General features: G+C 35.7%; 1 protein-coding gene, 1 long non-coding RNA gene and 1 other non-coding gene across 3 annotated transcripts; 1 reads left to right on the top strand and 2 right to left on the bottom strand.

The window, feature by feature from the left end:
* Positions 1-50,685: 50,685 nt before the first annotated feature.
* Positions 50,686-104,110, bottom strand: LOC140829613 (uncharacterized). Its single transcript, XR_012117489.1, has 2 exons — positions 103,976-104,110; positions 50,686-51,532 (listed from the first exon to the last, which is right to left on the bottom strand). It is a non-coding gene; the product is annotated as an uncharacterized lncRNA (long non-coding RNA).
* Positions 83,582-83,692, bottom strand: LOC140815178 (small nucleolar RNA R71). Its single transcript, XR_012114285.1, has one exon. It is a non-coding gene; the product is annotated as a small nucleolar RNA R71 (small nucleolar RNA).
* On the top strand, positions 88,871-90,004 carry LOC140811918 (cytokinin riboside 5'-monophosphate phosphoribohydrolase LOG3-like). Its single transcript, XM_073170046.1, has one exon. The coding sequence runs from the start codon at positions 89,359-89,361 to the stop codon at positions 89,986-89,988; it is 630 nt and encodes a 209-aa protein (XP_073026147.1). The 5' UTR covers positions 88,871-89,358; the 3' UTR covers positions 89,989-90,004.
* Positions 104,111-144,179: the final 40,069 nt, after the last annotated feature.

The raw sequence follows: 144,179 nt of genomic DNA, 5'->3' as shown, positions 1-144,179 counted from the left end.
CCTTGATTGGTCCGACTTTCGAAGCACCCAGGTCGCGCTCGTATGCTTGCACACAAGTCAAGCCTTTTTCCACTGCAAATCGGGCCCATGATTTGCACCCCCCTGCGCCTGTGTGCACGAGAGAGAGCCTCTTGACCAATTATTGTTACACCTCCATAAAGTATAACACAATATAAACTCACCAATGCTATGTTCATTTTCCAATGTGGGACATTTCTCACTTGCCATCTACTAGGCCTTGTCCAATTTCTCATTCAAAGGACAAGCCCAATAAACCTATATAAGTCCAACACTCGTCATATTAACACTAGTGCACACACACATATGCACTAAGATTATAGCCTAGCCCCTATACCAGATCCACCGCTGCTATCCCTAAAAATGGAATTGACTAGGAGATAACATGTATGTCTAGAGCTGGCCACGGGCAAGTCCGAGTTCGAGTCGGATTCACAGGGTTAGGGTCTGGAAAATCTCAACCGTTAACAGTAACCGTCCTAGATGGTTTCGGTCTGGGTCTGAGTCCGGGTTCGGTTTAAGGTATGGTTCAACCCTTTTGTTTTTTCTTTAAAAAAATTATTGTTTGTTAATAACATTTAAAGACTAAAATGTATAAATTTTAAAAAAGGCTTGCACAATTTCACTTATAAAATCTCCTTCAAATATTTCTTTCTCTCAATGAAAATCTATCTCGAGATTTATTATGATAAGTTATTGGTAATACCATATCTATCTCGAGATTTATTATGATAAATTATTGGTAATACCATATTTTAGGAGTTCTATTTGTGGAATTTGATTCAAAACTTAATTCATATTTCAAAATCTCCTAACCAAACCCTGTATGACTCAATTAACTCGTCAAAACACAATGCCACATCAACACCAAAAACGAATCATGCTTATCAAAATGAAATACTCCCAAGTGCAGGACTAGCGCCTAGGCGCTGACTGAGTAGCACTGCGGAGCTAGTAAGCGCCTAGGCGCCATGCATCAGCGTTGCGGCACTACAAGAGCCGAAGCTCGATCGCTGCAGCGCTGAAAGGGCAGGGTTGCGGCGCTAATCCCGCGGGCAAAAATTCCAATTTTTCCACTTCTAAGCCAAGCCATCCTACGCTCACCTGCCCCGGACTAGGCTCGAACCAACCATTTCTAGACCACAACCAAACCTTCCTGCCATGCCCTAGTCACGACCTTCAACCCCATGCCCTTGAATACACATGAACTACCCAAACTCTCCAAAACCAAGCCACAACCACGTGAATCGATTGGTTCTTCCTCAAACTTGCATCAACCTCAAGAGCAGGACATATGGTCCTACATATCTACTAACAGATCACTCCTAAACCTCGAGTCATGGCAGCACCTTCAACATAAGTCAATAAACGTGAGAAGCATGACAATAAAAATGATTATTTTCGTGTAGAAATCAAATAAAAAATCAATGCGTAACACTATAACCACAATATATCATTCAAATACATTTCAAAACACATGTTATGATGTGATCAATGTGAAAAGAAGGGAATCGGGCATGCCTTAATGAAGAAATATATGCAAAATGATGACCAACGGAGAGAGGGACGAACACCGGAGGACGGGGCAATGTTTCTACCTAATTTTTCTTGTAAAGATGCACAAGTTTGCTGCTGAGAAATGGGGAGGGTGGCTGCCGAGAGAGAAAGTGAGGGGGTAGGGTTTGAGGGGGCGGCTACATGGAAAGATAATAATAGGGTTTTTGAGCTTTAGATTTAAAAATGAAAATGTGAAGGAGTCTAGGTCCAAAATATAATAAAATAGGCCCGCCAACCCAATAACACCTTCGTAAAATATTTCGGTTAAATTTGTTTTCAGAAATACTAACAAAACCCTCAAAAGTCCTCTGTTTTGCTAAAAATCGTCTATCAGTTAAAAATAGGTTCAACATGTCTAAATACTTCAAAAGGCCCATTTTCGAAATTTTCAAATCAATTACATCATATATTATGTAATAAAATAATTATTTTAAAAAATATTTTTCCTTAACTGTCACTACTCTCCGTTCCTCGTTCTAGCGTGAAATATTACCAAAAGCCTAATTAAATGCAATCTAGAAAATCAAGAAATAAAGCACATATTCATGTCATAAACATGGATTAAATAAGCATTTAAATAAAACCCTAGATTCGCATGCAGTCAGGTTATGTCATTTGAATTTCTAGACCTTACAATTCCTCCCCCTTATAATTAATTTCGTCCTCGAAATTTAGAACATAACAAAAAGTTCCGGGTAGCGTCTCCTCATATCGGTCTTGGTTTCCCAAGTTATAACCTCTTCCTCGAAATGATTCAGCCACTTAACTTTGACCATTTGGATCACCTTGTCCAGGAGTCTCCTCTCTGGTCTGTCCAAAATTTGGGTAGGTCTTTCCTCGAAATATAGCTTTGGCTTTAGCTGCAGAGGCTCATAGTTCAGCAAATGCAAAGGATTCGACATATACTTTTGCAGCATTGAGACGTGGAACACGTTATGAACTTCCGTCAGATTCGGCGGCAACTCAACTTTGTATGCTAGTGTCCCAACTCTCTCGATGATCTCGAATGGTCCTATGAATCTATGATTGAGTTTGCTTTGTTTGCCGAATCTCATTACACCCTTCATAGGTGAAACTATTACAAAGACGTGGTCACCCACTGCAAACTCTAGATCTTTGTGCCTATTATCTGTATAACTCTTCTGTCGGCTCTGAGCAGTCTTCATCATATCCCAGATCTTGACTAATAACTCTGCAGTCCGTCTGATGATATATAGACCCAACTCTGCTCTTTCACCTACTTCATCCCAATAGACAGGTGATCTACACTTTCTCCCATAAAGTATTTCATAAGGAGCCAAAACATTAGATGTTTGATAATTTTTGGTGTATGTGAACTCCATGAGAGGTAGTTTCGGCTCCCAGCTGCCCTAGAAGTCGATCATGCAAGCCCTGAGTAGATCCTCTAAGATCCCAATCACTCTCTCAGATTGACCGACGGTTTGAGGATAGAAGGTTGTACTGAATAGCAATTTGTACCTAGAGCCTAATATAGACTCTTCTACAATGTAGATGTGAACCTCGGGTCCCTGTCTGACATATTGGACATGGAATCCCATGCAATCTGACTATCTCTCTGATGTATAGCTCTGTATTCTGAGTCATGGTGAAATTTTTCCTGATCAGTAGAAAATGTGCTGATTTGGTAAGCCGATCAACTATCACCCAAATGATGTTATACCCTCCAACGGTCCTCGTAGCCCTGTCATGAAATCCATAGTTATGTTCTCCAATTGCATATCCTTGTACATCTTTGTACTCCCTTGGTGAATAGAGTACGGAGTGTTGTGGGCTTCCTTCATAATGTCTTCTTTCAGCAAATCACTACTAGGAACCCACAGTCGGTCACGATATTGGACAATGTCATCCTCAACAGTGTACAACCTCGGACCCTTGGACTCATCCCTCTGTCTCCACTTATGTAACTGCTCATCAGATGACTGCCCTCTCGAAACCGGTCTCTCGACATCGACTGCATTGTCATGGGGGAAAGATTAGGAGCATCTCCCTTAGCATAAACTGCAAGCTCAATTCGTTGAATCTCTGCCTGCAATGGTCTCTGTGCAGACAACCGTGCAACATTTCAGTTTTCATAATCAATGTGTCATCTACCACATTAACCTTACGCGGATGGTAGCTAATGTCGCAGTCATAGTCCTTCACCAACTCTAGCCACCACCTCTGTCTCATATTCAGCTCTTTTTGTGTAAAGAAGTATTTCAAACTCTTGTGATTTGTGAAAATATTGCACTTTTTCCCAATACAGATAGTGTCTCCAAATCTTCAGGGAGAATACTACTGCTGCTAGCTAGAGGTCATGAGCCGGATAATTCTTCTCATGAACCTCCAGCTGTCTGGATGCATAGGTTATCACCCTGTCATGCTGCATCAGAACTGCGCCAAACCTAGCTTCAAATCATCTGTATATAACACATACTCGCCTTGCCCTGATGGTATAGATATAACTAGTACTGAAGTCAATGATTGCTTCAACTTTTCAAAATTTTATTGGCACTTTGATCCCTAGATGACTTTAGCATTCTTCTTTGTCAAGGCAGTCATGGGTACCTCAATAGAAAAAAAGCCCTGAATAAATTTCCTGTAGTACCCAGCTAATCCCAAGAAACTGTGGATCTCGGTCACAATCTTAGGCACTGGCCAATCTATGACTGCCTCAACATTGCTGGGATCAACCTCGACTCCATCTCGAGAAATGATGTGGTCCAAGAATGCCACTCTGTCTAGCCAGAACTCACACTTGCTGAACTTGGCATACAGCTGTCTTTCCTTCAAAGTCTGTAGTGTGGTCCTCAAATGCAGACTTTGCTCCTCTCTACTCTTCGAATAAATCAGAATGTCATCCATGAAGACTATGATGAATTGATCCAAATACGGTTGGAATACGTGATTCATGAGATTCATGAAGATCGCTGGCGCGTTAGTCAATCCGAAGGACATCATCATAAACTCATAGTACTCATAACGCGTCCTGAAATCCGTCATGTGCACATCAGACTCTCTCATCTTCAGCTGGTGATATCCTGGTCGAAGATCTATCTTTGAAAACACTGATGCTCCCTGAAGCTGATCAAATAGGTCTTCGATCCTGGGCATAGGATACTTGTTCTTGACTGTGACCCTATTCAGTTCTCTGTAATTGTGGGGACCCGGGCTCTAACTCAAATCTCTTTGGGATTAATTGGATCTTTGTTCGAAAATGTGGGTCATAAAAAAATTTCTTTTAACAATATTATAAACAAATGTATATAAACATGCATAAGATCTTTATCCATTTTATTTCAACAACATAAATTCATGTCTTGTTACATTTCATATATACAAACTAGTGTTCAATACCAACTACAAACCACATGTAGTACATGTCTAGCAATAAACCACTAGTAATCTTCTTCTATGCCCGTAATCTCCACGCTATCTCGATCTTTCATCTCTGTCGCGACCCAGATCCTGTCTCACCTGTCGTTATGCACACATACAGACACAACAACAGCCGGAAACTCCGGTGAGAACAAATCCCAGTATAAAACATGCATACATGCATGTCATGCAATTTCATAATAAATCATAACACATGTTTCAGTAATTATGACACATTAGTAAATACATATAAAACAATTAGACTCTTACTCTTTAATTCGACTCGTATCTAAATCTAGGGATCTCGGTGTGAATAAGACGTAACAAGTCTCCCACCTACCCTCCCAATCATGGTGGCGGTACGTCTTATTCCTAGACTTCGACCTTGTCTGTATCGAATATCTACAATCGGAGTCGATCTTCTCCTATGCCTCGATACCACCGAACGTCTAGAACTTGGCAAATCTGCCAATGACTCTCCTATCTCAACGCTTGAATATAAATCTATAAACAAAGCATAAGCATAACAAGATATAAACAACAATCTAGTATGTGATTTTGGGAAACTCAAATCAAATCTAATTCGAGTTGTATCTTCCCGAATTCACATGAATTATACATTTCTTGTCGTGAAATCTTTATCGATGTCGAGGTCTCAATGTCGAAGCGTGTCAAGATAAATCTGAAATGGCAATGTTCAATAGATACAAAATCAACATTCAACTCAACCAATACATGTACGTAGCAATATTCATTCTCGGTACATTTTGCCGGCATAACGACATAATCTTTCGATACCGATCAACTCAAATAACACATATATGATATCAACAATTCCCAATTCTCAATAACCATCAACCACACTTCAAAATCTGCATAATCTCATATACATATATTCTGAAAACACAACACAATCACATACGATAATATTTCTTCAATCCGTTTTCAAATATACGTTCAAACTCATCATAAGAACACATAATAACAACCAATATTTGATTTCCCCAACATCTCAACTTCAAAACATGTTGAAAGTTAACAATACTTACTTCCTTTGGTAGCTAATAGCAAGAGGAGTACGAATATCACCCCGGATCGAAAATCGGATGGCTAAATCTTAGACAATCACAATTCTAAGCTATGGGGAAAACTTGAAACTTTTCTGGACTTCTCCTCTATCGGTTGTTGCTGATGGAAATGAAGAATTTACATATTATATAGCATCCAAGACATGTGTCAACTTAGTGTGCATGCTGGACTTCTCGCGCATATGCGCGTCCTCAGCTCGCGCATGTGCGCGAGAAGTTCTGTCTCGGCACTTAGTCATACAGTCCCTCGCGCATATGCGCGTATCTACTCGGCGCATGTGCGCCAAACGTTCTGGACATTTCGCGCATATGCGTCGGGCTGGGTGGCGCATATGCGCGAGAGCTCATCTCGCACATACTTCGCATCTATTTTCTCGCCTCTTCCGGTCCGATCCAATGCGTCAATAATCACCTTCATTATCAACAAATCATTTCTGATTATAATAACCAAATTCTTCGGGCCTTACAGTAATCGATTCAGAGTCACATGCTATCGTATTTCTTCTTCACAAACTGCGACGTCCTCTACTTTTTAACTTTAAAATTCTGCTAATTTTTTTTATAAACATTATTTTGAAAATTAATAATTCAAATCACTTAACATTTTCATAAATCAAAATAGGTTAAAATTTAAAATCTCAAGTGCATAAAAATCCCAAATCGTTAATTACTAAAATTCAACTCTAACATTTAACATGATCATCCTACTTCAAAATAAAGCATAAAAATCTATAATAAATCAGTCACCTAAAATCTAATTTAAATCTTTTAACTATTAAACTTATGAAGCAAATTTAAGGCCCTCGGTAGTGTACTGCCGGACTCGATCCACTCAAGTATCAGCGCCTACCTCAATAACATCATCACCTGTAGCATTCAAACCTAGTGAATCTAATGACTCGGTACGTTCTAAACATGAGTAGCAAATAATACATATACAAACACATGCATTGAAATCATACTTTTATTCAAAATAAATTTGTAAGCATATATAAAGCGTAAATCGTCAAATCGTAAAATTATATAGCTTTCAATCATTTATCATTTTGGGTGTAGTTTGATACTTGAAAGTGACTGACCTTTTGTAGAACCTGTAAATTGGACTGCGTATAAGCCATGCATAATTCTAGTATTTAAAATTAAAATAATTTTTATCGTATGAGTATTTAAATTCTTTTCTTTAAATTTATTTATTTTACGCAGTAGTTTAATTGTTATCTTTTCAGTTAAATAAGTGAGGCCGGACTGGAGATAGAGTATTAAGATAAGTTAATAAAGACTCATTTAAGAAGTGATAATTTAGCATGTTCATTTCATTTATTTATGTTTAATTATTTTTATGCATTTTAGGCATAATTCATGCATGATAGGATTTGTTTCATGAAATTTTAAAAGTTCGTGCATTAAGATTTTTAAGTTGCATTTCACGATCGAGCGAGGATCAAAGACCATGGAATTTTCAGAAAATTATTTTAATTACACGATTAATTTTTATAAATTAATTTTGAGCATTTTAAGTGTATTTTTTTCAAAAATGGGAATTTTTGGGTATTTTTACCCGCATGATTTTTATTTTTATCGGTACACTAATTTTATTGAATCGGGGGACTTTTTAAGGGTTCGGCTAATATTTTAAAAATCTTTTCAACTCGATATATTTTCCGGGAGTGGGCTTGGATTTAATGGGCCCACTTTTGGGCTTATTGGGCTTAAATCTTTTTTTTAAAACCTTTAATTATTAATTTAAGGCCCATTACCTATTATTTAATTATATAATATATAACCTAAACTACAATTAACCTAAACCTAATAATTTTCTTAGCCGACACCACCTCCCCTCTCCCTCCCCTCTCGGTTTCAGAGCCTCCATCACAGCAAGCCTTCGGTTAAGCATTTTCTTGCAACAAAATTCTCCGGCGCTTCCCTGTTGCCCATCTCTTCGCCGTTCTTGCGTGGAATTTATCTAAGGCACGCTATGTAACATCTTTTCTGCATCATTTACGTAATATATGTCTGATGTGTATGTATATTGCATGAAATATTTCGATCCAGTTCATGGCATGAAAGCTTTTCGGTTTTTGTTCATGTGATGTATTTCTTTGATTGTCACTCACGCTTTTCTTGAGGTTGTTCAAGGGGATGTATGCTGCTGTTATTAAGGAGCTGAGAGCACCATTCTTCTTGGCGTTGGGTGCAAATAAAATCTCAAGAACTATCCTATGGACATGCAGAGGCCAAATTTCTTCTAACTTAAATTCCCAAAATAATACTGAGTAGGGCATGCAATCCTATAACAGTTTCTAAGTTCAAAATATAAATTCCGGTTCCCAAAACGGTGAAATTAAAATAATAACTCAAAACTTAAAGGTATCTCTCATCAGCATAGTATCGGGGTTCGTCTCCGTCGCATGGAGAGCAAACACTCGACCCTGGGTAGGCAGGTTCTTCTGAGGGCAATACGGCAGCGTGTGGTCTGGGCTACCACACTTGTAACACTTCCCTGAGCCGAACATACATGCTCCAGGATGGCGACGTGAGCACTTGGGACAGGCTGGGTGCTCAAATGGTCTCGGGACTGCACGTCCCTGCTGCTGCTGCTGAGGTCCTCCTCTGACCCTGGGCGGGCCGTGATGCGGCCTCTTGTTCTGGTGTTGCTGCTGTTGAGGAGGAGGAGGGCGGTGTGGTACCTGAACTGGTCGCTTCCCCAAGCGATCCCTCTCAATGTCGATCAGATCCTGCTCTGCATCCAGAGCTCTAGAAACAGCAACTTCATAGGTAGTAGGGCCAGCCACCCTAACATCACGGCGCAAGATCGGCCGTAGTCCATCAAGAAAGTGCCTCAGCTTGGCACCCGCATCATTCGAAATCAGGGGCACGAAATGGCAGCCTCTCTCAAACTTACGGACAAACTCCGTAACAGTCAGCTCTCCCTATCTCAGGGTGAACTCCCTGGTCAATCGAGAACGCACCTCATCAGTAAAATATTTGGAGTAAAATACCTCCGTGAAGCGCGCCCAAGTCAGTGTAGCCAAGTTCAGGGCTACTGATGCTCCTTCCCACCATAAGCGGGCATCTCCTCCTAATAAGTATGTAGCACAGCGTACTCTGTATGCATCTCCCAGCTCCATGAACTCGAAGATAACCTCAAGGGACTTGATCCAGCCCTCGGCAAGCATGGGGTCCGTCGTCCCTGAAAAGTCCTTAGGACGCATCTTCATAAATCTCTCATAGACAGCCTCGGGCCCTGTCGGCCTAGCTGCTCCAGTGGCATTGTTCCCCGCAAACTGTGCGAAGAACCGATTCATCCCAGCTAACATATGGGCATTCATATCAGGAAGAGGGGGTGGAGGGGGTGGAGGTCCCTGCCTCTCTTGTCTCTGATCATTCTCGTCCTCATGACGGTGCTCACCACCACCTCTCGGGCGTCCAACCTGGCTCTGATACCAGCTATAACGGCCCGAAAATTCGTGTTTGAAAATTTGCGGAAAATTTAAAATTTTCTTTTTAAATAATTAAAATGTCTCAATCATAAGTGAAACTGATAAAAATGTTTGATATTCAAAATAGCAGCGGAAAAAATCTAATGTTTGCAAAATAATGACTTAAAAATAATTCAGCAACATAAAAATTTGGTGTGAATGAAAAATAATAAATGCTGAACTGAGGTCCTCGGGTCCTACTACTGCCGACTCGAGCCTGCTCACTGGTCCCCGCCCTCGGTCCCGACATCATCAGCACCTACAACAATCAAGTCTAGTGAGTCTAAAGACTCAACATGCATATATCGTAAATAGCAAGTAAATAAATAAATAATAAGCTTGCATGCAAGTGAAAATATCATGTCATGAGGCATATCGTAAAAATTTCGTGTCATGATTAATTATAATATGTTCATAACTGAACTGAAAATCATAGTGAAAATGTTTGCTCCTTGGAGCCCTGTACTGAAATAGCCTGTAATAATTTTCTGATGAGATTATGGTCTACGCATGTGGTCCCTGAACTGAACTGACCGGTAACTGGCGACCGGGCCTGTAACTGGCGACATGACTTAGTAATGTACGTCCGATCAGACCACTGCCACAGTACTGGGTGAAACAACTGAACTGACCGGTAACTGGCGACAAGACTTAGTATTGCTCTCATAACCGGTAACTGACGATCGGACCGGTAATTGGCGACCGGATTTAATCATGATAGTAAAGTGACCACAAGCAATATCGCATAAATCTCAAAATGAATATTTTATATTTTTATGCACGTAATATAATTAACCAACATAATTAAATATAAACAATTTCGATCTTCTTGCATTAAAATCATGTACTTGCGATATTTAAAAATATCTATATGGCTTGATTGAAGAGTGAAAGAAGATATAAACATGCCTTGGTTTGTTTTGACAGAAAAAAAACGAAATAACGACGTGGTGCGGCGGAGACGGAGTGCTCTTCACTTTCTCACTTTTTCTCAATTCCTTTAAATCAAGCATGCACCATAATTATTATAATAGCGTAAAAATCATAAACGTGATGCATGAACATTTAAAAATATCATGATTTGTGCTCAGGGCGCTGCCAGGACCAAAATATCACCCCTGGTGCAAAATGACCATTTTGCCCCTGAAAACCCAAAAATTATCGTTTCAACCCTGGACCTTTAAAATTGACCCGAAGCTTATCAAACTTCTTAAAATGTCCCAAAACATTTTTTAAAAATATTCCTAGACTTAAACTCGAACCAAAATCAGAACTTAAACGATTCATTTTAAAAACTTGGACTGGGGTCCCGGTTTTAATTCGAATCGACTCGAAACACACCCAAATTATTCCCAACATTTAACCATATCCTAAAAATACTAAAAGGTCCCTAATTATTTAATACCGTCCCAAATAAAGTTTTAGGCTGCACATCCAAATGGGACAAAACTCACGGCCACCTATTCTATATTCAACTTACTACACATGGCCCCCAATTCTCCTACACCTTTCGGTCCCCTCTAGTGCTACCATCTGTCCAACATTTAATCTCCTCCTCAAGCCCTTAAAGTACCTCCTAACTATGCCAAACCAAGAAGGAAATGCTGCTGTACGAAAGTCGAACGAAGAGAGAATAAAAAAACAGCTTTCGCCCTTCTCCCTATCAAGCTACATCTCCAAGATTCGAACTTCTCCCTCGACCCGGTGCCTATGGTCCACTCCTAACAACATACCAGACATAGCAAAGGCTGATACACGGCTGGGATCGAGCCCATGCACAGCCGCAGCCCTTGCCATTTCACCTTCGAACCACCCGAGATCCTAGCACCACCCATGAACTCTTCGGCTCTCACCTACAGCCGGTTATTCTCTGCTCCCCTTTCATACTATCGAGACATTTACGTAATTTAAAAAACAAAACACACATATTATCAGCATATCAGATGCATAAAAAAAAAAAGAACAAGCGTGCCTTGGTGAGGGAATGACGAGCACAATGCAAGGGGAACCCGAGAGATTTTATTTGCACCCAACGCAAAGAAGAATGGTGCTCTCAGCCCCTTAATAACAGCAACATACAGCCCCTTGAACAACCTCAAGAAAAACGTGAGTGACAATCAAAGAAATACATCACATGAACAAAAACCGAAAAGCTTTCATGCGATGAACTGGATCGAAATATTTCATGCAATATACATACACATCAGACATATATTACGTAAATGATGCAGAAAAGATGTTACATAGCGTGCCTTGGATGAATTCCACGCAAGAACGGCGAAGAGATGGGCAACGGGGAAGCGCCAGAGAATTTTGTTGCAAGAAAATGCTTAACCGAAGGCTTGCTGCGATGGAGGCTCTGAAACCGAGAGGGGAGGGAGAGGGGAGGTGGTGTCGGCTAAGAAAATTATGAGGTTTAGGTTAATTGTAGTTTATGTGATATATTATATAATTAAATAATAGGTAATGGGCCTTAAATTAATAATTAAAAGTTTTAAAAAAAAAGATTTAAGCCCAATAAGTCCAAAAGTGGGCCCATTAAATCCAAGCCCACTCTCGAAAAATATATCGAGTTGAAATTTTTTTAAAATATTAGCCGAACCCTTAAAAAGTCCCCTGATTCGATAAAATTAGCGTACCGATAAAAATAAAAATCATGCGGGTAAAAATACCCAAAAATTCCCATTTTTGAAAAAAATACAATTAAAATGCTCTAAATTAATTTATAAAAATTAATCGTGTAATTAAAATAATTTTCTGAAAATTCCCCGGTCTCCGATCTTCGCTCGATCATGAAATGCAACTTAAAAATCTTAATGCACGAACTTTTAAAATTTCATGAAACAAATCCTATTATGCATGAATTATGCCTAAAATGCATAAAAATAATTAAAAATAAATAAATGAAATGAACATGCTAAATTACCACTTCTTAAATGAGTCTTTATTAACTTATCTTAATACTACATCTCCAGTCCGGCCTCACTTATTTAACTGAAAAGATAACAATTAAACTACTGCGTAAAATAAATAAGTTTAAAGAAAAGAATTTAAATACTCATACGATAAAAATCATTTTAATTTTAAACACTAGAATTATTCATGGCTTATACGCAGTCCAATTTACTGGTTCTACAATCCTTCCCCCCCTTAAAAGAAATTTCGTCCTCGAAATTCGCTTATCCTTGATAAACAAAAAGTTTAGACTCTTAATTATAGAATCCTAATAATCCACGCTTCCGATCCGCTACTCTGATAAGATAAATATTAAGCTGTCCTTACGTCTCATCGATTCTAAATAAATTTGTCTACCAAAGTCCTCGTTTGTGAATTGCAACTTAAAACAACTTATGGTGACTTAGTTCTATTCAACTATAGCCCTGATTTTTGACTTATCCCGCAGTTTCTCATACTAGAGATGGATGTCTAAACTTATCGCACCTTACTTTTCTTATACTATACTCGTAATATTCATCGACTTATTATATTAGCATTTATGCAGTTCGACTTGAGAAACCTTTGTACCAAAATTTACTGATCGACTACTATTCTCAGTAGAACGCTTAAAGGCTACACCTTATTTCAACCTCATAGTAGTATTACCCTAAAATCCTTGAATCGAATCTTTATCTTACGGCACTAAACTTACGTAACTTATTATTTACAAGTGCATCCCGGGTATGAAATCTTTGTAAATCTTAAACCTCGAGTAACGTTAATCCATAAAACCCAATTACACAATATCGATCTTCTACCTTAATAATAAAACCCTTCTAGCATCAATTACCTGCTCAAAGTAGACAGAAAAGTTATGCAGATCAGAGGAGGAGAGATCTAGAGTTCGCAGTGGGCGACCATGTTTTTGTGAAGGTGGCACCTTTGAAAGGTGTCATGCGATTTGGAAAGAAAGGGAAGCTCAGTCCAAGATTCATTGGACCGTTTGAGATCCTCGACAGAATCAGGACGCTAGCTTATCGTGTTGCTCTTCCGCCGAATCTGGCCGGAGTACACGATGTGTTCCACGTCTCTATGCTGAGAAAGTATATGGCAAATCCTTCGCATGTTCTGAACTTCGGGCCGTTATAGTTGGTATCAGAGCAATGATTCTGTAAAGGGTTGTACTACTACTGACCACGAGAAGCTCACGAAGCCACGTCTTCGGTCTGTAAGTTTTACACTACGTATAAACCATGCATAATTCTAGTATTTAAATTAAATTGATTTTATTGCATGAGTATTTAAAGTGCCTTTCTTTAAAGTTAATTATTTTATTCAGTAGTTTAAATTTTATTCTTTCAGTTATTTCAGTGAGGCCGGACTGGAGTTGGAGCTTTGAGATAGAATTTAAGATTCGAGAAACATTTCCAGGATTTATTTTAGCTAGCAAGTAAGTTCATTTAAGTTAATAAGGAGGTTTAAGGATTTAATTTAAGTACTTGAGGCGAATAGGAAATAAGTTCACTTAAGTTCCAATAATTAGGGGTTTAATTCACTAAATTAATTAAAAGATTAGTGAGGCTTTTAAGGGTTATTAATTTAGTAAATAATCAACATTTTCTCCCTTATTTTTTTTATTAAAAATTTCGGCCACCCCTTGTGGTATCTAGACTTTTCCTTGCCAACTCACTTTTGACCCATTCTTGGTTGAGTTAGCATAATAACCTTTTTTAATTCTTGATCCACCTTAATTAATTAATTAATGAGCTTATATTAGCCTAGATTAGCAAGGATTTTCGGCCATCACCTTTCTAGATCCATCCAAGAAGACTTGATATCAAACAACAATTCAAAATTCAAATTGAGGGAGACTTGGTCTTGATTTGGCCCTTATATTTTGCACCATTCTCCTCCACTCTTTTAACCACTATTATTTCCCCCTCCACCACCGAAATTCAGAGTGTTTTGAGAAGGAAAAATCGTGGCTAGCACTAGAGAAAAGAAGAGAGAAAATCGAGCAAGCTAGGTAGAATAGAAAGCGCTCCACCTTCTCCGTGCCGGATCGTCTTGTTCTTTTCGTTTTTCTTTCAAACGAAACCAGGCATGCATATATTCTTCCTGGACTCTTCAATCAAGTCCTAATATCAATTATTTTCATTACATGATCATGTTTTAATGAGCAAGAACCGAAATACATCAGAATTTTTAGAAAACATCACATGCAGAACTTTTGAATTCTTGATGCTCTTCACGGTTTTCGCTTGTTGTGATGTTTCAGGTGGATGGCTCGACCCCAGGCTCCCAAGGCAACATCTAGACATGTTCTAGGATGGATTAGGATCACTTTAGTCCATTAATTCAGTCCCCATGCTTGCTGGAATTCGAAAATGACAGCAGCTTTCCATCGGTGCCATTTTTGTGTTTCAAAATTTCGGTTTTGCTGTCATGAGGGAATAGATCGGATCTTGGCTGTCCCAAGGGCCTATAGCCATGGTTAGATCACTCCCCTAGCATGTCTAAGACGTGACTAAGTCACCTTTTTGGTGGCTTGGTCCATGGTTAATCTGTTTTTAAATCAAACGCAAGAACAGCCCCTTCCCCCATTTCGGCTCTTCTTTGGTACAGCATATGAGTTTCGGTTTTGGTGGTTTGGTGTGGATCTTGTTCGGCCTATGGACCTTAGCCACGGTTCATACCATACCCCAAGATGTCTAGATCGTGCCATGGTCAACCAAATGGCCACTGGAACGAGTCGAGACAGCAAGCAAAGCAAAATACCACACGCGCATGCAAAGGTGCTCTCGGGTGAATCTTCTCGGTTGTGGTTGGAATATTTCGAATTGTGTCTGGTCTAAAGCCTTTAGCCATGGTTCGAATCATTCCTTGGGATGTTTGTAAGAGGTTTTGGTCGGTGGTTCAAGCCCCAATGGCCATTAGCCTCGCAAACGACGCAAGCAAACCAAGCACGGTTGCTGTATTTTTGGGACAGCAACTTGCTGTGTCGGTTCGGTGGCTCGTTCGAGTTCTCGGTTGGCTTTTAGCCTATGACCTTGGACTGGACAGTGCCCCATTGAGTTGGGAAGGTCATGTTTTTGACCGTTCGTCATTCAGATCATTTTTGAGGTCGTACGAAAATTTACGGTGCGATGTGCCAAATTGACTCTCGAAAGAGCGTTTCTTGTTTTGGCCTCCATTCACCTAGATTTCGACTTGCATCATTTTAGGAGCATTAATTTATCATTTTAAACGTATTTTAATCATGACTATATGATGTTTCAGTGTTGGCTCGGGTTGGTTCGGAGTCATGATTAAAAACGAAGTCGTTCGGTGTAATTGTCACATTTTCGAGTGTTATTGCATAGTTTGGTCCCATAAATCTATTACATATTTTTCATGACATATTTACGTTGCAGCGAGCCTGGGAGCGATCCAATCCAAGCAGTAAATTATTACAGGATATTTAATTGTGCCATTTAATTATATTACGTGCAAAAAATATAATGTTCATTTTTGAGATTATGCGATATTGCTTGTGGCCATTACACTATCATGGGATTATTGCTAAATCCGATCGCCAGTTACCGGTCCGGTCGCCAGTTACCGGTCAGTTGAGTTTGTTTCACCCAGTATACTGTGGCTACAGTCTGATCAGACGTTTACTATTTTACCCGGTCGCCAGTTACCGGTCATGGGAGCATTTTTTATTATCCGGTCGCCAGTTACCGGTCAGTTTCAGTGTAGGGGCCACTTGCGTATACCATAATCTCACCAGGAAAATTATTACAGGCTATTTCAGTACAGGGCTCCAAGGAGCAAACATTTTTTCCATGATATTTTCAGTTCAGTTATGCACGTATTATAATTAATCATGACACGACACTTTTACGATATGCCTCATGACATGACATTTTTATTCCATGAAATTTTACTATGGTATTTACTCGTTATATACGATATATGCATGTTGAGTCTTTAGACTCACTAGACTTGATTGTTGTAGGTTCTGATGATGCCGGGGCCGAGGGCGGGGACTAGTGAGCTAGCTCGAGTCGGCAGTAGTGGAACCCGAGGACCTCAGTTCATCATTTATTTTTAATTAATGGCTCAAACATTTTAATTATTATTGGAAAAACTTTTTACTGTTATTTCAAAAATGTTAATTCTTCGGCTGCCACATTGAACATCAAACTTTATTTATAAGTTCATTTATGAAGGAGGCAATTTTAATTATTTAAAAAGAAAAATTTTAATTTTTTCGCAAATTTTCCAAGTACGGATTTTTAGGTCTTTATATTTTTACCCGCATAATTTTTATTTTTATCGGTACGCTAATTTTATCGAATCGGGGGACTTTTTAAGGGTTCGGCTAATATTTTAAAAATCTTTTCAACTCGATATTTTTTTCGGGAGTGGGCTTGGATTTAATGGGCCCACTTTTGGGCTTATTGGGCTTAAATCTTTTTTTTTTAAAACTTTTAATTATTAATTTAAGGCCCATTACCTATTATTTAATTATATAATATATCACCTAAACTACAATTAACCTAAACCTAATAATTTTCTTAGCCGACACCACCTCCCCTCTTCCTCCCCTCTCGGTTTCAGAGCCTCCATCGCAGCAAGCCTTCGGTTAAGCATTTTCTTGCAACAAAATTCTCCGGCGCTTCCCCGTTGCCCATCTCTTCGTCGTTCTTGCGTGGAATTTATCTAAGGCACGCTATGTAACATCTTTTCTGCATCATTTACGTAATATATGTCTGATGTGTATGTATATTGCATGAAATATTTCGATCCAGTTCATGGCATGAAAGCTTTTCGGTTTTTGTTCATGTGATGTATTTCTTTGATTGTCACTCACGTTTTTCTTGAGGTTGTTCAAGGGGCTGTATGCTGCTGTTATTAAGGGGCTGAGAGCACCATCCTTCTTGGCGTTGGGTGCAAATAAAATCTCTCGGGTTCCCCTTGCATTGTGCTCGTCATTCCCTCACCAAGGCACGCTTGTTCTTTTTTTTATGCATCTCATTTGCTGATAATATGTGTGTTTTGTTTGTAAAATTACGTAAATGTCTCGATCTCATGCATACTTGTTCTTTTAATGAAAAGCATTGCAAAGTTGCTTCCATCTCACGAGTTTTCTTGTCTGTGTGCAAAGGGGCTGCCGATTGGTGGTTGTCTAAGGGTGATCTTGCTGTGTTAAGACGATAGTATGAAAGTGGACCAGAGAATAACCGGCTGTAGGTGAGAGCCGAAGAGTTCACGGGTGGTGCTAGGATCTCGGGTGGTTCGAAGGTGAAATGGCAAGGGCTACGGCTGTGCATGGGCTCGATCCAGCCGTGTATCAGCCTTTGTTATGTCTGGTATTTTGTTAGGAGTGGACCATAGGCACCGGGTCGAGGGAGAAGTTCGAATCTTGGAGATGTAGCTTGATAGGGAGAAGGGCGAAAGCTGTTTTTTTATTCTCTCTTCGTTCGACTTTCGTACAGCAGCATTTCCTTCTTGGTTTGGCATAGTTAGGAGGTCCTTTACGGGCTTGAGGAGGAGATTAAAAGTTGGACAGATGGTAGCACTAGAGGGGACCGAAAGGTGTAGGAGAATTGGGGGCCATGTGTAGTAAGTTGAATATAGAATAGGTGGCCGTGAGTTTTGTCCCATTTGGATGTGCAGCCGAAAACTTTATTTGGGACGGTATTAAAGAATTAGGGACCTTTTAGTATTTTTAGGATATGGTTAAAAGTTGGGAATAATTTGGGTGTGTTTCGAGTCAATTCGAATTAAAACCGGGACCCCAGTCCAAGTTTTTAAAACGAATCGTTTAAGTTCTGATTTTGGCTCGAGTTTACGTCTAGGAATATTTTTAAAAATGTTTTGGGACATTTTAAGATGTTTGATAAGCTTCGGGTCAATTTTAAAGGTCCAGGGTTGAAACGATAATTTTTGGGTTTCCAGGGGCAAAATGGTCATTTTGCACCCGGGGTGATATTTTGGTCCTGGCAGCGCCCTGAGCACAAATCATGATATTTTTAAATGTTCATGCATCACGTTTATGATTTTTACGCTATTATAATAATTATGGTGCATGCTTGGTTTAAAGGAATTAAGAGAAAAAAAGTGAGAAAGTGAAGAGCACTCCGTCTCCGCCGCGCCGCGTCGTTATTTCGTTTGTTTTCTGTCAAAACAAACCAAGGCATGTTTATATCTTCTTTCACTCTTCAATCAAGTCATATCGATATTTTTAAATATCGCAAGTACATGATTTTAATGCAAGAAGATCGAAATTGTTTATATTTAATTATGTTGGTTAATTATATTATGTGCATAAAAATATAAAATATTCATTTTGAGATTTATGCGATATTGCTTGTGGTCACTTTACTATCATGATTAAATCCGGTCGCTAGTTACCGGTCCGGTCGTCAGTTACCGGTTATGAGAGCAATACTAAGTCTTGTCGCCAGTTACCGGTCAGTTCAGTTGTTTCACCCAGTACTGTGGCAGTGGTCTGATCAGACGTACATTACTAAGTCTTGTCGCCAGTTACAGGCCCGGTCGCCAGTTACCGATCAGTTCAGTTCAGGGACCACATGCGTAGACCATAATCTCACCAGAAAATTATTACAGGCTATTTCAGTACAGGGCTCCAAGGAGCAAACATTTTCACTATGATTTTCAGTTCAGTTATGCACGTATTATATTTAATCATGACACGACATTTTTACGATATGCCTCATGACATGATATTTTCACTTGCATGCAAGCTTATTTATTTATTTATTTACTTGCTATTTACGATATATGCATGTTGAGTCTTTAGACTCACTAAACTTGATTGTTGTAGGTGCTGATGATGTCGGGACCGAGGGCGGGGACCAGTGAGCAGGCTCGAGTCGGCAGTAGTAGGACCTGAGGACCTCAGTTCAGCATTTATTATTTTTCATTCACACCAAGTTTTTATGTTGCTGAATTATTTTTAAGTCATTATTTTACAAACATTAGATTTTTTCCGTTGCTATTTTGAATATCAAACATTTTTATCAGTTTAACTTATGATTGAGACATTTTAATTATTTAAAAAGAAAATTTTAAATTTTCCGCAAATTTTCAAACACGAATTTTCGGGCCGTTATACCTTTTATCCTCTGGTCAACTGATCAGTCTTAGCTCACCATTGCGCATGAGGACGGCAAATAGGAACCGACGTAAAATGGAAATACGATCATTGGGTTCTCTCTGGGGCCTTGTCCCATAAACGGGCTTCCTCCGGGGCTTCTCCCTCACGATATTTCCAAAAAATCATATATCATATATTCTTTGTCACGGTCAATTCACATCCTTCAAAATATTTTTCATTTTCCTTTTTGAATATCAAGACATTCCAAAAAAAGCATTTTTACAGTAAAATTGCCCAGCTTTACCATAAATCATAAAATATCATATTTTCTTCAAAATCATAATAATATATTGTTTAACATGCATTATGACCCTTCGGGATGGTGCCAACCCTTTTCGTACTACCCGGTGTAAAATAATCGTTTTGCCCATGGACGTAAAATTTATTGATTTTGACTTTTTCTTACTTTTGACTCTAGATCATCCCAAATAATTATTTAAGCTTAAATTAAATTTTTAATATTTTTATTTAACTTAAATTCGAGGATTTCAATTTAATTCTTTAATTACTAATTCGTGAAGCCTTTAAAAATCGAATTAATTCAGGCTTATGTATTTTCTTCCCAAAATTTAAACATAGACTTTTTATACCTAAATAACCCTTGTGAACCATGAACCGACCCCATGGATCATGGTTCGACCCTTTTCTTTTTCGAACCCTAGCTAGTTCCTTCGAGCCAACCCACGTTTTCCTTGAACCATGGCCGAGCCAACTCGAGCTATCCCTTGACCAGACATCCTAGGGACTCTACTGACCATGCCTAACCCATCTAACTAGCCCCTAGCCCACGCCACAGCCTCCTGCACAAGACAAGATCCGTGGCTGATCCTTATGCACATAGGACTCCTGTGGGGACACGGAAGCTAATCCAGTTCTTAATCGTCATTGGGACTAATTAATCAAGTATAATGAACAGGGTCTAAATTTTTTTTTTTTTAAAATTACACAGCGGAAACATAATGTAATTAAATTCAAATTACATATTAGACATAAACATACAAATCTGATGTTATCTACAATAATTCAACTAGGTTCAAATACATATCAACACTGAATCCTAGGTTGCTTCTGAAGCCCGGATCTCCACGCTATCTAGTCCAGCCTCGTTCTCTTCATGACCCTTATCCTGTCCCACCTGTTGTCATGCACACATACAAACAAGACAACAGCCGGATAACTCCGGTGAGATATAAATATCCCAGTATAAATCATGTATACATGCAATCATATAAACAATATAAAAGCATATAACAGAAAATCATATCCCATATCAAAATCATGACATGAAATAATAACAAGAATAAATCATATTCTAAACATGTACCCTAATCAGGAACATAATCAATATCAAGAATAACTCCTGTTCTAAACCTGTACCAATATCAGGATCAGCAAGGAACATGAACCATATTCAGGAACATAATCAACATCAATAAATATAAATCAATATAATTGTCACTCAGACTCGTGACTCCACGTTTTAGACTAGACTCAATCCTAGCCTAGGGATCCCGGTGTCCAGATGTGGCATTCCTATATCGACAAACAGTAATAGAAAAGACTCCAGTTCTATCCAAGTCGATATAACCAAATATCCAGTGTCCAGACGCATCCGTCATAGACTATGGTCTATCACCATATCTTGTGACATCGTGCAATGTACCCGTGGTTACCTGCCACTATCAGGTACTTCTGTCACAAGATTACTCGTCTAATGCACGCTCCTATAACTCCATAGAACAAGCATTTAAATCCAATCATTAAACACAATGATAAACAAATAATAAGTATGTGATTTAGGGAAACTCGAGTCAAACCTCACTCGAGTTGTGCAATCCCAACTCAACATTAATTTATACCTTTATCTTCTCGATCAGAGGAAGAAGAAGTCCGGACTCTATCTCGGTCCATTCTCAATCTGGTAACAACAATATCGAACAGATATAATATCAATATACCACTCAATTCAATACATGTTCTGATCAATATTCAAATCGAAATATACGCTGATCGATATCAAAACAAGATACCATCTAATCCATATCGACAATATCACGATATAATCGAAATCACTACTGAATCTGATCAATATCAATTAACTGATGTTTCGACGGTATAACACTGCTGTCTTGATAACCCCCCTCAATCAAAACATCACGGATATAATACCAGAATTCCTAATAAGTATCGATACCATTCATAATTTCAATAACAACAAATATCTGATATGAATTCTCAGACAAATCGATTCCAAAAATCATAACAATTACATAATCATTCCGTTTCTCAATCTGACTTCGATTCTATGATGTCTAACATGACAAGAACATCATATATGAATCCTATTCAATTCTGGCAATAGTCTAATTCCAAAACATGTCAAAACGTAGCAAAACTTACGTCAAGTTGTAGCTTACGTCGATAGGAACACAGTACTGAAGTCGGATTCAAAATCTACCGATTGGATTTCGCGAAATCGTGATTTGAATCACCACGAAGAATTTCTTCAAAAATTCCTTCGTTTCCTTTCTTCTTTTTTTTACAGTATAAACGTTTGTATGTATATATATATATATACACGTCGCCCCATACAACAAATGGCGAGTTTTCGTGCTGCATGACTGACGCATATGCGCGCCAAGCACCGCGCATATGCGCCGGAGGTTCAGCTCGGCATTTTATCTCTTCGCGCATATGCGCCATCACTCCCGCGCATATGCGCCGAACCTTCTGTCCCTCACGCGCATATGCGCCATTTCCGTCGCGCATATGTGCCGAGCTCTCTGGAGTTTCTCCTCGGCCTTTCACCAACCTCGCGCATATATTTTGCGTCTTTTCTCGTCTTTCCCGGTCTGCTCCGATCCGTCTATATTTACCTCAATTACTGAATAAATCAGTCCAGATCAATCTCAAATTACGATAAATATACTCAAATCATTTCCGATTACGGTAATCACTTTCTCGGGCCTTACATTTCTCCCCCTCTAAGATACGATTTCGTCCTCGAAATCACAAGCAATTCACTCGTGAAATACGGATAATTATATCATATCTCAAATCAGATATAAGAAGGAGACATATCGAAACAACAATAATCTCCTATCCCCGAAATCACTCGTGATAAAATTAATTTCAGAATAATGGCTATACCACATCCGTATATACCAATCAACAATTCATAGCAATCAATATCCCGGTCAGAGATATACTCAATTTTCGATTTCAAATACCAACAGTCATCGTCCGACATTGGCTTAATAGTCTATGTATTTTGAGCTATCCTCATTTCTTCTGAATCAGTTTCATTTTTCTTATCAAATTCTTGTTCCCATTAATTCTAATCTTAGGCATCACTGCAATATCACTCCTGTAAGAAGGAAAATAGCATTTTTCACTGTACAATACTTCAACTCAAGCTATTCCGATACTCGTTTAGTAGCTATTATCGTACAATAATTCAGAAGTGACAATGAATCATGTCAACTAGTGCTATAATCCAGCACTACATTTCCTGGATATCCTCCAGTATCAGGATAGTTCATTCCGACTATCCGTCAATCTATAAATCATAGATGAAAAAAAATCATGTCATACACTCAGCCAAAAGTATAAAATCAAACGAAAATCACAGTCTGATAAAATTAACTTTGGCATTCAATATAATCTAACCTCCGTTTCTGACATAAATCCCCATCATCTGGTCATGTCCGTACCTCTTCCTGTATAATATAACATGTACAGATTTGAACAATCGTTCAATCACAATCACTATCTTGGCAAGATTGCAGTAGTGTCATCACACAATCCATAGAAATGTACTCCCATTTCTATTTAGAATCAATACTCAAGATCAGTAATCTACAATTTCTATCTTTCTGTCTTCATCTGTTAGCGATTTAGACATTTCAATACAAATTCTGACATAACTGATTTCATCTGTTTATATCAAAACTGTCTATTCGAATTATCACACATTTCCTGTTACGAGAATAATACTGAATCTACTACTGTGTGCATCTGACAATACCTGTCATTGCAAATTCGAATATCTGACACAAACAAATCAGCTAATAATATAAATTAAAGAAAAATACCTACCTGGTATTCGGTTCTGACTATCAAAATCAAGTTCTGAACAGTCTGATCAAACTTCTGAACTGCTTTAATCTTCAAAATCAGTTCTGACTCGACTAAACTGTATATATAAGCTCAACGGTTCATAACAATTTGTATCAAACACGGATTCAGAATGATAACAATATCAGATCAGATTCAGAATATCAATACGCCATACTGATTTAATAACTGCATAGAATGCAATTTCTGACATTTCAAAAAATTCTGCCTTATTCAATGTCGTTCTCAGCCACTGATCACGGTCTTACTGGCTATACTCAATCCGTATACTGTCTTCAGATATCACAGACTCTGAATACAATCTGTTACAATCGAGATTCATATCCGAACAATTCTGTATGCAACACTCTCAGTTCCCAGAATATTCAATACAAATTTCCACTATTCGCTTCAATCAATCATATGCTGCGTATATATCAAAATTTCATAGATAAACCGAGCATAAAATCATCAGAACACTTCCAAGCAAAGGATTCATTAATCCATAAACGGAACTGAAGTACTTTACAGAGAAACATATAATCAGATGTAACTCTAACTCTTCAGGCAATAAATCTTTCAACTGATATCTCAATTTTCTCAATTCAATCAGTATCAGTCTATAAGAAATTCTAAAATGAAACCAATACCTAGAATCAAATCAAGGCTGAAATCACTCTCCCAGATACAGGACAACCCTGAAATCTCATCTGAAAGACTATAGCAAACTTCCTGCTACTAGTGAATCTATTCATGATAGGCTCATCTTCAGTAATCAACGTATATACGAGGAATTACTCCATTTCATTCGATAATCATCGAATCATATATAATACGGATATCAAGGAATTCAAAATCAAGAATCCTTACCGTATATCATTCATTCTTTGGCCATTTCAGGTCCAAATCTTACCATTTCCTGGCAAGACTCTATAATAGCTCTGTACTTGTTCGATATATCAATATCAATCACGCAGTCATCATCAGACAATACAAGTACAAGCTAGTCTAATTCAATCTTATTCTCAACTTACTGCAGTATATAATATATCACAGAATATCACTGATATCAAATTCTTTCCCCAAAAGGTAAAGAATCAATACTACAGTAAATACAGACCCAACAGGTAAAACATTTATCAGTGCCACTCAATCAAAGATAACATCAAGAATGCATTCGTATATATCAATACATATGCATCATAATCATGAAAGATCAGTACCTATCACGGTATCATCAAGTGTGTCCTGGTCTGTTTCTCGATCCCTCCCACCAGAGGATTCTGTTCCCTGAAATCTTCGGGGACCCCTCTGTGGACAAGCTTTAGCGAAATGTCCTTGCTGTTTACAGATATTGCACCTACCAGTTACTCCCCGACATTGCTCCGTGGAATGTCTTCCATTGCAATTCCTGCAATAAACTCCAGTATAACTCGGGCTAGAACCACTGGAGCTAGATGAACCACTCAGTCCACTTCCTACTTTCTTGAATGGCTTCTTTCGAGCTTTCAGCAAATCCTGCTTTCCACTCGTACTACCACGATCAACCCGGAGAGAAGGTTGCTGTGTCTGGGGTTGCACCGCACACAACCTTTTTAGTTGTCTAATTAGACTCGTCTCCGCTCTCTTCGCTCTACTCAGGACATCAGCAAAATGATACGGCCGCTGCATATTCATCAATGCAACAATCTCCGAGTTCAATCCTCTGACGAACTGAGCCGTTACACCTTCATCATTCCCCGCTACATGAGGAGCAAAACGCAGCAGAGTAGAGAATTTATCAACATACCCTTCAATATTCAGTTGACCTTGGCTTAAATTCTCAAATTCTACTTTCTTGTCCTCTTGGTACGATCCGGAGAAGAATCTTCAATAAAATTCAACTTTAAAGACTTCCCATGTGATCACAGTACCACGCAGTTCTAGTATTCCTTTGGTTGTAATCCACCAACTCCTGGCGGCCTCTTGTAACTGATGGAATACCAGTTTAACTCTCTGTTCATCTGTACAATCAACTAAATCAAACAGGATTTCTATGTCATCAAACCAGTTTTCACAATCTTCAAATGTCTCGATACCACTCAGAACCGGCGGTTGCAGTAACTGAAACTCTCTCAGCTTTACTTCCATCTGAGTTTCTGATCATCTATCTGATCAGACGAAGTACTACCCCTTTCTGGAATCCTTCTAGGAGGTATATCTGATAATCACAGATGTTAGTAGTAACAGGAGACAAATCCGTCTCAATCCCAATCCTGATCAGCTTACCTCTGATCAAGAATTGGTTCTGATCCAGTTTCAAATAATACATATTACCAAATCAACTCAGATATTCAGGTAACATATAGCTTGATATACAGTAAAAACATACTGAAATCTTAGCATATACAATGTATCATGCTAACATACACAATGTAATTCCACATTGTAATCAATCACATGCTAGCAATCACATACAAGGAAAGAAAACTCATTCTACCCCGCTCACTCTTCTCTATCTCAGCGCTAAGGAACCTATAGTTCAAGGACCTACAGCTCCGAAACCTAATGCTCTGATACCACCTGTTGTGGGGACCCGGAAGCTAATCCAGTTCTTAATCGTCATTGGGACTAATTAATCAAGTATAATGAACATGGTCTAAATTTTTTTTTTTTAAATTACACAGAGGAAACATAATGTAATGAAATTCAAATTACATATTAGACATAAACATACAAATCTGATGTTATCTACAATAATTCAACTAGGTTCAAATACATATCAACACTGAATCCTAGGTTGCTTCTGAAGCCCGGATCTCCACGCTATCTAGTCCAGCCTCGTTCTCTTCCTGACCCTTATCCTGTCCCACCTGTTGTCATGCACACATACAAACAAGACAACAGCCGGATAACTCCGGTGAGATATAAATATCCCAGTATAAATCATGTATACATGCAATCATATAAATAATATAAAAGCATATAACAGAAAATCATATCCCATATCAAAATCATTACATGAAATAATAACAAGAATAAATAATATTCTAAACATGTACCCTAATCACGAACATAATCAATATCAAGAATAACTCATGTTCTAAACCTGTACCAATATCAGGAACAGCAAGGAACATGAACCATATTCAGGAACATAATCAACATCAATAAATATAAATCAATATAATTGTCACTCAGACTCGTGACTCCACGTTTTAGACTAGACTCAATCCTAGCCTAGGGATCCCGGTGTCCAGATGTGGCATTCCTATATCGACAAACAGTAATAGAAAAGACTCCAGTTCTATCCAAGTCGATATAACCAAACATCCAGTGTCCAGACGCATCCGTCATAGACTATGGTCTATCACCATATCTTGTGACATCGTGCAATGTACCCGTGGTTACCTGCCACTATCAGGTACTTCTGTCACAAGATTACTCGTCTAATGCATGCTCCTATAACTCCATAGAACAAGCATTTAAATCCAATCATTAAACACAATGATAAACAAATAATAAGTATGTGATTTAGGGAAACTCGAGTCAAACCTCACTCGAGTTGTGCAATCCCAACTCAACATTAATTTATACCTTTATCTTCTCGATCAGAGGAAGAAGAAGTCCCGACTCTATCTCGGTCCATTCTCAATCTGGTAACAACAATATCGAACAGATATAATATCAATATACCACTCAATTCAATACCTGTTCTGATCAATATTCAAATCGAAATATACGCTGATCGATATCAAAACAAGATACCATCTAATCCATATCGACAATATCACGATATAATCGAAATCACTACTGAATCTGATCAATATCAATTAACTGATGTTTCGACGGTATAACACTGCTGTCTTGATAACCCCCCTCAATCAAAACATCACGGATATAATACCAGAATTCCTAATAAGTATCGATACCATTCATAATTTCAATAACAACACATATCTGATATGAATTCTCAGACAAATCGATTCCAAAAATCATAACAATTACATAATCATTCCGTTTCTCAATCTGACTTCGATTCTATGATGTATAACATGACAAGAACATCATATATGAATCCTATTCAATTCTGGCAATAGTCTAATTCCAAAACATGTCAAAACGTAGCAAAACTTACGTCAAGTTGTAGCTTACGTCGATAGAAACACAGTACTGAAGTCGGATTCAAAATCTACCGGTTGGATTTCCCGAAATCGTGATTTGAATCACCACGAAGAATTTCTTCAAAAATTCCTTCGTTTCCTTTCTTTTTTTTTTTACAGTATAAACGTTTGTATGTATATATATATATATATACACGTCGCCCCATACAACAAATGGCGAGTTTTCGTGCTGCATGACTGGCGCATATGCGCGCCAAGCACCGCGCATATGCGCCGGAGGTTCGGCTCGGCATTTTATCTCTTCACGCATATGCGCCATCACTCCCGCGCATATGCGCCGAACCTTCTGCCCCTCACGCGCATATGCGCCATTTCCGTCGCGCATATGCGCCGAGCTCTCTGGAGTTTCTCCTCAGCCTTTCACCTACCTCGCGCATATATTTTGCGTCTTTTCTCGTCTTTCCCGGTCTGCTCCGATCCATCTATATTTACCTCAATTACTGAATAAATCAGTCCAGATCAATCTCAAATTACGGTAAATATACTCAAATCATTTCCGATTACGGTAATCACTTTCTCGGGCCTTACAACTCCTACTCGACTAGTACTGTTTACTCGAGCCACCATCGAGCCCAAGCCATCCTGACCCACACTAGAACACCCTCCGACCTAGCCTGGATCAGCCTAAACTAGTCCAGGCCCCTGTCAAGCCGGCTGCAGCCATCCTCTTATTCCCAAAGTCACGGACTTAATTCTATTCGAGCCACCATGGACCATGGCTGCACCAGGCCCTGACCCGACCTCTAGCCATCCTCCCTAGACCCTACTGTACTAACCCTGGGTCGCCCTGACTGAGCCGCGAGCCACCCTAGTCGTAGCCTCCCTTGAGCGTGCATATGGAGGGGGGTCCTACCTCATGAGGACTCTTCCCCAGCCGCTATACTCGAGCACTAGCAACACTAAGACTCTTCCCAGCCTTTGAGCATGACTAGCATGACCCTTACCCGAGCCCTAGCTGAGCTGCATGGTGTCAAGCTACCTAGCCGAAGCCCTTGCCCATCGAGTAGCCTAGGAAATCCCTAAGACTCTCCTCCTTGGCCAAGCTCGATTTCCAGCCTTTGCTTCAACCCTTAACAAATCTTTTTCCGTCCCTTAAAAACTTCTATTGGCAGCGTGTCCTTAGGAATCATAGCATTAAAGAAACAAGCATAAAAACATCAAAACTTTGAAAATAATCGTTATATCGTTAAACCCATCGAACGTAAATATTTTTCATGCAAAATTAATCAAAACATGCATAATATTTTTTTTTAATGATGCGTCAAAAGATTTAGAAACGTGCCTGTGCATTTTAGAATGCTCGAAAATACGATCGTCGACGTGGGGTGCAAAGAAGGACGAACGGGCGACGAAGACTCCTAGTTTTCTTCCCTTGGAATTTTCGAATTTGAGTGTGTTGTGTTCGGCTGATAGGGTGCAAAAAGACCTAGGTTTACAATTTCATAGATTTTAATTTGCATGATAATGGGCTTGGGTTTTAGGCTTTCAAGTTTAGGAGCAATTGGACCTACTCATCCTAGGTAAATTAGGCCCAATAACACTTTTTTAATTGAAAAATAAAAGTTTATAAAATATAGTTTTAAAAAATAATGCATTTTATATTTTAAAAGTCCTTCGTTTGTCCAAAACCAGCTTCTCAGATAAAATCGTGCTCGTCTCGTAAAAAAAATTCAATAATTTTTAATCATGTTAAGAACCCTTGAAATTATTTATTAAAAAATATTTATTTTTTCTTGGTCGTCTCCGGTCTCCTTTCCCAACCTATTATCGAATATTCAGACAAAATCTTCAATTATCATGATCTCATGCAATTTAACCATGTAATCATACCTTTAATCATATAATATGCATCATACAAGCATTTAAAATCAATTAAATAAAATAATCAAGCAATTTAGTTCATTTTCATGAATGTGGTTTACGTAGCTTGGCTTTTTGGACGTTACAAATCTCATCCCCCTTAAATAAAATTTCGTCCACAAAACTAAGACGTACCGAATAATTTGGCATAGCGACTCCTCATCTCTTCATCGGTCTCCCAAATGGCTTCTTCCTCCGAGTGATTCAGCCACTTGACTTTGACCATCTTTATGACCTTGTTTCGCAACTTTCTCTCTTGTCTACCCAAGATTTGAGTACACATCTCCTCATATGACAAGTTTGGTGTAAGTTGGAGTGGCTCAAAGTGCAGTACATGTGAAGGGTTTGACATGTACTTGCGGAGCATTGATATGTGGAAGTGTAAAGGCCCGTATTTCGTATTCATAATTTTGCGGAATTATTAAAAATTTTCTAAATAAATAATTATCTTATCTCATTTAATTAAAATAAACATGTAAATAATTTTTAAATTTAAAATAACAACGGAAGCGAATAATGTTTTCAACCAACACTTTAAAAATAATCCAAGGTAAACATCAATTTAAAATAATCCAACGTATTAAAACTGAGTTTGAATATTGAAAAGTGCATAAACTAAATCATGAGGTCCTCGGGTTTACTACTACTATCCCAAGATCGCTCACTGGTCTCCGCCCGCGGTCTCGACCTCATCAACACCTACAACAATCAAGTCTAGTGAGTCTAAAGACTCAACATGTATATATCGTGAATAACAAGTAAATATATCATAAAATCGCATGTAACGTAAAAATAACGTATCGTAAAGTGCATGGTGAAAATCGTAACGTGAATAATTATAACTACGTGCAAATCTAAAAATTATACATAAAAGCTTTGCTCAATAGAGCTCTGTCATAACATATCTTAATTTTCAGGTAGAGATAATGTTTCTAAGCAAGTGGCCCATAACATAACGTAAGCGCCTGATCAGACTAAACCACAGTATACTGGGCGGTAGAGATCAATCACAGCCCTTGGACTGGATGTCCGTACCCATACATAATCATAAACCGGTCGTAAGTCACCGGGCGGAGAGGTCCTCGGTTGTTCCTACCGACTTCCAAACCATAAGCATAAGGTGGCCACAAGAAATATAGCATATATCTCAAAAATAAACATTTTATATTTTTATGCACGTAATATAATTATAACATTATTTTTACCAGATGAGTTGTATCGTTCCCAGGCTTGCTGCGACTTACTTCTAGTATGCGACACATGCAATAAATCTTAACTTGACAAAATTTTAATCATAGAACCAAAAACGAGACGATTCGAACCAACAACTTGATTTTTAACCATGGCTTCGTACCCACCCGAACTAACATTAAACCGACGTTTAATCATGATTAAAAATACCCAAACATACTGAAAAATATGCACAATAACTGTAAAACACGAAAATGGGTGAAAGGAATCCAAAAACATAAAACAGTCTTTCGAGAGTCATTTTGGCACCTTTCACCGTAAATTCTCGTACGACCTCTAAGTTTATGTGGAAATTTTAAATATCCGTGAACCAAGCTTAGAAAGGACACCTTGGTCACGTCCTAGACATGTTAAGGGAGTGTTCTAACCATGGCTACAGTCCCTAGGACAGCCAAGATTCGAATACACACCTTAACCATTCAAAGAACCAAAACCGAAACTCACTTCTGCACTTAAGAAAGATTTTGCTGTCATTTCTGTATTTGTGAGGTTATGGATGTAAACCAATGGACCAATAACACCCTTACACACTCTAAATTATGCCTAGAAGCAGCCTTGAGTGCCTGGAATCGAGCAACACCCTGTAATCAACAAGAACACACCAAACCGTGAAGTTGCAAACAAAGGGGCCGAACAATTCTGTACAGATTTTTGTCTTGTGAAGTTGCTGTCCATTTCGTGATTTTGCTTGAATCATGGTTATATAATGGTTTAAAAATATCTATAGGACTTGATTGAAGAGAAAAGAAACAATATATACATGCCTGGAATTTGTTTTGAAGAAAACAAACTAATACGACGAATACGGCGCGGCGGAGCGGAGTTGGATTCTTTCTTGCTTCAGCTGTTGCTGTCACGATTTCAGCTGCTGTGTTTCTGATTGTTTTCGAAGGTGAGAGTGTAGGTTTCTTAGGCAATGAAGAAGAGTGTTATAGGAGGTGTTAAAGGTGTATTATTATACATTAAGGTGGGAGGTTACAAGTGAGAATTTGAATGGTTTTAAATGATTTTCCCTTCCTTGCTGCCGTGAGTTTTTCCTCATTTTCTTGCTGCATTTACACGATTTTATTAGCTGCTTCCTTCTGATATTATTGAGCATATGGGTGTAGGATATGTAAGTAATGAAGATGAATGTTATAAGTGGGGTTAATGGGTCTTGAAGTGCATTTATTCGAAGGTTACAAGTGAATGGAAATTTTTAATGGCATTTGAATGCTTCCTCTCCTAGCTGCCGTTGCATGCCATTTGAATTCTTGAAATACATACAAGCTCATTTCATAGTCTAATAGGTTGGGAGAAATTGTATGAAGTATATTATTTTAATCTATTACCAATTAGTGAATTAAAATAGGAGAATGAATTCAACTTAATGAGCATTGAGGGTGACTTGGATGGATTTACTACACTTTCAAAATGTCTTGACCAAATTCATAAAATTCTTGCATGGTATGTTATGGTTTAAATCTTGCATTTTAATTTTTTAAGTGTTTAAATACCCATTATACATTTTAGTGAATTTACACCTTAATTTAAAATGAAATCTTGCATGGCATTGCATGGTTTACAATTTAAGTATTTAAATGCTATATTTAATTTCATGAATATATTATACTTAGATTAATTCATCCCCCATTTGTTTACATATTTTAATTTAAGCTTTAATTAAATATTGAACCTAATAGAATTTATTTACTAACTTGACTCCAATTAATTTAATAAATCCTAAAACATTCTTTTTCTATAAATTAAATTATTCCTTGACTTAATTTAAATTTAGGAATATTTTTCTTATTATTAATCTTATTTCTAATCTCCAAACTCCGGTCCGGCCTCGCGTATTTATCCTCAAAAGATAAAACTAAACATCTACTTTTTTTAAAAATAAATAATCATGACTTAATAAATTTAATAGAATGAATTTAAACTCTCATGCATAAAAATCATTTTAATTTAAATAACAGTAATTATGCATGGCTTATACGTAGTCTGATTTTCGGGACGTTACAATCTACCCGCCTTAAATTGAATTTCGTCCTCGAAATTCGCTTATCCTTGATAATCAAAAAGTTTATATTCTTAATTCTATTATCCCAGCAATCCACGCTACCGTTGCGTTACTCTGATAAAAATTAAGTCCTAGGCTGTCTTTACGTTTCTTCGATCCTAATTAGATTGCCTACCAAAAATCTCGTTTGCGAATCGCAACTTAAAACGACTTATAGTAACTTTGCTTTACTTTACTATGACCTCGAATTCTGACTTTTCTCATCGTTCCCAATATTAGAATTGGTGGTTCAAACTTATCATGTCTTACCTTCCTTATACTATACCCGTAATGTTCAACGACCTATTACATTAGCATTTACGCAGTTCAACTTAAAGGCTCTTAGCACCAAAGGTTACTGATCAACTTCTATCCTCGGTGATACACTTAAAAGTTAAATCTTATCTCAGCTCCATTACAAAATTAGTCTAAGATCCTTGAATCGAATCTTTATCTTAAAGCCCAAACTTATATAACTTAACTATTTACGAGTATACCCCACATATATAATTGTTGCAACTCTTAAACCTCAAATAACGTTAATCCATAAAACCCAATTATACAACATCGACCTTCTACCAATATTTTAAAGCCCTTCAAGTCTCAATTATATGTTTAAACCATTAACTTTCCAATTACAATATAGTTGAGGCCTAAGACTCTGAACTTCCCTCATTGAAACAAATGTCGCATTCTTAAGTATCATCAATACTTAATTAAGTCTAGTGTATAAAACTTAATAAGTTATCTCATGGTAGCGATAAACTTACTCTAATAATTCAACTTCGCTCATATCACCCATAGAGTTCTAAAATTCCCATATCAAGATTTCGGATTTCTTACTCAATTAAAATCTTAATGTTAGTTCATTGGTACTCTATGTTGAACGCCTTTAATTCTCTTTTTGTTTTTATTTCACCCAAAACTTATGTATGAACACCTATCTTAATAATCTTGAAATTCAAGCTTATGCAACCCAAATAATAGGAGATAGTATAACTCCAGCCCACATATCCGCTTAGTCCCAAATTTCTTAATGACTTTAGAATTCCTCAAGACAAGGTGTCTAATTCAATTCTTACATGCGTCTATCGAGTCACCTAACCATCCATCATACTCAACTTTCTAGAAAAATCAAATTCTCCCAAAGGTATAATTCTAACTGTTAAGATCCTGGTTAAAACTTTTGACAAATCAAACTTAAATTCCCAAAATTTCGCTAACTCAATGTTTACTCTTATAACTTAGCTAACCGATAAATTTTTACTTTAACTTGTCGTCACTTTAAATTTTTAATTTGCCCCGACGTTATATCACCAACGCTTAAATTTTCAAGCCCAAGATTTATTCATCCTACAGTGTCCTTGATTGTCATTCTTTATAACATTATAATCCAGCTATTTCGAGGTTCTAATCATCTTTCCAAGCTTAAATTACCGAAAATTCTTATCATTTAAACCTTTCAATTCTCATCTCAAGAATTTTTTTTTTAAATCCCGAAAATTCCACAATTACCCATGAGTTCTCAGTATTCTCAATTTCATTTTATAGATTTCTCGTATCATAAGGTTCAATAGCCTTAAGTTTATTAAACCCAAAATTAATTCCCATAACTCGTCTTACATTTCTATAAATACTCAAAATCCCAAGTGTTCCTCAAAAGTTCGCATTTAATCCTTAAAAATTTTGAAAATTGCAATCTGGCCCTTACAGTTCTCAAAATTTACATTTGGCCCCACAACTCTTTGAAATTCACATTATTGTCCCCATAAAATTTTCCATCTTTACCTCATTAAACTTTTAGATTCTTGAACTCGAAATTTAATCCCCAAAATTTGGTAAATTCGAAAATAGTCCCTTAGAATTTTTTTTTATTTTTTTTGCACTTAGGTCCTCAAATTATTAGTTATTATAATTAGGTCCCTAAAATTCTCAATTCACGCAATTCCATCCTTAAATCTAACTAGGTAGAGCATGTATCCTAAATAAATTCTCATAATTAATCATACATTTCCATAGATACTTAAAATCCTGAAATTGTACATTTATAATCCTAAAGATTGTCGTAGTCTTCGAATCGCTATTGCTTATATGAAATCCTCAAAAATTTAATCGACTATCAACCAAGAACCATCAATAATTTCTTAGAAATTATACAAGTCCCAAAAGCATTCATAATTTTAAAGATTAATTTATGACCCATAAGGAGGACATCAACACTACTGACCTAAAAATTAATATAGTCAAATCATTTTCAACCTCTCCTAAAGCCCAATATTCGAATTCTTTGACATGTCCAATTCCAAACGTACCCAACATGCATAATTCCATAATTTATTATTTTTTTTGTATTTAAATAAACACTGAACAATTAAAATCTGAACGTAAAAACATTTCATGAAAACATGCTGTTAAAATAATTCATGATTTAAATAAAATGTGTAAATGTAAAACTTACAGACCGAAGACGTGACTTCATGAGCTTCTCGAGACCAGTAGTAGTACAACCCTTTACAAGATCATAAGCTCTGATACCAACTGTAAAGGCCCGTATTTCGTATTCATAATTTTGCGGAATTATTAAAAATTTTCTAAATAAATAATTATCTTATCTCATTTAATTAAAATAAACATGTAAATAATTTTTAACTTTAAAATAACAACGAAAGCGAATAATGTTTTCAACCAACACTTTAAAAATAATCCAACGTAAACATCGATTTAAAATAATCCAACGTATTAAAACTGAGTTTGAATAATGAAAAGTGCATAAACTAAATCATGAGGTCCTCGGGTTTACTACTGATGTCCCAAGATCGCTCACTGGTCTCCGCCCGCGGTCTCGACCTCATCAACACCTACAACAATCAAGTCTAGTGAGTCTAAAGACTCAACATGTATATATCGTGAATAACAAGTAAATATATCATAAAATCGCATGTAACGTAAAAATAATGTATCGTAAAGTGCATGGTGAAAATCGTAACGTGAATAATTATAACTACGTGCATATTTAAAAATTATACATAAAAGCTTTGCTTAATAGAGCTCTGTCATAACATATCATAATTTTCTGGTAGAGATAATGTTTCTAAGTAAGTGGCCCATAACATAACGTAAGCGCCTGATCAGACTAAACCACAGTATACTGGGTGGTAGAGATCAATCACAGCCCTTGGACTGGATGTCTGTACCCATACATAATCATAAACCGGTCGTAAGTCACCAGGCGGAGAGGTCCTCGGTTGTTCCTACCGACTTCCAAACCCATAAGCATAAGGTAGCCACAAGACATATATCATATATCTCAAAAATAAACATTTTATATTTTTATGCACGTAATATAATTATAACCTTATTTTTACCAGATGAGTTGGATCGTTCCCAGGCTTGCTGCGACTTACTTCTAGTATGCGACATATGCAATAAATCTTAACTTGACAAAATTATAATCATAGAACCAAAAACGAGACGATTCGGACCAACAACTTGATTTTTAACCATGGCTTCGTACCCACCCGAACCAACATTAAACCGACGTTTAACCATGATTAAAAATACCCCAAAAATACTGAAAAATATGCATAATAACTGTAAAACACGAAAATGGGTGAAAGGATTCCAAAATCATAAAACACTCTTTCGAGAGTCATTTTGACACCTTTCACCGTAAATTCTCGTACGACCTCTAAACTCGACCAAATCACGAACGGCCAAAAACATGACTTTCTAACTAATTAAGGTAATGTCCAGTCCAAGGACATGGGATAAAAGCCAACCAAGAACTCAAACCAACCTCAAAACCAAAGATGAAAGTTGCTGTCAAAAAAACCAGCAGTGGCAACTTGGGTGTTTGTGATGTAAACTCTAAAATTTATTGACCAATGGCTTGAACCACCTCCCAAGGACTCTTACCAACATCCTAAGGCATAGCTTGGACCATGGTTAAGGGCTTAAAGCCAATCACCAACCGAGCCATTACCTGTGACACGCACAGCTCCCACCCGAGAGCACCCTTTGGGGTGTAGTGTGATGTAATGAAATATTTGGTTGTCTTGTGTCATTACAGTGGCCATTTAATTGACCGTGGCTCGATCTAAACATGATGGAGTGTTGTATGAACCATGGCTATGGGCTAGGTGCCAACCATAATCTACACAACATCCAAAAACCGAAAGCATACTCCTACAGAATTTCAAAATTTAAATCGAAGGACTCATGTCTTGTTTATGTGGAAATTTTAAATATCCGTGAACCAAGCTTAGAAAGGACACCTTGGTCACGTCCTAGACATGTTAAGGGAGTGTTCTAACCGTGGCTACAGTCCCTAGGACAGCCAAGATTCGAATACACACCTTAACCATTCAAAGAACCAAAACCGAAACTCACTTCTGCACTTAAGAAAGATTTTGCTGTCATTTCTGTATTTGTGAGGTTATGGATGTAAACAAATGGACCAATATCACCCTAACACACTCTAAATTATTCCTAGAAGCAACCTTGAGTGCCTGGAATCGAGCAACATCCTGTAATCAACAAGAACACACCAAACCGTGAAGTTGCAAACAAAGGGGCCGAACAATTCTGTACAGATTTTTGTCTTGTGAAGTTGCTGTCCATTTCGTGATTTTGCTTGAATCATGGTTATATAATGGTTTAAAAATATCTATAGGACTTGATTGAAGAGAAAAGAAACAATATATACATGCCTGGAATTTGTTTTGAAGAAAACAAACCAATACGACGAATACGGCGCGGCGGAGCAGAGTTGGATTCTTTCTTGCTTCAGCTGTTGCTGTCACGATTTCAGCTGCTGTGTTTCTGATTGTTTTCGAAGGTGAGAGTGTAGGTTTCTTAGGCAATGAAGAAGAGTGTTATAGGAGGTGTTAAAGGTGTATTATTATGCATTAAGGTGGGAGGTTACAAGTGAGAATTTGAATGGGTTTGAAATGATTTTCCCTTCCTTGCTGCCGTGAGTTTTTCCTCATTTTCTTGCTGCATTTACACGGTTTTATTAGCTGCTTCCTTCTGATATTTTTGACCATATGGGTGTAGGATATGTAAGTAATGAAGATGAATGTTATAAGTGGGGTTAATGGGTCTTGAAGTGCATTTATTCGAAGGTTACAAGTGAATGGAAATTTTTAATGGCATTTGAATGCTTCCTCTCCTAGCTACCGTTGCATGCCATTTGAATTCTTGAAATACATACAAGCTCATTTCATAGTCTAATAGGTTGGGGGAAATTGTATGAAGTATATTATTTTAATCTATTACCAATTAGTGAATTAAATGGGAGAATGAATTCAACTTAATGAGCATTGAGGGTGACTTGGATGGATTTACTACACTTTTAAAATGTCTTGACCAAATTCATAAAATTCTTGCATGGTATGTTATGGTTTAAATCTTGCATTTTAATTGTTTAAGGTTTAAATACCCATTATACATTTTAGTTATTCGGAGGATTTTTTTGAGGGTTCGGGCAATATTTTCAAAAACGTACCAAAATGAAATATTTTTCGGGAGTATTATTGGGCTTGATGGGTTTGTTTTAATGCTTAATGAGCTCAAAACCTTTTAAAACTTTAATTAGGGCCAATTAGTGCATGTTTTATTAACTTAAACCTAACCTAATCAAACCCTAAACCTAACTACACCCTTGGCCGCCCCATCCCCTCATTCAGCAGCCTCCATACCCTCGATTTTCAGAAGAAACCTGCAGCCACCTCGTTTTCCTCCATAATTTTCAAAGAAAGCTTCTTCCCCACTCCTCCAGTGCTAGTCTCGCGCATAGTTCTTCGAGTTTTGAAGAATTTAATCATCAAGGCAAGCCATGTATCTTCTTTCTCGCATCATTCACATCATATATATTTTGTGGTGTGTGTTATGTATATAGAATGCTCGCTCCTTGCATGATATAATGTTATTTCATTTGGTTTTGACATGAACCCGCATGTTTATGATTACGTCTCACGTTTTTCTTGATTTTATTGTAAGGGGATGACATGTATTGATCCTAGGGGCTGCGTAAGTCGAAGAACAAGGCGTCAAGGGGCTGGAGTTGAGTGAGGGTTCAGAATTTGTTGAGGGCTGAACGTTTGTCTTTTGGTTGGGCTCGGCTGGGGCTAGGTTGGAGGAATTAAGGGCGTCGGCCGGGCAAGGGTCGTTCCTAGCCATGGAAAAAACCATGGTGGGACTGAGTAATGGTCTAGGGGTGGCTCGAATGCTGCTGGTTTTGTGTTTGGGCTGGTCGATTGAGTTTTGTGCGAGTTGGTCTCGGGTGGAGTTCCTTTGGCGGCTGGCAAGTGTTTGAGTCATGCAGCTGAGTCATGCAGCTTGCATGGGGCTGTGAGCTCAGGTCACGAATGTCCAGGAGGGTCTAGGTTGGTCTAGGGGAGGTTGGCTTGGGTCTGGTCTACGGCGGTTAGGTCTACATTGTTGAATTGTGAGTTTGGGTGGCTGTGGTTCGGCTTGTGTGCGCTGTAAAGTTCCACCGACTTGAAAGCTTTGTTCATAAATCCTAAGGGATCTGGAAAATATGGTTTAGGGTCTGGATGTGTAAGTTCGAGTCACGGTTTAAGTTGAGAAAAATTTGGTTAAGTTTCGGGTTGAAACCAGGACCCTGTCCAAGTTTTAAAACGAATTGTTTAAGTTTTGGAAAGAGCTTGAGTTTACGTCTAATAAATGCTTAAAAATATGTTTTGGGGTATTTTAAGGATTTTGATAAGCTCCGGGTCGGAATTTTGAGGTCTAGGGATAAAATGGTCATTTAGAGTTTCTAGAGGCAAAATGATCATTTTACACCTGGGTCGAGTTTTTTAATCCTGGAAGCGCCCTAAGCATGATTTTACATGTTTTTAAACATTTATGTTATCATGGACATGATTTTTATGTAAATACGATAAATACGTTTCATGCTTAGTTTTAAGAAAAATTTATGTATATGCATGGTTTTATTAAGTGATGAATATGATGACATGTTTTGAAAAATGAGAGTTGGTTGTGACTAATACGATGACACGATGACATGTAAGGCCAGTGCTCAGTGGACGGGTAATGCTGTCGCTAATGTCCCTGCCGTCGGGTACCACAGTTATATGTAAATAGATCCATCGACTGATATGATAATACGAAAGTCACAACTAATGAACGAAATTCAATTATGAGTATATGATGATATGTTGAGATATGTTTTGACTCGTATGCTTTATTATGTTTAAGTTTACGCTTTTACGATCATGAAATGTATTTTTATTGCAGCAATTTTCGCTGTTGCATATTATGTATATGTACTCGTTATAACGTTACAGGTGTGTTGAGTCTTTAGACTCACTAGGTGTGAATGATGCAGGTGAGCATATCGATGAGGAGACTGGAGGCACCGAAGATTGAGTAGGCAAAGATGGATGTGAGCATGCTAACCCAAGGACCTCATTTCTTCTGCACATCATGTTATGAGATAGGAGTATTTTGGATAATTTCATACTTTGTCTTTTTATATGTTGATGATCCGACAGGAGTTTTGGAAATATTTTTAAATGCAATAATATTTCAGTATGGAATTACTCTTATTTTAAAATGTGAATTTTCAGCAGTATTTCATGCATGCATGCATTTAAATATAAATTCTGAGTAGTAGCTTCAAAAAAAAAATTTCTAGCACAATTTTGTATTTTAGTAGTAGTCATTTCAGTTGGCATCAGAGCAAGGGTTCTGTATAGGGTCGTGCCACTGCTAGCTTCTGTAACGTAGTTTTGAAGGCTCAAGTTTGTAAGTTTAAATGTTGTTGGAATCAGAGTTTCGGAAGTTTGACAAATTGAGCGATAAAAGACTATCGAACTGATAAACTCAACTGAATATATATCGTAACTGAAATTACGTAACGGAAGTTGCCCGACCTGATTATTAATGTGCTAAAATCGAAGGCAACTGAACTGATAAAAACTATCTGAAACTGTGTATTAACTAGACGATCAGTTAAGACTGATCAGTTATAGAGTTAGTTCATCAATCGGCTATGAAAGTCAGATGATAAATCAACTTGACACGTCATCAGTTAAGGAGCATATATATCAAGTGACAATTTGTACAAAAGCAGACTACAACTCGTAGTGGGAACGCCACAGTGTACAATTGTCAGAAAAATTATGATGTGTCTACTAAGGACATATCAACGGATATAATTATTTGAATGCATTCAATGTTACCGTTGGGAAGCAAAGCCTATAAATAGCCGAGAAGATCGGCTGAGAAAAAGACTTTTAGCGCGTATATTCATTCTTGAGTCAAATAGTTTATAAAGATCAGTTACAAGAAACTCACATTTATCAGATTTTTTCATAGCGTAAGACTATATTTTGAGCACCAACATAAGCATTCATTGTTATCTTATTCGATTTTTTTAGATCAGTTTTTCTTAGTATACATCTCAGTTGCATACTGATAAAAGTTGTAAAGATACTAAGAGTTACAGTTTGACAGTGTTAAGTCCAAACAGAATTGGGTTATTACAGTTGATGTAATTAATCAAAGTCTTTTAGTAAATATATTATCCTTGAGATAGAAGGGGTAACGTAGGAGCATTTGAAGTTTTCAAACATCCACAAATTTTTGTGTTCTTTATTTTCAAGTATTCAATATGTTTTTTTTTTTTTCAGTTTTTTCCTGAATTTTAAAGTTAACTGATCAACATTGACAACAAGATTATCGAATTCAGTTTTCACCATACTGGTTTACTCTTACGAAAAGATTGGAAAATAGTCAAGTGTTTATTCAACCCCATCCCCTCCCCTGAAAACACTTTCACTCACACAACCGATCCTAACAAGTGGTATCGGAGCTTGAATCAATTTTGTTTTTGAATATTTTCTATCTATAAAATCTGACTACCATGTCATCCTTCTACAAAATTCCATTGTTTTCCAGAAAAGAATTTGATGATTGGAAGATAAGAATGAAGGCTCATTTAAATACACATGATGATGATATGTGGTACGTCATAACTGAGGGATCAATAAAGATATTAGAGGCAAACACAGCAGTTGCCGTAACTGAAGGAGCTCCCCATCACATAGAGAAACCACGTGAAGAGTGGACAGCAGAAGATAAAATAAAATTCAATCTGGACACTGTGGCTAAAGACATTTCTGTACAAGACTCTGGATAAGATTACTTTCAGCAAGATAAAGATGTGCAGAACAACATAAGAGATATGGGAGAAGTTGATTCAGCCATGCGAGGGCAATGAGCAGACAAAAGAAAATAAACTCTCAGTTGTTGTTCAGAACTTTGACAACATTAAAATGAAGACTGAAGAGTCCATGAATGAGTACGATGAAAGAGCCAGCGGCATTATAAATGAACTGAATGCACTTGAAAAAGTGTATTCAAACAAAGAAGTTGTGCTGAAGGTGGTTAGAGGTCTCCCCAAAGAATGGGATGTCAATACCATGGCTATGAGAGAGTCAAAGGACCTGAATAAGGTTGAATTACATGATTTTTTTGCTGATATCAAATCCTATGAGTTTGAACAACAAACAAGAGAAGGAGAGCCTTCTACTCAACAAATCACAACTGCCCTTAGTTCTATCAAATTGGAACCAACTGGTTCAGTTGAGAAAACAACAGATCAGCTGAGTAATGACGTCATGTCATTATTTGTGAAGAAATTGGTAAATTCATGAGAAGAAACCAAGGTTCATTCCAAAGGAAATATCAGAAAAACAACTCTAAGGAAAAACCAAATTCTCGCTATAATTGTGGCAAGCCAGGACACTTTATTGCTGATTGTCCTAAATTGAAGAAGACAATAGACATTCAACTGAAAAAGGGCAGAAATTAGTTGAATACAAAAGAAGATATAGGAATTATAAGAGATCATTCAACTAGAAACATGAAGTCCTGCTAGCTGAAGAAAGCAAATCAAAATGGGCAGAGACTGATAATGAAGAGTCAGAGGCTTAGAGCTCGAGCAGTTTAGCAATGATGAAGAAGAAGTTAAATGCTTAATGGCAAATTACGCAGAACTAGAGTCAACAAGTGAACATGTATTTGACTCTAGCTATACTTGAATTTACACGTGAAGAACTTGTTTCCACACTACATGACATGGTAAATGAGTAACACAACCTCGATAGCTCTTTTGAAAAAACCAAAGCTGAGAAAACTAATCCCAAAGACAACAAAACTAAAACTGATAAATCAGTTGAATTGTGAGTCTGAGAAGGGAGATTGCAAAGTAAAAAGATGAAATGACCAAGAACCAATCCTTGATTCAGCAGTTAAAAATAGAAATTTCAAAACAAACTGATCTGACTCAAGCATTGAACCAGTCATCAGTCACTCTTACTGAAATGCAGAGTTTACAAAAATTAGTTGCTGATAAAACTGGTTTGAGCTTTAATAGCATTGATGAAACCTCTGCACATGATACAATGCCAAAGTTGAAATAACACAAAGGGAAATACATTAACTTTGTGTAATCAACTGTGGTACAAGAAATCTTTGAACCAAGTAAACCTATTGTCCAACCGATTGAACATAAGAACAAAGCTAAGTGGTTTGGAATAGGATATATCACTGAGAGTCCAACTGATTCACAAAGCTGGTTACATAAGCGGTTAAGCTACAAAAGTCAGCACTATAAGAATGGCTATTACAATTATTAAAACTGTAAGCCGTTTCAGAAGAGATATCGGTCGAACAATCAGTTGAAAAAGGATAAAAATCATACTGCTTCATCCACACACCACACACACCACACACACACAAGTCAAGAAAAACCATTTGGAACACAGAAACTGGAAATTCAGTTAGACAGATCCAAGTCTGGGATCCTAAAGAACTATTTAGTTTAGGACCCAAATAGATGTGGGTACCAAAATCATTTATTTTGTGTGATTGAAAGTAAAAGGTACAAAAAAAGAATCAACTTGGTACTTGGACAGTGGATGCTCGCGACACATGACAGGGGATGCTGATTTTCTATCCCAACTGATCAAATATTCTGGTCCAAACATCAGTTTTGGAGACAACTCTAAAGGTATAACCATGGGTAATGGTAAGCTTATCTATGGTAAGATTATTATTAATGATTTCATACTGGTTGATAATTTGATGTAAAACTTGATTAGCATCAGTCAGTTATGCGACAATAATTTTTCAGTTCAGTTCAACAAACACACATGCAAATTTTAGATTTCAACTGATGAGATCATTATAACTAGCAATCGTTGTGGTAGCACCTACAAGGTGATTTGGACTAATCAACCTAATGCTCCAGTATGTTTTATAGCTTCAAAATATTCTAAAAACTGATTGTGGCATAAAAAGTTGAACCACTTGAATTTCAAGTCCAATGAGTAACCATGATCTTGTAACTGGTCTGCCTAAAATAGATTTTTCAAAAGATAAAATTTGCTCGGCATGTCAGTTTAGTAAACAAGTAAGATCATCTTTCAAAACAAGGGTAGTAAATCTTCCACCAGATGCTTAAAACTGTTGCATATCGATATTTTTGAACCCTATACCAGTCATGAGTTTATGGGGAATGAAATACAACTTGGTAATTGTTGATAATTTTTCAAGATTTACTTGGGATATAATTCTTAAATCAAAAGACCAAACTGTTGCATAACTGATTAAGCTTTTCAAAATATTATTAAAATAAAAATCAATTGGAATTGACAGAATAAGGTCTGACCGAGTGACTTAATTTGTCAATCAAAATATTTCTCAATTTTTAGAAATTACTGGAATTAAGCATGAGTTCTCAACAGTTAGAACATCTCAGCAAAATGGTGTAGCTAAAAGAAGAAATCATACGCTTAACGAAGCAGCTAGAACGATGCTTGCTGATTCCGATATATCTCAAAGATTTTGGGCAGAAGCAGTAAACACTGCGTGTTATACTAAAACAGATCATTTATTAATAAAAATCATTTGAAGACACCGTATGAGATCTTTCATGGAAAGAAAAGTGTGGTTTCCTACATCCTACAATGCCCTTGATTGTCATTCCTTATTATATTATAGCCCAGATATAACAAGGTTCTAATTATCTTTTCATGCCTAAATCACCGAAATTTCTTATCATCTAAAACATCCAATTCTCACTTATTGCTAAACTAGTCCCCAAATTTCTTAACAATTGCAACCTTACTTGCTAATTTCCTTGAAAATTATCCAGTTAGTCCTTAATTACAAAAATTCCACAATTATCAATAAGTTCTTGGGGTTCTTAATTCCATTTTATAGTTTTCTCGTAACCTGAAGTTCAATCATATTAAGCTTATTAAACCCAAACTCAATTCTCCTAACCAATCTTACATTTCCATCAATACCTAAAATCCCAAATTATATGTTTTTATACTTCTAAAGATTGTTATAGTCTTTGAATCATTGTTCCTTATATGAAATCCTCAAAATTTATTCAACTAGTAACCACGACCTATCAGTATTTTCTTAGGAAATCTACATGTCCCAAGAGTATTCATAATCTTCATGACAAACTTATGACCCAAAAAGTAGAACATCAATACTAACACCCAAAAATCAATATAGTCAAATCATTCCAACCTTTCCTAACGCCCATTAACCAAATTCTTAATCATGTCCAATTCCACCACAAAGCCAGCATGCATGAAAATCATAAAATCTCTTATTACATGTCGCAACATGCAAATAGACAGCTAAACATGTACTGTAAAACGTATATCATGTAAACATGCAGGTGATAGCATTAAAAACATTTAAAACATGCACACTTACAGACTTGAGGCTTGAGACTGAGCTGCTGACGTTGGCGGTGGCACAACCCTATACAAGAACCTTGCTCTGATACCAACTGAAACGTCCACTCATTTTAAAATTCTACTGGAACATTTTTTTTTAAAAGCTAAGGCAGAAAATACACACGGTCAAAAACATTTAAATAAGTTAAACATACTTTTAAAAGGTCATCCAACCTCTGAATAAAAATAATTGCAATTAGTAAAATCTGTAAAAATAAATCAATCTCCTAGTCTATTGATTTAAAAGAGAAACTCAAACATGTAACAACAGTCTGATGAATCGACAACGTAAACCAAGACTCAAAACATTTAACCATTTTGCTTAAACTCATGTCTCATAAACATATTATGCGGAAAAACGCAAGGTCCTCAGGTTATCCAGTGCACCACCCAGCTCCACCTACTCAGTCTTCAGCCCCTCCAGTCTCCACATCCACATGCTCATCTGCATCGTTCACACCTAGTGAGTCTAAAGACTCAACACACATGAAACATTATAGCATATACATGTACATAGCAGGCAACAGTGAAAAGTACTGTAAGAAAAATATATTTCACAATCTTTAAGGCGTAAACGTAAACATAATAAAGCATACGTGTCAATGCATGTCTCAACATATCATCATATACATGTTCATCTCTTTTAATTGATTTATGTTCATTAGTTGTGACTTCGTATATCGTATCAGTTGATGGATCCATCTACGTGTAATCGTGATACCCGGCGGCGGAGACATCAGCGATAGCATTATCCGTCCACTGAGCCTTCGCCTTACATGTCATCGTGTCATCGTATTAGTCACAACCAACTCCTATCCTTTAAAACATGTCTTCATATTCATCACTTAATAAAATCATGCATATACATACATTTTCTTAAAATCAAGCATGCAAATTATTTTTTCATAATTACATAAAAAGTCAATACGTGATAAAATAAACATTTAAAACATGAAAAATCATATTTAGGGCGCTGTCAGAACTGCTAACTCGACGCGTATGCAAAATGACTATTTTACCCCTTGAAACCCTATTGACCATTTTACCCCTGGACCTCAAAATTCAACCCGAAGGCAACTAAACTCCTTAAAACACCTAAAAACATAAATATAAACATTTCCTAGAGGTTACCTCAAGCTTGTTCCGTAACTTATACGATTCGTTTTAAAACATGGACCTAGGTCCCAGTTTTAACCGAATCAACCCGAAACTAAACCAAACTTTTCCAAACTTACACCATTCCTTAACCGTACCATACCAGCCGTTAAACCACCTATATCATACCACTTATGACCCTTTAACAGCAGCTGAAAGTTGCTTGAATTTCCTGCATGCATACACCGAAGCCCTAGTTGCACCCATGACCCCATATTCGATCCTAGACCAAAAACCAGTGTGTCCAGCCCTTAACCAACTATCATAAGACCATGATCAAGCCGAGGAGTCACTCTTGGACCAACCAAACCCATGCCTACTGCCCATGCAATCAGCCACATGTGAGTTACCCGAAAATGAGCAACACCCGATCCTACACGACCCTTGCACCTAGACCGACTCCTAGACCATGACCAGTCGTGGATGTGCCCTCCTAGACCACGTCTCAACCCCCTTAGGGATTGCACCGTGGCTCGGTTAGACTCCACAACATCTGGTCCCATTCCCAACGCCCGATCTAGCCACAACCATCGCATAAACACCATAGGATCGATCGGCCCTCACCAAGACTCGACTAAACCTCACCTCCAGCACCTTGACGCCACATATCTCAGCTTCTACAGCCCTTAAACTCGAATACCTAGAATCCCCTTGCATGAAAGGCGTGGAAAAACGTGAGTATGAGTCAAGCGTATGCATATTCCATGATAAAACGATGCAAAAACGATACAAAATAATAGATCAAAGAATTTCTCATGCATTTATAAACAGTTGTTTGAATTGTGGTATTTTTTTTTACCATTTGACCAAGTAATTTGAGAGATATGGTCAAAATTCTAGATCATGGTAAAACTGCCACTCTTTTGGTAACTTTATTTGTTGCTTAATTTGATCTCAATTGTGAGAAGATTTTTTATCTCATGCTTGCCACCAATATTATAGATATTAAAACCAACTTTCTACAGGTCAACGAATCATATTAATCTCATTTGCAAAGCCAATGTTATTCTTGTTTTATCGAACTTGTAAAAATAGTAAAAATTTATAATTACACGACTTATATTTTATACAATTTATTATAAAACATATAATATTTAAACATTTAATAAAACAAAAACTATAAATTTATATTATAAAATATTTAATTAATGTAAAATTTTTTATGTTTATAATTGTGGTATTTTTTATAAACACCATTCCCAACGCCCGATCTAGCCACAACCATCGCATAAACACCATAGGATCGATCGGCCCTCACCAAGACTCGACTAAACCTCACCTCCAGCACCTTGACGCCACATATCTCAGCTTTTACAGCCCTTAAACTCGAATACCTAGAATCCCCTTGCATGAAAGGCGTGGAAAAACGTGAGTATGAGTCAAGCGTATGCATATTCCATGATAAAACGATGCAAAAACGATACAAAATAATAGATCAAAGAATTTCTCATGCATTTATAAACATAAAAAATTTTACATTAATTAAATGTTTTATAATATAAATTTATAGTTTTTGTTTTATTAAATGTTTAAATATTATATGTTTTATAATAAATTGTATAAAATATAAGTCGTGTAATTATAAATTTTTACTATTTTTACAAGTTCGATAAAACAAGAATAACATTGGCTTTGCAAATGAGATTAATATGATTCGTTGACCTGTAGAAAGTTGGTTTTAATATCTATAATATTGGTGGCAAGCATGAGATAAAAAATCTTCTCACAATTGAGATCAAATTAAGCAACAAATAAAGTTACCAAAGGAGTGGCAGTTTTACCATGATCTAGAATTTTGACCATATCTCTCAAATTACTTGGTCAAATGGTAAAAAAAAATACCACAATTCAAACAACTCAATTATCTACATATTTTGTTTTATGTGGAAAAGAAACTCGGATGGGAAGATTTTAAAAAAATAATGTGTATGATGACATAATTTCTTGGAACACCAATGAAAACTTATGTGTACAAAATAATATTTTATTTGTAGTTGTCTCCCCAAATTTGGCTATAAATAGGGTGCATTATCATGTTTTGAGATATCTCTCATTTTAAAAACAAACCCTTGAGTTCATAATATTTCTCTCTTTTTTTTTTTTTTTTATTTCTTCATTTAAATATATTTAGCATGTTAATTTCATATTCAAAGTTTTACACTTTGAATAATGAGTACCTAACTTCCCAAATTTGAGATAAAAAGGAAAAACTCTTGGTATGATAATAAGGTTATTAAAAGATAATAATCTATGTTTTATTGTAGAACCCGTAACTTAATCTACGTAGAAGCCATGCATAATTCTAGTATTTAAATTAAAATGATTTTTATTGAATGAGTATTTAAATTCTTTTCTTTAAATTTATTTTTTTTACGCAGTAGTTTAATTGTTATCTTGTCAGTTAAATAAGTGAGGCCGGACTGGAGATGGAGTATTGAGATAAGTTAATAAAGACTTATTTAAGAAGAGGTAATTTAGCATGTTAGTAAATATATTTTAAAAAGTTGACATGCATGCAAGTTATTAAACTTCTTTGGTATTTTATTTAAATGTTTTAAAGCATTAAATGCATATTTATTTCATTAATTTGTGTTTAATTATTTTTATGCATTTCATGCATAATTCATGCATGATAGGATTTAATTCATGAAATTTTAAAATTTCACGCATTATGGTTTCTAGGTGCATTTCACGTTCGATCGAGGAACGGAGACCGGAGAATTTTCAGGAAAAATATTTTATTACATGATTTATTTTTATTAATTAATATAAGGTGTTTTAAAAGTATTTTTCAAAAATAAGATTTTATTGAGTATTTTTACCCGCATGATTTTATTTTTAAAGGTACGTAAATTTTATCGAATCGGGAGACTTTTTGAGGGTTCGGCTAATATTTTCAAAATCTTTCCAACACGAAATATTTTTCGAGAATACGTTTGGATTTAATGGGCCCACTTTAGACTTATTGGGATTAAAACCCTTTTGAGAACTTTTAAAATACAATCTTGGCCCATTAAATAATATTTTATATATATAATTAACCACCTAAACTTAATTTAACCTAAACCTAAACTCTCAACAGCCGACACTCCCTATCCCAGCTGCTCTCTCTCTCGGATTCAGCGCTACTCTTCTAGGAAAAACCTTCGGTGGTCATTTGTCCTTGCTAGGGAAGCTCTCCTCTTCTCGTTTTCTTTATCATCAACACCACAAGGCACGCTTCCAACCTCCTTTCTGCATCACACATGTTTTATTACTATTATGTTTGTGTTTTGCATGCTTTACTCTCGATCCAACCGAGTGTGTTTGAGATTTTTGGGTTTCACGAGCATATCGCATATTTATGCCTCAACTCTCACGTTTCTGGTTTTGTGCAAGGGACCGCTGTGTGGGTAATGACAAGGGAGCTTACAGGAGGTTAGTGCGAGGTTGTGGTGATGGCGTAAGATTTTGGACAGATTGGGAGAGGGCCGAGAGGTATAGGAGGGTAGAGCTTTCGCGTTGGGTGTTTTCACGGTTCTTCGCAACTGGCACTGCATGGGGCCGATCGTGTGATTAAGGTAGGTCTTTTAAGGTCTAAGCTAGGTCCATGTGGTGGGTTTAGAGAGGACCGAAGGGTGATGAAATGGGGGGACATGTGGTGTAATGAGATGATGACATGGGGGGCCGAGAGTTATTTCTTGTTGGATCTTCCAGCCGTAAGTTTTGAATATGTTTTTAGAGTTTTTAGTGTCTTTTAGGTGTTTTTAAAATATGATAAAAAGTTGGGAAGATTTCGGTTTAGTTTCGGGATGATTCGGGTTAAAACAGGGATCCCAGTCTAAGTTTTAAAACGAATTAGACAAGCTGCGATTTTGGCTCGAGTTTACGTCTAAGAAAGCTTTTAAAAATGTTTTGGGACATTTTAAGGAGTTTGGTAAGCTTCGAGTCGATTTTAGAGGTCCAGGGTTAAAACGATAATTTTTGGGTTTCCATGGGCAAAATGGTCATTTTGCACCCGGGGTGAGATTTTGGTCCTGGAAGCGCCCTGAGCACAAATCATGATATTTTTAAATGTTCATGCATCACGTTTACGATTTTTACGCTATTATAATAATTATGGTGCATGCTTGGTTTAAAGGAATTAAGAGAGATAAGTGAGAAAGTGAAGAGCACTCCGTCTCCGCCGCGCCGCGTCGTTATTTCGTTTGTTTTCTGTCAAAACAAACCAAGGCATGTTTATATCTTCTTTCACTCTTCAATCAAGCCATATAGGTATTTTTAAATATCGCAAGTTCATGAATTTAATGGAAGAAGATCGAAATTGTTCATATTTAATTATGTTGGTTAATTATATTATGTGCAAAATATTCATTTTGAGATTTATGCGATATTGCTTGTGGTCACTTTACTATCATGATTAAATCCGGTCGCCAGTTACCGGTCCGGTCGCCAATTACCGGTCAGTTCAGTTGTTTCACCCAGTATACTGTGGCAGTATTCTGATCAGACGTACATTATTAAATCCGGTCGCCAGTTACCGGTCTGGTCGCCAGTTACCGGTCAGTTCAGTTCAGTTCAGGGGCCACTTGCGTAGACCATAATCTCAACAGAAAATTTATGACATGCTATTTTATTACAGGGCTCCAAGGAGCAAACATTTTCACTACGATTTTCAGTTCAGTTATGCACGTATTATAATTGCTCATGATAAGTTATTTTCCTATTATGCCTCATGACATGATATTTTTACTCCCATGAAATTTTTACTATATTTACTCGTTATTTACGATATATGCATGCTGAGTCTTTAGACTCACTAGACTTGATGGTTGTAGGTACTGATGATGTCGGGACCGAGGGCGGGGACCAGTGAGTTAGCTTGGCTCGGCAGTAGTGGAACCCGAGGACCTCATTTTTTTCAGCATTTATTATTTTATGATCAAATATTGTTATCTGTCGTTGGATTATTTTTTTTACGGTTATTTTGCAAACATTAAATACTTCCGCTGCCATTTTGAACATTTATCTTTATTTATCAATTTAATTATGAATGAGGCCTTTTATTTATTTAAAGAGAAAATTTTCAAATTTTTCAAACACGAATTTTCGAGCCGTTTCAGCTGGTATCAGAGCAATGATTCTGTATAGGGTTGTACTACTACTGACCACGAGAAGCTCATGAAGTCACGTCTTCGGTCTGTAAGTTTTACATTTATGCATTTTATTTAAAGCATGAATTATTTTATCAGCATGTTTTCATGAAATGTTTTTTTCCGTTCAGATTTTAATTTTTCAGTGTTTATAATAATAAAAAAAATTATGGAATTATGCATGTTGGGTACGTTTGGAATTGGACATGTCTAAGAATTCGAATATTGGGGTTTATGAGAGGTTGAAAATGATTTGACTATATTAAGTTTTAGGTCAGTAGTGTTGATGTCCTCCTTATGGGTTATAAGTTAATCTTGAAAATTATGAATGCTTTTGAGACTTGAAGAATTTCTAATAAATCATTGATGGTTCTTGGTTGCTAGTCGAGTAAATTTTTGAGGATTTCATATAAGCAATAACGATTCGAAGACTACGACAATCTTTAGGATTATAAATGTACAATTTCAGATTTTAAGTATCTATGGAAATGTAAGATTAATTATGAGAATTTATTTAGGATGCATGCTCTACATAGTTAGATTTAATGATTGAATTGTAGAAATTGAGAATTTTAAGGCCCTAATTGTAATAACCAATGATTTGAGGACTTAAATTCAAAAATAAAATTCTAAGGGACTATTTTCGAATTTACCAAATTTTGGGATTAAATTTCGTGTTTGAGAATCTAAAAGTTTAATATGCCAAAAATCACTTTTTACTTCAGATAATATCTGAAGTAATAGGGTACTTAAGTGCCGAAGTATATGGACGTGAAGTAATAGATGTACCTTTTACTTCGCATAATACCCGAAGTTGTAGTATTGAAAATACCGAAGTCTTTTGGCCGGTTTTGGGAGGAAAACCGGTCCAGAATTGGACCGGTGTCGAAGTAATAAATGTGTTTTACTTCATCGATTATAGTGAATAATGAAGTAGTATATTATATAACTTCCTCTTAATTATTATTTAGCGACGGAATTCATGTTAAACACCGTCGCTATTTTGCGACGGAAGTCATGTTAAAACCCGTCGCCAGTGTGCGACGGAATTTATATCAAAAACCGTCGCTACTTAGCGACAGGGTTCATATGAGTTCCGTCGCTAATCTGTGTTATGAATTGGTGCGGTAAAATATAAATGTTATGAATTGCTACAATCGTGTAAGAGATAAAAATTTTAAGTATTGTAAAGTGGTAAAATCGTGTAAGAAATAAAAATTTTAAGTGTTGTGAAATTGTAAAATCGTGTAAGTGATAAAAATTTTAAGTGTTGTGAAGTTGTAAAATTGTGTAAGTGAGAAAAAATTTTAATTGTTGTGAAGTGAAGTGGAAGAAATTGGAGAGAATTTGTATGTATTTATAGAGAGTGGTGGAAGAAAATAGAGGGAAAAATAAGCGGGATTGAATTTTTTTGAAAATGGCGACAGTTTTAGTAAAAACCGTCGCAACGTTTTAAATCGGCGACGGTTAAAATGGAGGGAAATATATGCGGGGTGGAATTTTTTTGAAAATGGCGACGGTGTTCTTTTAACCGTCGCCAAATTTTAAATCGGCGACGGTTGACTTTAACCTGTCGCTACTTTTAGCGACGGTCAAATAACAACCGTCGCTAAATATAGCGACAGTTTCTAAAAAACAGTCGCTAGTTTTAAATATGCGACGGTTTTTATTGGACTGTCGCTAAAATTAGCGACGGGTTAAATTAAACCGTCGTCGATTTAAAATTTGGCGACGGTTTAAAAAACCCGTCGCATGTTTTAATCTTTGTATTTCATTAAGACGTATTTTCATTATTTTTTACTTCATGAAAATTGATATGCCGAAGTAAAATATATAAAAAAAATACAGTGAAGCCCGTGTTTTTAAACATCCGAAGTAAAATATATTATTTTACTTCGCTTGTGTTATTAATGAAGTTATTGGTAATATATTACTTCGTAATTTATTTTTGCCGAAGTAACGCCTAGCGAAGTAAAATGTCATTTTTCACATAGTGAATGAGGTAAAGATTGTAAATTTTATGGGGACAATGATGCAAATTTCGAAGAGTTGTAGGGCCAAAATGTAAATTTGGAGAACTGTAATGGTCAGATTGCAATTTTCAAAATTTTAAGGATTAAATGCGAACTTTTGAGGAATTGGAATTTTAAGTATTTATAGAAATGTAGGACGTGTTATGGGAATTAATTTTGGGTTTAATAAACTTAAGGCTATTGAACCTTATGATGCAGGAAATCTATAAAATGAAATAGGAATACTAAGGACTAATGGGTAATTGTGGAATTTCGAGATTTTGGAAAAAATTGGATGATATTCGAGGAAAGTAAGAATTAATTTTACAATTTTAAGAAATTTTTGAGAACTTATTTAGTAGTATGTGAGAATTGAACGGTTTAAATGATAGGAATTTTTGGTTATTTAGGCTCGAAGGAAATATAGAATATTTAGATATTTGGGTTATAATGTTATAATGAATGGTAATCAAGGACATTGTAGGATGAATCAATCTTTGGCGTGAAAATTTAAGCGTTAGTGAAATAATGTTGTGGCAAATTAAGAATTTAAAGTGATGACGATTTAAGGTAAATTTGATCGGTTAGTTAAGTTAAAAGGATAAACATTGAGTTAGTAAATTTTTGGGAACATAAGTTTGATGTGTCACAAGTTTTAGTCATAATCTTAACAGTTAAGATTATACCTTGTGAGAATTTAAATTTTTTAGGAAAGTTGGGTATGATGATGGTTAATAGACGCACGTAAGAGGTGAGGTAGACACCTTGTCTTGAGAAATTTTGGAAGTCATTAACAAATTTGAGACTAAACGGATATGTGTATTGGAATTATTTTATTCAAAGCTATTTGGATTAGGTAAGTTTGAATTTCAAATTTATGGGGTATTTGTTCATACGGAAATTTTGGGTGAAATAAAAACAAAAAGAGAATTAGTTGTGTTCAATATAAGTTATCAATTGATGAATATTAATATTTTTACCAAGTAAGAAATCTAAAAGCTTGATCTGGGGATTCTAGAATTCTTTGGGTTATAAGTGAAATTGATTTATTAAAGTTAGTCTAATGCTACAATGGGCTAACTTATTAAGTTTATACGCTAGAATTAAGTAAGCATTAAGAATGCGACACTTGTTCCAATGAGGAAGTTCAGAGTCCTAGGCCTCAACTAGATTGTAATTGGGAAGAGGATAGTTTGAGCAGGTAATTGATGCTTGAAGTGTTATTATTAAGGTAGAAGGTCGAAGTTGTATAATTGAGTGTTATGGATTAACTTTATTCGAGGTTTAAGATTTTCAACGATTTCACACCCGGGATGCACTTGTAAATAATAAGTTACGTAAGTTTAGGGCCGTAAGATAAAGATTCGATTCAAGGAATTTAGGCTAATACTACTATGAGGTTGAAGTAAGATGTAACCTTTAAGCGTTCAACTGAGAATAGTAGTCGATCGGTAAATTTTGGTACAAAAGGTTTTGTGAGACCCCGAGACTAAAATAGCTTTGATGATATTTTGGTAAATAAGTTGAAAAATATTCAATTTATTTTGATGGTATTTTCGTAGATAAGTTGAAAAATAATGAATTAATTTTAAGGGCAAAATGGTAAATAGTGACAAACCTTTTTCATATGAAGCCCAAATGATTTGAGATTTGAATATGACGTAGAAAACTCAAAGATAGAGAAGTTTCATGTTTTGAGTTTTGGAAAATTTGACCGTTTGACTTGTCCAAAGAGATATATCGAAGTTAAATGTTAAATAGTATATATTATATTATATTATATTATTATTATATTATATAATAATATAATATAATATATTATTAAAAAAAATAAAAAATAAATATAAAAGATAAGTTTGAAACTTACGTGAATGACATTTCATTCACAGTAAGCTTCAACGTAAATGTGAGAAAAGAGAAAGAAGATTTTCAATTTTCTTTTCGATCGTGCGACTTATCGGTTTATCCAATCGACGAACCGACTTCAGATCTAGAATCGTTGACACGAGGACTTCGATTTGAGGTATAAATTTCATAGTTTTGGTGATGTTTGAAATTCGTCGATTTTTGGAATAAATCCGATAAATTGTTAAATCATACATGAATTGAAGATTGTTGAATAGTGTATGATTTTAACGAAAAATAGATGATTATAGTGATGTTATTTTGAATTATTCTCAATTTATTATAATTAGAGAATTTTAATCATTTGATTGAGATTTAAGAATTATTTGTCGGTTATATATGCGGTAGAATAACTGACAAGAAACTAAGTTTTGAAGTCGGAATTGAATTATGATATGATTTTGATTTGATATGAATTTTTGAAGTTTCAAATGATATTTGAAACTCATATTAATGATTTTGGAGTATGTTATTGATTGGATTGAGTATGTTATTGATGTAGATAAAGTATTATATCGATATCTTCAGGCTACATCAACTGGAACGAAGAATTGAGGTATGTTGCGACCGGGTAACATACGACAGGTATCTGTATTATATGATATATGTCGGTTTGATTGGATTGATTGGATTGGAATACGTGTCTATGTGCCTATTTGATGATGTGATGTGGCATACATGACATTGAGATTTGAGTATCGATGTACAAAATAAATGTTTTGTTAACACACATCATTTTATGCATACATCGATACATGACATGCACGTTGAGCTATGATCCTTGGATACCCTGATATGATTTGATTGGATTCCGGGGTTTGTGAACACAATCACTATGCCGGTATTATATGACCCGTAAAGCATAGACAATTGTGGCCCCATATGATTGGATATGAGATGTGGGATTGACGTCGCTTCGTCGACGTTGTCATATGTGTATTCCCATATCGGCCGGTGTGCCAGCTCGAGCATTGATTTGATTTGATAGTGATTCGATTGATTCTGACATGTGCTCAGTGGATGGGCATTTGACCTGATACCTCCACGACATACATGCATTGCATACCATATATCATTGTTTAGATATCTGTGGTATATATGATTGGTTGTTCCATACGGAGCTTTGCTCACCCCCAAGGGGGGCTGTTGTTGTCTTTGTGTGTGGACAATGGCAGGTACTCCAGGATTTCAGGAGGCCAGAGAGGGTACTTCTGGAGGGAGCCAAAGCTTGGGCTGAGGTTTTGTTTATGTCTTGTTCCCAGTATATATGTATATGTATCTATATACCGGGGCATGTCCCGAGGATATGAATTGTTTGTATATGATTGGTTTTGATTTCGTGTGGGCATGTTTTATGATTTGAGATTAAATACTATTTTTAGTATTATAAATCTAGAAGAGATGTTTTGGGCTCGTCGTAAAAGATATTTTAAACCCGTTTTCCGCTGTGATTACTTAACCCTAATCAAATTGTGTTATAATAACGATTAGGAGCTAAGGGCCCCACACAGAGTGGTATCAGAGCATAGCTGGGAATGCTCTATTGAGTCTTGTGTACACTTGAATAGACAGAAATGAATTGTGCGTATGTGTTTGACTTATTTGTATTACTTGCTCTTATGTGATTTGATTTGAGTAAGTATCTGATGAGATTAATGACATGAGATGATGATATTAAGAATGGATATGAAATTGTGATATTCATCTTTTGATTTGTAGATGGATCACACAAATGAAACTGCGAGTAGCAGTACTGAGAGGATTGTTGGGCAATTTGAAGGATTGTCCATGGATGTTGTGATGGCTCGATTCCAGGATCTGAAACCACCGAAGTTCTTTGGTACTGAGAGTGCTGAAAGAGCTGAGGCTTGGTTAAAGGATATCGAGCACTTGTTTAATATTGTTGAGTATTCCAAGGCTCGGAGACTGAAACTTGCTTTGTATCAGCTGAAGGACCGAGCTAAATCTTGGTGGGAAGCCGCTGAGATTGGACTGAAAGAGGCCGGGACTGAAGTCACCTGGGATGTCTTCAAGGCCCAGTTTTTGGAGCAGTATTCTCCTCCTTCGTATTATACTGCTCAGGAGAATGAATTCAATAACCTGCAGCAGGGAACGATGTCTGTTGCAGAGTATGCTTCTAAATTTTCTACTTTACTGAAGTATGCACCTCACGTAGCTGGAAATGCGAGGGCAAAATATAACAGGTTTGTAAATGGTTTACATCCTGTTTTATATACATATGTTGTTTCTGGATTGCCTACCAGCTACGCAGAGGCAGTTGAACGAGCTAAGGCAGCCGAGGCTGGACTTAGGCGGGGAGGTCCACAGTATACTCCTCCACCACCGGTGTCAGCTCAGCAGCTTACTTTGAGGCCGAGAGGTAAGAAGTTTAAGAAGACTGGTTCTGATTCTTCGTCTTCTTCGAGTTCTAGTGGATCACAGAGAGAGAGTCCTGTGATTGCTCCCTATTGTAGCCATTGTGGGGGTAAACATACTATCGAGCAGTGTCGAGGTATGTTTGGTACTTGTTATCAGTGTGGGCAGGAAGGCCATTTCTTTCGAGTATGTCCGAACAGGGGTACGACTTCTGCTCAACCCCAGCCAGGATTTAGAGGTGGCCCTGATACGATGAGACCGGCTGTTCCTGTTCCATCTTTTCAGCAGTCGAATGTCCCACGATATCGAGGACCGGGTGGTCAGAGTGCCCAAGTTCCTCCTCAAGTGAGAGTGTATGCCATGACTGAGGATCAGGCGAGAGAAGCTCCTGGTGGTGTGATTGCAGGTATTTGCACGCTTTGCGATTATCCTGCACGTGTTTTATTTGATACAGGAGCATCTCATTCATTCATATCTCATGCATTTGTTGCATCTCACGATATTGAGTGTACCCCGTTGTATGATATTTTGTCGATAGCCACGCCAGCAGGGAAGATTATTTTGTCTGAGAAAGTTGTGCATAATTGTGTATTGATATATGAGGATAATGTGATATTTCTGAATTTGATTGTCCTCCCTATGCACGACTTTGATTGTATTGTTGGCATGGATATCTTGATGACGAATCGAGCTACTGTTGATTGTTGTCATGGAGTGGTTCGATTTAGACCGATTGATGGACCCAAGTGGAATTTTTATGGCAAGGGTTCCCAAGCCAAAATTTCATTGGTATCTTCCTTGGAAATGTCTCGATTGTTGACTAGCGAAGATGAGGGTTATCTTATCTACGCTATTGATATTTCGAAGAAGGAGTCTTCCTTATCTGAGATTCCTGTTGCGAAAGAGTTTCCAGATGTATTTCCCGATGAGATTCCTGATTTTCCTCCTCATCGAGAAGTTGAGTTTGGTATTGATCTTGTGTCGGAGACTGCGCCTATTTCTAAAGCTCCCTATCGCATGGCACCATTGGAATTGAAAGAATTGAAAGAACAATTACAGGATCTTCTCGATAAGGTATATATTCGACCGAGTGTATCGCCTTGGGGAGCTCCAGTTTTATTTGTTCAGAAGAAAGATGGTACGATGCGAATGTGTATCGACTATAGGCAGCTGAATCGGGCTACTGTGAAAAACAAGTACCCACTTCCGCGTATTGATGATTTGTTTGATCAGCTTCAAGGTACTTCTGTATACTCGAAGATTGATCTTCGTTCTGGGTATCATCAAGTACGAGTTCGAGACGAAGATGTGCCCAAAACTGCTTTTCGTACGAGGTATGGCCACTATGAATTCTTGGTTATGCCTTTTGGTCTTACGAATGCTCCTGCTATTTTTATGGATTTAATGAATCGGGTCTTTCGAGATTATCTAGACCGATTCGTTATTGTGTTTATTGATGATATTCTTGTGTATTCGAAATCGAAAAAGGAGCATGCTGAACATCTGAGACTGGTACTTCAAACTCTTCGTACTAGTCATTTATATGCCAAATTGTCCAAATGCGAATTCTGGATGGACAAAGTGGTATTTTTGGGCCACGTCATTTCGAGACATGGAATATCTGTTGATCCTACGAAGGTCGAAGCTGTATTGAATTGGCCGAGACCTACGAATGTTCCTGAGATCCGTAGCTTCATGGGTTTAGCTGGATATTATCGTCGTTTTATTGAAGGATTTTCGAAAATAGCTAAACCGATTACTCAACTGACACAGAAGAATCAGCGATTCATTTGGTCAGATGAATGTGAAGCTAGTTTTCTTGAATTGAAGACGAGATTGACCACAGCACCTGTGCTTACTATTCCCTCAGGTACCGGAGGATTTGTGGTTTGTACAGATGCGTCTGGTAAAGGGTTGGGCTGTGTTCTGATGCAACATGGCAAAGTGGTTGCTTATGCGTCTCGTCAATTGAAATCTCATGAAACTCGTTATCCTGTTCATGATCTCGAATTGGCCGCCATTGTGTTCGCTTTGAAGATTTGGCGCCATTACTTGTACGGAGAAAAGTTTGTTATCTATTCGGACCATAAGAGTCTGAAATATCTCTTTTCTCAATCTGATTTGAATATGAGGCAACGCAGGTGGATGGATCTCCTGAAGGATTTTGATTGTGAGATTCAATATCACCCTGGATCGGTGAATGTTACTGCGGATGCCCTGAGCCGTAAAGTTCATGATTCTGTTCTAGCTTCTGTTTGTGTCGCCAAGGTACATGAGGATATATGTACTTCTGGCTGGACTTTTCACTCGAATTGGAATTCTGTCACTGTCTCAGCATTGCAAATTGAGCCGAATTTGATATCGAAGATTCGAAAGGCCCAACGAAGCGATGCTCAGATTCAAAAGTCGAAAGAACTGGTATCTACTGGACATCAGTCTGGATTTCAGATTTCTTCTGATTGTTCTTTACGACTTAATGGTCGGTTGGTAGTTCCTGACGACTCTGATTTGAGATCTACCCTTCTTCGAGAAGCACATTGTAGCAAATATAGTATTCACCCTGGAGGTCGGAAGATGTATTTGACATTGAGACCTCAATTTTGGTGGAAACGTATGAAGAAGGACATTGCTGAATTTATTTCTAAATGTCTTGTCTGCCAGCAAGTGAAAGCCGAGAGAATGAAACCTGGAGGATTGCTCCATAGTCTTGAAATCCCGAAATGGAATTGGGAGCATATTGCTATGGATTTTGTGACTCATTTACCTCGTTCGCCCAAGGGCTGTGATGCTATTTGGGTGATTATTGATCGGCTTTCGAAATCTGCACATTTTATTCCGTATGAACGGACTTATTCTTATAAGAGAATGGCCCGTTTATACATTGAGAATGTTGTGAGACTGCACGGTGTGCCAGCCTCCATTGTATCTGATCGTGATCCCAGATTTGCTTCTAAATTCTGGGGGAGTTTCCAAGAGACGATGGGTACGCGTTTAGCTATGAGTACTGCTTATCATCCTCAAACTGATGGCCAGACCGAGCGTACAATTCGAACTTTAGAGGATATGTTGCGTGCTGTTGTGATGGACTTCAGAATGGGATGGCAAGATGCCTTACCATTGGTTGAATTTTCGTATAATAATAGCTTTCAGACGAGTATCGGTATGGCACCGTTTGAAGCTCTATATGGGAGACGATGTAGATCACCGTTATTCTGGGATGAGATTGGTGAGAGACAATTGACTGGACCTGAAATGATACAGGAAATAAACGATAAGGTTCAGTTAACTAGGCAGCGGATGAAAGCTGCTCAGGATCGTCAAACAAGTTATGCGAATAAACGAAGACGGCCCCTGGAATTCCAGAAAGGTGACAGAGTGTTTTTGAAAATATCTCCCTTTAGAGGCACTGTTCGATTTGGCATGCGAGGGAAGTTATCTCCTCGTTATGTTAGACCATATGAGATTCTGGATCGAGTCGGTGATCTTGCGTATCGATTGGCATTACCACCAGCTCTATCTGTTATTCACGATGTAGTTCATGTTACTATGCTGAGGAAATATGAACCCGATCCATCACATGTGCTTGCACCTGATGAGGTTGAACTGGATCCTTCTCTTTCCTATGTTGAACAACATGTTCGCATTATGGATCGAAAGGAAAAGATATTGAGAAACAAATCGATTCCTCTAGTACGAGTACAATGGACACGACATGGTGTTGAAGAATCAACGTGAGAATTGGAGAGTAAGATGCGAGATTCGTATCCGCATTTGTTAGATTCTATGACATCTGTTCCATTGTATTCGATGTATACTGATCCGTTTACTGATTTTAGTTTTGATATGTACTATAACTGGTGATATATGTATGTTTGCCAATATTATGTATATAGAGATGTTTGAGATTTCGAGGACGAAATCTTTTAAGAGGGGGAGAAATGTGAGACCCCGAGACTAAAATAGCTTTGATGATTTTTTGGTAAATAAGTTGAAAAATATTCAATTTATTTTGATGGTATTTTCGTAGATAAGTTGAAAAATAATGAATTAATTTTAAGGGTAAAATGGTAAATAGTGACAAATCTTTTTCATATGAAGCCCAAATGATTTGAGATTTGAATATGACGTAGAAAACTCAAAGATAGAGAAGTTTCATGTTTTGAGTTTTGGAAAATTTGATCGTTTGACTTGTCCAAAGAGATATATCGAAGTTAAATGTTAAATAGTATATATTATATTATATTATAATATTATAATATAATATATTATTAAAAAAAATAAAAAATAAATATAAAAGATAAGTTTGAAACTTACGTGAATGACATTTCATTCACAGTAAGCTTCAACGTAAATGTGAGAAAAGAGAAAGAAGATTTTCAATTTTCTTTTCGATCGTGCGACTTATCGGTTTATCCAATCGACGAACCGACTTCAGATCTAGAATCGTTGACACGAGGACTTCGATTTGAGGTATAAATTTCATAGTTTTGGTGATGTTTGAAATTCGTCGATTTTTGGAATAAATCCGATAAATTGTTAAATCATACATGAATTGAAGATTGTTGAATAGTGTATGATTTTAACGAAAAATAGATGATTATAGTGATGTTATTTTGAATTATTCTCAATTTATTATAATTAGAGAATTTTAATCATTTGATTGAGATTTAAGAATTATTTGTCGGTTATATATGCGGTAGAATAACTGACAAGAAACTAAGTTTTGAAGTCGGAATTGAATTATGATATGATTTTGATTTGATATGAATTTTTGAAGTTTCAAATGATATTTGAAACTCATATTAATGATTTTGGAGTATGTTATTGATTGGAGTGAGTATGTTATTGATGTAGATAAAGTATTATATCGATATCTTCAGGCTACATCAACTGGAACGAAGAATTGAGGTATGTTGCGACCGGGTAACATACGACAGGTATCTGTATTATATGATATATGTCGGTTTGATTGGATTGATTGGATTGGAATACGTGTCTATGTGCCTATTTGATGATGTGATGTGGCATACATGACATTGAGATTTGAGTATCGATGTACAAAATAAATGTTTTGTTAACACACATCATTTTATGCATACATCGATACATGACATGCACGTTGAGCTATGATCCTTGGATACCCTGATATGATTTGATTGGATTCCGGGGTTTGTGAACACAATCACTATGCCGGTATTATATGACCCGTAAAGCATAGACAATTGTGGCCCCATATGATTGGATATGAGATGTGGGATTGACGTCGCTTCGTCGACGTTGTCATATGTGTATTCCCATATCGGCCGGTGTGCCAGCTCGAGCATTGATTTGATTTGATAGCGATTCGATTGATTCTGACATGTGCTCAGTGGATGGGCATTTGACCTGATACCTCCACGACATACATGCATTGCATACCATATATCATTGTTTAGATATCTATGGTATATATGATTGGTTGTTCCATACGGAGCTTTGCTCACCCCCAAGGGGGGCTGTTGTTGTCTTTGTGTGTGGACAATGGCAGGTACTCCAGGATTTCAGGAGGCCAGAGAGGGTACTTCTGGAGGGAGCCAAAGCTTGGGCTGAGGTTTTGTTTATGTCTTGTTCCCAGTATATATGTATATGTATCTATATACCGGGGCATGTCCCGAGGATATGAGTTGTTTGTATATGATTGGTTTTGATTTCGTGTGGGCATGTTTTATGATTTGAGATTAAATACTATTTTTAGTATTATAAATCTAGAAGAGATGTTTTGGGCTCGTCGTAAAAGAAATTTTAAACCCGTTTTCCGCTGTGATTACTTAACCCTAATCAAATTGTGTTATAATAACGATTAGGAGCTAAGGGCCCCACAGGTTTCTTAAGTCGTACTGCATAAATGCTGATATTATAGGTCGATGAATGTTACGAGTACAGTATAAGAAAAGTAAGATGCGATAAGTTTAGACATCCATCTCTAGTACGAGAAACTGCGGGATAAGTCATAATTCGGGGCTATAGTTGAATAGAACTAAGTCTAAGTTGTTTTAAGTTGCGACTCACAAACGAGGATTTCGATAGACAAATTTATTTAGGATTGAGGAGACGTAAGGACATCTTAATATTTATCTTATTAGAGTAGCGCAACGGAAGCGTGGATTATCAGGATTCTAGAATTAAGAGTCTAAAAATTTTTGTTTATCAAGGATAAGCGAATTTCGAGGACGAAATTTCTTTTAAGGGGGGAAAGATTGTAGAACCCGTAACTTAATCTACGTAGAAGCCATGCATAATTCTAGTATTTAAATTAAAATGATTTTTATTGAATGAGTATTTAAATTCTTTTCTTTAAATTTATTTTTTTACGCAGTAGTTTAATTGTTATCTTGTCAGTTAAATAAGTGAGGCCGGACTGGAGATGGAGTATTGAGATAAGTTAAAGACTTATTTAAGAAGGGGAATTTAGCATGTTAGTAAATATATTTTAAAAAGTTGGCATGCATGCAAGTTATTAAACTTCTTTGGTATTTTATTTAAATGTTTTAAAGCATTAAATGCATATTTATTTTATTAATTTGTGTTTAATTATTTTTATGCATTTCATGCATAATTCATGCATGATAAGATTTAATTCATGAAATTTTAAAAGTTCACGCATTATGGTTTCTAGGTGCATTTCACGTTCGATCGAGGAACGGAGACCGGAGAATTTTCAGGAAAAATATTTTATTACATGATTTATTTTTATTAATTAATATAAGGTGTTTTAAAAGTATTTTTCAAAAATAAGATTTTATTGAGTATTTTTACCCGCATGATTTTATTTTTAAAGGTACGTAAATTTTATCGAATCGGGAGACTTTTTGAGGGTTCGGCTAATATTTTCAAAATCTTTCCAACACGAAATATTTTTCGAGAATACGTTTGTATTTAATGGGCCCACTTTAGACTTATTGGGCTTAAAACTCTTTTGAGAACTTTTAAAATACAATCTTGGCCCATTAAATAATATTTTATATATATAATTAACCACCTAAACTTAATTTAACCTAAACCTAAACTCTCAACAGCCGACACTCCCTATCCCAGCTGCTCTCTCTCTCGGATTCAGCGCTACTCTTCTAGGAAAAACCTTCGGTGGTCATTTGTCCTTGCTAGGGAAGCTCTCCTCTTCTCGTTTTCTTTATCATCAACACCACAAGGCACGCTTCCAACCTCCTTTCTGCATCACACATGTTTTATTACTATTATGTTTGTGTTTTGCATGCTTTACTCTCGATCCAACCGAGTGTGTTTGAGATTTTTGGGTTTCACGAGCATATCGCATATTTATGCCTCAACTCTCACGTTTCTGGTTTTGTGCAAGGGACCGCTGTGTGGGTAATGACAAGGGAGCTTACAGGAGGTTAGTGCGAGGTTGTGGTGATGGCGTAAGATTTTGGACAGATTGGGAGAGGGCCGAGAGGTATAGGAGGGTAGAGCTTTCGCGTTGGGTGTTTTCACGGTTCTTCGCAACTGGTGCTGCATGGGGCCGATCGTGTGATTAAGGTAGGTCTTTTAAGGTCTAAGCTAGGTCCATGTGGTGGGTTTAGAGAGGACCGAAGGGTGATGAAATAGGGGGACATGTGGTGTAATGAGATGATGACATGGGGGGCCGAGAGTTATTTCTTGTTGGATCTTCCAGCCGTAAGTTTTGAATATGTTTTTAGAGTTTTTAGTGTCTTTTAGGTGTTTTTAAAATATGATAAAAAGTTGGGAAGATTTCGGTTTAGTTTCGGGATGATTCGGGTTAAAACAGGGATCCCGGTCTAAGTTTTAAAACGAATTAGACAAGCTGCGATTTTGGCTCGAGTTTACGTCTAAGAAAGCTTCTAAAATGTTTTGGGACATTTTAAGGAGTTCGGTAAGCTTCGAGTCGATTTTAGAGGTCCAGGGTTAAAACGATAATTTTTGGGTTTCCAGGGGCAAAATGCTCATTTTGCACCCAGGGTGAGATTTTGGTCCTGGCAGCGCCCTGAGCACAAATCATGATATTTTTAAATGTTCATGCATCACGTTTATGATTTTTATGCTATTATAATAATTATGGTGCATGCTTGGTTTAAAGGAATTAAGAGAGATAAGTGAGAAAGTGAAGAGCACTCCGTCTCCGCCGCGCCGCGTTGTTATTTCGTTTGTTTTCTGTCAAAACAAACCAAGGCATGTTTATATCTTCTTTCACTCTTCAATCAAGCCATATAGGTATTTTTAAATATCGCAAGTACATGATTTTAATGGAAGAAGATCGAAATTGTTCATATTTAATTATGTTGGTTAATTATATTACGTGCAAAATATTCATTTTGAGATTTATGCGATATTGCTTGTGGTCACTTTACTATCATGATTAAATCCGGTCTCCAGTTACCGGTCAGTTCAGTTGTTTCACCCAGTATACTGTGGCAGTAGTCTGATCAGACGTACATTATTAAATCCGGTCGCCAGTTACCGGTCAGTTCAGTTCAGTTCAGGGGCCACTTGCGTAGACCATAATCTCAACAGAAAATTTATGACATGCTATTTTATTACAGGGCTCCAAGGAGCAAACATTTTCACTACGATTTTCAGTTCAGTTATTCACGTATTATAATTGCTCATGATAAGTTATTTTCCTATTATGCCTCATGACATGATATTTTTACTCCCATGAAATTTTTACTATATTTACTCGTTATTTACGATATATGCATGCTGAGTCTTTAGACTCACTAGACTTGATTGTTGTAGGTACTGATGATGTCGGGACCGAGGGCGGGGACCAGTGAGTTAGCTTGGCTCGGCAGTAGTGGAACCCGAGGACCTCATTTTTTTCAGCATTTATTATTTTATGATCAAATATTGTTATCTGTCGTTGGATTATTTTTTTTACGGTTATTTTGCAAACATTAAATACTTCCGCTGCCATTATGAACCTTTAACTTTATTTATCAATTTAATTATGAATGAGGCCTTTTATTTATTTAAAGAGAAAATTTTCAAATTTTTCAAACATGAATTTTCGGGCCGTTTCAGCTGGTATCAGAGCAATGATTCTATATAGGGTTGTACTACTACTGACCACGAGAAGCTCATGAAGTCACGTCATCGGTTTGTAAGTTTTACATTTATGCATTTTATTTAAAGCATGAATTATTTTATCAGCATGTTTTCATGAAATGCTTTTTTTCCATTCATATTTTAATTTTTCAGTGTTTATAATAATAATAAAAAATTATGGAATTAAGCATGTTGGGTACGTTTGGAATTGGACATGTCTAAGAATTCGAATATTGGGGTTTAGGAGAGGTTGAAAATGATTTGACTATATTAAGTTTTAGGTCAGTAGTGTTGATGTCCTCCTTATGGGTTATAAGTTAATCTTGAAAATTATGAATGCTTTTGAGACTTGTAGAACTTCTAATAAATCATTGATGGTTCTTGGTTGCTAGTCTAGTAAATTTTTGAGGATTTCATATAAGCAATAGCGATTTGAAGACTACGACAATCTTTAGGATTATAAATGTGTAATTTGAGGATTTTAAGTATCTATGGAAATGTAAGATTAATTATGAGAATTTATTTAGGATGCATGCTCTACATAGTTAGATTTAAGGATTGAATTGCAGGAATTGAGAATTTTAAGGCCCTAGTTGTAATAACCAATGATTTGAGGACCTAAATTCAAAAATAAAATTCTAAGGGACTATTTTCGAATTTACCAAATTTTGGGATTAAATTTCGTGTTTGAGAATCTAAAATTAAGGAATTAAAAATGATAAAAAATTTATGCGTTATTTAAGGAATTTTCGAAATTTAGGACCAATTGGAAATTTTTTGGGAAAATTAAGAACTTATTTTGCAATTATTACGGAAATTGAGGACTAGTTTAGCAATAAACGATAATTTGATGGGTTAAATGATAAGAATATTGTATTGGTCATTAGGAAATGTTGGAATTCATTTGACTATATTAATTTTTGGGTCAACAGTACTGATGTTCTCTTTATGGGTCATAAGTTAATCTTGAAAATTATGAATGTTTTTGAGGACTTGTAGAATTTCTAAGAAATTATTGATGGTTCTTGGTTGCTAGTCGAGTAAATTCTTGAAGATTTCATATAAGCAATAGCGATTCGAAGACTACGACAATTTTTAGGATTATAAATGTACAATTTGAGGATTTTAAGTATCTATGAAAATGTAAGATTAATTATGAGAATTTATTTAGGATGCATGCTCTACATAGTCGAATTTAGGGATTGAATTGCAGGAATTGAGAATTTTGAGGACCTAATTGTAATAACCAATGATTTAAGGACCTAAGTCCAAAAATAAAATTCTAAGGGACTATTTTCGAATTTACTGAATTTTGGGATTTAATTCTGAGTTTCGAGAATTTTAAAATTTAATAAGGCAAAGTCAAAAATTTTATGAATACAAAAATACAAATTTCGAATGGTTGTAGAGCCAAAAATGTAATTTTGAGAACTTTAAGAGCCAAATTGCAAAGTCGAAAATTTTGAGGATTAAATACGAACTTTTGAGGAGCACTTAGGATTTTAAGTATTTATAGAAATGTAAGGCAGGTTATGGAAAATAATTTTGGGTTTAAGAAACTTAAGGCTATTGAATCTTATGATACGGGAAACATATAATTGAAATTGGGAACGCCGAAGAATTATGAGTAATTGTGGAATTTTCGAGATTTAGGGAAAAATTGGACGATATTCGAGGGAAGTAAGAATTAATTTTGCAATTTTAAGAAATTTGAGAACTTATTTAGTAGTAAGTGAGAATTGTACGGTTTAAATGGTAGGAATTTTCGGTTATTTAGGCTCGAAGGAAATATAGAATATTTAGATATTTGTGTTATAATGTTATAATGAATGGTAACCAAGGACATTGTAGGATGAATCAATTTTAGGCGTGAAAATTTAAGCGTTAGTAAAATAATGTTGTGGCAAATTAAGAATTTGAAGTGATAACGATTTAAGGTAAATTTGATCGGTTAGTTAAGTTAAAAAGATAAACATTGAGTTAGTAAATTTTTGGGAACATAAGTTTGATGTGTCACAAGTTTTAGTCATGATCTTAACAGTTAAGATTATACCTTGTGAGAATTTAAAATTTTTAGGAAAGTTGGGTACGATGATGGTTAGTTTAATTGGTAGACCAACGTAAGAGGTGAGGTAGACACCTTGTCTTGAGAAATTTTGGAAGTCATTAACAAATTTGGGACTAAACGGATATGTGTATTGGAATTATTTTATTCAAAGCTAATTGGATTAGGTAAGTTGAATTTCAAATTTATGGGGTATTTGTTCATACGGAAATTTTGGGTGAAATAAAAACAAAAGGGAATTAGTTGTGTTCAATATAAGTTATCAATTGATGAATATGAAGATTTTTTTTATCAAGTAAGAAATCTAAAAGCTTGATATGGGGATTCTAGAATTCTTTGGGTTATAAGTGAAATTGATTTATAAATGTTGGTCTAATGCTACCATGGACTAACTTCTTAAGCTTATATGCTAGAATTAAGTAAGCATTAAGGATACATTAGAATGCGACACTTGTTCCAATGAGGAAGTTCAGAGTCCTAGGCCTCAACTAGATTGTAATTGGGAAGATGATAGTTTGAGCAGGTAATTGATGCTAGAAGTGTTATTATTAAGGTAGAAGGTCGATGTTGTATAATTGATTAACGTTATTCGAGGTATACGATTTACGACGATTTCACATCCGGGATGCACTTGTAAATAATAAGTTACGTAAGTTTAGTACCGTAAGATAAAGATTCGATTCAAGGATTTTAGGCTAATACTACTATGAGGTTAAAATAAGGTGTAACCTTTAAGCGTTCTACTGAGAGTAGAAGTCGATCAGTAAATTTTGGTAAAAAGTTTCTTAAGTCGAACTGCATAGATGCTAATATAATAAGTCGATGAATATTACGAGTATAGTATAAGAAAATTAAGGTGCGATAAGTTTGGACATCCATCTCTAGTATGAGAAACTGCGGGATAAGTCAAAATTCGGGGCTATAATTGAATGGAACTAAGTCACCATAAGTTGTTTTAAGTTGCGATTCACAAACGAGGATTTCGATAGACAAATTTATTTAGGATTGAGGAGACGTAAGGACAACTTAATATTTATCTTATCAAAGTAGCGTATTGGAAGCGTGGATTATTAGGATTCTAGAATCAAGAGTCTAAACTTTTTGTTTATCAAGGATAAGCGAATTTCGAGGACGAAATTTCTTTTAAGGGGGGAAGGATTGTAGAACCCGTAAATCAGACTACGTATAAGCTATACATAATTTATAGTATTTAAATTAAAAATGATTTTTTTTATTTCCATGAGTATTTAATTTATTTCCTTTAAATTTAATTATTTTATTCAGTAGTTAATTGTAAGCTTTTCAGTTAATTAAGTGAGACCGGGCTGGTGTGAAGTAAAGAGATAAATTTTAATATTAAGAAAACATTCCAAAAAAAATTTATTCAAGATAAATAATAAGTTAATTTAAGGTAAAAGAAATTTTAAGGAATTATTTAATTAATTAGAGATGAGTAGTAAATAAGTCTTTATGTTCAAAAGTTAATTAAATCCTAAATTTAAAATGTGTCACTAATTGGGATAAAAATTTATCTAGGCCTAATATATTCAAGAAACTATAACATAACATTTTTTTATTAATTATTTTAAGACCTATCCATGCCATACAAGATGATTATTCTAATTTAAATTAGTAATTCACTAAAATTATATATTGGTTGTTAAAGCCTTAAAGATTAAAGTTTCCTAGATCTAATCAACAACTTCCTTGCAAATCCATAGCAAGTTTCGGCCACCCCTCAACCCATGTAATTAAGTTTGGTAACCCTCCCTTCTAGTCACCCCTCATTAGCTCTCCATAATATATTAATTCCCTCACTTTATTTATAATTAAGCAATATTCTTCCTTTCATTCTAGAAGCTAATTTCGGACCTCACATAGCTCCACAATCCCAAAATTCTCGTGCAGCTTGGAAGGAAAAGAAATCATTTGATTTGCAATCCAACTCATTTCTTGCATCTACCATCTATATACCCTCCTTGATTCATTTCTTTTTCCATATATCATCCCCTTCATTCCTTAGTATCTTTCCCCTCCTCTCATTTGAAATCTCAGAACAAAACAACAGCAAGAACCATGTGATAACCAGCAGCCAAATCGTGAACAACAAGAGAATTAAGTGAGAAAGAAAAACTTTGTCTCCGCCGTGCCGCGCCGTCGTATAGTTTGTGTTCTTCCTTAAACGAATTTCCAGGAATGTTTATGTTGTTCATTGCTCTTCAATCAAGTCCTCTAAGTATTTTTAAACATATCATGTTCATGAATTTGACAACAAAACCGAAATATAACAGCAACATCATGCAAAACAATTCTGCACAGCTTTTTCTCCATTTTTATGCTTCACGGGTTGCATGATTTTGATGATTTCAGGGTGTGGTCTACTTGATAGGATCAGTTAATCGAATAAAGAGTGTTTAGAAGGGGGGTTGAATAAACACTGCTCGAATTTAAATATTCTTCGACAATATGAGTTCAGTTTTGTTACAAACTGAAACTAGATATCCCGTCGGTCAATAACAATCAGTTAAACTGAATAAAACAGTTGCGGAAAATAAACTGACTGAAAGATAGAGTATCTAACTGAAAAATGAAAACTGAAGTAAAGACACAATATGTTTCTGGATGTTCGGAGACTTGAATAACTCCTAAGTCACCCCTTCTATCACGAAGATAGGATATCCACTAAAAGACTTTGATCAAATACACAACACTGTACTGAGCCACTTCAGTTTGGACTTATCACTTTGCCAAAACTGAAACTCTTAGTATACAACACTTTTATAGATCGTAACTGATCTTAGCACAACTTAGAAAATCTATCAAAGATTACAAAGTGCTATATAAGCTCGAAAATGTAGTCTTGAATACTACTGATATGACTGATAAGCGTGAGCTTTGATTTCTGATTGTGAGTAGATATTTCTGGAGCGTAACAACAAGTAGAATTAGATAATTGAAAGTCGGGTTGCTTCTTCAGTTGCTGTCTTCGACTATTTATAGGCTCTCCTCTCAACGGTAACATTAAAGAATGTTTGAACATTCTAACCGTTGATTGCCACGTCGATATATTCTGACAAGCGTACACTGTTCATTCTGTAATGCGGCGTTCCACTACTAGTTGCAGGTATATGTACTATTTTGTCGGTTGTCGCTTTCAACTGATGACGTGTACTGCTGAGAGATCAGCTGGTAAGGAATCAGTTGACGAGAATGAACTTCAGTCGTATTGATCAGTTAACTAAGTTCAGCAGATGACGTTTTCAGTTGATGATCAGTTCAGTTGGTAAGTCTTTTTGTCAAAACACTGGAATTAAGTTTCCAACAATTTCCCCCTTTATGGTGTTTGACAAAACTTAGAATAAAATATAACTGAATAACTGAACTCTTGTAGATAAAATAAGATGTAGATTCAACTGAACTCATATTCTTCATAGGTACAAGAATTAAAGATTACTTCTGCTTTTCTAAAATCAGTTTAAGGCTCTTCCCCTTTTTTGTCAAACAGCTCCATCTTAGTAGATAATTTCAGAACGTCAATTGATAGAAGCTTAACAGAGTCGGAAATATTGCTGATAGCAGTAGTCATCGCGACTTGAAGCAAGTCGATTTTTCTTGAAACAAGTGATTCCACACTGTCAACTCGTTTGTTGATAGAGTCTTGAGTGGCAGTGAGACTTGAAAGTATCCATCTGCTTTTTTGTATATCCTTAACAGCGAATGTCAGAGAGGTAACAGCAGCTTGTATGGCGTTCAGTTTTTCTAAGTTGAACTGATGAGAATGGTCCAACTTCAAAGTGTGTGACAGCTGAGTGTTCTGAATCTTTGAAATGGCAGTAATCATTTGTTGCATACTGTTCTGCATATTCTGAACTTCTTCAAAAATAAGGTCAAAATCTGATGAAGATGGAGGAGGAGACTGATGAGAGGTTCCTGGTCCTCTTGTTGTGTGTTCAGAAATGACTATGGCTTGGTCAGTCGGGACTGTAGCAGCAAAATTCTGAACCGGAACATCAGTTACAATGATTTCTCCTTGACCTGGAGACGATGAGGGTGGATTCTGATCGGCAGAAGAACTGGCTAGATGATTGGCAGATGGTGATGAAACCAAAACTGGTGCATCTAAAGAATGAACTTGAGAATCAATCGGCACATCAGTTGAAATAGCTTGGTCAGCAAATAGATCTTGCTGAACTGGTTCTTCTGAAGAGATGGTGACCTCTGGATTGATTTGATCAGCAGAGTGATCAACTGGATTAGACATAGGTTCACTCAATTTAGTATCCTGCACCACTGCTTGGATAATTTCCTCAATGTTTGCAAAGGAAAGCTCGGCTTCAGTGTACAGTTGCTGTTCAGCAGGAGATGGTTGAGGCATATCCTGAACTGACTTGTCAGTTGGAACCAAAGCCTGTTCTGAGGATGGTTTTTCAACTGTATCCTCTTCATCAGTTTCTGAATCTCCTTGATGAAGAACCAATTCCTGATCCATTTCCCAAAATTTGATCTGAGATTGTAACCCAAGCAAATCGGTATCAAGCTGGGTAATTACTGCTTGATCAGCAAACACAGTAGGATTTGTTGGAACGTAGTTGTCTTTCAATTTGCTGAAAATTTGAGCCAACTTCTTGGCTCTCACCTGATCAAACAAATAGGACTTCCTTTCCATCGCCTGAGCAATTGTTGCAGCTTTCATCATTCTTAGAACATAAGCTTCTAATTTGATGAAGGTGTTCAGCTGTGATTTCTTCTACAGTTTCTTGGCAAAAACTTGTGTGCGAAAAGCTGTTCAAACATCATAGGACTGAATTTTTGAAGCTGCATAACTATTTAACTTTGCCCAAACAAGGTCAATGTGTGTCTGAATGGCATTGGAAGGTCTGGGCTCTTCAATCAGCTTGCCCTTGCCTTTATCAGTGCTCAGAATGTGAGGGATTTCCAATCCTGTTCGAGTTGATTCCACCACCTCTATAAATTTTATCCCTTTGGGTCGAGCAGGTGCCATAGTAGCAGGGCTAGTGATCTGAATCAGAGGCGCTTTGGTCCTAACTGATTCCTTTTTGGCACCAACTGAAGCTTCTGGTGGAATGATTTTCAAAGGGACTGCTTCTATTGGTTGCTGAGCATCTGAAGAAATAATTGTATCAGTAGGAATGGATACCTCGGCAGTTGTTGATTTAACCCTTTGGGTTCTTGGTTTCTTGGCAATCTGTGGAGATGGAGTTTTCTCTGAGTCAGATGTACTCAAAATTAATTGCCTCTTAGCTACCTTCAGTTGAGCCAGAGTTTTGGCCTTCTTTACTGATTTTGGGGCCGCTTTATCAGTTCCAATCTCCTGTTTCATCTTGACAAACTGAGCAGGAGAAATGTCCAGTTTGGTCCTCAGTGGCATAGTGTTCTTCGCATTAAAAACTTTAAACCTTGATGATCTTTCTGAGTCATCAGCCACTAATCCTTTGATTTTCAGCAGATAGCTGAGTTGCACTGCAAATCCCTTGGATTGTTTGGAAGACAAGAACATATTCTTCAGAATATTAAATATGAGATGCCTCCAGTTGAATTGACGATCAGCCATAATAACAGAAATGACTTGAAATTTCTCCAAAGTAAGGGCAGCAAATGATCCAGCTTTTGCCAAAAGCCCTTTGGCTACAACATCAGCAAGTAACTGAACTTCATACTTCAGTTCTTTCTTTGGATCGGAGAATTTGATCTTCCGTCCATCAACAGAGAGTGCGGTTTCCATCTCTTCAATATCAGAGGCTTTAACATTCGAGAGTTGTGCCAATCCATCAGAGGGTAGAGAGAAAATTTCTCCAAAGGAGTCTTCAGAAATGGTCATAGACTGATCATTGACAGTAGAAACTATGTTGCCATCAGAGTCGACCATACCAGTGGAGTAGAAATCCTGAAGTTCTTTTGGGTAGATTTCTTGAGATGATTTACCCAAGAACGTCCGTAATCCAGCAGTTTCCAATTTTTGAAAAACTTTCTTGAAATCCTCATCACCGAAGGATAGAATTGACCCAAAATTGATAGCCATAACATTTAGCATATAGGCGGGAATTTGAGTTGCCATTTCGAATTGAGTGAATTCCTGAAAGAAAAGTTGAAGGATGAAACTTGTTCTTGCTCTCAAAAATCTGTGGATAAATGAAAAGTAAAACTGAAATGAAGCGGGGAATGGTACATATGTACGTGACTATTCAATTCTGGACACGTGTCAGTCCATAGAAATTCTGAATTACAACGTGTGTACGTGTGCTGTAAGCATGTGTAATTTGACGGTTTAAAAAGTGTCCACGTTGACACTAATCATTTACTGAAAAACGACATTTAATGCTTGAAAGACAGTCACGTAGCTTGATTTTGAATATAATAGGTTTAATTAGTTAACTTATATGAGAAGATTAGTGAGAAGCTCAACTGAACGATCAGTTGTTACTGTATCCTTTCAGTTGAGAGCTGACTAATCCATTGTCTTCTCAGTTAACCTCTTAGAACCAATATTCCCCCTAAATAAATGCATAAAATAATTAAAGCGAAAAGTAAATATCAGATATATTATTGGCTGATGACACGTTGACGACCCTTCAGCTTCCTTGAAAGTCTGCTATAAATAGAAGTGACATTGTTATTTTCAGTCAAATTGGTGGAAGAAGAAGAAAACAAAAAAAAAAATGGCAGATGCGAGTGGCTCAAGTGGTTCTCCATTTTCTCTGGAAGCTAGGAAGGCGGCAATTGAAGATGAAGTCTTCTACACCAGTCTTCTCTACTGGGAAAAATTACAGGAGCTTGAGTTCCTGTATAACTCCGGAGAGGCTACCACTCCCAGACTGCTGGAACAGTTGACAGAAGTGCGAGAGCGCTTGAATATCGCTGTTTGGGTGGACGTCTTTAGAGATGGTCATATTCATCAGCTGATGCTTCAGAAAGAACTGGAGATTCTCAATCGCATAGCTTTTTCTCATAGCTTTTGTAAGACGTCTTCCTCAGCTCTATCAGTTTTGTTGAGAATGTGGATAGACGATGTAGAGGAAAAATATGACAGTGTAATTGAAGCGAATGTTTATCGTTGAATGAAATGTTTATTGTGGTAGAAATTTGATGTTTTTTTTCCTGCAAGTAATAAGTTTTAATAACAGATAAACTAATGAACTGATGAAACACTAACTGATAGAAGATTAACTGACATCAGTTGAGAGTCATATAAATAAACAATTAACTGAAGAGTCAGTAAATGACAGTAAAACTGAAAGATGAATTAATAACCAAGACAACAAATAACAATTGATTAGGATAAATCAATTAATCCAAGTATATTGCGAAAATGAGAAAACTTAGTCTCAGCCAATGGTTTGGTGAAGATATCAGCTGTTTGCTGCTCAGTTGATACGTATTCCAGTCTGATGTTCTTCTTCAGGGCATGATCTCTGATGAAGTGATGTCTGACATCTATGTGCTTAATCATGGAGTGAAGAACTGGATTATAGGTAATAGCAATTGTGCTTGTATTGTCACAGAATATAGGAGATTCCTTTGCATCAACACCATAATCTTTCAGTTGTTGCTGAATCCAGAGCAGTTGAGCATAACAGCTTCCAGCAGCAAGATATTCTGCTTCAGTTGTGGAAGTTGCTATGGATGTTTGCTTCTTACTAAACCAAGAGATCAGTCTGTCTCCTAGAAACTGACATGATCCACTTGTACTTTTTCGATCAAGCTTGCATCCTGCATAATCTGCATCTGAATATCCAACTAAATTAAAAGATGAATCTTTAGAATACCATAATCCAACATTTTGTGTGCCCTCAAGATATTTCAAAATACGCTTGGCAGCAGTAAAATGTGATTGCATAGGATTTGCTTGAAATCTAGCACACATGCATATAGCAAATACAATATCAGGACGACTAGCAGTTAGGTACAATAATGAACCTATTAAACCTTTGTAAAGTGTCGTCTCAACTGATATTCCCCCTTGATCAGTGTCTAATTTAGCTGATGAGCTCATGGGAGTGCTTGCAGCTGAACATGATTCCATACCAAATTTCTTCAGCAATTCCTTAGTGTATTTGGTTAGACAGATAAAAGTTCCTGAATCCAGTTGCTTCACTTGTAAACCAAGGAAGAATGTCAGTTCACCCATCATGCTCATTTCGAACTTATCCTGCATTAACTTAGCAAACTTCTCGCATAATTTGGTGTTAGTTGACCCAAAAATAATGTCATCAACATAAATTTGAACGAGTAGAATATGATCATTCTTGGAAAATTTGAACAAGGTCTTATCAACTGATCCAACAGAAAAATCGTGATCAGTTAGAAATTTTGAAAGAGTTTGGAGGTTGCTTTGATTGATATGGACGTCTTCTTCATCATCATCATCCAAGCTTATTTCTGTAAATCTATCAGCTAGCTCAACTTGATCAGTTGGCTTATTAGTTAGTACAGTTTCATCAAAAACAACATGAATAGATTCCTCAACATTTAAAGTATTTTTGTTGAAGACTCTATAAGCTTTACTGTAGAACCCGTAAATTAGACTACGTATAAGCCATGCATAATTCTACTATTTTAATTAAATGATTTTATTGCATAAGTATTTAAATGCTTTTCTTTAAAGTTAATTATTTTATGCAGTAGTTTGATTTTTATCATTTCAGTTAATTCAGTGAGGTCGGACTGGAGTTGGATTTTAGAGATAAAAATTTAAGATTCAGAAATCATTTCCAGAATTTATTTTAGCTAGCAAGTAAGTTAATTGAAGTTAAAAAGAAGTTTAAGGAATTATTTAAGTTACTTGAGGTGAGTAGAAAATAAATTCATTTAAGTTCCATAATTAAAGGGATAGTTCACTAAATTATTTAAAGGATAGGTAAGGCTTTTAAAGGTTATAAATTTAGTAAACAATCAACAATTCCCTTCATTATTATTCCGAGAATTCGGCCACCCCTTAGTAGATTAAACAAGGACATGCCAACTCACCTTTGACCCATTCTTTGTTGTGTTAGCATACTAATCTTTTTAATTATTGAGCAACCTTAATTAATTAATTAATGAGCATTATCCTAGTCTAGAGTAGCAAGGAAATTTCGGTCACCTCCTTCTAGATACATCCAATGATCATTTGTTAGCAAACCAAATTCAAAATTCAAAAAGAGAGGCGACTTGGTCATACCATTTGAATTCCTTTATCAGTGGATCTCCCTCACTCTCCTAACCATCACCTCCCCTCACCCATGAACGAAATTCAGAGCATTTTAGAGTAGAAATTTTGTGAGCCTCATAGCAAGAAGTAGGAGAGGAAATCGAGTAGTGAGCAAGAAAAGAAAACGCTCCATCTCCTCCGCGCCGAATTGTCTTATTATTTCGTTTTTCTTTCAAACGAAACCAGACATGCATATATTCTTCCTTGACTATTCAATCAAGTCCTATTATCATTTATTTTTATTATATGATCATGTTTTGATAGCCAAAAACCGAAATGTTTCAAGAATTTTTCAGAAAACAACACATGCAGATTTTTGGTTTTCTTGATGCTCTTCACGGGTTGCTTTGTTGTGTTGGTTTCAGGCATTGGTTCGGTTCCAGGCTCCCAAGGCGACATCTAGACATGTATTAGGATGAATTAGGACCATTTTGGTCCACTCATTCAACCCCATGCACGCTGTAAACACGAAGATGACAGCAACCTCCCATTTGTGTCCATATGAGTTTCGAAAAATTCAGATTGTGGTCAAGGGAAAGGTTTCTGATCATGGCTGCCCCAAAAGGCCTATAGCCATGGTTAGATCACTTCCCTAGCATGTCTAAAACGTGACTAAGTCACCCTTTTGGTGGATTGGTCCATGGTGAATCGGTTTTAAAATTAAACAACAAGAACAGCCCCTTCGCCCCTTTCGAATTCAGCAAGTGTAACATTCGGTTTGGTGGAATGGTGTGGATCTTGGTTGGCCTATGGCCCTTAGCCACGGTTCATACCATACCCCTAGATGTCTAGATCGTGCCATGGTCAATCAAATGGCCACTGGAACGACACAAGACAACAAACGAATCAAGACACCCCACACGCATGCAAGGTGTCTCGGGTAGGAGTTTTTGAGTTGTTGCTGGAATGGTACGAATTGTGGCTGGCCTAGGTCCCTTAGCCATGGTTCAAATCATTCCTTGGGTTTTTGGTAAGAGGTTTTGGTCGGTGGTTCAAGCCTCAATGGCCATTAGCCTCGCAAACGACGCAAAGAAACCAAAGCACAGTTGCTGTATTTTTGGACAACAACTTGCTGTGACGGTTCAATGGCTTGTTCGAGTTCTCGGTTGGCTTTTAACCTATGGCCTTGAACTGGACAGTGCCTCATTGAGTTGGGAAGGTCATGTTTTTGACCGTTTCTCATTCGAATCATTTTTGAGGTCGTACGAGAATTTACGGTGCGATGTGCCAAATTGACTCTCGAAAGAGCGTTTCATGTTTTGGCCTCCATTCACCTAGATTTCTGCCCTCACCATTTTAGGAGCATTATTTTATCAGTTTAGGCGTATTTTAATCATGACTACATGATGGTTCAGTGTTGGTTCGGGTTGGTTCGGAGTCATGATTAAATACGAAGTCGGTAGGCGTAATTGTCACATTTTTGAAGGTTATTGCATATTTTGGTCTCATAAATCCATTGCATATTTTTCATGGCATATTTAGGTTGCAGCGAGCCTGGGAGCGTTCCAATCCAAGCAGTAAATTATTACAGGATATTTAATTGTGCCATTTAATTATATTACGTGCATAAAAATATAAAATGTTCATTTTTGAGATTATGCGTTATTGCTTGTTGCCATTTCACTATCATGGGATTATTGCTAAATCCGGTCACCAGTTACCGGTCCGGTCGCCAGTTACCGGTCAGTTCAATTTTTACCACCCAGTATACTGTGGCATAGTCTGATCAGACGTTCATTATTTTACTCGGTCGCCAGTTACCGGTCATGGGAGCATTTTATTATCCGGTCACCAGTTACCGGTCAGTTTCAGTGCAGGGGCCACTTGCGTAGACCATAATCTCAACAGAAAATTTATTACAGGCTATTTCAGTACAGGACTTCAAGGAGCAAACATTTTCACTATGACTTTTTCAGTTCAGTTATGCACGTATTATAATCGCTCATGATATGTTATTTCACCTTGTGCCTCATGACATGATATTTTTACTCCCATGAAATTTTTACTATATTTACTCGTTATTTACGATATATGCATGTTGAGTCTTTAGACTCAATATACTTAATTGTTGTAGGTACTGATGATGCCGGGGCCGAGGGCGGGGACCAGTGAGCTAGCTAATACTTGGCCTTTTTCGATGAGAGTTAATATTCATTCCAACTCCATGAGTGAAAACTAACTATTCCGTAAAACATTTTGACCTGAAAGATTATATGGAGTTGAGGCTTTTACATAATATTCTTGATATTATACATGTTATGGTGGGTGGTGTGAAGTATCTTTTTGACTTATTATTATAAAGTTTTTTAGAAAGGTTTAAAAATATATATATATATATGTTACTTTATATATTATGTGAAAATAAGAATAAAACACATCTAATTATATATTATTATATTAAACAATATATATATAAATTCGGTATATGATTTTGTTTTTAATTGTTTTAATGAATATGTTTGTATTTGAATATATAAAAGGAATAAAGAATCTAGGTTGTGACTTTCCGATAAATTTTATTACTAAGGGACTAGTAATAAGATAGTGTGGGGGTGTGATGAAACTTAAAATTAATAATTTATTATATGTTAAAACCTGTATTTTAAAATTTTAAGTTTCATTAAAATTATAAATTATGTTATTTTAGTATTGTTTGTTTATATTTAAATGTCTTACTAAATTTGTTTTATTTTCAGGTTTTTTACGTGTTGGTAAAATAATGATAACTCAAGCTAGAAAAATTCAAATGGAGGTGACTCAAACATGGTTGGAATCCTTGAGAAGTTATTTACAACTTTGCAGAAGACATGATTGCCTAAAAAGCTCATTAAGATGATCAAATTGTGCAAAGATCAAAAGGAGGACACATTTACTTTTACTATGACCATCATTTAGTAAAAAATTCATAACTATTTCAATATTTATCCAAATGAGGTGAATCAAGTGGCCAAACTCATCTACACAAAATTCCCCACATGTTTGTGGCCTTAATCAGAGTCAAAGTGGTGAGAAAAGTCGTGGAACAAGGCATTGAAAGAAGGGACATGGAATTGGAGTTGAGGAGACAAAGAATACTATTACAACTACATGGCATTAATAGAATTTTTGACTCTTTCTCTCATTTGGCCTATAAATAGAGGCCTTGTGCTAGCTTGAAAATCATTCTATCTCATTGTAAAATATAGTGTGAGTGTGTATCAAAGTTCTAAGTTTAAATATATTTTCTTTCATTTTCTCAACTATGAGTGATATTTTAGTGTTGATCAAAAGTAAGTTCATGGCAAGCTAAATCTATTATGTCAAGGTGAAGAGGATGCATTCTTGGTGAAGTAAGATTGTTTATATTTTGTATATTATTTCTTTATCTCTTTTCATTTAGCTAACTTATTTTTATTGTAGGTATAAAAATGAATTATTTGTTGTTATCAATTTACATCAAATGCTTGATACCATTAAAGTGGTTATCTTGATTTGTTGTTTAATTTTGATACAATAAATATTTCATCACTTATTATTATATATATATAGATATATATATGTATATTTATATAATAATATCATAATATTTCATTTAGGCGATAGCGTGGCTCTGCCGGTTGTTCTAAATGAAATATTATGACTTAATACTAACATCTAACAATCTAACATTTACTTTTTCGCAACTAACTTTTATTTTTCGCATCTAACATTTACTTTCTTGCAACTAACTTTTACTTTTCCGCAACTAACATTTACTTTATTGCAACTAACTTTTACTTTACCGCAACTAACTTATTAAATCAATATATTTCATTTAGGCAATAGCGTGGCTCTGCCGGTTGTTCTAAATGAAATATAATGATTTAATTTAACATTTAATTTATGCAATTATTTATTTATATAGTTATAATTATAATCATAGGTACCATATATAAAATATCGGTTAATTCGGTATTTTCTATAGTGGGAACTATATTAGATTATGTGTGTGTTTAATTTTCTTGGAACCATTATTTATGGTAGTTTCTTTTGTTTCACTTTTAGTTAAATAATATTACATAAACCAAGAATAAATCCTCAAGCCTTGACAATATTTATAATTTGTAAACTTCAGTCTTGCATTTGGTAATCTATAAATTAATAAATTTAAACTCAAAATAACCTCTCTGTGGATCGATCTCGTACTTACGAAATATATTACTTGCAGACAACCTACACTTGGGTGAATTATTATTTAAGTAGTAACAAGTTTTTGGCGCCGTTGCCGGGGAGGTATAAATTAAGTTTATATTTGTTATTTATGTTTTATTTATAAGTATTGTGTGTTTTTACTTGTATGAGTGTTTGGAGTCGAAAAAAAAGTGGTAGACTTATTCGAGTATCTGAAAATAATTTAAACATGGATGATAATTCAAATAATCAAGATAATGATAATAATAATAATAATAATAATAATAATAATAATAATCAAGAACATGATCAATTAAGAACACTTAGGCACCATATGAACCCTATTAGAACTAGTGCCCCATCTTGTTTAGTTTTTCCTCCTGACGCATCAAATTTCAACTTTAAACCTCAAATTATTCAAATTTTACCAAATTTTCATGGCTTAGATTCTGAAAATCCATATTTGCATCTAAGAGAATTTGAGGAAGTTTGTAACACTTATAATGATCAAAATTGTAGAATGGATATAGTTCGATTAAAGCTTTTCCCTTTTTCTTTAAAAGATAAAGCTAAAACATGGCTACAAAATTTAAGATCAAGTTCAATAAGATCATGGGAAGAAATGCAACAACAATTTCTCAAAAAAATTTTCCCTTCCCATAGAACAAACTCTTTTAAAAGGCAAATTACAACTTTTTCTCAAAAACAAGGAGAAACATTTTATCAATGTTGGGATAGATATAAAGAATTACTTAATACATGCCCACATCATGGTTTTGAAACATGGAGAATAGTTTCTCACTTTTATGAAGGTCTTATACCTAAAGATAGGCAAATGATAGAATTCATGTGTAATGGAACTTTTGAAGATAAAAACCCAAATGAAGCTATGGAATATTTGGATTCATTAGCAGAAAATGCTCAAAATTGGGATAATATAGGTACAATAGAACCACCAACAACTAAAAACAATAATTCAACAAATGGGGGTGGTATCTATAATCTCAAAGATGATGTAGATATTCAAGCTAAACTTGCATCTTTAGCAAGAAAAATTGAGTCATTAGAAATGAAAAAGAGTGGTCAATTAAAAAGTATTCAAGAAATTGTTTGTCATATATGTGATACACATGATCATGCTACAAAAGATTGTCCAACATTACCTTCATTTAAAGAATGTCTCCATGAACAAGCAAATTATGTTAACAATTATAAAAAACCAATACTAGATCCTTTTTCACAATCATATAATCCGGGATGGAAAAATCATCCTAATTTTAGTTGGAGGAATGATAATAATGCACAACCGTCACAACAATATTTTCAAAATAACCAAAATCATCAAGGTTATATTCCTTATGTTACACCTCCAAGAAAAAACTTTGCAGATGTAATTCATGCATTTATCCAAAAGCAAGAGTCTATCAATATTCAAAACAGTCAATCTATGAATGATTTGAAAGAAACTCTTGCGAAATTTGCATCTGCACTTAATATTCATGAAAAAGGAAAATTTCCATCTCAACCTCAACCTAATCCTAAAAATCAAAATCAAGAATTAAAAAATGAAAAAATTGATCAAATAAAATCTGTTATTAGCCTTAGAAGTGGTAAAATAGTTAATGATCCATATATTAATGAAAACAATGATCATTTAAAATCAAAGAGTAAGGATGATAATCTTGATACTTTTGAGAATGATGATACCTTAAATTCTAAGAATAATATGGTGAATGATAAATCATCTAAAATAGTAAATGACTCAAATAAACCTCCACCATTTCCTCATGCATTAACAAATTATAAAAAACAAAAAAGTGATTCTGATATCTATGAAGTTTTTAAACAAGTAAAGATAAATATTCCATTATTAGATGCTATTAAACAAGTACCTTCCTATGCAAAATTTTTAAAAGACTTATGTACTGTGAAGAGAAAATTGCATGTGAAGAAGAAAGCATTCTTGGCTGAACAAGTAAGTTCTATTCTTCAAAACAATTCTAGTTTAAAATATAAAGATCCTGGTTGTCCAACAATTTCATGTATTATTGGAGAAAATAAAATTAAAAAAGCTTTGTTGGATTTGGGAGCAAGTGTGAATTTACTTCCTTATTCAGTTTATGAAAAACTTAATTTAGGGGAATTAAAACCCACTTCTGTTACTCTTTTACTGGCGGATAGGTCAATCAAAATACCTAGAGGTATTGTAGAAGATGTGTTGGTTCAAGTTGATAAATTCATATATCCAGTAGATTTTATTGTTTTGGATACACAACCAATAGAAGTACATAATGAAATTCCAGTAATATTGGGACGACCATTTCTAGCAACTTCAAATGCTTTAATTAATTGTCGAAATGGAATAATGAAATTGTCTTTTGGAAATATGACTCTAGAACTTAATGTGTTTAATTTATGTAAACAACCAAGTATTAATGAAAATGAAAATGAAGATGATAATGAAATTCAAACAATTGTGGAAGAAAATATACAAGAAGAAAACTTAAATCAACAATGTGAAGTTTTTTCAGTAGAAAGTTTGGAGTCTGAAAATAATTTTAAAGAAGATGATAATATAAAACTTGAATTAAAAGCTTTACCATTAGAATTGAAATATGTATTTCTTGGTCAAAATAAAACATTTCCTGTTGTAATTTCTTCCACTCTTCTACCAAATCAAGAAGAAGATTTAATTCAATTACTTAAAAAATATAAAAATGCAATTGGATGGACTTTGAAAGATATAAAAGGTATGAATCCTTTAATTTGTACACATAAAATTCACTTGGAAGAAAATGCTAAAACGTATCAACAACCGCAAAGAAGGTTAAATCCACATATGAAAGAAGTTGTTAAGAATGAAGTATTAAAACTATTAGACGCTGGAATTATCTATCCAATCTCAGATAGTAAATGGGTAAGTCCAATACAAGTAGTACCTAAAAGGTCAGGCATCACTGTTATAAAAAATGAAAAAGGAGAGTTATTACAAACTAGGATTCCATCTAGTTGGCGTATGTGTATTGATTATAGAAAATTAAATGATGCAACTAGAAAAGATCATTTCCCACTACCATTTTTAGATCAAATTTTAGAAAAAGTAGCAGGAAATTCTTATTACTGTTTTCTTGATGGGTATTCGGGGTATTATCAAATACCTATAATCATTAGAAGATCAAGAAAAAACTACTTTTACTTGTCCTTTCGGAACTTTTGCATTTAAAAGAATGCCATTTGGTTTATGCAATGCTCCGGCTACTTTTCAAAGATGCATGTTAAGTATTTTCAGTGATATGATTGAAGAATATGTAGAAGTTTTTATGGATGATATAACTGTTTTTGGAAACTCATTTGAAAATTGTCTTAAAAATCTAGAAAAAGTATTAAAAAGATGTGAAGAAAAAAATCTTGTTTTAAATTGGGAAAAATGTCATTATATGGTTAAATCTGGGATTGTCTTAGGACATGTGATATCTGAAAAAGGAATTGAAGTTGATAAAGCCAAAGTTGATGTTATTTCTAATTTAACATCACCAAAAACAGTCAAAAAAGTTCGATCATTCTTGGGTCATGCAGGATTTTATAGAAGGTTTATAAAAAATTTCAGCATAATATCTAAACCAATTTCAAATATTTTAACAAAAGATACACAATTCGAATGGACGCAAAAATGTGAAAATTCTTTTAAAAAAATAATTAATCTTTTAATTACATCACCTATTTTACAACCTCCAGATTGGTCTTTACCATTTGAATTAATGTGTGATGCAAGTGATTATGCTATAGGAGCTGTGTTAGGACAAAGAAAAGAAGGAAAACCTTATGCAATCTATTATGCTAGTAGAACCTTAAATAGTGCCCAAATAAATTATTCAACTACTGAAAAAGAATTACTTTCAGTAGTATTTGCATTAGATAAGTTTCGATCTTATTTAATTGGTTCTACTACTATTGTTTACACCGATCATTCTGCCATAAAATATTTATCAAATAAACAAGATGCTAAGCCAAGATTAATACGGTGGATTTTATTGTTACAAGAATTTGATATTATAATTAAAGATAAAAAAGGAAAAGAAAATGTTGTAGCCGATCATTTATCTAGAATAATGACTGAATCATCTCATAATGAAATACCAATAAATGAAAATTTTCCAGATGATCAGTTGTTTTATGCTACTATTATGCCATGGTTTGCTAATATTGTAAATTTTCTTTTGACAAATAAAATGCCTTCTCATTGGAATTCACAGGATAAGAATAAATTCTTGATAGAAGTTAAAAAATTTTATTGGGATGATCCTTACTTATTTAAGTATTGTCCTAACCAAATTTTTCGACGATGCATACCCGACAATGAAATAAGTAATGTTATTAAATTTTGTCATTCTGAAGCATGTGGAGGTCATTTTTCATCCAATAAAACAGCTACAAAAATCTTACAATGTGGATTTTATTGGCCGTCTTTATTCAAAGATACGCATTTATTTTGCAAATCTTGTGAAAATTGTCAGAAGATGGGATCAATTTCAAAACGAAACATGATGCCTTTAAATCCAATCATAATTATTGAAATATTTGATAGTTGGGGGATAGATTTTATGGGTCCATTTCCATTATCTTTTGGATATAAGTACATTTTAGTCGCTGTTGATTATGTTTCAAAATGGATTGAAGCGATTGCATGTAGAACTAATGATCATAAAGTTGTTATAAAATTTTTAAAATAAAATATTTTTAGTCGATTTGGAATACCTAGAGCAATAATTAGTGATGGGGGAAGTCATTTTATAAATAAATCATTTTCTTCTTTGTTAAGAAAATATGGCATTACACATAAAGTTTCTACCCCATATCATCCTCAAAGTAATGGTCAAGTTGAACTAGCAAATAGAGAAATAAAACAAATTTTAGAAAAAACAGTTAATCCAAATCGAAAAGATTGGTCTTTAAGATTAACTGATGCATTATGGGCATATAGAACTGCATTTAAAACATCATTAGGGATGTCACCATATAGGTTAGTTTTTGGTAAGCATTGTCATTTACCGGTTGAACTAGAACATAAAGCTTATTGGGCAATTAAAGCATTTAATACTAATTTAGATGATGCATCTAAATTAAGAAAATTGCAAATAAATGAACTTGAAGAATTAAGAAATGATGCATATGAAAATTCAAAGATTTATAAAGATAAAACTAAAGCCTTTCATGATAAAAATATTATGAGAAAGTCATTTGAAATTGGACAAAAAGTTTTGCTTTATAATTCTCGTTTGCATTTATTTCCAGGTAAACTAAGATCGAGGTGGTCAGGACCATTTATAGTCAAATTTGTTTATCCTCATGGTGCTGTTGACATTGAAAATCCTAAAAATAATGACGTGTTTAAAGTTCATGGGCAAAGACTTAAGCCTTTTATAGAAAATGAAATTCTTAATGATGAGTTTATGCCTTTATATGATCCACAATAGCTGTTTGATATTTTCATTTTGTTTTGCAGATTCTAGTTCATTTCCCGGTTAAGTGGCGGATAACGGTACTCCGTGACTGTTTAAGTCGGTTTCTTCAGTTTTCCCAAAATAATTGAAATATATATAATAATAATAATATGGATGTGTGTATTATGAATCTTCGTAAATATTTTGCTTGTTTACCTGATAATGCGTTGAAAAAAATTTATAAAGCTAGATGTGAGCGGCTAAGGTTGATGATGTTATATGGCATACCGGATGATATCCGTTTGATAATTGAAGCAAAAGTCCGATTGGTTGGGGAAGCAAGTGAATTAATAATAAGACATATGCCAGGATTTGGTAAAAGCACATATGCCAAAAAGCGAAGAGCTAAACGTATAGGTGGATGTCATAAATGTGCAAGGTGGACTTGTAAAGGAAATTGCAAAAATGTTGGAATGACATCAATGAATAGAGAAGATAAAATTTTATTCATTAAGAATGTTCTGAGTAAAGAGCCTTTGGATAATTTTCTAGAGGTTCTTGATACGCATTCTAGTGGGTACGTGCAAAATGAACTTCTTAAACTATGGTGGCAATTTCAACAGGAGGAATATCAATATGGACGGTGGAATCAGCCTTACAAAGATCCTACTGTAGTAACGCATATCTATTTAGATAAGTAAAAATATACACAATTTCGTCTTGGGAATCTGACGTTAAAAGACCCTGTTTGCCAATTTATAAGAAAATTGGATGGGAAGCATATCCTCGACTCATAGAAGGCGTTGAAGCCGTTACTGAACGTAAAATCAGAGGAAGATGTGAGCCACAATCACAACTACGCTGTATATATTTGTTTTAATTTTGTCATTTTTATTTTCTTTTAATAATAATAATTTCCTGTTCAAATATTGACTTTTGGCATGTTACATTTATAAATTCATATGCTGTGATCTAACAATTACAGAAAACATATTTCTCAACATGTCAACGTCCACGGTAAGTAAAATCAAAAATATTTGTGTATTTTGTGGATCTAGTGCAGGAAAAGATTCAATTTATGAAGATGTAGCAGAAAAGCTTGGAATAACACTTGCTAAAAGAAAGATTCATTTGGTATATGGTGGTGGTGAAGTTGGCCTCATGGGAAAAGTTGCAAAAGCTGCGCATGCAGGTGGAAGTGAAGTCTTAGGCATTATTCCGATTACTTTAGCCAATCTTACAGGACCAACAATAGGAGAAGAAATGCAAGTGGACAACATGTATGAACGAATTACTCAAATGATTGAACATTCAGATGCTTTCATTGCTCTGCCAGGAGGTTTCGGTACTTTGGAAGAAATATTTCATACTGTTTGTTGGGCACAATTAAATATCCACAATAAGCCAATTGGTTTGTTAAATGTTAACAATTATTATGATAAACTGTTATCGTTTCTTGATGATGTTGTGGAACAGGGATTTATTTCATTAGCTTCGCGAAGGATGTTAGTTTCTGCTACAAGTGAAGGTGAACTTATTGATTTACTGCAAGGATTTAGTCATGAACCAGATCCATTCTTATCTCAACTTAATTGGCCAACATCCAAGAGTAAGAAAAGAAAATTCATGTGATGCTAAACTTGCGATTCAACGGTATGTTTTTAATGTTCTTTTTTTAAGGTATGAATAATTTCTTCTTCTTCTTCTTCTTCTTCTTCTCTTCTTAGTTTTTTTTATTATATAAAAAATTAAAATATGTAGTAATAATAATAATACTTTTTAGTTCAATGTCGAGTAAGGTGTCAGTAAAATGCACCTGAGACACATTAGTTAATAATTATCGGAAAATCGCAATACACTAGATTTTAATATTCATTATATTCAAATTACAGAATACAAGAAAAATTAGTTTTCATATGTACCAATTTATATACATATATATTTTGATCAATTAATATAAAATATATAATAGATGTGTTTATTTATTTACATATATGTATATAATTGTGTGTGTTTTCAAATAAAATAATTTCTAAAATTTTTATGAGAATATAGTTAAAAGATATGGTTTGTATGGTTGTTAACATGTATAATTGAAAGAATTCTTTTGTAAAAGTATAATATATACTCACACATCTTTTGTGAGTGAGTGGTGAGAAATGAGAAAACAATTAATAAACTTTTATTGATTATTAAAAAATGGTTTATTACAAGAATATAAATCCCCTAAAAAAAAATATTTATTGAAAAAAAAAAGAAGTAAATAAATAACGGACTGCAAAATACTTTATTCAGTGTAAATTTTTTTTTAGATTTGATTGATGTACTATCAATGTGTTCTAAAAACATCAATCAATGTTCTCAAAAAAAAAAAAAAAAAAAAGAAGAAGAAGATTTGTTTGTGCTAGATAAGTTCCAAAGGAAATCGGATGTATCCGTTATATAAATGTTTATATATATACATATATATATATTTATGGTAGAATGTTTGGATAGAAAATTTTATGTTATTGTAAAATTTTGCAGTCACGTTATTTAAAAAAAAAAAAACAATAACAAAAAAAAGAAAAAAAGAAAAAAGAAAAAAGAAAAAAAAGGGGATTTTATTCTTTGTAAATTTTCCTATTTTGTTTTCAATATTAGTTTAATTAATTGTCTGCTTTAATACTTGGCCTTTTTCGATGAGAGTTAATATTCATTCCAACTCCATGAGTGAAAACTAGCTATTCCGTAAACATTTTGACCTGAAAGATTATATGGAGTTGAGGCTTTTACAATAATATTCTTGATATTATACATGTTATGGTGGGTGGTGTGAATTATCTTTTTGACTATATTATTATAAATTTTTTTAGAAATTTAAAAATTATATATATATTGTTACTTTATATATTATGTGAAAATAAGAATAAAAACACATCTAATTATATATTATTATATTAAACGAATATATATATATATAAATCGGTATATGATTTTGTTTTTAATGAATATGTTTGTATTTGAATATATAAAAGGAATAAAGAATCTAGGTTGTGACTTTCCGATAAATTTTATTACTAAGGGACTAGTAATAAGATAGTGTGGGGGTGTGATGAAACTTAAAATTAATAATTTATTATATGTTAAAACCTGTATTTTAAAATTTTAAGTTTCATTAAAATTATAAATTATGTTATTTTAGTATTGTTTGTTTATATTTAAATGTCTTACTAAATTTGTTTTATTTTCAGGTGTTTTACGTGTTGGTAAAATAATGATAACTCAAGCTAGAAAATTCAAATGGAGGTGACTCAAACATGGTTGGAATCCTTGAGAAGTTATTTACAACTTTGCAGAAGACATGATTGCCTAAAAAGCTCATTAAGATGATCAAATTGTGCAAAGATCAAAAGGAGGACACATTTACTTTTACTATGACCATCATTTAGTAAAAAATTCATAACTATTTCAATATTTATCCAAATGAGGTGAATCAAGTGGCCAAACTCATCTACACAAAATTCCCCACATGTTTGTGGCCTTAATCAGAGTCAAAGTGGTGAGAAAAGTCGTGGAACAAGGCATTGAAAGAAGGGACATGGAATTGGAGTTGAGGAGACAAAGAATACTATTACAACTACATGGCATTAATAGAATTTTTGACTCTTTCTCTCATTTGGCCTATAAATAGAGGCCTTGTGCTAGCTTGAAAATCATTCTATCTCATTGTAAAATATAGTGTGAGTGTGTATCAAAGTTCTAAGTTTAAATATATTTTCTTTCATTTTCTCAACTATGAGTGATATTTTAGTGTTGATCAAAAGTAAGTTCATGGCAAGCTAAATCTATTATGTCAAGGTGAAGAGGATGCATTCTTGGTGAAGTAAGATTGTTTATATTTTGTATATTATTTCTTTATCTCTTTTCATTTAGCTAACTTATTTTTATTGTAGGTATAAAAATGAATTATTTGTTGTTATCAATTTACATCAAATGCTTGATACCATTAAAGTGGTTATCTTGATTTGTTGTTTAATTTTGATACAATAAATATTTCATCACTTATTATTATATATATATAGATATATATATGTATATTTATATAATAATATCATAATATTTCATTTAGGCGATAGCGTGGCTCTGCCGGTTATTCTAAATGAAATATTATGACTTAATACTAACATCTAACAATCTAACATTTACTTTTTCGCAACTAACTTTTATTTTTCGCATCTAACATTTACTTTCTTGCAACTAACTTTTACTTTTCCGCAACTAACATTTACTTTATTGCAACTAACTTTTACTTTACCGCAACTAACTTATTAAATCAATATATTTCATTTAGGCAATAGCGTGGCTCTGCCGGTTGTTCTAAATGAAATATAATGATTTAATTTAACATTTAATTTATGCAGTTATTTATTTATATAGTTATAATTATAATCATAGGTACCATATATAAAATATCGGTTAATTCGGTATTTTCTATAGTGGGAACTATATTAGATTATGTGTGTGTTTAATTTTCTTGGAACCATTATTTATGGTAGTTTCTTTTGTTTCACTTTTAGTTAAACAATATTACATAAACCAAGAATAAATCCTCAAGCCTTGACAATATTTATAATTTGTAAACTTCAGTCTTGCATTTGGTAATCTATAAATTAATAAATTTAAACTCAAAATAACCTCTCTGTGGATCGATCTCGTACTTACGAAATATATTACTTGCAGACAACCTACACTTGGGTGAATTATTATTTAAGTAGTAACATTAATGGTTCTTGGTTGCTAGTCGAGTAAATTTTTGAGGATTTCATATAAGCAATAGCGATTCGAAGACTACGACAATCTTTAGGATTATAAATGTACAATTTGAGGATTTTAAGTTTCTATGGAAATGTAAGATTAATTATGAGAATTTATTTAGGATGCATGCTCTACATAGTTGGATTTAAGGATTGAATTGCAGGAATTGAGAATTTTAAGGACCTAATTGTAATAAGCAATGATTTGAGGACCTAGGTTCAAAAATAAAATTCTAAGGGAATATTTTCGAATTTACCAAATTTTGGGATTAAATTTCGAGGTCGAAAATCTAAAAGTTTAATGAGGTAAAGATGGAAAATTTTATGGGGACAATGATGCAAATTTCGAAGAGTTGTAGGGCCAAAATGTAAATTTGGAGAACTGTAAGGGCCAGATTGCAAGTTTCAAAATTTTAAGGATGTAATTGCGAGCTTTTGAGGAACACTTGTGATTTTAAGTATTTATAGAAATGTAAGACGTGTTATGGGAATTAATTTTGGGTTTAATAAACTTAAGACTGTTGAACCTTATGATACGGGAAATCTATAAAATGAAATTGGGAATACTGAGGACTAATGGGTAAATGTGGAACTTTTGAGATTTAGTGAAAATTGGATGATATTCGAGGAAAGTAAGAATTAATTCTACAATTTTAAGAAATTTGAGAAATTATTTAGTAGTAAGTGAGAATTGATTGGTTTAAATGGTAGGAATTTTCGGTTATTTAGGCTCGAAGGAAATATAGAATATTTAGATATTTGGGTTATAATGTTATAATGAATGGTAACTAAGGACATTGTAGGATGAATCAATCTTAGGCGTGAAAATTTAAGCATTAGTGAAATAATGTTGTGGCAAATTAAGAATTTAAAGTGATGACGATTTAAGGTAAATTTGATCGGTTAGTTAAGTTATAAGAATAAACATTGAGTTAGTAAATTTTTGGGAACATAAGTTTGATGTGTCACAAGTTTTAGTCATGATTTTAACAGGTAAGATTATACCTTGTGAGAATTTAAAATTTTTAGGAAAGTTGGGTACGATGATGGTTAGTTTAATTGATAGACGCACGTAAGAGGTGAGGTAGACACCTTGTCTTGAGAAATTTTGGAAGTCATTAACAAACTTGGGACTAAACGGATATGCGTATTGGAATTATTTTATTCAAATCTATTTGGATTAGGTAAGTTTGAATTTCAAATTTATGGGATATTTGTTCATACAGAAATTTTGAGTGAAATAAAAACAAAAGAGAATTAGTTGTGTTCAATATAAGTTATCAATTGATGAATATTAAGATTTTTTTATCAAGTAAGGAATCTAAAAGCTTGATATGGGGATTCTAGAGTTCTATGGGTTATAAGTGAAATTGATTTATTAAAGTTAGTCTAATGCTACCATGGGCTAACTTATTAAGTTTATATGCTAGAATTAAGTAAGCATTAAGGATACACAAGAATGCGACACTTGTTCCAATGAGGAAGTTCAAAGTCTTAGGCCTCAACTAGATTGTAATTGGGAAGAGGATAGTTTGAGTAGGTACTTGATGCTAGAAGTGTTATTATTAAGGTAGAAGGTCGATGTTGTATAACTGAGTTTTATGGATTAACTTTATTCGAGGTTTAAGATTTACAACAATTTAACATCCGGGATGCACTTATAAATAATAAGTTACTAAGTTTAGTGCCGTAAGATAAAGATTCAATTCAAGGATTTTAGACTAATACTACTATGAGGTTGAAATAAGGTATAACCTCTAAGCGTTCTACTGAGAATAGAAGTTGATCAGTACATTCTGGTACAAAGGTTTCTTAAGTCGAACTGCATAAATGCTAATATAATAAGTCGATGAATATTACGAGTATAGTATAAGAAAATTAAGGTGCGATAAGTTTAGACATCCATCTCTAGTACGAGAAACTGCGGGATAAGTCATAATTCGGGGCTATAGTTGAATAGGACTAAGTCACCATAAGTTGTTTTAAGTTGCGATTCACAAACGAGGACTTTGGTAGACAAATTTATTTAGGATTGAGGAGACGTAAGGACAGCTTAATATTTATCTTATCAGAGTAGCGCAGCGGAAGAGTGGATTATTAGGATTCTAGAATTAAGAGTCTAAACTTTTTGTTTATCAAGGATAAGCGAATTTCGAGGACGAAATTTCTTTTAAGGGGGAAGGATTGTAGAACCCGTAAATTAGACTACGTATAAGCCATTCATAATTCTAGTATTTTTAATTAAATGATTTTATTGCATAAGTATTTAAATGCTTTTCTTTAAAGTTAATTATTTTATGCAGTATTTTGATTTTTAACATTTCAGTTAATTCAGTGAGGCTGGACTGGAGTTGGAGTTTAGAGATAAAAATTTAAGATTCAGAAATCATTTCCAAAATTTATTTTAGCTAGCAAGTAAGTTAATTTAAGTTAAAAAGAAGTTTAAAGAATTATTTAAGTTACTTGAGTTGAGTAGAAAATAAATTCATTTAAGTTCCATAATTAAGGGGTTAGTTCACTAAATTAATTAAAGGATAGGTAAGGCTTTTAAAGGTTATAAATTTAGTAAATAATCAACAATTCCCTTCATTTTTATTCCAAGAATTCGGCCACCCCTTAGTAGATTAAACAAGGACATGCCAACACACCTTTGACCCATTCTTTGTTGTGTTAGCATACTAATCTTTTTAATTATTGAGCAACCTTAATTAATTAATTAATGAGCATTATCCTAGTCTAGATTAGCAAGGAAATTTCGGTCACCTCCTTCTAGATACATCCAATGATCATTTGTTAGCAAACCAAATTCAAAATTCAAAAAGAGAGGAGACTTGATCATACCATTTGAATTCCTTTATTAGTGGATCTCCCTCACTCTCCTAACCATCACCTCCCCTCACCCATGAACGAAATTCAGAGCATTTTAGAGTAGAAATTTCGTGAGCCTCATAGCAAGAATTAAGAGAGGAAATCGAGTAGCAAGCAAGAAAAGCAAACGCTCCATCTCCTCCGCGCCGAATCGTCTTATTCTTTCGTTTTTCTTTCAAACGAAACCAGGCATGCATATATTCTTCCTTGACTCTTCAATCAAGTCCTATTATAATTTATTTTCATTATATGATCATGTTTTGATAGCCAAAAAACGAAATGTTTCAAGAATTTTTCAGAAAACAACACATGCAGATTTTCGGTTTTCTTGATGCTCTTCACGGGTTGCTTTGCTGTGTTGGTTTCATGTATTGGTTCGGTTCCAGGGTCCCAAGGCAACATCTATACATGTATTAGGATGCATTAGGACTATGTTGGTCAACTCATCCAACCCCATGCATGCTGGAAACACGAAGATGACAGCAACCTCCCATTTGTGTCCATATGAGTTTCGAAAAATTCAGATTGTGGTCACGGGAAAGGTTTCTGATCATGGCTGCCCCAAAAGGCCTATAGCCATGGTTAGATCACTTCCCTAGAATGTCTAAGACGTGACTAAGTCGCCTTTTTGGTGGATTGGTCCATGGTGAATCGGTTTTAAAATTAAACAACAAGAACAGCCCCTTCGCCCCTTTCGAATTCAGCAAGTGTATCATTCGGTTTGGTGTAATGGTGTGGATCTTGGTTGGCCTATGGCCCTTAGCCACGGTTCATACCATGCCCCTAGATGTCTAGATCGTGCCATGGTCAATCAAATGGCCACTGGAATGACACGAGACAACAAACGAAGCAAGACACCCCACACGCATGCAAGGTGTTCTCGGGTAGGAGTTTTTGAGTTGTTGCTGGAATGGTGCAAATTTTGGCTGGCCTAGGGCCCTTAGCCATGGTTCAAATCATTACTTGGGATGTTCGTAAGAGGTTTTGGTCGGTGGTTCAAGCCCCAATGGCCATTAGCCTTGCAAACGACGCAAAGAAACCAAAGCACAGTTGTGTGTATTTTTGGACAGCAACTTGCTGTGACGGTTCAGTGGCTTGTTCGAGTTCTCGGTTGGCTTTTAACCTATGGCCTTGGACTGGACAGTGCCTCATTGAGTTGGGAAGGTCATGTTTTTGACCGTTTCTCATTCGAATCATTTTTGAGGTCGTACGAGAATTTACGGTGCGATGTGTCAAATTGACTCTCGAAAGAGCGTTTCATGTTTTGGCCTCCATTCACCTAGATTTCGGCCCTCACCATTTTAGGAGCATTATTTTATCATTTTAGGCATATTTTAATCGTGACTACATGATGGTTCATTGTTGGTTCGGGTTGGTTCGAAGTCATGATTAAATACGAAGTCGGTAGGCATAATTGTCACATTTTTGAAGGTTATTGCATAGTTTGGTCCCATAAATCCATTGCATATTTTTCATGGCATATTTAGGTTGCAGCGAGCCTGGGAGCGATACAATCCAAGCAGTAAATTATTACAGGATATTTAATTGTGCCATTTAATTATATTACGTGCATAAAAATATAAAATGTTCATTTTTGAGATTATGCGTTATTGCTTGTGGCCATTTCACTATCATGGGATTATTGCTAAATCCGGTCACCAGTTACCGGTCCGGTCGCCAGTTACCGGTCAGTTCAGTTTGTACCACCCAGTATACTGTGGCATAGTCTGATCAGACGTTCATTATTTTACTCGGTCGCCAGTTACCGGTCATGGGAGCATTTTATTATCCGGTCGCCAGTTACCGGTCAGTTTCAGTGCAGGGGCCACGTGCGTAGACCATAATCTCAACAGAAAATTTATTAAATGCTATTTCAGTACATGGCTCCAAGGAGCAAACATTTTCACTATGACTTTCAGTTCAGTTATGCACGTATTATAATCGCTCATGATATGTTATTTTCACCTTGTGCCTCATGACATGATATTTTTACTCCCATGAAATTTTTACTATATTTACTCATTATTTACGATATATACATGTTGAGTCTTTAGACTCACTAGACTTGATTGTTGTAGGTACTGATGATGCTGGGGCCGAGGGCGGGGACTAGTGAGCTAGCTTGGGTCGGCAGTAGTGGAACCCGAAGACCTCATTTTAGCAATTACTATTTTTATGCTCAAACAGTTTATCCGTTGTTGGATTATTCTTAAATTGTTCTTTGTCAAACAAATAATTTCTTCCGCTGCTATTTTTTTACATTTAAACTTTATTTAACGGTTTATTTTATGAACGAGGCATTTTACTTACTTTTCAAAGAAAATTTTTAATTTTTCTGCAAATATTCAAACACGAATTTTCGGGCCGTTATATTTACTCACTGAAGAATAACCAAGAAATATTCCTTCTGCAGATTTAGCATCAAAGGCTTTTAAAAGAGTTTTACCATTAATAAGTATAAAATATCTGCAGCCGAATATTTTGAAGTAGGAAACCAGACTTTTTCTTCCATGCCAGATCTCATAAAGTTTTCATATGATTCTTATTAATCATTGATCTGTTTTGAGTGTAACACGCAGTGTTCACTGCCTCTGCCCAAAACCTTTGAGAGATACTAGAATCAGCAAGCATTGTTCTAGCAGCCTCTTTGAGGGTCCGATTTCTCCTTTCAGCTACACCATTTTGCTGAGGAGTTCTAGCTGCTGAGAGCTCATGCTTAATTCCGGCATTCTCTAAATAATTTGAAAGAATTTGATTGATAAACTCAGATCCTCGATCAGATCTATTGCTATCAATTCCAACTGATTTTTCATTTAATAGTCTTTTGAAAATCTTAATCAGTTGATCAGCAGTTTGGTCTTTGGATTTGAGAAATATAACCCAAGTGAATCTTGAAAAATCATCTACAGCCACCAAGGTGTATTTCATTCCCCCTAAGCTCATGACTGGTATTGGACCAAATAGATCCATATGTAACAGCTCTAAGCATCGGGAAGAAGATTTACGACCCTTGTTCTTAAAAGAAGATTTGATTTGTTTGCCAAACTGATATGCTGAGCAAATTTTGTCTTTGATAAAATCCATTTTGGGCAGTCCAGTAACAAGATCGTGGTTACTCAAATATGCAATAGATTTGAAGTTCAGGTGGTTTAATCTCTTATGCCACAACCAGTTTTTAGAAGATTTTGAAGCAATAAAACAAACTGGTGCATAAGGTTGATCATTCCAACTGACTTTGTAAGTGTTTCCACACCTTTTGCCAGTTAGGATGATCTCTTCAGTTGAGTTTTTGACTGAACAAGAATGTTTGTCAAACTGAACTGAGAATCCATTATCGCATAATTGACTGATACTGATCAAATTATACTTAAGATTCTCAACTAATAATACATCATTAATGGTAAAGTTACCATGGATAAGCTTACCCTTACCCACAGTTTTACCTTTAGAATTATCTCCAAAATTGATGTTTGGTCCAGTGTATTTGACCAGTTGAGACAATAAATTTGAATCTCCTGTCATGTGGCGTGAACATCCACTATCCAAGTACCATATAGATTCAATGCTTGTACCTGTTACCTGCAATCACACACAAGATAAGATTCTGGTACCCCTTTTTCTATTTGGGTCCAAAGTTGATTAGTCCTTTAGGAATCCAGACTTGGATCTGTCTAACTGACCGTCCAGTTGCTGTATCCAGATGGTCTTTCCCTGTTTGTTTGTGCTTGGTGTATGGTGTGCAGGAGATACAACATGTGATTTGCCCTTTTCAACTGATTGTCCAGCCAGTATCTTTTCTGAACTGGCTTACTGTTGTAGTAATTTGAGTAGCCATTTGAGTAATTTTTGCTGAAAATTTTTGGTTGCTGACTTCGAGAGTCAGTCACAACTTTTGGGCTATAACCAATTCCACATCTTTTGCCCTTGTTCATACTTTGAGTTGGCTGTTCAATCAGTTTACTCGGCTCAGCTTGTTCTTGTACCATAACTGATTTTACAAAGTGAATGTATTTCCCTTTGTTTATATTCAGTTTTGGCTGAGTATCTTTGGAAGACGAATCATCTTTACTACTGAATCCTAAACCAGTTTTATCAATAACTGATTTCTGAGAATTCTGTATATCAGTTAAAGCATCAGACGATTTGTTCCAAGCCTGAATAAGCTCAGTGTGCTTTGAATTTTCAAGCAACAACTTTTGAATCATTAATTGATCCCAGCTTCTTTCATTTCTGAGCTCATCAATTTCCATTTTCAGACTCAACATATCAACTGATTCATCAGTTTTTGTTTTATCGTCTTTGGGATCATTTTGCTTCGCTTTGGCTTTTTCAAACGATAAAGCAAGCTTTTGATACTCATTAACCATGTCATACAATGTTGAAATAAGTTCTTCTCTGGTAAATAAGTTGAACTAAAATCAAATACTTGTTGACTGTTGGACTCTAGTTCTGTATCAGCAGCCATCAGACATTTTACTTCTTCTTCATTGTCACTAGAACTGCATGAATTTTCTGGTTCTGATTCCTCGCTGTCAGTGTCTGTCCATTTGGCTTTGCTATCTTCAGCTAGGAGTACTTCATGTTTCTTTCTGTAAGGCTTCTTGTAGTCCTTAGATCTCCTCTTGTGCTCATACACTTTCTTCTTTCTTTAAGTTGAAACTTGACTGTCCTTCTTAGGCTTGGGACAGTCAGCAATATAATGACCTGGTTTGCCACAGTTGTAGCATGAATTTGACTCTTCTCTGGAGTTGTTTCTTTGATAGTTCTTCTGAAAGTTTCCTTGATTTTTCCTCATGAATCTTCCGAATTTTTTAATGAACAATGACATGGCATAATTGCTTAGTTGATCAGCAGCTTTCTCAACTGAACCAGTTGGTTCTGTTCTTACAGCAGTTAAGGCAGTAGTAGCTGCTGGAGTAGATGGTTCTCCTTCTCGAGTTTGTAGTTCAAACTCGTATGCCTTCAAGTCAGCAAATAGATCATGAAGTTCAACTTTGTTCAGATCTCTAGATTCCCTCATTGCCATGGTCTTCACGTCCCACTCCTTGGGAAGACCTCTGATTATCTTCAATGCAACTTCTTTGTTTGAATACACCTTTCCAAGTGCATTTAGTTCGTTGATGATGCAGTTGGTTTTTTCATCATATTCATGCATTGTTTATCCAACTTTCATTCTGATGTTGTCAAACTTCTGCACGGCAACAGAAAGTTTTTTTTCTTCGGTTTTTTCGTTGCCTTCGCAAAGCTGAATTAACTTCTCCCAAATCTCTTTGGCTGTCTTGCACATCTTGATTTTACTGAACGTTACTTTGTCCAGTGTTTTATACAATATGTCCTTTGCTACATTATTTAGATTTGCTTTCCTCTTGTCCTCAGTAGTCCACTAATCTCTTGGCTTTTCTATACGATGAGGTGCCCCATCAGTAATGGCAACAGCTGTATTGGCTTTCAAAATCTTCATGGGTCCGTCAGTTATAACGTACCACATATCATCATCTTGTGCAGCTATGTGAGCCCGCATCCTGATCTTCCAATCGTCAAAGTCTTCTCTTGAGAACATAGGAATCTTGTTGAATGAAGACATTGTGAACAATTTGAGTATAGATAATCTTTGATAGGATATGACTTGCTCTGATACCACTTGATAGGATCGGTTAATCGAATAAAGAGTGTTTAGAAGGGGGGGTTGAATGAACACTGCTCGAATTTAAATATTCTTCGACAATATGAGTTCAGTTTTGTTACAAACTGAAACTAGATATCCCGTCGGTCAATAACAATCAGTTAAACTGAATAAAACAGTTGGGGAAAATAAACTGACTGAAAGATAGAGTATCTAACTGAAAAATGAAAACTGAAGTAAAGACACAATATGTTTCTGGATGTTTGAAGACTTGAATAACTCCTACGTCACCCCTTCAATCACGAAGATAGGATATCCACTAAAAGACCTTGATCAAATACACAACACTATACTGAGCCACTTCAGTTTGGACTTATCACTTTGCCAAAACTGAAACTCTTAGTATACAACAATTTTATAGATCGTAACTGATCTTAACACAACTTAGAAAATCTATCAAAGATTACAAAGTGCTATATAAGCTCGAAAATGTAGTCTTGAATATTACTGATATGACTGATAAGCGTGAGCTTTGATTTCTGATTGTGAGTAGATATTTCTGCAGCGTAACAGCAAATAGAATTATATAACTGAAAGTTGGTTTGCTTCTTCAGTTGCTGTCTTCGACTATTTATAGACTCTCCTCTCAACGGTAACATTAAAGAATGTTTGAATATTCTAACCGTTGATTGCCACGTCGATATATTCTGACAATCGTACATTGTTCATTCTGTAATGCGGCGTTCCACTACTAGTTGCAGGTATATGTACTATTTTGTCAGTTGTCGCTTTCAACTGATGACGTGTACTGCTGAGAGATCAGCTGGTAAGGAATCAGTTGACGAGAATGAACTTCATTTGTATTGATTAGTTAACTAAGTTCAGCAGATGACGTGTTTAGTTGATGATCAGTTCAGTTGCTTAGTTCAGTTGGTAAGTCTTTTTGTCAAAATACCGGAATTAAGTTTCCAACATGGTTCGATTCCAGGCTCCCAAGGCTGCTTATGGTCATGTTCTAGGGTGTGTTAGGGTCAAGTTTGATCAAGGGTTCAAGCCCCAAAACCGTGAGTTAGATGCTCCAAACAACCAGCAATAAACAAGTGTCATAGTTGGGTTTCATTTACTGTCATTGGCTGGTTTGGGGTAGAGTTCGAGTCATGGCTGGCCTAGGGCCAGTAGCCATGGCTAGGACCCTTCCCTAGCAAGCATAGGATGTGGTAAAGTCGGCCCTAAGTGGCTTGAGCCATGTCCCAAGTCGTTTGGACAGAAACAACACAAGTGTCCCTCGGTTTCATTTTTCTGTTTTCCTTCGTGTGAGTTGGGTTCGGTTTTTATGAGGTTGGGTGGATCTTGGTTGGCTCTTAGCCCTTAGCCATGTTCCACACCATGCCCCTTGATGTCTAGATCATGCCATGGTCAACCAAATGGCCACTGGAATGATCCAAGACAACTAACAACAGCAAAGTCCCACGCGTGCAGAATTGTGCTCGCGGGTGGGCGTACTGTCATGTTTCGAGTGTGGGTTGGATTGTGGCTGGCCTAGGGCCCTTAGCCATGGTTCAAATCATTCCTTAGGATGTTGGTAAGAGGTTCTGGTCGGTGTTTCAAGCCCCAATGGCTAGTAGCCTCGCAAACGACTCAAAGGAAACGCAAGCATGCTGCTGTAACTTTTGACAGCAAGTGTGCTGTGGTTCAGAGGTGTGTTCCGGGTTCTTGGTTGGCTTTTAGCCTATGGCCTTCAACTGGACAGTTCCTCATCATGTTAGGAAGGTAATGTTTTTGACGGTTTGTGATTTGGATCATTTTAGAGGTCGTACGAGAATTTACGGTGCAATGTGCCAAAATGACTCTCGAAAGAGCGTTTCACATTTTTGGCCTCCATTCACTGAATTTCGAGTACTATAAATTTAGGAGCATTATATCATCATTTTAGGAGTATTTTAATCTTGACTATTTGATGGTTCAGTGTTGGTTCGGGTTGGTTCGGAGTCATGATTAAATACGAAGTCGTCAGGCGCAATTGTCTCAGTTTTCGGATTTAATTGCATAGTTTGGCCAAATAAATCAATTGCATATTTTTCATGTTAGATTTAGGTCGCAGCGAGCCTGGGAGCGATCCAACCCAATCAGTAAAATTATTACAGGATATTTAATTATGTTATTTAATTATATTACGTGCAAAATATTCATTTTGAGGTTTATGCGATATTGTTTGTGGTCACTTTACTATCATGAGATTATTACTTCACCCGGTCGCCAGTTACCGGTCAGTTCAGTTTTGTACCACCCAGTATACTGTGGCATTAGTCTGATCAGACCCTAATTACTTCACCCGGTTGCCAGTAACCGGTCAGTTCAGTTCAGTTCAGTTCAGGGACCACTTGCGTAGACCATAATCTCACCACAAAAATTATGACATGCTATTTCAGTACATGGCTCCAAGGAGCAAACATTTTCACTATGATATCTTCAGTTCAGTTATGCACGTACTATAATTACCATTGAAGTGATATTTTATGTTACACCTCATAACAATATTTTTTCACTTGCATGCGCTTTTTATTATCTAATTACTTGTTATTTACGATATATGCATGCTGAGTCTTTAGACTCACTAGACTTAATTTTTGTAGGTACTGATGAGGCCGGGACCGAGGGCGGGGACCAGTGAGCTAGCTTGGGTCGGCAGTAGTGAAACCCGAGGACCCCATTTTTCAACATTTATTATTTTACGATCAAATATTTTTATCTGTCGTTGGATTATTTTTAAACGGTTATTTTGCAAACATTAAATTCTTACGCTGCCATTTTGAATATTAAATGTTATTTATCAGTTTAATTTGTGAATGAGACATTGTAATTATTTAAAAAGAAAATTTTTAAATTTTTCGCAAATTTTCAAGTAAGAATTTTCGGGCCATGTGAGGCACGGGGCCGAAGAAGACGGTGGGTGATCACCGGTGCCATCAGTTGCACGGACAATGAGCGGCTCCTGGCATGCTTCTAGGTGGAGGGAACATGAATGAACCGACCCACACGGGAATGAGAGGGATTCAGAGACTGTTCAATGTAATGGACTGTATAGTTGAAGAGGGCTTAAAAGATTTGATTTGTACTACTCATATCACGAAGGTGCATCTTCTTTTCGGTAGCTCATCACATAAGAATTCCAAAGTGAAGCGTGCTTGACTTGGGGAAATTTTGGGATGGATGACCTTTTGGAAGTTTCCCAGGGTGCGTGTGAGTGAGGACACGCTGGAAAGACCTGTCTTGATACAGTGAGGATAGTCATCGAATTTGGGGCGTTACATGTACACCCTCAAGGATGAACATGATCTACGAGCCAGATTTACCTCTTTGGCAAGAAAAGTTGAGGCACTTGAATTGAAAAAGAACGGTCAATTAAAATATGTTCAAGAAATTGTATCTCACATCTGTGATACAAGTGTTCATTCTACAAAAGATTGTCCCACTTTGCCCTCTTTTAAAGAATGTCTCCATTAACAAGACAATGTTTTGAAAAATTTCAAAATGCCAAATTTTGAATCATTTTCTCAAAGTTACAGTCCAGGTTGGCAAAATCATCTAAATTTTAGTTGGATGAATGATAATGCTGCACAATTTTCACAACCATATTTTCTCAGTCAACAAAATTTTCAAAATTATGCACCTTATTTTCCTTCATCTAAAAGGAATTTGGAAGATACATTGAATTTTTTCATTGCAAAGCAAGAGTCTATCAATACTCAAACTGCTCAAACCATGATAGATTTGAAAGATACTCTTGCCAAATTTTCATTTGCACTTAATGTTCATGAAAAAGTTAAATTTCCTTCACAACCACAGCCTAATCCCAAGGATCATCATTCACAAACCAGAACTTCTGGAACTCAACCGATGGATCAGGTAAAATCTGTTATTACCCTTCGCAGTGGTAAGGTTGTGAAAAAATCCATTCTTGAATCTTGTGAAGATGATGATAAATCAACTCCAAAGGGTAAGGAAGTGGAACCCATAACTTGCGAAGAGGAGATTCAACAGACAGTGTCACCACCATTCCCTCATGCATTGAAAAATACAAAAAAAGTAAATTTGAATTCTGATATATATGATATTTTTAAACAAGTAAAAGTTAATATTCTTTTATTAGATGCAATAAACAGGTACCATCATATGCAAAAAATTTGAAAGATTTGTGCACTGTGAAAATAAAACTGAATGTGAAAAAGAAATCATTTTTAACCGAACAAGTAAGTCAATCATTCAAAATAATAATACTTTGAAATACAAATACCCCGCTTGTCCTACTATTTCATCAATTATTGGAGAATTAAAGATTAAAAAAGCCTTGCTTGATCTTGGAGCTAGTGTGAATTTGCTTCCATATTCAGTTTATGAAGAACTCAATTTAGGCAAGTTAAAACCTACTTCGGTAACACTTTTACTTGCCGATAGATCTGTTAAAGTGCCAAGATTCATGGTAGAAGACGTTCTGGTCCAAGTTGATAACTTTGTATATCCTGTAGATTTCATAGTTTTAGATACACAACCTGTTGAAGCTTGTAATGAAATTCCTGTAATTTTGGGATGTCCATTTTGGCAACTTCGAATGCTCTAAAAAATTTAAGGAATTGAATAATGAAGTTTTTATTTTGTAATATGACCTTGGAGCTTAATGTTTTTAATCTTTGTAAGCAACTACATGACAAGGGAGATGAAAGTGAAGATGAAAATCTTATCGAAACTCTTGTGGAAGAAAACATTCAAGAAGGGAGTACTCGTGACCAATTAGATATTTGTTCAATTGATACTGTTAAAGAAAATATTGAAAATAATCTTGATGATTTTATCAGGTATCACTCGTTACTAGGATAAGAGAAAGAATTTGAGGCAAAAAATGAGAAAAAAGATGAACCACATATATTGGAGTTGAAACCACTGCCAGAAGAATCAAAGTATGCATTATTTGGAGAAGATGAAACATATCTGGTGGTAATTTCTTCCAAACTAGCAAGTGATCAAGAAGGTAAATTAGTTGATATGCTTAAAAGACAAAAAAATGCAATTGGTTGGACACTAAAAGATCTGAAGAGAATTAATCCAATAATTTGCACTCACAAAATTCACTTAGAAGAAAATGCTAAAACAACTCAACAACCAAAAATAAGATTAAATCCACATATGAAAGATGTTGTGAAAAACTGAAATTCTCAAACTACTCGATGTTGGAATTATCTACCCTATTTCTGATAGTAAGTGGGTAAGCCCAACACAAGTAGTTCCAAAAAAATCTGGCATCACTGTGACAAAAAAATGAAAAAGGTGAATTGTTAATAAGCCGAGTCCCATCTAGTTTGCGGATGTGTTTTTATTATAGAAATTAAATGAGGCCACTAGAAAGATCATTTTCTATTACCATTTTTTGATCAAATTTTAGAAAGAGTAGCAGGTCATCCCTACTACTGTTTTCTTGATGTATATTCAGGATATTTTCAAATTCTTATTGCACTTGAAGATCAAGATAAAACTATATTCACATGTCCTTCTGGAACATTTGCATTCAGAGAATATGCTAAGCATTTTTACCGACATGGTTGAAAATTGTTTGGAGATTTTCATGGTTGATTTAAATTTTTTGGGAAATATATTTGATAATTGTCTTGAAAATTTGGAAAAAGTTTTAAAAATATGTGAGGAAAAAGGTCTTATTTTAAATTTAGAAAATGTCATTACATGACTACTTCTGGATTGTTTTGGAACACGTTGTGTCATCTCATGGAATTGAAGTTGATAAAGCAAAAGTTGATGTAATTGCCAATTTACCCCCTCCAAAAATCATTAAAGAAATTCGCTCATTTTTGGGACATGCTGGATTTTATAGGAGGTTTGTAAAGGATTTTAGTTTAATCACTAAACCTATTTGTAACCTCTTAATAAAAGACACTGCATTTGAGTGGACTCAAGAATGTCAAAATTATTTTGATAAAATCATTCTACTTTTATCATCAGCTCCTATCAGGCAACCTCTTGATTGGTTTTTACCATTTGAAATCATGTGCGGCGCGAGTGATTTTGCAGTCGGTGCAGTACTGGGTCAAAGAAGAAACGGTAAGTTTTATGTGATATATTATGCAAGTAGAACTTTAAACAATGCTCAAATGAATTATTCCACAATTGAAAAAGAACTTCTTGCTTTAATATTTGCATTAGACAAATTTCGTTCTTATTTGATTAGATCAACTACTATTGTGTTTACTGATCATTCTGCTATTAGTTATTTATCGACCAAACAGGATACAAAGCCACAACTGATACGATTGATTTTGTTGCTCCAATATTTTGACATAATCAAAGAAAAAAAAGGAACCGAGAATGTCGTAGCTGATCATTTATCAAAACGGGTAATAGGATCATCTTGTGAAATGACACCAATTGATGATAATTTTCCTGATGAACATCTATTTTCAGTCACTACAACACCTTGGTTTGCTAACATAGTTAATTTTTTTTGTGACAGGAAAAGTTTCATCGCAATGGAGTTCCCAAGATAAAAGAAAATTTTTGAATGAGGTAAAAAACATTTATTGGGATGATTCGTATCTGTTCAAGTATTGTGCAGATCAAATTTTTCGACGTTGCATACCCGACAATGAGGTAAGTAGTGTCATTAAATTTTTTCATTCATGCGGAGGCCATTTTTCTTCAAAGAAAACGGCTGCAAAAATCTTTTAGTGTGAATTTTATTGGCTCTCTTTATTTAAAGACAGCCTTGAAATCTGCAGGATTTTTGAAAATTGTCAAAAATTTGGTGCGATTTCAAAAAGAAACATGATGCCTTTGAATCATACCATTGAAATTGAAATATTTGCTGTTGGGAAATTGATTTTATGAGACCCTTTCCACCGTCGTTTGGATACTTTTGTATTTTAGTTGCAGTTTATTTTGTTTCCAAATGGATAGAGGAAACTCCATGTCGAACAAATGATCATAAAATCGTCATCAAATTTTTAAAAGAAAATATTTTTAGTAGATTTGGATTCCTCGAGCCATGATAAGTGATGGGCGAACTAACTTTGTTAATAAATCATTTGCTTCATTAATGAAAATATATGGTATTACTCACAAAGTAACTACTCCTTATCATCCTCAAATAAATGGACAAGTTGAATTAGCTAATAGAGAGATAAAGCAAATTTTGGAAAAAAAACTGTTAACCCAAATAGAAAAGATTGGACTATGCGACTTAATGATTCACTTAGGGCATATCGAACAACTTTTAAAATTTCATTGAATATGTCTCCCTATAGGTTCATTTGCCTATGGAATTGTAACATAAAGCTTATTACGCGATCAAAACTTTTAATTCATGCATGGATGATGCCAACAAATTGCGCAAATTGCAACTTTTATGAACTTGATGAACATAGAAATGACGTGTATGAGAATTCAAAGAATTATAAAGCAAAAATCAAATCATTTCATGGTAGAACAATTCTTAGAAAATCATTTGAGATTGGTAAAAAAGTTTTGATTTATAATTGTCGACTTCACATATTTCTAGGAAAATTACGATCAAGATGAACATGCCTATATGTTGTAAAAAATGTGTACCCTTATGGAGCTGTAGACATTGAAAATCCTAAAAATGGTGATGTTTTTAAAGTAAATGGACAAAGGCTTAAACTATTTTTAGAAAATGAATCTTTCAAAAAAAAGTTTATTTCCCTTTCCGATCCTTGATTTTTTGTGTTTCATTTAATTTTGTTTGAGGTTTCTTTAATCTTTTTATTTTCCCGATTAAATGGCGGATAACGGTACTCTGTGGCTCTCATAGTCGGTTAAATCAGTTTACCACAATTGCTGATACATTAAAAAAAATCATTTATTTTCTTTTCAAAATGGATGAAATTCTATCAATAATTTGTAATATTTTTTCTTTGTTTCTAAAAATGTTCCAAGAAAAATTTATGCAGTTAAGTGTTAAAGATTGAGATTGCTAATGCAAAAAAGAATTCCAGAAGATATTCGTCTTGTAATAAAGCTAAGGTCGGATTAGGAGAAGAAGTTCCACAGTCATTGGTCATTCGGTACATGCTTGGATTACGAAAAAGCACTTATACGAAAAAACGAAAGGCCAAAATGTTAGGAGTTTGTCATAAGTGTGCGAGATGGACTTGTAACAAACGATGCAGATATTTGGGATATGTTTCCAATAACAGAGAAGATAAAATTGGTTTAATTAAGAATGACCTGAGTACGGAGTCTTTAGCTAACATCTTATTGACTCTTGAGACGCATTCTAGTGGACACATACATATTGAACTTCTCCGTTTATGAAAACAATTCCAAGATGAGCGTCATCGTAATAGTCTTGGGAATCCGACTAAAAAATGCCATGTTTGCCAATGTATAAGAAAATTGGATGGAAAGCATATCATCTACTCATAGAAGGCATTGAAGCCATTTCTGGACGTAAAACCAGAGGAAAATTGTGGGCCACAATCACACTACTGTCTATATGCATGTGTGTCATTATTGTTTTTACCGTTTATTCTGCTTACAGCTGTGACCCATAGTTTTGTTATGATAACATATTACCCTATAAAATCTCTCATATTTCTCTCTATTTTCGCTGACTAAAAGGAAAGTACAAACATGACTGTATCCTCTGCACAAACATTGAAAAATATTTGTCATTTGTGGGTCGAGTCCTGGAAAAAATGAAGTGTTTGTAGAAATAGCGAATAATCTTGGAAAGATATTGGCTGAGAGAAAAATTCTCTTGGTATATGTGGGAGGTAATATTGGGTTAATGGGATCTGTTTCAACATCTGTTGATCTTGGAGATTGTTAGGTTTCGGATATTATTCCTACAATTTTTAGATGAAAGAAATATTACTGGTGTTACGATTTTGGAGGAATTAAAAGTTTCTTTTATGTAAGAAAGAATCACCATAATGATTGAAAATTCTGATGCTTTTATCGCATTATCAGGTGGTTTTTGTACATTAGAAGAAATTTTTCACATTTTTCCTTGAGCACAACTTAATATCCATAATAAACACGTGGGCTTGTTGAATATCAATAATTATTATGACCGTTTGTTGATATTTCTTGATAAAGATGTGGAATAGAATTTCATTTTAGAAAATTCATGATGGATTATCATATCTGCTTTGACTGCTGACCAATTAATTGATGATTTGGAAGCTTTTGTCCATAAGCCTAATCCGATGATAACAAAGATCAATTGGTCGCAATCAAGAAGTAAGAAAAGAAAGTTGAATCGTTGATTCAAAAGTCATGGATTGGTTTCAGTTTGTTAAATTCCAGGTGATATCTTTTTCAATATGTACTCTTTATTAATTGTTATTATGACATTAGGGACAATGTCATATTCTGATCGGAAAGAGAACAAATTTATGGAAAAAAAATATATTATTTTAAAATAAAACCATATTTATTGTTTTTATCTTGGTAATATGTGTAAAAATATCACACATTACATGTTTGAAATTGATAGACCTAAATTAATTGTGGCGATGAAAATAAAAAACCAGCAGCATTCGTTAAGAACATTAGACAATATGAAATTAAAGCACTGTGTCAAAAATAGAAGCAGTAGAACGGATAGAATATCAGAAACAGAAGAAGATGTTTTCTAACGGAACTAATCTTAAATGTTACCGTTAAGGGTCACCGAGTACTAGTATTAATAGTAGCATTAATTACTGTACGAAGTCATTTAATTCGCTTTACCAATTTTAGTATAAAACATGACTAATTGTTTTATAGCTTTTCTGAAGGAACCTATTTCAGTAATAAAGCTGATTCTATCAGAAGTCAGAAGACATTTTCTGATTATAGACGTTGAACTCAGTCACCTATATATATGGAACAAACCCATATAGAAGAAGGCGCTGAATCTTTCTCAAGAATCAATTGTATTTCAAAAAACAAGAAAACCACGAATCTTTGATATCTTCGAGTTCAACATAAAGAAAAGCAGCACACGCTTCATAGCAGATATCTGATCTATTGAGATCATTTTGTGCTACTGTTTCTTGCACTCTTCATAATTATTCACAATACTCATATTTTATCAAGAAGAATTTGTAATCTGAAAAGAGTCTTTTCAGAACTTTGTTGTATCGTATTTTCACCGTGTTGAGTAACTAAGAGTTTCAGTAGGCAAAAATTAAGCCCTGCTGAAGTGGGTGTGTACAAGAGTTGTACTGTAAAATCCAAAGTTTTTTAGTGATATCTTCTGGAAACAGAAGAAGGGGAGACATAGAAGACTTTATCTTCGAACTTCAATAAACAACTGCTGTCTATTTATATTACTATTTTCATTCACTCCATCGGATTGTTTCCGCACTTAATATTGTAATCTGTTGGAAGTATTCACTACAAGATCAGCTACTATCTCTAACAGGATTCTAGCACCTTCTTTATCCGAGAAAGAAAAGAAGAAATTGGAGAAGAGTTCATTCACCCCCCCCTCTAAAATCTTCCTCGATCCCCAACAGAAATGTTTAAATTAGAAAATATATTAATCTATCTAAGGATGTTTAAATTTTTATTTGAAAAAAGTCAATTTTAAAATTATGATCACTATAAAAATATGATTTATGAAATCTTTTTGAGTGATTAACCATTGTGATAAGATCAATTATTAAAATATATGGCCCAAGATATACCTGATAAAAGTGCCTAAAATTTTAGAGTCACACATATTTTGTGAGTGAGTGGAGAGGATTGAGAAAAAAAGCTTTCGGCCTTTATTGATCATGAGAGAAGTTATCCATTGTTTAGATCTTGAGTTCTTATTTTGAAGAAAAAAATAGATATTTCCTGGAAAAAAAAAGAGAAAAAAATTGTTGAAGATCTATGTAATTTTAAAGTATATGCTACGACCATTTATCTCTCATAAAAAAATATATAGAAAGAGAGAAATATATTGTACAAATTAAATAAATATGTGGTCAAGATCATAAACTTAGTCTGATTCCATGATGTTATGTAAAAAAATTAAAATAAGATCAGGAATATATATATATATATATATATATATATATATATATATATATATATATATATATATAAAATAATAATAACTAGATTTTGAATCAATGGATTTCCTATCTTTTGATTAATTTGGCTCATTTGTTTGTCTGCATTTTGTGAACATTTTCCTAATCATTTATCTGTATTCCAACTCCATGAGAGAAATTGTTCCCATGAATTGAAACATTTATTAATTTGTGAGGATATAGAGTTGAGACTCTTACTAGGAATTTCTGAAGGCTATATACATTTAATTAACTGAAAATAAGCTTTGAATTGATCAGGTCAAATTATTTAATAAATTATAATTATGATGATGTTGATACAACTGTAATGTAGTGGCCAAATTCAGTACATGCACGTATAACCCATGCATTTATTTAATTATTAAATCATTTAATTAACTTTAAATGAGCTTTAGACACACATAATTTATGAAAATGCATTATTTTAAATTATTCATGTTTATCGTGATGCACGTTAAATTGTTTTTCGAGTTTATGTTTCAGGCGATTATTCGAGGCGGGATTGAGGAGAAGAGACCGGTGACAATTTTGGCAATTTTAAAATGTGGTAATTTTATTTTAAGGTTGAGGATGGAGCATTTTAAATGATTTATTAAGTTTTATCATTTTAAAGCCTAAATTATTTGTTTGAGAATTTTAGAGTTTAAAACTTTTAAAATTAGCGTTTTGTGGGTGTTATTTTAATTTATGAGTTTATTTAAAATTAGTGTGGGTTAACCTTTTATTATCATTTTTAATTAGTTGATTAAGCAAATTATATCCCTAATTAAAACCCCCACACACGTTACACACACACACACACACGTACACGTTTTACACACAATAAAACACACAACACACCCTACACATCCTATTTTCATATTACACATCCTATTTTCAGATTTTTGAAAGAAATATTAGGGTTCTTCAATAGAACAGCAGGCGCCCCACTCCCCTATTATTATTCCAGCGATCTTGTGTGAATTCTACAAATATTTTAGCGCCACGTTCGTCCCGAATCAACCTCGCTTCTATCTCCGCTTCGGTAACGCCGTTTCGGTAACGTTTGATATCAAAAGGCACATATATTCTGTTCTTGATGCATCGGTCATGTCATATTATGTCTGCGTTGTTATTTATGCGTAAAACCATGTATATGTTGTGTAGAAGTTTGAGCAATCATGTTTAAATCGCTTTTGAGAAACTATGATTTTTTAGTCGAGATTTTGAGAAACCTTTCAACTACAAAATTGTAGAACTTTTTGATGCCTTCGATTTGATATAAAATTCGAGATTTTTGGACGAAAATTGAGTTAGTTATGGCGTTTTTCGTGGGACTGTTCAAACTGCGATTTTTACTAAAATTGTGTTCTTGAAGTTATTTGTTGCAGGCTTCGTTGGGAATCGACGGGTGATTGTTGCTGCGTCTAGTATGATCGGTATGATGTTGGGTCGTTATTTATCATGTCTTTCGGTGTTGATAGGCACTAGAATACACAAGAAGTCGTAGGAACCAATTGGTGTCAATTGCCGCGTTTTCTCAAATTGTATGTGTCGTAGGGGAACGTCGTTGTTTGGGTGTTCATACGAGTTTAGGCCGATGCTATGGTGTCTTAGGAGGTGTCTCGAAGTATCGTTTCATATCCATTCTGGTTGATTGAGAAGAATGAACTATTATGTCAAGCTTTCACGTAGGTTTCGACTTCCAGTGCCTAGCCGGACCCCCACACGGACCCTGCCACGGGGTCCGTGCCCTTTGTCCGCCCGTAGTGTCTTTTTCCAGAGACTAGACGGACCCCTACACGGACCTTTACACGGGGTCCGTGCCTTTGTTCCTTCCGGAGTGCATTTTTCCAGAGTATACACGGACCCCCACACGGACACTGACACGGGGTCTGTGTCCACACTTCCTTTCGAGCCTTCACACCCGAGTCTACACGGACCCCTACACGGAGGTAGGCACGGGGTGCGTGTCCTTCATATTTGGGAAAATATTATAGCATGCTTTGAGGTTCTATGTCATGGTTTAGTGCAAGGGTTATCAAGGTCGTGTCATGGGAAATTATGGAATGTCCTAAGAAATGATTGAGCGGGAGAATAAGTATGATATTTACGTCTAAGTTATGCAAGTTATGTATGTGAATTCACGTCAGTATGTGCAGCAACGGCCCCGATCGAAGTCCAACGAATCCCTCAACGCCAAGTAAGTATGTTGACGTGCAAAGAAAATATTTTAAGTTTTTGGAGGTATGCTAAATGTCTTGTGACCAAATTATGTTAGGATTGGAAAGCGTTAAATTATGAACGAGGACCAATCCGCCCGTTAAATTATGAACGAGTTAGATCGTGATTGGAAAGCGTTAAATTATGAACGGGGATCTCATGTATGTGGAAGTGGATACGTCCCTGTCAGCCCAGTACTGTGGTTTGTCTGATCAGGCATTTATTATGTTATGGGTCACTTGCTTCGAAACATGCCTCTACGCAAAATGTTGAAGTTACGTATGTTCTAATATGCAGTATGTCTATGACAAGTTTTCATGTTATGGCACGTCTATGTTATGTACGTATGTTCAATTTTTAGTATGCAAATTCAAGATCAAGTATGTATGTTCTATTTTAAAGTTGCATGCGGTTTTATTATGTAGTACTCATTATTCCAGTTTATACTTGTTGAGTCTTTAGACTCACTAGACTTGATCGATGCAGGTGAGTATGTGGATGAGGTGACAGGAGGTGGCGACCAAGGGGCAGGCTGGGACTGAGCAGAAGGCTAGACCCGAGGACCGCCGACGTTATTTTAAGATTTTAAGCATTAAAATATTAATACTCTGATTTTATGTTTTGGTTGCTAGACATTTTAACCAAACCTTTTTTTTAGCAAAGTTTTATTGGTGAATGGATGATGTAGTGACGACCGTATTGATTTTATTTTCGTATTCAAGAAATTTTTTAATTTTTCCGTAAATTTTAAGTAGTAAAAAGTGCGGTTCGTTACAGTTGGTATCAGAGCGGTGTTCTTGTAAAAGGTCATGCCTACTGCCAGTCGCAAGAAGCTCACGAAGTCACACCTCAAGTCTGTTAGTTTAAAGTTTTGCATTATGTTATCTAATAAGCATCAAGTTATGATTTCTGTATGTGCATGTTTTAAGTTTGATTTACGTTCATCATAAAATATTGATATATGTTCATGCATATTGGGTTTACGTGTTGGGCAATTTATTGGAACAGTGTGCCTCCTAGACGTGTGATCGACCGTGAAACAAGAGATGAGGACAGAGAGTCTCAAGGGGAGAGAAGGGACGCTCCTCCACCTCCACCTCCACCGCCAGACATGCAGGCACAGATTCTTGCAGGCATGACACAGTTCTTCACGCAGTTTGCGGGGAACCAAGCTACAGCAGCAGGTGCAGGGGCGAGACCCCAACCGGAAGCAGTGTATGAAAGGTTTAGGAGGATGAGTCCTAAGGAGTTTTCGGGTACCACTGGCCCGATGGTAGCCGAGGGATGGATTAAGTCCATAGAGGTAATATTCGACTTTATGGAACTGACTGATGCGGACAGGGTTTGATGAGCCACGTTCCTTCTGACAGGGGACGCCAGACTATGGTGGGAGAGCGCATCCGTGGCAGTCAACTTGCAGGTGCTGCCTTGGAATGGTTTCAAGGAGGTTTTTTACTCCAAGTACTTCACTGAGGAAGTACGCTCTCGCCTAACCAGCGAGTTTATGACACTGCGTCAGGGTGACAATAGTGTTGCAGAATTTGTTAGGAAGTTTGAGAGAGGGTGTCACTTCGTACCCCTCACTGCGAATGATGTTCAGGCAAAGTTGAGGCATTTCCTGAATGGTTTGCGGCCGATCTTGCGCCGTGACGTCCGAGTAGCTGGCCCTACTAGCTACGCAGTCGCAGTATCTAGAGCATTGGCTACAGAGCAAGATCTGAGAGATATCGAGATGGACAGGCAGGGCAAGAGGCCCTATTAGGCACCACCGCAACACCAGCAGCAACAACAGCAGAGACCCCAGTTTAAGAGGCCGTTTCAGGGGCCGCCTGGGAAAAAGCCATATCCAGGACCGCCAAAGGGCAAGGGTCCAATTCAACATCAAGGAGCGCCACAGAGGCCAGTAGTTTTTCCAGTGTGCCCAAAGTGCAACTGTTAGCACCCGGGGCAGTGCTTATATGGGTCAGGCAAGTGTTTCAAATGTGGAGCTATTGATCACATGCTGAAAGAGTGCCCACAGTGGAAACAGCCAACTCAAGGCAGAGTGTTCGCCATGCATGCACAGGAGGCGAACCAAGACACTACCCTACTGACAGGTAAAATTTTCTAACTAAGCTCAGTATTATTTTGCCTTGCATGCGGAATTTTATGTGTGATCATTAGGGTGCTAGTAATAATTTTGAGTGACTTGGAATATTAAGTTCTATTATGCTTGAGGTTTATGTTAGTAATTTTGGGAATATAAGTTTTGTGCTAACGCATCTCAGGAAACATTTTTATTAAGAGATTATCCACAACTGCACTGATAGACTCAGGAGCCACTCACCCTTTCATATCAGAGACGTTTGCTAATCATTTGGACCTCAAGTCCATTGGCCTAGACATGAACTTTTCAGTGACAGTCCCATCAGGGGAAGAGCTATTAGCTACCAGTGTGGTCAGAGATATCGATCTAGAACTGCATGGCCACCTAGTATATGCAGATTTAATCCTACTGCCGATGCCCGAATTCGACATCATATAGGGAATGGACTGGCTGACTAAGAACAGAGTTCTGATCGATTTTCAGAAAAGATCAGTGTTGGTCAGACCGCTGGGCATGGAGCAGTTCCTATTTGAGCCAGCTAGATGGAGGAGTTTCCCTCGCATGATTTCGTGCAAGCAGGCGAGGAGACTAATTTCTAAGGGGTGTCAGGCTTTCTTGGCCAGCATCATCGCAGCACCTGACATGCCCACTCCAAAGCTATCAGATGTGCTGGTAGTCAGAAAATTCCCAGACGTCTTTCCTGACGACGTCACAGGCCTTCCACCAGAGAGAGAGGTGGAGTTTGCAATCGATCTCATGCCAGGCACAGTGCCAATCTCTAAGGCACCGTACAGATTAGCCCCAGCAGAGATGCTAGAAATTAAGCAACAGATTCAGGAGCTCTTGGACAAGGAGTTTATTCGCTCGAGTTTCTCACTGTGGGGCCCACCAGTACTGCTTTTAAAGAAGAAGGATGGGAGCATGAGACTGTGCATCGATTATCGTGAGCTGAACAAGGTAACGATCAAGAATAAGTACCCGTTGCCTAGAATCGAAGACTTGTTCGATCAATTGCAGGGAGCTACCGTGTTCTCTAAGATAGATCTTCGATTAAGGTACCATCAGCTGAAAGTGAAAGATGCAGATGTCCACAAGACAGCTTTCAGGACCAGATATGGGCATTACGAGTTATTGATGATGCCATTTGGATTGATAAATGCTCCAGCAATTTTCATGGACCTCATGAACCGAGTATTTCAGCCCTACCTTGACCAATTCGTCATAGTATTCATTTACGACATCCTTATATACTCGAAGAGCCATGAGGAGCATAAACAACACTTGAGGACACTTTTACAGGTTCTGCAGAGTCGCAAGTTGTTTGCGAAGTTTAGTAAGTGCGATTTTTGGCTGCAGAAAGTGGCATTTTTGGGGCATATAGTATCTAGCAGTGGAATCGAGGTGGATCCAGCAAAAGTAGCAGCTGTCAATGAATGGGTTGAGCCGAAGAATGCATCAGAGATCCGCGGCTTTTTGAGTTTAGCTGGTTACTACCGTAAGTTTATTAAGGGATTTTCGTCCATAGCAGTGCCACTCACTTCACTAACCAAGAAGAATGCTAAATTCGTGTGGAGTGATGAATGTCAGAAGAGCTTTGATACTTTGAAGCAAGCTCTTATTTCGGCGCCGGTGCTAGCCATGCCGACAGGGCAGGGTGAATTTGTGCTTTACACCAATGCATCTAAGCTCGGGTTAGGCGCAGTATTGATGCAGCAGGGTCGGGTCATAGCTTATGCTTCCAGGCAGTTGAAGGTGCACGAGAAGAATTACCCGACTCACGACCTGGAGTTAGTCGCCGTTGTCTTCACACTGAAAATTTGTAGACACTACCTATACGGCGAGAAATGCCAGATTTTCACCGATCATAAGAGTCTCAAATATTTCTTCACGCAGAAAGATATGAATATGAGGCAGAGACGGTGGTTGGAACTTGTGAAAATTACGACTGCGAAATTAGCTACCATCCGAGAAAGGCTAATGTCGTCGCAGACGCTTTGAGCAGAAAAGTGGCAGTTGTCGCTCAGTTGTCAGCTCAGAGACCACTTCAGTCGGAGATTCAGAGATTTGGTCTAGAGATTTATCGTGAGAGCAGAGCCCCTAGACTGTCTAATCTGATAATCAAATGTGATTTGCTAGACCGTATCCGAGCAGGACAGTCTTCAGATGAGCAGCTACAGAAATGGAGACCGAAAGATGAAGCCAAGGGCAATGTTCTTTACACAGTGACAGACGGCATTGTGAGATACAGAGGTAGAATGTGGGTGCCTAGTGGTGAGTCGATCAGAGAGGATATTTTGACAGAGGCACACGCATCTCCGTATTCAATCCATCCGGGAGGTACCAAGATGTATAAGGACCTCCAGATTCTGTATTGGTGGCCAGGGATGAAGAGAGACATCCGCCGATTTGTGTCAGAATGCCTCACTTGCCAGCAAGTAAAAGCTGAACATCAGAGACCAGCAGGATTGGTTAAGCCACTCCCCATTCCCGAGTGGAAATGGGAGAACATTACTATGGATTTTGTGGTTGGGTTGCCGAGGTCAGTCAGAGGATCGAATTCTATTTGGGTTATAGTGGACCGACTCACTAAATCAGCGCATTTTCTACCAGTGAAGACGACTTTCTCCATGACGCAGTATTCGGAGTTTTATATCAGGGAGATAGTCCGCCTACATGGATTCCCAGTTTCAATTATGTCCGACAGGGACCCGAGGTTCACATCGTCCTTCTGGAAGAGCTTACATGCAGCTATGGGAACGAAGTTGCTTTTTAGTACAGCTTTTAACCCGCAGACAGATGGTCAGTCTGAGAGAGTGATTCAGAGTTTAGAGGATTTGCTGAGAGCCTGCATGATTGATTTTCAAGGAACTTGGGAGTCTAGACTACCTCTAGTGGAGTTCACATACAACAACAGCTTTCAAGCATCTATTGTTATGGCTCACTATGAGGCGTTGTATGGGAGGAAGTGTAGATCACCAGTTCATTGGGATGAAGTTGGTGAAAGAGCGGAACTTGGTCCAGAGATAGTTCAGCAGACTGCAGAAGTGGTGGTCAAGATTCGTGACAGAATGAAGACTGCCCAAAGTCGTCAGAAGAGCTATGCTGATAAGAGGAGGAGAGATCTCGAGTTTGCCGTTGGTGATCACGTTTTCGTCAAGATAGCACATATGAAGGGTGTTATGAGATATGGAAAAAGAGGCAAACTGAGTCCGAGGTTCATTGGGCCGTTTGAGATTTTGGACAGAGTTGGGACACTAGCCTATTGTGTTGCCCTTCCGCCGAATCTGGCCGGGGTGCACAATGTGTTCCATGTCTCGATGCTGAGGAAATATTTGGCTAATCCTTCTCATGTTAGTTACGAGCCGTTACAGCTAACTCCAGACTTGTCGTACGAGGAAAAACCAGTCCAAATCCTAGACAGGCAAGAGCGTAGGCTCCGGAATAAAGTGACTAAGCTAGTCAAAATCCGGTGGCTAAATCAATCGGTAGAAGAGGCCACCTGGGAATCAGAAGCAGATATGAGACTTCGCTACCCGGAGTTGTTCGGTAAGATTTAATTTCGAGGACGATATTTTTATTTGTGGGGGAGGAACTGTAGTGCCCAAATTCAGTACACGTATAACCCATGCATTTATTTAATTATTAAATCATTTAATTAACTTTAAATGAGCTTTAGCCATGCACATTTTATGAAAATGCATTATTTTAAATTATTCATGTTTATCGTGATGCACGTTAAAATGTTTTTCGAGTTTATGTTTCAGGCGATTATTCGAGGCGGGATTGAGGAGAAGAGACTGGTGACGATTTTGAAAATTTTAAAATGTGGTAATTTTATTTTAAGGTTGAGGATGGGGCATTTTAAATGATTTATTAAGTTTTATCATTTTAAAGCCTAAATTATTTGTTTGGGAATTTTAGAGTTCAAAACTTTTAAAATTAGCGTTTTGTGGATGTTATTTTAATTTATGAGTTTATTTAAAATTAGTGTGGGTTAACCTTTTATTATCATTTTTAATTAGTTGATTAAGCAAATTATATCACTAATTAAAACCCACACACATGTTACACACACACACACTTACACGTTTTTACACACACTAAAACACACAACACACCCTACACATCCTATTTTTAGATTTTTGAAAGAAATACTAGGGTTCTTCAATAGAACAGCAGGCGACCCACTCCCCTATTATTATTCCTGCAATCTTGTGTGAATTCTTCAAAGATTTTAGCGCATCGTTCGTCCCGGATCAACCTCGCTTCTATCTCCGCTTCGGTAACGCTGTTTCGGTAACGTTTGATATCAAAAGGCACGTATATTCTGTTCTTGATGCATCGATCATGTCATATTATGCGTGCGTTGTTATTTATGCGTAAAACCATGTGTATGTTGTGTAGGAGTGTGAGCAATCATGTTTAAATCGCTTTTGAAACCCTCTTTAGATCCTAAATTTACGTTTTTACGGTTCTGGTTGAAACTGCGATTTTTCAGTCGAGATTTTGAGAAAACTTTCTCCTACAAAATTGTAGAACTTTTCGATTCCTTCGATTTGATATAAAATTAGAGATTTTTGGATGACAATTGAGTGAGTTATGGCGTTTTTCGTGAGACTGCTCAAACTGCGACTAATACGAAAATTGTGTTCTTGAAGTTATTTGTTGCAGGCTTTGTTGCGAATCGACGGGTGATTGTTGCTGCGTCTAGGTATGATAGGTATGATGTTGGGTCGTTATTTATCATGTCGTTCGGTGTTGATAGGCACTAGAATACACAAGAAGTCGTAGGAACCAATTGGTGTCAATTGCCGCGTTTTCTCAAATTGTATGTGTCGTAGGGGAACGTCGTTGTTTGGGTGTTCATACGAGTTTAGGCCGATGCTATGGTGTCTTAGGAGGTGTCTCGAAGTATCGTTTCATAGCCATTCGGGTTGATTGAGAAGAATGAACTATTATGTCAAGCTTTCACGCAGGTTTCGACTTCCAGTGTCTAGCCGGACCCTGCCACGGGGTCCGTGCCCTTTGTCCGCCCGAAGTGTCTTTTTCCAGATACTAGACGGACCCGTACATGGACCCTTACACGGGATCCGTGCCTTTGTTCCTTCCGGAGTGCATTTTTCCAGAGTCTACAAGGACCCCCACACGGACCCTTACACGGGGTCCGTGTCCACCCTTCCTTTCGAGCCTTCACACCCGAGTCTACACGGACCCCTACACGGAGGTAGGCACGGGGTCCGTGTCCTTCATATTTGGGAAAATATTATAGCTTGCTTTGAGGTTCGATGTCATTGTTTAGTGCAAGGGTTATCAAGGTCGTGTCATGGGAAATTATGGAATGTCCTAAGAAATGATTGAGCGGGAGAGTAAGTATGATATTTACGTCTAAGTTATGCAAGTTACGTATGTGAATTCACGTTAGTATGTGCAGCAACGGCCCCGATCGAAGTCCAACGAATCCCTCAACGCCAAGTAAGTATGTTGACGTGCAAAAAAATATTTGAAGTTTTTGGAGGTATGCTAAATGTCTTGTGACCAAATTATGTTAGGATTGGAAAGTGTTAAATTATGAACGGGGACCAATCCGCCCATTAAATTATGAACGGGTTAGGTCGTGGTTGGAAATCGTTAAATTATGAACGGCGACCAACAAGCCCGTTAAATTATGAACGGGGATCTCATGTATGTGGCAGTGGATACGTCCCTGTCAGCCAGTACTTTGGTTTGTCTGATCAGGCATTTATTATGTTATGGGTCACTTGCTTCGAAACATGCCTCTACGCAAAATGTTGAAGTTACGTATGTTCTAGTATGCAGTATGTTTATGATAAGTTTTCACGTTATGGCACGTCTATGTTATGTACGTATGTTCAAGTTTTAGTATGAAAATTCAAGATCAAGTATGTATGTTCTATTTTAAAGTTGCATGTGGTTTTATTATGTAGTACTCGTTATTCCAGTTTATACGTGTTGAGTCTTTAGACTCACTAGACTTGATCGATGCAGGTGAGTATTTGGATGAGGTGACAGGAGGTAGCGACCAAGGGACAGGCTTGGACTGAGCAGAAGGCTAGATCCAAGGATCGCCCACGTTATTTTAAGATTTTAAGCATTAAAATATTAATACTCTGATTTTATGTTTTGGTTGCTAGAAATTTTGACCAAACCTTTCTTTTAGCAAAGTTTTATTGGTGAATGGAGGATGTAGTGACGACCGTATTGATTTTATTTTCGTATTCAAAAAAAATTTTAATTTTTCCGCAAATTTGAAGTAGTAAAAAGTACGGTTCGTTACATGTAAGGCCCGAGATTTTATTATCTTAATATGGAATTAATCTGAAGTGATTTGGTAATAATTGATGTAATTATAGTCGGGAAGGATTAGACTGAAAAGACGGAAGAAAACACGGAAAATGGGCGAGGACAGAACACCTCGCGCATATGCGCGATCAAGAGCCACGCATATGCGCGAGTTGGACAGAGAATGTCGCGCATATGCGTGACGATTTGCGCGCACATGCGCGAGCAGTCCAGTAGCCAAAGTTGTGAGACAGGACCTTTGGCGCATATGCGCGGAGTTGAGGTGCGCATATGCGCCATTAGTTACGAAGCCGAGCATTGAGACCAGTAGGTGTCGCGCATATGCGCCATTTGGAGTCGCGCATATGCGCGAGACATGCAGATTGAGGAGTCGCCACATTTCTTTGGCATGCAATATATGTTATATATATATATATATATAAATATAACAAACGTTAATTCTCAGAAAAGAAGAAAGAAGAATCGAAACTTCAGTGAATTTTCAAGATTTTGATATTAGATTTTTATTTGCGAGAAATCCGTCCGTCTGTTTTTGAATCCGACTACAGTAACAAGTTCCTAGCGACAACAGTTTCAACATGACGTAAGTTTTGTTACGTTTAGATACGATTTGAAGTTATGATATTGTCAGAATCGAATATGAATCATATATGATGTTTCTGATATAGTAGGCATCGTATAATTGAAGTCAGATCGAAGAACAGACTGTGTATATAATTTTTATGATTTTCTGAAGTGATATGGTTGAGATTGTACAGATTTGAGATTATTATATGTTATGGCTGACATTATGATTATACTGATATCGATTATGAGTTGGGATATTATATTTGGTATATTGAGATTGACAGGGTTACTGAGATTGTATTGTTATGTAATCGAAAGATCAGTAGATTGGTATTGATCAGATTCAGCAGTGATTATGATTCTATCGTTCTTTCGTGATATTGATCAGATTATGTTTGATTTGATATGGATCAGAACAGGTACTGAATTGAATTGTATATTGATATTGTGCATATCCGATATTGTCATTTCAGATTTGACTTCGAGACTTCGTCAGATCGGGAAGACAAAGGTATAAGTCAATATGGTATTGGGAGATCGACTTGAGTCGGGTTGGACTTGAGTTTCCCTAAATCACATACTTTATTTTATTGCATTGATTTGATTTGATATGCTTGTTCTATTGATTTATAGAGGGCATGTGTTAGATGAGTATTAGAGGAGTAATTTTGAGACAGAAGTGCCTGATAGTGGCGGGATCGCGATGGGCACATTGCACGATGTCACAAGATAGTGTAATAATCCTGGGACAGATGTGCCTGATAGTGGCGGGATCGCCACGGGCACATTGCACGATGTCACAAGATAGGATATTGGCGATAGGGCCACAGTCCATGACGGTTAGATCAGGACACTGGATGTTTGGTTATATCGACGTGGATAGAATCGTATTTTCTTCTATTACTGTTGGTCTATATAGGAATACCAACATCTGGAAACCGGGATCCCTAGACTAGGATTGAGTCTAGTCTGAGACGTGGAGTCACGTGCATGTTTAACAGTTTTATATTGATTATGTTTTCAGATTTTGATATATAGTACTGTTATTTGTTACATGCTTTATATTATTTATATGATTGCATGTTTCGTTGATTTATACTGGGATTATATTCTCACCGGAATTATCCGGATGTTGTCTTGTTTGTATGTATGCATGACAACAGGTGGGACAGGTTCAGGGTCAAGGAGATGAAGAGAGATCGTGATTAGAGTGGAGACTACGAACTTTGATTAGAAATAGGGTTTAGACACTTGATGTTTAGTTGTTAAACCTTAGTTTGAATAAATGTATGATGTACAGGATTCGTACTTTAATTTATACTGATATGTATAATATCTGAATGCCATTACGTTCCGCATTTAATAGCGTATGTTTAAAAAAAATTAGAACCGGTTTATTATAATTGATTAATTAGTCCCAAAGATGATTAAGAATCGAATTAGCGTCCGGGTCCCTACAATAACTTTGATAGTTTTCAACTTTAATTTAAATACTTAGATAGTTTCGATTACATTTCTATTTAATTTAATCAATATGTTTTGTGTTGCTATTAACAGTTAAATTGTTAGGGACTAGTAATAAATTGGTTGGGGTGTGATAAACATAAAAAAATGTACATTAATTAAATGTTTTATAATTTAAATTTATAGTTTTTTTATTAAATGTTTAAATATTATAAGTTTTATAATAAATTGCATAAAATATATGTTGTTGTGTAATTATAAATTTTTACTATTTTTACAAGTTCGATAAAACAAAAATATCTTTGACTTTGCAAATGAGATTAAGATGATTCTTGGACCAGTAGAAATTTGGTTTTAATAAATACAATATTGGTCGCAAGCATTAGATAAAAATCTTTTCACAATTGGGATCAAATTGAGCAACAAATAAAGTTACCAAATGAGTGACACTTTTACCATACTCTAACATTTTGACCATATCTCTCAAATTACTTGGTCAAATGGTAAAAAACAAATACCACAATTCAAAAAACTCAATTATCTACATGTATTGTTTTATGTGGAAAAGCAAACTCGGATTGAAGATTTTCAAAAATGATGTGTATGATGACATAATTTCTTGGAACACAAATGAAAACTTATGTGTACAAAATAATATTTTATTTGAGGTTGTCTCCCCAAATTTAGCTATAAATGGAAGTGCATTGTAATGTATTGACATATCTCTCATTTTATGAACAAACTTTTGAGTTCATAATATTTTTCTCTTTCTTTTTCCTTTATTTCTTCATTTAAATAAATTTAGCATGTTAATTTCATATTAAAATTTTTACAATTTGAATAATGAGTAACTAACTTCCCAAAGTTGATATGAAAAGGTGAAACTCTTGGTATGATAAAAAAGTTATTAAAAAGTAATAATCAGTCTAAAAAAAAGGTAATAATCTATGTTTTATATTATTTAATCTTTATTTATTGTTTATGTTATATTTATTTTTTTAAGTATTATTATACCCTACTTATAAGTGAGAGTTTTGATTTATTGTTGCTATATGTTACACTAAATTCTTGGAGCCATTTAAATGTTAGTTTGGTATTACCAATTGTTTAAAGTGGATGCCTTGATTTATTATATATGAATATATCATAATATTAATTTATTGTTATCATTTAAATGTTTGTTTGGTTTACCAACTATTTAAAGTCGGAACCTTGATTTAGTGCTTACAAAAATATATATAGCACAATAAATACTTGACAACATTTGTAATTTTTGGTATATATTACATACTTATAAGATAATAATATATAACATAATATAAATATGATTATTTAATATATTGGAACCATTTTATTAAGTAGATTTCAATAATGTTTATTAATGTTAACTTTATTAAAATACCAAAGAGTAAATCTTTTAATCTCAACTACTTGAATTAAAATTTGAACAATTAAAAATTACCAATTAAAGATTTAAACAATTAACAAAACAAAACAAAAAAAAGGACATTGTAGTGGACTTGTAATTACCTTAGCTTCCATGTGAATACGATATTCGGACTCACCGAATTATAATACTTGGGGAAAATCTGTTCTTAGGAGTGCAACAATCAAAGTCGCAACATTCATAAACACACAAATCAACATATAATGATGAGAAAAAGATATTTTGGGCGTGCCTTTGCGTATATACGCTCGAAAACCTAAAAATACCAACGTAGAACGTGCACCGGAGAGACGAGGGAGGAGTTTTCTAGAAAACTTTGAGAAGATTCGAGTTGGCTACTGGTTTTGCTTCAAAACGGCTGCTGATGGAGGGGATGGGCGGTTGCTAGGTTTAATTTAGGTTTAGGGTTTGCTTAATGATGTAATTAAATCAAAACATAATGCACTAATGGGCCCTTAATTTAAATTAAGAGGGTTAAAAAGATTTTGAGCCCATTAAACACTAAAACAAACTCACCAAGTCCAATAACACTCTCGAAAAATATTTGGTTTGGGTATGTTTTTGAAAATATTGTCTGAACCCTCAAAAAGTTCTCAGGATCATTAAAATTTGCATAATGGTTAAAAATATGACCCTACGAGAAAAAAATACCCAACCAAGGTCCATTTTCAAAAATCATACTTAGTTACACCATATATTAAATAATTAAAAACAATTATTTAATAAAAACATTTTTCCTTAATTATCTCCGGCCTCCTTTCCTCGTTCGAGCGCGAATACTACAAAAAGTCCTTATGCCTGAAAATTTAATAACCCATGAATTAAACACATAATCATGCAATAATCATGCATTAAAACAATTTAATAAAATACAAAAAAAATTGATAACCACAATATATATATATATATATATATATATATATATATATATATATATAAGTAAGTCGTGCCAACATCCATAAGACAGATTTCTAAATTTTCAGATAAAACCAAACTAATTAAATACTGAAACGTAATTGCATTCATAACGGGAGAATACGTTTCTTCATAATGAATTACAGGCCTTTGAGAAAAATCTTGTGCAATAAGTCAAGCTTTATATCTTACTATTTCATTTTTCTCATTTTTCTTTCGAATAAAAACTTATTTTTACCCAACACATTTTACACCTTTAGGTGTAAGGACTATAGGTCCAAAAATATTACGTTTATTATGGGAATCCTATTCAACCCGGATGGCGTTTTTCCAATTTATCTGATCCTATCGATTTTTACATTCACTAAAAGATTTTGGTTCATTATCTCCATTGTCATTTATGATGTCAAATGCACATTGCAAGAAAATATCTCATCAATTTCTTTTATATCTTTTATGTTCCATATTTTTCTAGTATTAATATAATTGATACAGATTTCACGATTCTCGTCAGTTTGTGGTTCTAACAGAACATTTTTATCATCATGTGTTTCTGCCGGAATATCATTCTCTATTTAGTGATCATCGTGTTTCTCTATACGTTTTCTTTTTCGAGGATTTTTACCCTTGGAACCGATTGGCCTTCCATACTTCAACCGTTTTATGACATCATGAGTGTCTTCAATTTGTTTCTTTGAAATTTCAATTCGAGCAGGGGTATTTACAGTATGTACAAATGATTTAGTTACCCTTTTTGTGTTTTCAAATGCATCTGGTATTTATTTGATTTGTTATCCTTTGCAAGTGCGCAATTTGTTGTACATCCTTTTCAAATTGTTTAGTTCTTGGATTCAGATGTAACAATGATGATACATATCATGTAATTTATTTTTCGATATGTTTCTTTTTTCTCCCTAACATTGTGAAGATTTCCTCATTAAAATAACAATCAGTAAAACGTGTTGTAAACACGTCGCCTGTCTGAGGCTCAAAATATCAAATGATTGATGGGCTATCATAACCGATATAAATTCCGATCTTTCTTTGAGGTCCCATTTTTGTTCGTTGAAGCAGTGCAATAGGAACATATATCATACATCCAAAAATTATCAGATGAGAAATATCTGGTTCTTTACCAAACGCAATGTGGGGACCCGGACGCTAATCCAGTTCTTAATCGTCATTGGGACTAATTAATCAATTAGTATAAACAGGGTCTAAATTTTTTTTTTTCTTAAATTACAAAGCGGAAACATAATGTAATTAAATTCAAATTACATATTAAACATAACATACAATTATTGTATAATCTACAATAATCCGACTAGGTTCAACTACAAGTCAGTGCTGAATCCTAAGTTGCTTCAAAGCCCGGATCTCCACGCTATCTAGTCCAGCCTCGTTCTCTTCTTGACCCTGATCCTAGCCCACCTATTGCCATGCACACATACAAACAAGACAACAGCCGGATAACTCCGGTGAGATATAAATATCCCAGTATAAATCATGTATACATGCAATCATATAAACAATATAAAAGCATATACCAGAAAATCCTATCATATATCAAAATCATGATATAAATCAATAACAAGAATAAATCATATTCTAAACATGTACCCTAATCAGGAACATAATTCGATATCAAGAATAAATTCTATTCTACGCATGTACCAATATCAGGAACATCATTCAACATCCATCAATACAAATCAATACAACTGTCACTCAAACTCGTGACTCCACGTTTTAGACTAGACTCAATCCTAGCCTAGGGATCCCGGTTTCCAGATGTGGTATTGCTATATCGACCAACAGTAATAGAAAAGACTCCAGTTCTATCCACGTCGATATAACCAAACATCCAGTGTCCTGACCTATCCGTCATAGACTGTATCTCTATCGCTAATATCATTATCTTGAGACATCGTGCAATGTTCCCGTGGTTATTCCACCACGATCAGGAACTTCTGTCACAAGATTACTCGTCTAACACCTGTCATCTATAATTCAAGAGAACAAGTATATCAATCAACTCAATGCAAATATCAATGCAATAAGTAAAGTATGTGATTTAGGGAAACTCGAGTCAAACCTCACTCGAGTTGTGCAATCCCAACTCAACATTGATTTATACCTTTATCTTTTCGCTCAGAAGAAGACGAAGAAGTCCCGACTCTATCTCGGTCCATTCCCAATCTGGTAATAACAGTTGAATAGGTATAATATCAATACACAACTCAATTCAATACCTGTTCTGATTACTATTCGAATCGAAATATACTCTGATCAATATCGAATCAAAATGTAATCTAAATCAATACCGAATCTGATCAATATCAATCAACTGATGTTTCGACGGCATAACAGTACAGTCTCGATCAATACCGAATCTGATCAATATACGTCCAGTTGTAGCCTACGTTGATAGGAACTCGGTACTGTACTCAGATTCAAAATCTGACGGACATATTTATCACAAAAGGCGTAAGGATTTCTGGTAAACCTCCTCGACCCTTTTCTCGATTTCTTCTGAATGAATTATCAATGTTTGTACATATATATATATCCATATACATACATGTTTGCATGCAAGTGACCAAGTGGCAATTTCACATTTTGCATGACTCGCGCTCGGGCGGTAAGCAACTACCGCTCGAGCGCGGCAGTTTCTGCCCAAGATTTTCAACTTGCACCCTTGGCGCTCGGGCGGTAATATTCTACCGCTCGGGCGCCACATCTTCTGCCCGAGACACATTTCTGTTGAACATTGGCGCTCGGGCGGTCAAAAACCACAGCTCGGGCGCCACACTCTCTGCCCAACTTCCTCGAATTTCACATGTAGTTTTATTTTCGTGTCCCAATTAATCCTTCAATAATCATATCAAATTATATATCAATAATTATAGATTACTAGGATTAAATTTCCGGGCATTACACGCAAGGTGTAGTGGAGAGTATTTATGATATGCACTTGGTCTTATGCGAACTAATGCAGCAGCATGTAAAATTTGCATGTACATATATAGAAATATGGAGTTTTTTTTCATAATAATTGGTCTAGCAATCAGTTATAGACGATTAATCAATGATTCAGCTAATCCATTTTGTTTTTGTACATGAGAAACATGATGCTCAACCGTGATTCTCATTGACATACAATAATCGTTGAAAGTCTAGGAAGTAAATTCACCAGAATTATCAAGTCTAATTTTCTTAATTGTATAATCGAGAAATTGTTTCCTCAATTTTATTGTTTGAGCAAGTAATCTAGCAAATACCACATTTCGAGTTGATAATAAATACACATGTGACCATCTGCTGGAGGCATCAATTAATACAATAAAATATCTAAATGGTCCATATGGTCGATGAAGTGGTTCAAAATATCACCTTGAATACGTTCAAGAAACATGGGTGATTCAACTTGATTTTACCTAGCGATGGTCATATAATAAGTTTTCCAAGAGAACATGCTTTACATTGTAACTTATTATTTTGAAAGATCTTCTAGTCTTTCAGCGGATGACCATGTTTATTTTCTATAACTTTTCGTGTTATTATTGAACCATGATATTCTAATCGATCATTCCAATTAATTAATATTGAAGAATTATCAACTACCATATTGTATTCTGTAACGTCCCGAAAATCAAACTACGTATAAACCATGCATAATTATTGTTATTTAAATTAAAATGATTTTTATGCATGAGAGTTTAAATTCATTCTTTTAAATTTATTGAGTCGTGATTATTTATTTAAAAAAAAATAGATGTTTAGTTTTATCTTTTCAGGATAAATACGCGAGATCGAACCGGAGTTTGGAGATTAAATATAAGATTAATAATAAAAAAAATATTCCTAAATTTAAATTAAGTCAAGGAATAATTTAATTTAAAGAAAAAGAATGTCAGAGGATTTAATAAATTAACTAGAGCTAAGTTATTAAATAAATTCTTTTAGGTTAAAATTTAATTAAAGCTTAAATTAAAATATGTAAATAAATGGGGATGAATTAATCTAGGTATAATATATATTTAAACATAGTATTTAAATACTTAAAGTTGAGTCCATGCAAAGTCATGCAAGAGTTTAATCTAAATTAATGTGTTAATTCACTAATATGTATAATGAGTATTTAAAATTTTAAGAATTTAAAATACAAGGTTTAAATAATAATATACCGTGTAAATGAGTAATAAATTTGGTTAAGACAATTCAAAAGAGTAGTAAATTTATTCTAGTCACCTCATTGGCCTTTAAAATTAATACCATTACTCACCTTTAATTCAATAAGTTATTGGTAAATTCAATACTATAATCCACATCATTTTTCCTCAAACCATTACCTAAGAAAATTATCATGAACATGCAGTAGAGATAATAAGAAACAAACGACAGCTAGGGAATGGAAGCAATTCAAAATCCATTCAAATTCTTCACTTGTAACCTCCAACTAAATGCACTTCAAGACTCCTTTATCACCCCTTGAACCTTCATCTTCATTACCTACATTTCCTATACCTTCGAAATTAGCAGAAACACATCAGCAAGAATGAGAGAAAATCGGCAACAAGGAGAGAAGTAGAAACAATTCAAATTCCTTCAACTCCCTCACTTGTAACTCCCATTTTAATGTATATTATGGACCCTTTAACATCACTATTAACATTCCTCTTCCTTACCTCCATATCCTACACTCATATGCTCAAAATATCAGAGGTAATCAGCTGTTGAAAATCGTGAAAACAGCAGCTTAGAGGCGTGAGTAACAGCAGAAAACAAGAAAGGAAATCTAACTCCGTTCCGTCGCGTCGTATTGTCGTTTTGATTTGTTTTTATTCAAAACAACTTCCAGGCATGTATATATTGTTTCTTTTCTCTTCAGTCAAGTCCTATAGATATTTTTAAACCATGATATAACCATGATTTAAGCAAAATCACGAAATTGACAACAACTTTCCAAGAAAAAAATCTGTACAGAATTATTCGGCTTCTTTGTTTTCAACTTCATGGTCTGGTGTGTTCTTGTTGATTACAGGGTGTTGCTCAATTCCAGGCACTCAAGGCTGCTTCTAGTCATAATTTAGAGTTTGTTAGGGTGTTATTGGTCCATTGGTTTACATCCATAACCTCACAAATACAGAAATGACAGCAAAATCTTTCTTAAGTGCAGAAGTGAGTCTCGGTTTTGGTTCTTTGAATGGTTAAGGTGTGTATTCGAATCTTGGCTGTCCTAGGGACTGTAGCCACGGTTAGATCAATCCCTTAACATGTCTAGGACGTGACCAAGGTGTCCTTTCCAAGCTTGGTTCATGGATCAATCAAAATTTTTAAATCACAAAGCAAGTGCACATTTCGAATTTTCATTTCCTGTGCTAGGGGATTTCGGTTTTTAGTGTTTTTATGGATGATGGTTGGCTCCTAGCCCGTAGCCATTGTTTATACAACACTCCATCATGTCTAGATCGAGCCAAGGTCGATCAAATGGCCCTTGGAACGAGACAAGACAGTACAATATTGCGATACAAAACACTACACAACAAGTGGGCTCTCGGTAAGAGTTTGATCTTGTCCTAGGTATTGGTTTGGGTTGTGTTTGGCTTTTAGCCCTTAGCCATGGTCCACGCCATGCCTTAGGATGTTGGTAAGAGTCCTTGGGAGGTGGTTCAAGCCATTGGTCAATAAATTTCAGAGTTTACACCACAAACGCACAAGTTGCCACTGCTGGTTTTTTTTTTTACAGCAACTTTCATCTTCGGTTTTGAGGTTGGTTTGAGTTCTTGGTTGGATTTTAGCCCATGGCCTTGGACTGGACAATACCTTAATGAGTTAGGAAAGTCGTGTTTTTGGCCGTCCGTGATTTGGTCTAGTTTAGAGGTCGTACGAGAATTTACGGTGAAAGGTGCCAAAATGACTCTCGAAAGAGTGTTTTATGTTTTTGGATTCCTTTCACTTATTTTCGTGTTTTACAGTTATTATGCATATTTTTCAGTATGTTTGGGGTATTTTTAATCATGGTTAAACATCGGTTTAATGTTGGTTCGGGTTGGTACGAAGCCATGGTTAAAAATCAAGTTGTTGGTCCGAATCGTCTCGTTTTTTGTTCTATTGTTAAAATTTTGTCAAGTCAAGATTTATTGCATGGATCACATATTAGAATAAAGTCGCAGCAAGCCTGGGGACGATTCAACTCATCCGGTAAAAATAAGGTTATAATTATATTACGTGCATAAAAATATAAAATGTTTATTTTTGAGATATATGCTATATGTCTTGTGGCCACCTTATGCTTATGGGTTTGGAAGTCGGTAGGCGCAACCGAGGACCTCTCCGCCCGGTGACTTACGACTTGTTTATGATTATGTATGGGTACGGACATCCAGTCCAAGAGCTGTGATTGATCTCTACCGCCCAGTATACTGTGGTTTAGTCTGATCAGGCGCTTACGTTATGTTATGGGCCACTTGCTTAGAAACATTATCTCTACCAGAAAATTATGATATGTTATGACAGAGCTCTATTGAGCAAAGCTTTTACGTATGATTTTCAGATATGCACGTAGTTATAATTATTCATGATACGATTTTCACTGTACGCTTTACGACACTTTATTTTTACATGGCATGCGATTTTATGATATATTTACTTGTTATTCACGATATATACATGTTGAGTCTTTAGAATCACTAGAATTGATTGTTGTAGGTATTGATGAGGTCGAGACCGCAGACGGAGACCAGTGAGCGATATTGGGACAGCAGTAGTAAACCCGAGGACCTCAAGATTTCATGATTTAGTTTATGCATCTTGTATTATTCAAACTCAGTTTTAATACGTTGGATTATTTATAAATTTTTGTTTACGTTGGATTATTTTTAAATCGTTGCCCGAAAATTTTATTTACTTCCGCTGTTATTTTAAAGTTAAAATTATTTACATGTTTATTTTATAAATGAGGCAAGATGATTATTTATTTATTTAGAAAAATTTTAAGTCGGCTTGAGTAACGCAAACATTGGTGAGAATCCAATGCCCCGAAAACCTAAGGAATTCCGCAAAATTATGAATACGAAATACGGGCCTTTACAGTTGGTGTCAGAGCATATGATCTTGTAAAGGGTTGTACTACTACTGCTCTCGAGAAGCTCATGAAGTCACGTCTTCGGTCTGTAAGTTTTAAATTTACGCATTTTATTTAAAGCATGAAATATTTTAACAGCAGGTTTTCATGAAATCTTTTACGTTCAGATTTTGTTTATGCAGTATTTATTTAAATTTAAAGAAATAATGTAATTATGCATGTTGGTTATGTTGGAATTCGAAATGTCTAAGAATTCGAATATTGGGCTTTAGGAGAAGTTGAAAATGATTTGACTAAATTAATTTTTAGGTCAGTAGTACTGATGTCCTCTTTATGGGTCATAAGTTAATCTTGAAAATTATGAATGCTTTTGGGACTTGTAGAAATTCTAAGAAATTATTGATGGTTCTTGGTTGCTAGTCGAGTAAATTTTGAGGATTTCATATAAGCAATAGCGATTCGAATACTACGACAATCTTTAGGATTATAAATGTACAATTTGAGGATTTTAAGTATCTATGGAAATGTAAGATTAATTATGAGAATTTATTTAGGATGCATGCTCTACATAGTTAGATTTAAGGATGGAATTGCATGAATTGAGAATTTTAGGGACCTAATGGTAATAACTAATAATTTGAGGACCTAAGTGCAAGACAAAAATTCTGAGGGACTATTTTTGAATTTACCAAATTTTGGGATTTAATTTTGAGTTCGAGAATTTAAAAGTTTAATGAGGTAAAGATGGAAAATTTTATGGGGACAATGATACAACTTTCGAAGAGTTTTAGGGCCAAAATATAAATTGGGAGAACTGTATGGGTCAGGTTGCAATTTTCAAAATTTTAAGGATTAAATGCGAACTTTTGAGAAACACTTGGAATTTTAAGTATTTATATAAATGTAAGACGTGTTATGGGAATTAATTTTGGGTATAATAAACTTAAGACTATTGAACCTTATGATACAGGAAATCTATAAAATGAAATTGAGAATACTGAGGACTCATGGGTAATTGTGGAATTTTCGAGATTTAGGGAAAAATTGGATGATATTCGAGAAAAGTGAGAATTAATTTTAAAATCTTAGGAAATTTGAGAACTTATCTAGTAGTAAGTGAGAATTGAACGGTTTAAATGGTAGGAATTTTCGGTTATTTAGGCTCGAAGGAAATATAGAATATTTAGATATTTGGATTATAATATTATAATGAATGGTAATCAAGGACATTGTAGAATGAACCAATCTCGGGATTGAAAATTTAAGCATTTGTGAAATAATGTTGTGGCAAATTAAGAATTTAACGTGTTGAAGAATTAAGGGAAAGTTGATCAGTTAGTTAAGTTCTAAGAGTAGACATTGAGATAACGAAGTTTTGGGAATTTAAGTTTGATGTGTCGTAAGTTTTAGTCATGATCTTAACAGTTAGGACTACACTTTTGTTGGAATTGATTTTTCTAGAAAGTTGGGGGTGTTTGATGGTTAGTTTAATCGATAGACGCATATAAGAATTGAATTAGACACCTTATCTTGACGAATTTTGGAAAGTCATTAAGAAACTTGGGACTAAACGGATATATGTGCTGGAGTTATACTATCTAATATTATTTGGGTTGCATAAACTTGAATTTCAAGATTTATAAGATAGGTGTTCATGCATAAAGTTTTGGGCGAAATAAAAACAAAAAGAGAATTAGAGACGTTCAACATAGAGTATCAATGAACTAATATTAAGATTTTAATTGAGTAAGAAATTCGAAATCTTTATATGAGAATTTTAGAGCTCTATGAGGGATATAAGCGAAGTTAAATTTTTAGAGTAAGTTTATCGCTAACATGAGATAACTTATTATGTTTTATACACTAGACTTCATTAAGCATTGATGATACTTAAGAATGCGGCATTTGTTTCAATGAGGAAAATCCAGAGTCTTAGGCCTCAACTATATGGTAATTGGGAAGATAATAGCTTAAACATATAATTGGGACTTGAAGGGCTTTAAAATATTGGTAGAAGGTCGATATTGTATAATTGGGTTTTATGGGTTAACGTTATTCGAGATTTAAGATTTGCAACAATTTTGTAATTGGGATGTACTTGTAAATAGTTAAATTACGTAAGGTTGGTGTCGTAAGATAATGATTCGATTCAAGGATATTGGGCTAATATTATTATGGAGTTAAGATAAGGTTTAACTTTTAAGTGTAATGCCGATGATAGAAGTTGATCAGTAACCTTTGGTGCTAAGAGTCTTTAAGTTGAACTGCGTAAATACTAATGTAATAGGTCGTTGAACATTACGAGTATAGTATAAGGAAGGTAAGATATGATAAGTTTGAACCATCAATTCTAATATTGGGAACGGTGAGAAAAGTCGGAATTCAAGGTCATAGTAAAGTAAAGCTAAGTTACCATAAGTCGTTTTAAGTTGCGATTCGCAAACGAGATTTTTGGTAGGCAATCTAATTAGGATTGAAGAAACGTAAAGACAGCCTAGGACTTAATTTTTAACAGAGTAGTGCAACGGTAGCGTGGATTGCTGGGATAATAGAATTAAGAATATAAACTTTTTGATTATCAAGCATAAGCGAATTTCGAGGACGAAATTCAATTTAAGGGGGGTAGATTGTAACGTCCCGAAAATCAAACTACGTATAAGCCATGCATAATTACTGTTATTTAAATTAAAATGATTTTTATGCATGAGAGTTTAAATTCATTCTTTTAAATTTATTGAGTCATTTAAACTTAAGTGCTTCGAATTTCTTGATTTCGCAGTGTCCGTATGAAAACTCTGAAATCTGAAAATCTGAAAAGTTCTGTCTGTTACTTCTGAATTCTGTTGCACTGTTACGATTAGAAGTTGAAATGGGACGAGAATTGTGATTATGTCTGGCCCCCAATGATGGGTATAAAACCATTTCTGTTTGGCCCCCAATGGTGGGTAGAAAACCATTTCTGTCTGGCCCCCACTGGTGGATATAAAACCGAGTTCTGGCCTCACCCCTTAGAGGACTAACATATTGGGCACAATTTGACCATGGAAATGAGAAGAGTAACAGTGTTTTGTCTGTTCTGAAATTATCTGAATTGTTTCTGTTTTGCTCTGAATTATTCTTTAAGTTCTGTCTATTATTTGATTCGTTTCCGTCTTCTTAAGTTAAGAATATTAGTTTTGAAAGTATGTTAAAGGGAATTTTTAAAGAATTAAGTTCTATATGTATATTTGGAATCGATCGACCCCCACTTGCTGAGTGTTCCCCAAAACACTCACCCCTTTACAATTTCAGATAAAAATGAAGAACAAATCAACGAGGAAGAGCAGGAAGTTTTCTGGGGTTGGTGATCGATGGCCAAGAGCAAGAATAAATTTATCCATTTTGTTTCAGTTTTCCGCATTTCGCAACTCTGATGTATTTTATTTCATTGTCATTGTAAGACAATACTCTATTTATGAAAAAGACTGGTTTGATTTGATACGAGGCTTTATTGTTTTCAATATAATTGTTAAACAATGCCGGACTTCACCGACGCTTCGGACATTGGGCGTGACATTTAAGTGGTATCAGAGCTACCAGGTTCATAATCCCGCTGGGATTTTGACAGTAGTGCATCCCAATTTGAGTCCAACATTCATCTGTTCTTGAAATTCAACTTCCATCCGTTTCCTAAATTTCGAATAGATTTCAAAAAAATCTATCCCTTCAATCGTTTCGAAATTCTTAGAATCAAAATTTTTTCCACGACCACTTTAATTGTGTCCTTTATTTGTTCCTTTCTATCCTTTATACGATTCTGATTCTTTACTTCCATTTTATCCTAGGAAATGGCTGCTCCACGTACTCGCGCTCAGGCTGCCCTTCGCATGCGTCAACTTACGATTGATAATCAGACTAGGGAGATCGCGACCCTGAAGGCACAATTGGCCAAAGAAAAGTTGGAGAAACAAGAGATTATTGAGAGTAGATACTTACTTGAGACCGAGGTACAGCGACTGTCCATCATCTGGAAATGGCTGAGAGTCAGTTGCTGCAGATACCGACTGACTCCGCTTGCATCATGCGCTTGGCTTCACTTATCAGGGACTTAGTGGAAAGAGTGAAGGCAGAGCGAGGACATGCTGCTCAGGCCCGAAAACGCCAGGAGGAGTACATCTCCAAGCAGGATCGGTACATTTCAAAGATCCACGGCACGATGGACAGGCTTCAGGGCCAAAATAACTACCTGCATTCAGTGATTGAGAACATGGAGGATGAAGAGGTAGCGCCAATGGAAGTAGATGAAGGCGACAGTGCCAGTGACAGTGACGGCGGAGAGATGTTCGATTAGATTAGCAATAAATTATAATAAAGTATTTGGATTGTAGAAAATTTGTGACTAAGAAAATATTATGTGTACCAAATTATTTTGAAACTTTCTCTTATCTTTATTGCATATTTAAAATTTGATCAGTATTTTTTTACAAAAATATTTTTTTTAATCTTTATAGGAACACTACATGGATCACAAAAACATTATAAACAAACTTCAAAGTCAACTTCAGGAAAAGGAGTCAGAAATTAAAACACTTAAAGAGAAAAAGATAAACTTGAGAGAGATAACTACCAATTGGATGGGAATAACGTATGTATGATGGAAGACCTTCGAGAAGCAAGAGTGGAAGAAAAGAAACTATGCGAAGACGTCCGACGATACGCTGCCTATCATCTAGAATCGGAGCGCCAACACGAAATCACCAAACAAGAGCTGAAGAAAGCCCAAGATAGGATTTTCACACTTCAGATCCGGGACGATAGTCTTCTCAAGACCCAATGCCGTCTGGAGGAGCGAATCGAGGAGCAAGAAATTGACGAAAAGGTGAACCAATCAACAATTCAAGAACTGCAGAGTCAAGTCAACAACCTTGATCACCACAACACGCAACTGCAGAATTATATTGAGCACCTACAAAATGAGATGGTCAATATGGAAGAACTCATAGAACAACTAGAAGAGAACCCTGTGGAGGAAGAAATAAACGAGGCAGTAGGAGACGGAGAAGTAATAGACGAGTAGGGAAAGAAAGTCTTCGATTGTATCTAGAAATATTTGATTAATCATTTGTTTTGAAAAATATTTGGTTGTATGAAAAATTTTACAATTTAATGAAATTATTTCTCTGATTAAATATTGTGGCAACCAAATTAATAAAATACATGTTTATAGGAAATGGCAGGTAGACCACCCCAAAACAATTGTAACCCTCGTGGCGCCAACCAATATGAAAACCCACCACCACCACCACCACCAAGAGTGAATCTCAGTCAAGAGGATATGATGGCAATAGCTACTATCGTAGCTGCGACATTGCAAGGATTCGTGAACCCATTGGCTAATGCCATCCAACCACAACCTGAACCGCAACCGCGTGGGATTAAGTACCATTACGAATCTCTCAGAAGGAATCGAGTTCCAACTTTCTATGGAAACCCAAACCCAGAAGTCAATCACAACTGGCTCAAGAACGTCGAAACTCAACTACAATTACTGGAAATACGTGAAGAACTGAGAGTGGAGGTTGTAACACCGTTTTTGGAAGACCAAGCTAGGAAATGGTGGGAAACTGTGTCGCCATCTTTGGCAGAAGTGGAAGAGATCACATGACAGATTTTTAAAAGAGAATTTTTGAAACAATACTATCCCGCTGAATTTCGACTACAAAATTGGGTGAATTCGAAAACTTCGAACAGGCTCCGAACATGTCAGTGATGGAATACACTTCACGGTTCAACGATCTGGGAACCTATGTCCCAACGATCATGTCGGATGAAACGTTAAAAATGCATCGATTCAAGAAGGGACTCAACAGTCGAATTCAGTCGGCATTGGCAGTATTCAAGCCAAATAGCTTTGCGGATTTGATGGGCGCTGCAATGAGCGCATAAACTGATATAAAGCGACGCGAGGAATAGAACAAGAACAAAAGACCAATGGTCAATCAACCTACTCAGAATGGTCTCAAGTTTAAGAAGCCAAATTATTCGAGTGGGCCTCGAAGAGGAAATTTTAACAGTACTGGCAATAGGGAAGGGAAGTGGTGCGACACCTGTAAACAGTATCATACCGGAGAATGCTATCGGAAGATAGGTGCATGTTTCAAGTGTGGACAAGTGGGTCATAGGATAAAAGATTGTCCAGAGAACAAGGACAAAGGGGCGGGACCCAAAAAGAAAAATGAAAACAAGACCAATGCACGGGTATATGCAATCACCCAAGAGGAAGCTGATGATACCAATGAAGTGGTGGCAGGTACTATCTTACTCAATGAAATGCCTGCTTATACCTTATTTGATTGTGGTGCTACACACTCATTCGTGTCTAGAAGGTTTGCTAAGAAGCTTATACTCGAACATGATACTCTTAGTGAACCATTAAGAGTAGCAACACCGACAAGTAAAATAATTGAGACCCAAAAAGTGTATCGAAACTGTAAAATTGGTATTAGCAAACAAATTTTTGAAGCAGAATTGATTCAACTCAATATGGTTGAGTTTTACATCATTCTTGGAATGAACTGGTTAACTAAATACCATGCCATTGTGGACTGCCAAAAGAAAAATTTTAGACTCCAGACTTCTCATGAAGAAGAGATTTTATTCCATGGAAAATCAAAAGAAAGAAAATCTCTAATATCTGCCTCACAAGCCTGGAAGGCCATAAAAGGAGGTGAAGAGATTTATCTAGCTGTAACCAATGAAGTCAAAGAGGAAGAAATTCCAAAGTTGGAAGATATACCAATTGTTCAAGAATTTCCAGACGTTTTTCCCGAGGAACTACCGGGAGAGATACCAGATAGGGAAGTAGAATTTGAAATCAATTTGGTCCCTGGTGCTGCGCCAATATCAAAGGCACCATACCGAATGGCTCCAGCCGAATTAAAAGAGCTGAAGGAGCAACTGCAGGAATTACTAGACAAGAAGCAGATTCGCCCCAGTGCATCCTCGTGGGGGAGCCCCAGTGCTTCTTGTAAAGAAAAAGGACGGAAGCATGAGGCTATGCATCGACTACCGGGAGTTGAACAAGATCACCATAAAGAATAACTACCCACTCCCAAGAATAGTTGATCTTTTCGATCAGTTAAAGGGAGCCAAGGTCTTCTCAAAACTAGATCTGAGATCTGGTTACCATCAGTTGAAGGTCAAAGCGGAAGACATCCCTAAAACTGCTTTTAGGACAAGATATGGGCATTACGAATTCACGGTAATGCCTTTTGGTCTAACAAATGCTCCTGCAGCATTCATGGACCTTATGAATCGGGTATTCAAACCATATCTCGATAAGTTTGTAGTTGTCTTCATAGATGATATCCTTGTGTACTCACCAAGTGAAGAAGAACACAAAGAGCATCTGCGTCTCACTTTGCAGACACTTCGAGAAAAGGAACTATACGCCAAATTCAAGAAATGTGAATTTTGGTTAAAAAGTGTGGCGTTCTTAGGGCATATAATTTCTGAATTAGGAGTGTCAGTAGACCCTAAGAAGGTTGAGGCAATCAAGGATTGGCCACAACCAAAGATAGTGACTGAAGTAAGAAGTTTTCTAGGTTTAGCAGGCTACTATAGAAAATTTGTGGAAGGATTTTCTTCGATAGCCATTCCACTCACCAAACTTACTCAGAAGAATTAGAAATTTATTTGGAATGAAGCTTGTGAAAAGAGTTTCGAAACTCTGAAGATAAAACTCGCATCCACAACAGTACTCATTCTTCCCGATGATGGTAAGAATTTCACTGTATACAGTGACACATCCAAGGAAGGATTGGGGTGTGTGCTTATGCAAGGGTCAGGTAATCGCTTATGCCTCACGGCAATTGAAACCATATGAGCAGAATTACCCCACTCATGACTTGGAGTTAGCCGCAGTAGTATTTGCGCGTAAAATTTTGAGGCACTATCTTTATGGAGTAAAATGCGAAGTTTATACTGATCACCAGAGCCTCAAGTACATTTTCACTCAAAAAGAATTAAACATGAGGCAAATTATGTGGATGGAACTTCTCAAGGACTATGATTTGTCAATTAATTATCATCCGGGTAAGGCAAATAAGGTGGCAGATGCGTTGAGTCGAAGAAACCCTGGGAAGGTGAACTTAAATTCCCTATCAGTGAAACCAAATCTCCGAGAGACCATCAAATTGAAGCAGAGTCAAGACACCTCCATCCTAAAAATTAAAGAACAAATCCAAGAAGGAAAAGCTCCAGAATTTCAAATTGATGAAAATGGAATACTCTTGATAAAAGGACGATTGTAGGTGCCAAACGTTGATGGAATTCGAGAAGATGTAATGGCCGAGGCACATAAATCGAGATTTTCAGTACATCCAGGAAGCACCAAGATGTACCGGGATTTGAAAAATAATTACTGGTGGAACGGTATGAAGAAAGATGTAGCTGTCTTTGTTGCTAAATGTTTAGTCTATCAACAAGTCAAGGCCGAACATCAAAGGCCTGGAGGACTTCTACAGCCATTGGAGATACCGGAGTGGAAGTGGGATAACATCTCCATGAATTTTGTAGTAGGACTACCACGATCAAGACAGGGTCACGATGGGATCTGGGCGATCATTGACAGATTGACCAAGTCCGCCCATTTCTTGCCAGTACGAATGAATTATAATTTGGATAAATTATCCACTTTGTATGTGGACAACATATTGAGGTTACATGGAGTTCCAGCGAGTATTCTGTCTGACAGAGATCCAAGATTTTTATCAAGATTTTGGAAGAGTTTCCAAAAGGCTATGGGAACCAATGTCACTCTCAGCACGGCCTATCATCCTCAGACTGATGGCCAAACTGAAAGGACTATTCAAACCCTCGAAGATATGCTGAGGGCATGTGCACTGGACTTTTCTGGAAATTGGAGTGAACAATTACCGTTAATAGAGTTCGCCTATAACAACAGCTACCATAGTAGTATCGAGATGTGACTTTGATTGTTGCACTCCCAAGAGCATATTGTCCACAAGTAGTATAATTCGGTGAGTTCGAATATCGTATCTACGAGGAAGCTAAGGTAATTACAAGTCCACTACAATGTCTTTTATTTATTTTTTCTTTTAGTTGTTTGAATCTTTAATTGGTAATTTTTAATTTTTCAAATTATAATTTAAGTAGTTGAGACTAAAGGATTCACTCTTGGTATTTTAATAAAGTTAACATTAACGAACATTATTGAAATCCACTTAATAAAATGGTTCCAATATATTAAATAATCATATTTATATTATGTTATATATTATTATCTTATAAGTATATAATATATACCAAAACTTATAAATGTTGTCGAGTATTTATTGTGCTATATATATATTT

This window comes from Primulina eburnea, chromosome 1, assembly GCF_022965805.1.
Source record: "Primulina eburnea isolate SZY01 chromosome 1, ASM2296580v1, whole genome shotgun sequence".
NCBI classification, from domain to species: domain Eukaryota; kingdom Viridiplantae; phylum Streptophyta; class Magnoliopsida; order Lamiales; family Gesneriaceae; genus Primulina; species Primulina eburnea.
This window is presented reverse-complemented; position numbering and strand designations above follow the sequence as displayed.

Bases quoted from the DNA above. Each gene is read 5' to 3' on its own strand.
- LOC140811918 (XM_073170046.1), top strand. From the start codon at position 89,359: ATGTCAACGTCCACGGTAAGTAAAATCAAAAATATTTGTGTATTTTGT.